A 144,179-nucleotide genomic window follows, 5' to 3' on the forward strand; every position below is an offset into this window, starting at 1 on the left:
TTTCGCGCATGCACTTCGAACTAGCTCATCACCCGGATGCCGAATTTACTGATTATCTGCTGTCAGGTTTAAAGAACGGCTTTAAACCCAGCTTAGAATGCCCGCTTTCCCAAAACATCATATGTAATAATCTCCAATCCGCCCTTTTAGAACCTGAAGTTGTAGATAAACTGATCAAAAAAGAAGTTGAGTCAGGCTTCATGATCGGTCCGTTCGACAATCCTCCATTTAAACTGTTTCGTATCAGCCCCATCGGAGTGGCTACAAGGAAATTCTCGGGCAAAAAACGTCTAATAATCGACCTGTCAGCCCCGCATAATTCCCCGTTCCCAAGCATAAATAGCTTGATCCCCCTCGGTGAATTTTGGCTCAAATACCACGACATAGATCAGGCTATAGACATGATCAAAATCGCAGGTCGGGGTGCTTGGCTCGCAAAACTTGACGTCACATCTGCTTTCAAAATAATGCCTATCCATCCAGGTTCATGGCACCTATTTGGAGTGCGCTGGCTTGGAAAATATTATTTCGCAGTACGTCTAACATTCGGATGCAAAAGCAGCCCGAAAATATTTGACATACTATCAGAAGCCGTTTGCTGGATCTTGTCGAACAACTACGCCATTCCTTACCTCATTCACCTACTAGATAATTTTCTAATAATCTCGCCTCCCGATGCTATCCCAGCCGCGCACCTCCTCACGGTACAAAACGTTTTCTCTGAGCTAGGAATTCCTATCGCACAGGAAAAAACCATGGGCCCTGCAACATCTATCGAGTTCCTAGGAATTAATTTGGATTCAGACAAATTCCAAGCATCCCTCCCCTCGTCTCTTCTACTTTCCTTGAAAAATCGAATTTTTCAAAACGCGAATTCCTGTCCCTGCTCGGACATCTAAACTTCGCAATGCGTATTATCCCACAGGGCCGCCCCTTCATCTCGCATCTCCTCTCACTCGCGTCCTCCGTCCACTCGCTAGAAGACCGCATTTCCATAACTCAAGCATGTCGCGACGAACTCAGGCTATGGTTAACATTTCTAAAACAGTGGAACGGCCTATCCTTTTTCTACAACAACCTTGTTTCATTCCCCACCGACATCCAATTGTTCACAGACGCCGCCCCCTCAATAGGGTTCGGGGGATTTTATCAAGGTCGTTGGTTCGCGGCTCCGTGGCCACCACAGCTCCATGGCCACCACAGCTCCAGGACATATCTCAATCCTCAGCTCTATTTGAGCTTTACCCTCTCGTAGTAGCAGCTTTCCTGTGGGGGAAAGAATGGGCCGCTAGTAGCGTTTTAATGCATTGCGACAATGACGCAACAGTGCATTGCACTCTTTGTCTCGTTTTCTGTTTCAGAGATTCAGGATGCTGGCTCCAGAGGCGGATCAATTCCCAACTCCAGTTCCTCGCTATTCAGAACTAATATTCCCGTAACCCACTCGTTAAATACTCTGCTGGAAGCATCACTCGACACTATCCTCCAAGCAGTATCTCCCAGGACCCTTCAATCCTACGTTACTGCTTGGAGATGTTTCAAAACATTCCATGTCTCTTATAACTGCCTTTCCCTGATTTTTCTCTTCTTTCAATCACCTCTTTTATCTCCTACCTTAACATCATTAAGGGTCTACAAGTCGGGTCCATCAAAGGTTATTTGAGCGGCATCCAGTTTTTCCATAAATTGATGTACGGCGCTCCTTCCACGGAGATAAACAATTCACAAACCTCCCTCCTGATTAAAGGGATTCAAAGATCCCAGCCCACCCGCCCCGACGCTAGACAACCCATAACGCTAGACATTCTCACCAAATGTATTCAGGCCCTCCGTACAGGCTACCAGCCCCTCGGTTCCGCTCGCACACTCGATGCTATGTTTATCCTAGCCTTTTTTGGTTTTCTCAGATGCTCGGAACTCGCCATTACTTCTAAATTCGACCCAAAAATCCACCCCACCATCTCAGACTTATCAGTACTAGACGGCGAAACCATTTCATATCTGATTAAACAAAGCAAAACTGACCAAACCAAAAAAGGTCATTTCATCTACATTTTTAACCTCGCTTCGCCAATCCAACCATACCAGTCAATTCTGGCTTATCTGCAATGGAGAAGTTCCCAGGCTAAATCTCCCCTGGAACCCCTGTTTCTAGACGAATCCAAAAAACCCCGTGACACGTTTTTGGTTTCAGAAACACCTCAAATCTGTTCTCCAACAGTCAGGCATTCCAGCAAAGAGTTTTTCAAGTCACTCATTCCGCATCGGGGCAGCAACTTCAGCAGCCCAAAAAGGCCTCTCCCAACAGCAGATTCAAGCCCTTGGTAGATGGTCCTGCGATGCTTTCCAAAGCTACATCAGGACCAACCGGTTCCACATTAAAAAAGCTCACCAAACCCTCATCGAATAAAAAAAATAAAAAAAAATAAAAAAAAAACTCCTCTTTCCTGTCTCCTCTTTCTGTCCAGCGAGCATTGGTCTCACAGCGGACGGAGTGAGAACTTTCCCAGTAGAGCACTTACGTTTTCTCTTCATCCAGCGATGCAGTGTGAGAAAATCTCCTGGGCAAGCACTCATTTTCCTGTTTCCTTTCCGTCCAGCGAGCACTAGTCTCACAGCGGACGGAGTGAGAACTCTCCCAGTAGAGCACTTACGTTTTCTCTTTCATCCAGCGATGCAGTGTGAGAAAATCTCCTGGGCAAGCACTCATTTTCCTGTTTCCTTTCCGTCCAACGAGCATTGGTCTCCCAGTGGACGGAGTGAGAACCTTCCCAGTAGAGCACTTACGTTTTCTCTTTCATCCAGCGATGCAGTGTGTGAAAATCTCCTGGGAAAGCACTCATTTTCCTGTTTCCTCTTTCCGTCCAGCGAGCATGGTCTCCCTGTGGACGGAGTGAGAACCTTCCCGGTAGAGCACTTACGTTTTCTCCTTCATCCAGCGAGCAGTTGGTCTCACTGCGGAAGCAGTGTGAGGAAATCTCTTGTGCAAGCACTCACTTTTCCTCCTTTCTTTTTCCTCCTTTCGGTTTTCTCTCTGTCCAGCGAGCATTTGGGCTTTCAGTCCAGGCGGTGAGCCACCATTACGGGCCTCCCCGGTCAAGCATCCAGGCCCCTTCTTGAGATGCCAGCCCGCCAACCTCGGCACTCATTTGGGGGGGTCTTAGTCCGGTGGCTGTCCTCTGTTTTAGCCTTTGGGGGGAGTACTCTGGGTTCGGGCCGAACTCCGAGCTCGGAGCCCTCCCTCTGGACAGCACGCCAAATACGCATTAAACTTTACCCCTTCAAATTATATGTAAGTGTGAACTCGTGAAATTATGTTTTATTAACAAGGTTCGGGAGGAGCACGTTCAGATAATTAACACAAGTGGAGAGCACTCAGCAATCATGGTAAGAGGTATATATACTCAGCAGTCTCACCTCATTCCATTGACAGTTTTTTGCAGCATCCCTCCACCACCCCTTCTCCACACTTCTAGTCCTAAACACTTACATACGGGGGGAGTACTCTGGGTTCAGGCCGAACTCCGAGCTCGGAGCCCTCCCTCCGGACAGCACGCCAAATACGCATTAAACTTTACCCCTTCAAATTATATGTAAGTGTGAACTCGTGAAATATCTATAAAACAAAACAAACAGTCTTAAATGTCCTACCATCACCAGTGTGGATGAAAAAACACACATGGTCGTTGCAAGTTCTGGAAAGAAATCCTCATCCACCTCTATGCCCTGGTCATCTGTGACTTTCAATGTTGTGTTCTCTGGTATCAGAAACTTTTGCTGGACTACACCATAGCATCAACAACATGTTATTCACAAAACAAAATACTATTACTGTACTCTTTATTAACTGGATACTAAACATATAACTCACCTGCATTGAGAAAATCTGAGAAACAAACTTCTTCGCACTTTTTAATGGTCACGAATCTAAAACGCTTATTACAATTCAAACCGTTGCAGGCCAAACGTTACACTTTCACGGCTCAAATATCTTATTATCCAGGGTAACGTTAGACATTGCAGTTAGGACGTCTGTAAAACAGGCTATATGACAGCTATGGCTGTATAAAGTGTATTAACGTTAGCTGCTACCTCGTCAGCATTAACGTATGGAAGCTCAACAGAAGGTTTCCTGAGTTGAGTCACTACTTCAATTTGACGGCAGAAAAACGTACACGCAGTACAGAGAGCTTTTCCCTCACCACTAAACGAGCTGCTTTAGTAAGGTTCCGTGAAAATGTTTCAGGTTTTATTTTCCTTTTACGCCCTGAAGAAGATATCACGAGTTCATTCATTGAAATGATCCATCCTCGATCACTTTTAGTCCGCTTTGACGAAACTCCTCTTAGCCAGCGCGTCTTTTCAAAGTGACATTTGACCTGAATACTGCGCACTGAGTCGCTAAAACGGACTTATCGTGTTGTGTTCACCAACAAGGGTGCGAGTGCTTGTCTGTTTCTGCTGTAAAACATGAACTCGCGATGCCTTGACAGCGGACAATACCGGCTTTTGCGAAAAAACAACAACTGGTTTAGGGTTTAGTCAGTCTTGTGAGGCGTCTTTTTCATATGAGGAGATTAACGTTACACACCGGCAGGCGGTTGGTGAGTAAATGAAAATGTGCGCTTTGGCGGAAGGATGTTACGTGAGAATGTGGAGAGTGTCAAAATAAAGGTGTATATCGATATTTTAAGTGTGGAATCGATGCATCGTATCGTTAGACGTTATATCGATGCATCGATCCATATCGATGTATCGTTACACCCCTAATGAATCCACTGCTGAGACCTGTGTCCCTCTAGGGGGGTTCGGGGGCAACGGGGCATGCTCCCCCATAAGAAAATGTTGTGCTTTTTAATGTTGAATTCATCAGTCTGGTGCACTTTAAGAGTTCAAAATTAAAAGCTCCAACCCATATTCAGTGTGCAAATTAAATAAAGAAAAATTCAAACCTTTTTTAGTAACACTGTCTGTCTACATTACACTACTACATAATAATAGTTATAATATTAATCCCATGATAGTAATAGCCATATATTGTAAAACAAATGCACTGAAAAATAAAGGAAACTTTTATAATTAGTTTTGTACTAATTTCTATACTTCACATTAAAGATGTGATTGGGCCAGCCCAGTGTCAATCAAGAAAAGAACCAATGGGCCGCTGATCTACGTGTTTAATGAAAAATGTCAAAAAAACAAAAAACTAACGCTGAATTATTTATTTTTTTAACCAATGCATTACAACGGCACTAACCCAGCGCCGCCAATTGAGCAAAACAAAACAAAACAAAACAAAACGAATGGGCCGCCGATGTACGAGTTTTATGGGCCGTTAAGACAAAGACAAAAAAAATAGCCTATTAGATGTATCGGCCCAAAAAGCACGTCGGCCCACCGGGAATCTCCTAGCCTACATGCGTGGATGTCACACTTTAAATCCCACCTGATGCCTTTGACCATCCACTTATTTAGCTGCTGGCGCATCAATTGACATGCCATCTCTTTTTCCCTCTTTCTTTTTCTATTTTTAGTCCCGACAGCTTTTTTGCTTTATCCATCTTTTTCGACTCGTACCTGCTTGCTCAGCGCAGAAAAAACGGGGGTGCCCCCGCCTGCTCGCGATATTATTTTGTTAATAAATACGTTTTTACATACCTCACGGCGGATCCATTAGGCCTTGTGCTGCACCATGGTCGTGACTCGATCGTGTGGCGCACTTCTTAATATTTAACTCCAGATGTAGTGTTAAAACACGCTTCTGAACACAATTGAATAAACTCCAAAATACAACACAAACAGGGAGTATCCCATAACACAAACTGTATTCAGAGTTAAAAAATAAACTCCATTCGCACTTTTTTGCCTAACTCGGGATTTTTCAACTCCAGAAATTTGCTGTGCATTAAATACACCTGGATTAAAATATGTTTAACAAATCCTACTTCTACATGATTTATAAATGATTGATGTGAAACTACTGTGAAACTAAATGAAGCTGATCTTCATCAACACAAACAGAGCTTGAGAAAAGCAGAGATACACACCGTCACACACACTGATGTCTATATGAGGATTTATTACACACAGTTATTCTGACATGATATTTCACTGACAGAAGTTCAGCTGTGTTATTAATGTAATAAAGAGACAATAAGAGACTCTAGAACATCATCTCACTGTCACTGATTTATCATGCAGCTCAAAGCATTATGGGTAGAAGCTCTCATCAGGCTATTCTCATTCATCAACACAGATTCACTGATGATCCAGGATAAACCCTAAACCCAGGATAGAGCGGCTGAGTGAATGTGGTCTGGACTGTGTGTATGAGGCTCAGTGTGTCTCCGCTGATGCTGTAGAAGGACAGAGTTCCTGCACTGTGATCCACATACACTCCTGTTCTCCTGCTGATGGGCTTTACAGGGAGTTTAGTCTCTATGTCATTGTGCCAGAATGAGTAACAGGAGGAAGAGCAGTCCAAACTCCAGGACTGATCATTAGATCCAAACTTACACTCATTTATTCGTCCCTTCCTGCTGATGCTCATATATGACACTGATATAGACACAGCATCAATCCCACTCCACTCAATCTCCCAGTAAGAGTGTTGTTCACTCATACTCTCTCTACACAACACCTGCTCCCACGCATCAAATCTGCCTGGATGATCAGGATACGACTGAAGCTCTGGGAAAGTGTTAGTAATCACTCTGTTCCCCTCAGACAGGTGGAGGTATTTATTCACTGTGTTCAGATCCAGAGTGAGCTGATGGGAATCTGATGGAGAGAAAACATACCAGAATCAGGAGTTATGAATCTGATCTTTTAATGTAGCTGAACTCTTCATGTTCAGTATATCAGCAGTGTCTCAGTGCAGTTTAATCATCATTCACATGATCAACTCTAAACTCTTCTGTCATGTTGTCTTTCAGCGTCTACAGGAAGAACATGAACACACTCTGTGAGTTTCTCTGCTTGTTTTCTGACTTACAATATAGGAAGTCACTCCTGGTCTTGGGATCAGTGGCTGTGGAAATCAACAGACATGAAGAGTGTGATTATCAAGTCAAGAGAAAGTGATCCTGCATCCATTGCTAACACATGCAGAAATCCTCCAACACAGAAGATATTTAGAGATGTCTCTGCTGTTTACAGAGCCCAGAACCTGACACAGCCACTGTTGAGGGTTTGATATTATTGACATGTCACCATATTTGATTTGGCTTCTGTAGACATGAACTGAGCACAGATTTGATTTGAAAGAGAATAGGACTTAAATTTCACTTTGCTCATCATACAAAGTAATCATATCGCTTCATAAGACTTGGATGAAACCTCAACCTCCTTATTAGTCTTTTTCAAAGAGACATCAATAGATCAATAAATGTCTCATGCTCAATAATTGAATTAGCCTGTATTATAATTCTACTGCTTATTAGAATTTCTGTGAATACATGGAAGCCACATTTTATTAATAAGTTAAATCATAAAAATGCATCATTGATGTTTGGATTTAAATGCTGATTTCACTTAAATTCTTAAAGGAACACTCCACCGTTTTTTGAAATAGGGCTTATTCACATTCTTTCATATATTTAGATAGGTGGGTAAATGCATTTTTGTCTCAGTGCATGCATTGTTTTAGTTTGACAGGGTCGGCGCTAGCTTAGCTTAGCACAATGAATGGAATCCTTTGTTGCCAGCTAGCATGTCCTGAGTAAAAGTGATACAAATTTTTTTTTTAAACCCACGTAATTACTTCTTGTGGCCTGCGTATTCACAACGAGTACAAATAGTGATGCAGATTAACACTAGGTGATTTCTTAGGCAGATATTGACTTGGGACTATATTATGGGGAAGCACAGGCGAAGCACGGCTACTTAGGCGAAGCACTGCTACTTGGGCGCAGAGATATCACGCAACACATGAAATCCCACGACTTCTGTCAACATACCGGTGTGCAACGAGTCAAAACACAGAAGAACAACACGCGTGACCTGCACCGAGTGTCTTCGCTTTTGGATTGTTTTTTTTGAGAAGTTACAGCAAACATGGTAATTATCTGCGTAGCAAAAGGTTGTGAGAACAAGCAAAGGACATACACGAATGTAATGTTTTACAGAATTTCATCGAATGTGGAACTGAGAAATAAATGGCTAGCTGCTCTGGAGATCTGTACTTCAACGCCTCTCTACAAAATCAAACAGTATCGTGTTTGCGAAGAGCATTTTGCACAGGAGGACTAAGTTACTTTGAAAAAATGGAATATGGGCCCAGAAAGACGGTACTACGTCTGAAACATACGGCTGTCCCCATCCCATCTATTTTCAAAGCACAGGCAGAACAAAGTGCACATGTAAGTTGTCTTTTATTACTCTTCCTTATGTTAATCTGTGTCTTTATTCGGTTATAAGATAGATGCTGAGAAGCTGTATATAGACTACGGTTCAAATAACGTTAGCCTCCTCTAGTATAACCTCATGTTGAATTCAACCTGTTTAGCATGAACAACCAAACTAATATAAAAATCGCTGTTATCGTTACCTGTAAAATGAAATGACTGAGGGCTAAGTTAGCTATATTTCTCTCACCGAGTTAGCCTGGTTCTTTTGACTCAGGAGTTTTAGTATAACTACTAGAGAGGAGAAGGCTACAAGCAGTTTACTATACATGTGTCATGTTTAAAATAATCACTTACTCTGTGGACAGCTGTCCGTTTGGTCTATTCGGCGTGGGGCGTTTTTTCCAGTTCACTTTATCACACTGGAAAAAAAGATTGAGTACTGCCGGATGAATCAGCGCCGTGAAATCTGCGGTAAAGTTAGCTGTGACACAACTGCAGGGACACGTTGAGCCTGGTTATCGATGGCAGAAACTTGTCCCACTCGCCACAGCACAGACACTCTATTTCAGTCGGCATATTCCCCCACATTCACACCACCAGTTCGTATTGGTTCTCATCCTCACGTCCTCGGGCTGTTGAGCGATCGCAACCTCCTCCTGTCGTTCTATTTCCACTCATTTTCTGTAAACTCTTGTATATAGGTATGGTTCTGGCTCACACAAAATCAGCCATGTTCATCGCCATTCATGTACTGTTGGGAAAATAGCCAGGCAGCTACTATTCACACCGGTATGTTGACGGAAGTCGTGGGATTTCATGTGTTGCGTGATATCTCTGCGCCCAAGCAGCAGTGCTTCGCCTAAGTAGCCGTGCTTCGCCTAAGTAGCCGTGCTTCGCCTGTGCTTCCCCATAATATAGTCCCAAGTCAATATCTGCCTAAGAAATCCCCTAGTGTTAATCTGCATCGCTATTTGTACTCGTTGTGAATACGCAGGCCACAAGAAGTAATTACGTGGGTTTTAAAAAAAAATTGTATCACTTTTACTCAGGACATGCTAGCTGGCAACAAAGGATTCCATTCATTGTGCTAAGCTAAGCTAGCGCCGACCCTGTCAAACTAAAACAATGCATGCACTGAGACAAAAATGCATTTACCCACCTATCTAAATGTATGAAAGAATGTGAATAAGCCCTATTTCAAAAAACGGTGGAGTGTTCCTTTAAAGGGGTGGTGTGTATGTGTGTGTAACGATCACCAGCTGGCGTGCCTCTGCGAGTCACCAGAGGGCACTCCACACCAGACTGATCACATCACAAACTCAACTTCCCATCATGCCGCTTACCTGGGACTGATTGCACATACAACTGCAGCTCATCCACACTCATCTCATCCACCTGCAGCTCATTCACATACACCCATATAAACCTCTGTCACTCTTCAGTTCACTGCGAAGTATTGCATTGCCCCGGCGTACAATTTCTGAGCGTTTTCCCCTTGTTTGCTGAACGATCTCTGACCTTGGATTGTTTATATCGACTACTGATTCTTCTGCTGCCTACCTCGACTCGGACTGTTATATCGACCTCTGATTGTTCTGCTGCCTGTCTCGACCCGGATTGTTCTTTGGGACTGTGATTCCTGCCGCCTGCCTCGACCCTTGCCTGTTATCGACTTCTGCTTTGTGATTACCTCCGTTGTTCTGTCTGCCCCTGATTTACCCTGCCTGTTAAATATTCTAATAAAGCTGCAAATGGATCTTACTGCGTCCTCCACTTCGTAACAGTGTGTATGTGTTTCCAGGACCACAGAAAGATCCTAAAAAGGAACTCAGCAATTTTAGATCATACGATTTTCTTGTGGTGGGAGCTCTGGAAGTCAAAAGTGACTCAACATCCTCAGTTTAGAGATCAGAATCTATGAGCTGTTACCTTTCAGGGATAAGACCCAAAGTTTGCAAATCTTCAGCCAGAAAGTAAATTGCCCTCTGGAAGAGCAGTTTGGTTTCTGCCCAGAAACCAAGTGTGTATGTGAAGGTTTAGCTCAAAATACCCCACAGATATTCTTATATAGCATGTTAAAATTGACCCTTTTTGAGGGTGAGCAAAAACACACTGTTTTTTGTGTCTGTCCCTTTAAATGCAAATGAGCTGCTGCTCCCGGCACAGGGGGCGGAGCTCAAGTGTGTCCTTGCTCACACACACATGCATGGAAAATTTCAAAAACTTTTAGCCTTTTATGTTCAAACCGGAGTCAGACAATGATGTCAGAGAGTCTCAAGAAGAAGTGAAAACATGTAGAAGCAACAGGACATTTCTGAATGTTAGTTGGTGAATTTTTGTAGCTGATGTGGAGTTATCTTCTAGTCATTTCATACTCTTCTAGTATGAAATGCCATCATACAGTGGGTTTAAGTGTCAACAGTTTTTGTGTGTTAAGTTGATTATTTTTGTGTTTTGTTTATTATTGTTATTTTTTTATTTTATGTCAGTTTTAAATGTCATATTGGATTTCATACAGAGAAATGTAAGTTTTACTTGTTCAAGGTATGATTAAGTACACTAGCCTATATTAGACATCAAATACATAATATACTCTGTTCATGTTGTTACAAATAGTCCTTAAAGTTGCAAAGGAAATAAAACTTTCATATATATACAGTCAAATGGGAAACACTTTACAACGTTACACGTTTATTAATAGCCACACCTGTTAGGAAATATTGTTATCAATACAAACATTGACTGTGTGAATGAAGCTAATTATATATTTGAAAAAAATATATTAATGCAAAAATGTTTTGCATATAACTCTCACCTGAAGACTGTATGGGGCCGATAGTGTCACTGGCTTCACTCACTCCCACTTTACCCACTATCCTGTAGCGGATCGAGTACTGCTTTCCAAACTCCAATCCAGTCAGATTAAAGACTTCCTCAGCGGTGTTTATGATAATCCACTGTTCCTCAGCGCCAGAATCTGCTTTCTCCTGCTGGTACTCCACTCTGTACCTCACAGTTTCTCCAGTTGGGGACTTCTGCAGTTTCAGGGTCACACCGCGCTCCAGGACCTTCATCACTTCTGGTGGAGGAGGCTTCGACACGGGCTGGAACTGTGTGTCTGTCAGCTTCCCTGATTCATACAGATAGATAGAGGAGCCAGGACTGGAGGGATCGGAGATGGCAGAAATAATGAATCGATATCTCTTTTCATCTTTATTAGCCTCTGAAAAACTTCTGAAAAGAGATAAGTTCTCTCTCATCTTTGAGATGACATCAGGATCAGTGAACCACTTTCTGGCAGATGCTAAAGTGCTAGAATTGTGTTTCATTCCCACATCTAGCTCTTTGAACTCATCAGAATCCAGAAACATCTTCAGGGTTGAGAGATACGGGTCTTCATACTTCAGAGATGTGAAGGTCAAGCACACCACAACATCAATATCAGGATTAAAGAGGATGGTGTTGAGATGGTTTGAGTCTTCAGTATGGATTCCCTTCAGTATCTCGGTGTGAGAACTCAAGAGGTTAAGTTCAGCCTTTGCATGACCTAACCACTGGTAAAGCATGTCGGCATTAAAGGGGGAGCTGTGGTGGATCTTTAGGATGTCTTCCAATGACTTTTGCTCCATCTCTCCTCCTCGAATAGCAGGCAAGACCTTGGCCACTTCTTTCAGGAGCACCGTTTCGTAAATGCTAAATGAGCTCTGAAATAAACGGAGCCTCTCTTTGATGTCTTCCAATACATTTACCAGAGTTTTTCTGGAGAGGTCGTTGCATGTCCTCTGTACTTCTCCCAGCCCCTCTATTATATCTTCAGCGTTGGAAACCAGACGTGTGGTGATTTCTCTCTCCAACTGAGCAGCTTTTGTATCCAGTAGAGAAAGAGGATAGAGCCAGACTTTTATTGGAACTGCATTCTGTGGATTCTCCTTCAGTATAGTGGGGAGCTTCTTGTACACCTCTAGGGCCTCCATGAAAGTGGTGGGGTTCTGCTCAAGGCGGACGTCACCATGAAATGTGCAGGCGATATTCTCAGCCACTTTCTTTTGAGTATCTGTCATTTGTACAGCTCCTTGTCCCTCAATGGAAAATAGGGGAATATTCTTGACCATGACATTCAGTCTTCCCTCAATCTCCTGCTTTTCTTCATCTTCTGTAACTGTCCGATCAAACACCATGAAGGCCTGAGCTCCGTATAGTACACCTGTGACCACATGAGTTGCAGTTTTCTGGTCAAAGACCTGAGGGTAGGTGATCTGACCCAGATGGCACATAGTGAGCTGGTCGAATCTTGTGCGTTCGCTGTAATACATTGTAACTCTGGACTGTTGGTTTGAAGATTTGGTGTCACGCAGGAACTTGGCAGATCCTTCCACCTCCACCAGCCCTCCCATGAAGCTGGCCTTCAGGGAAGCACTCACATCCAGGAGACTGGACTTACTAGAGAGAGAGTCGGAGCTACTGAACTTCAAATCTGTCCTTGGCTGTGGATGACTGTCCAAATCTTCTCTCAATGATTTCTTATCCCACAGAGTGACACCTGAAATGAGAAATTACTTTTTAAGTTATGTACGAGTAAGTGATGTACTGTTGAAGAAACATGCAGGTTTTATAGTGTTGTTACACAAGAATTTGTAATTAGTGATGCAATATTTGATGAAGAGGGGAAAATAAACTTGTAATTATTTATATATTTATTTAGGTTTGTAAAGCACCTGGAATGAAGGTATCCTTGCGGCAGTCATACAGCATACCAGGAAACAGAGGTCTTCCTAGAGCTGCCACTTCAATGGTCTGTGATGCCAGGGCTGCAGTAAATAACAAATAAAAGGAATAATTTATACTTAGAATATTTATCATATATTAACAAAATTATAGTAATGAATGAATGTAATGGATAGTAAATGAATGTAATGGATGGTAATGAATACTGTTTAACTCTTTACCCGCCAGCATTTTTGAAAAAAGTTGCCAGCCACTGCCAGCATTTTTGATCATTTTCACAAAATGTTCATGACCCACAGAATATTTTGTTGTATGAATATCTCAAACATGCAAAATTTCAAAAGAAAGAACACACCCTCTGCTTTAAAAAACAAAAAAGGTTTTATTCTAGCTTCATGCATTCCCTTTTAAGTAAAAAAAAAGCAACAATTCGAGCAAAAAGCTGAGAAAATCGCATTTTTGTCAAAGACTACGTCTGGATCTAATTCAGAACGATGATCAAAACATAGATGGATAGAGTAGATTGAGTCAACACCCTCAAAGCTTGCAAAGTCCTATAGCTTGTCCTGGGTCGACTTTTCATTCGGTAACATTAGGCAGTTTTGATTAATGTGATATTTAATGTTGATGAATGAATGCTTCTGCTTCTTTTTCACCTGCGTTTTGATCAGGAGATGCGTAATATGCCCCCTACCGTAAAAAAGCCGGAAGTTTCCGCCAATGGCAGGGAAAGAGTTAATACTGAAGAAATCCATTTTAAAATAAAGATGCAAGCAGCAATATGGGGTCAAGCAAGCACTGAAGCCATAGCAAGCACATGGCATGGCAAAGAAAATGGTCAGAGGAAATACAGAATTAAACTTTTGACCTTCAGGTCAGTATAATTATATCATATAAAATGCTTAATTTGCATGTACACATTTAAAAGACGCTTTTATCCAAAGCAACTTACAATAGAGTCTCTTACATCAATTACCAGAGCGAGCTGTGCTTGCACCTCCTATTCAGGCAGATGCAGCAGTTCCTGCTCTGGGCAGAAACCAAACTGCTCTCCCAGAGGGCAATTTACTTTCTGGCTGGAGAATTGGAAACTTTGGGTCTTATCCCTGAAAGGTAACAGCTCGTAGATTCTGATCTCTAAACTGAGGATGTTGAGTCACTTTTGACTTCCAGAGCTCCCACCTCAAGAAAATCGTATGATCTAAAATTGCTGTGTTCCTTTTTAGGATCTTTCTGTGGTCCTGGAAAGTTTTTTTTTATTATTAGAGGCTCCATTTGAGCTCTTAGAGTCAGCCTCAGAGAGGCTTCTCACTTTTAAGTACTAAAGAAATACTATTTTTGTCAAAAATAAAGTCATCAACTAAGATGTTAGCTGTTCCAATGTTGGCAATATTCAAACTAATGAATACATATGATAAAATGTGCCTATAATCTTTTTTTTTTACAAAGAAAGAGTACACTTGAAATATTGTTGAAATTGTAATTATTGTTGTAATTGTAACCTTTTTAATAAAATAGCAAAACATATTTACAAGATAGATGTAAGCAAAATCTTAAATGGTCAATATAAGTCTTCCTCTAAATATATCTTTTGTCCTTGCATTGTGGCTCAGTCAGTGTCACACCTGAATGAATGGCTAATTATGCAGAGTGGGTGGTGCATTGTATTCTCAGGTGTAAACCACTCCTTGTTCACTCCCCCCTCGCATATTGGCTTTCCAAGCAAAACCTGTCTTACACAATTTAAATCAATGTATTGTTTTAATGTGAACGAAAAAGCAAGACTATTTTCACATCATTTTGAAGCCAGAACTCGAAGCGACAACATCCATTAGTCAAAAGTCTTATTGACACATATTTAGTATGTGTTTTGTGGCCTTATTTCAGCAACTTTCTTTTTTTTTTTTTTTTATAACTACGCATAAACATTATTCTCTTAAAAATACAAACATCTACATGCATGTTGCTCACATATTATGGTAGCCCTGTTTGTGCTATATAGAGTGAATTTACACCTTTGCCATTATCATGTTTATAAATAACTGAAAAAAGCACAAATGTCAGGGCATGTCAAAACATCCCAAGGGCCCCAAAAACACCTTAGACCCCAGAGGGTTAAAAGCTGCTAGATCTGCTTATTTTTCAACCCTATTAGAAGAAAATAAACAAAACCCTAGGTATATATTTGAAACGGTGGCTAAACTAACGAAAAATAAAGCTTCAAGCCCAGAAGTTTCCAAGCAGCACAGCAGTAATGACTTTATGAAATTCTTCACTTATAAGATTGATAATATCAGGGACAAAATTATAACTATGCAACCGTCTACTACAGTATCGCATCAGGCAGTGCATTGTAGTCTCCCTGAGGAAAAATTTGATTAATTCGTTGCTATAGGAGAGGAAGAATTTTGCAAACTCGTAAATTCATCTAAATCAACAACATGTATGTTAGACCCTATACCGACTAAGCTACTGAAAGAGATGCTTCCAGAGGTCATAGATCCTCTTCTTAATATCATTAATTCCTCTTTGTCTCTAGGATACGTACCAAAAAACTTTAAGCTGGCTATGATTAAACCGCTTGTTAAAAAAACGCAACTTGATCCTACAGAATTAGTCAATTACAGGCTGATCTCGAATCTACCTTTTCTGTCAAAGATATTAGAAAAAGCAGTATTTTCACAACGGTGTTCCTTTCTTGAAAGAAATGATATCTGTGAGGATTTTCAGTCCGGATTTAGACCGTACCATAGTACTGAGACTGCTCTCGTTAGAGTCACAAATGATTTGCTCTTATCATCCGATCGTGGTTGTATCTCTCTATTAGTGTTACTTGATCTTAGTGCTGCATTTGACACTATTGACCACAACATTCTTTTAACCTGTTAAGCTGCAACGCCAATTTTGAAAAATCCCCAGAAATGACATACCCAAACTGAAACAGATACAGTTCATGAACCCTTTGCACTAAAAGCACACGTATGATCTCATTTGAAAGCTGACACCTGGTAGTTTATTGTAAATGTAGAATTAATTATTGTCATAATGAAAAAAACATTTTTTAAATAGCTTCAAAGTTTCGTAAAGTTATTAGAAATTTATTTTTATTAAACATATTCATGAAAATAAAATTGAAGTGGGCCCTGGAGCAATCTAGAAATGCACTGCAGCTAAAGCCATATGTGTGACCATGTTATATTTAAAATCTGAAAATGATAAGTCTAAAACTCTGTATTTGGTTAAATGTTTTTCAAGATCATGTCAAATTACTTTATTTTGATTAGACTCTAAAAATGCTACTGATGTTTAGCCATCATCTAAGTCATCTATTCAGTCTATTGTCTCTATTGTTTTGTGGTGCAAACGAGCCCCATTCAGTCTCAGTCTCCCCAGTACACATTCACACACCTCTCCAGCCTGGTTATGGTTCTAAATATGCATATCTTTTGTCTGCATTATAGTTACTAACGACTGGCTATTCACAGGCTATTCATAGGGTTTCAATCCCTAATTTATTTTATCAAAGTTCTCACTTATATTTGAAACTGTATCAAATGCACTAAAACATTTCAGAAAAGCATTACTATTTAGAAAAAACCCCCATAAAAGAATAACTTCTAGGTGACAGGTGCACCTGAGCTAGCTAGCATGTTAGCTTAGCACACCATCAATACACGACCATTTATGAGATTAAAACTATGTTTGTGCTTCAAACTTATTTTATAACGCAAGTCGATTGTTTTAAATAATCTTCTGTGATCTAATTTGGCTTCAGATAAAAAAAAATCAGAAAGAAAATATATTATTTATAGTATGCACGATGATAAAGTCTATATCGATTAGCATTACATTATAAATATAATCTATTATTATAAAAATACCTGGCATTGCTTGAAGAACACTCAAATATCAAATATCATTTGCAATCATGTTTATTGTCTTCAAAACGACTATATCTGCATATTACAGCGATCTCTGTGTTAGCTTTGTGTGTAGCTGCTATCAGTGACGTCCTTGAAGGTCACATGATTATGTCTCTTCTTCATGTTCCATATATGGAGTATTTTTGTGCATATAGCGCCCTCAGGCTATAGGTATGAATTGAAAACACAGCACATCTCAGTAAGAAGCGCTCATAATGATTACATCGACGCATTTGGGTATAAATTCAATAAATATTATTCCTGTCTATAGAAATATGATGTGAATCTATGAGAATATATCAATATTTCTCCAAGTCTGCACATTTTTGAGCTAAAAGCCCTGAGGGACGTTGTTTTGTGAATCGCTGTCATGACAACAGCACAGAGTTTTTTTTTCTGAATGGACCAGCTGACGGTCATAATTCATATTAAAGGTATCAACGCATTTTTCCATTTCATAACTCCTGACACAAAATAAGACATAACTGTCACTATAAGTTTCTCAGAATACAATAGTTGTCAAATACTGAAACTTGAGTCTTATATCTTTTTAATGATGTATAGTTTGTCAAGGTAAAACATTTAATCTGATAGTAACTTTGAACTAAATAAATAAAAAAACGCTTCAGTGCGCCGACGCACTGGTGAGGGTTAACAGGTTAAATAGACTAGAAAACTATGTTGGCATTAGTGGAATTGCACTAGCATGGTTTGAATCATACTTATCTAATCGTTATCAGTTTGTAGCAGTAAATGAAGAGATGTCTCATTGATCACAAGTTCAGTATGGCGTACCACAAGGCTCAGTACTAGGACCGCTGCTGTTCACTCTGTACATGCTACCCTTAGGAGATATCATTAGGAAGCATGGAATTAGCTTTCACTGTTATGCCGACTATTATACTGATAAAAGAGGTCAAAGTATATAGAGCTAGATCTGAGTATATACAAATATATTCAGCTCTATATTTCTTCAAAACCTAACAAAACTTACCAATTCACAAAATTAACGGAATGCATAGCTGTATAAAAAATTGGATGACTAGTAATTTCCTACTTCTAAATTCTGAAAAACAAAGATTCTAATTATTGGACAAAAAACTTCCTCACGTAATAACCTAGAATACTGTCTAACACTTGATGGCTGCTCTGTTAAGTCTTCGTCGTCGGTTAGGAACCTGGGTGTGCTCTTTGATACCAATCTTTCATTTGAAAGTCACGTGTCTAGTATCTGTAAAACTGCATTTTTCCATCTTAAAAATATATCTAAATTACGTCATATGCTCTTATTGACAAATGCGGAACAATTAGTTCATGCGTTCATGACATCAAGGCTAGATTATTGTAATGCTCTACTGGGTGGTTGCCCTGCACGCTTAATAAACAAACTACAGCTGGTCCAAAACGCAGCAGCTCGAGTTCTTACCAGAACCAGGAAGTATGACCATATTAGCCCAGTTCTGTCAAAACTGCACTGGCTCCCTATTAAACATCGCATCAATTTTAAAATATTGCTGATTACTTACATAGCACTAAATGGTTTAGCTCCGCAGTACTTGAGCGAGCTCTTAACGCATTATAGTCCTTCACATCTATTGCGATCTCAAAATTCCGGCCAGTTGATAATACCTAGAATATCAAAATCGACTGCTGGCGGTAGATCCTTTTTACTATTTAGCACCAAAACTCTGGAACAATCTTCCTAACATTGTCCGGGAAGCAGACACACTCTGTCAGTTCAAAGCAAGATTAAAGACACATCTCTTTGACCTAGCATTCACATAATACATTATAGACTTCTATAATTCAATGTTAGGCTGCATAGATTAGGTCAGCCGGAACCAGGAACACTTCCCATAAATCCTGATGTACTCGTTACATCATGAGAATGGCATCTACGCTAATTTTAGTGTCTTTGTTTATCCCGAGGTTTTCCCGCAGCCTGCCGGATCCGGGCCGTATCCAGATCTGACGAAGGACCTTCGCCTGGACCCGATGACAACGCAGTGCTGAAGTGCCAACTAGTCTCTCCCTATGGAGGATCCCTTTACCACTCCAGATAAAGCATTTTTGGGAAAATTCGTTTCGCGTACCTACCCCGAAGTGATAAAATAAAATAAAATTCTATATCAAAATTGGTAGGGAAAACCCGGTACTTTGTTTAGGCTTGGTCTGTGGGGAATTCCAAACCTACGCACATATATTCAAACGCACATAACTATAGAACCAATTCTTAATGCGCATGTGAACGCCATCAGCGTTTCTCACACGTCAAAGTCTGTATAGAGAGGATGGTGTAGTCTTAGCAGCCCTAACAAATAATTGTTAAGACGGAAGCAAATCAATCAAAACTAACTTTAGCTGGAAAATAACTTTATTAAAGAACCGCTATAAAGCCAAAACAAATCTGTTACCATTAATTATACGTTTATCTCTGTAAAGCTGCTTTGAAACAATCTACATTGTTAAAAGCGCTATATAAATGACGATGACTTGACTTGCATTGACATTGCTCAAAAGAGTAGGAGATCTGTCGGCCCTGTCAGTAGCTTCCTCCTGCTTAGACTTTCCCCCAGGTATGATCAGAGCTATTTTGCACACCTCCTGTAATCGGCCACCCTGTCGTACTTCCCTTCGCCGCATGAATTGCTGTAGCAATAGAGAGACTGCATCTACTATATCCAGTCCAGGCTCTTAGGATTTATGTCGTGCCAGTGGCGTACATTCTCCCAGTTTTTTTGCAAGTGTGGATATATGCAGGTTGGAGTAACGAGCATTAAGAAAGGTTGGGGCATGCCGAATGGTAGGGGCGCGGAGAAGGGTCTTTAATATTGGTCGTGAAAGTTGTCGGCCAAGGTGTGCGGCAGGGTTAGTTTCTGATGTAGCAATTGACCTGTCGGCACACCTCCTTTCTGCACGCTCATTGCTCCAACCTGCAGCTACCCCTGTCTTGTTTTCTGGTCTGCTTTAGTAACACAGTCACCAAGCAGTGTCTTGTCCCACTGGATTATAGATGCTATCGCTCTGTCCTATGAGGCTCTCGTAATGGCTTTGCCTCTGGAAATCCACAAGGAGTATAGCATCTTCTATAGCTCTATCTAGGGGTGAGCCCTTAAATAAGGTTTGTGCTGCAGCCGGCTGGCCCTCTCCGCACACATTACTCAGGACTTACAGTATGGACATGGGCTCAACCCCAGGGTCACAGGTCCTTCAGGGTTTGCCAAGTCATGTCTGCATTCAACAGTTGTCTGTGTCAGTATTACACAGCCTTGTTGGGCAGGCAATCTTCCTCAGTGTGGCAGCGTTGGTAATGACATTCCCATAGTGTCAATGCCATGACAGCGTTGAGTTCCCTTCGAAAGGGAACGCCTCAGGTTATGCTTGTAACCTGGTTCCCTGAAAGGGGAACTAGATGCTGTCATGGCGTTGACACTATGGTAATGTCATTACTGACCCCTCTTAGGGAACTGGGTTACAAACGTAACCTGAGACGATTTTTCCTCCAAATGATATTGAATCTGTGCAGTGATATTTTTGATAGCACATTCACATTTTGTAACAACATTTCAATCTTACCTGGATGTTTTTTGTCTTCGTCTGCTAAGAAATGAAGTCCTCTGGTGTCTTTGTTTAAAATCTGAAGTTCATCAGGTTTGGGTTGTAACACTTCCTATTTTTGAAGGAATGGTTCATAAAATAATAATAATAAAAAAAAAAAAAACTTCCACAAAGATTTTTTATCTTTTAATCTCATGAAATTCATCTGGTTACACTTGCACATTTTGTCTGAGGGAGTGCACTTACCTGTGCATTCACCACAGCTAGGGTCGCCAACCATAGATATGTACAGTAGATGTAGCTCGGCTGATTCAGGTATGTCAAAAGTGCCGCCATCTTGGAATCGTCAACAAGGAGACCTGTTTGAATGTCAGTGTGAAGGAGATGCCTGTCACAACCTTGTCTTGTTTAGTTTCATTGTCATATTCTGCTTAGTTTTCCCTGTCACCATATGTTCTTGTTTTTTGTTTGTTGTTTCTTAAGTGTTCCTCTCTAATTATTTATAGTTATAGGCTGCCTGTATTTTTCCTATAAAATAAAGGTAAAATTATTATTATTATTTCTATATTATATTTATTCTTAAATACTGTAATTTTATAATAATGAAATGGTGTTATTACTACAATTATAATTATTTTTTATATATATTTTTTATTTAGTACTACTACTAATATTAATCATAATAATTATTATTAGTCATATTGATCTATAAGCATCCATTTTTTGGGGCCAAATTGTGCAACCCTAAAAGTAGGCACAACAAACCTGGTGTTCTTTATCATTTTTTGTGAATGTTTAATCTCAATTTTCACCACAGTTTAGCCAGATTTCCCCCCTAAATTGTGCAGCCGTAGTTGCTCCTGATATCAGCTTGTTCACAGTTGTTTTGTTCATCAGGGACCAGATGCCACTGATGAGTCCTGCTGACTCAAACTTTCACACGAGTCTTTAAACTGTTTTCTCTGATCAAGTCAAGTCAACCTTTATTTTTATAACACATTTAAAAAGAAACAGAAGTTGACCCAAAGTGTTTTACAGATCAAGTAAGAATAAAAAAACACATTTAAATACAACATCATACATTCTATCAGCTTCAAAAACCCATTTCATGATCTATTCAAATGCCAAAAAAAAGAGATATGTTTTTAAAGAAGACTTAAAAATGGCTAGCGAGGAAGATGACCTCACATAGAAAGGAAGACTAATCCATCATTTCTGACCCTTCACCGAAAAGGCACGGTCACCCTTAGATTTATAACAGCAACGAGGAACTGTCAATAGCAATTGGTCAGAAGACCTGAGTGCTCTAGTTGGAGAGTCTGGGCATACACTGAGGAGGAGTAAGATTCTATGTAATCTTGTATTATCCTCGCAGCATGTCAGTTATGTTGTGATGCGCTATTAATTTATTGCATGGCAATATGCATGGATGAAATTATTGCATGGCAAATGAATTATACATTTTATAATAAAAGTAGACTTTCCATAATAATAATAATAATACAATAATACAAATAATAATTTTATATAAAAAATGAAAATGCTAAATCCTCTTGATATTGATAGCTGATGCTTGTTTTGACAATATCTCTGGATACACAATATCATGGTCTATTGGTGCAACCCCGTCAACGGGGGTTTATCGCACATATTTCACACGTATAGTGTGAGCAGTGAAGTCACAGCTCGATGATCGGACCGTATAGTGTGAGCACATAAAACGTGAGCTTTGGCTTTACATCGCATGAGATCTACTCATTCAGTCTGAGTAGGTAACTTTGCTGAAATCGCACGGTGTATGCCTGCCTTAAGGGTGTAAAAGGTCACTTATATATTTGGGTGCGAGACCAATAGTGCCTTGTAAACAAAAGTCAAAAATTTTAAATCAACCCTGAATTTCACTGGAAGCCAGTGTAGAGATACTGTCACAGTGTCTGGTTTGTGTTTCCTCGGGTGTCCACTAGAGGTCTCTTCCCCATACGTTCACCTTTACTTATAGAACTGCATTTCCCATGATCCTTTGTCTGTTCTCATCACTCATCATTGCACGCAGCTGTTCCCCATTACATTGTTAGTTTCTGTGTATTTATAGCCTGTCTGGTTAGTGTTTGTCACAGAGTTGTTGTTGAATGTCATGCTACACTTCCAAAGTCTGTTTCTCGCCTGTTCTTGTTTTGGCTCTTGTTTATTTTGTGTTATTGTTTATTGGACTGATTAATGGATTTCGACCCTGGCATGGATGACTATGATTCTGATTACTTTGATTTTGACCTTTGCATGGATGACAAAGAATTGGATTGCCCTAACAATAAATATACTGCTAATGGATCTTACCATTTCCCATGTGTGTTCCGTGACAGAACGACTCCGTCCACTAATAGATCCAGCAGTATGGACTTTCGTGGATCTTCCCCAACCGCCCATAAGGGGAGTTCACAGGTTGAAGAGATTCCCCCCCCGTATGAACATTTTTCAGTGCCTGGCATTGTGGGCCCGCCAGACTGAGGAGGCCATGGCGGTCAACAGCCCAGAGCTCCCTTTGCCGCTGGTCCTGTCCAGCCCGAAGCCTGCACCTCGCCATAAGAAACGGCGGAGGAGGAGGAGGAGGAAGACTTTCTGTCTCCCTAAAATCCCGGAGATCGTCCCCGTACTGTCCGCTGTCGTCCAGGAGGTCGTTCCCGTGCAGTCCGCTGTCATCTCGAAGATCATCTCGGAGCTGCCCACCATCAGTCCTGCCACGGTAAAGAGGGCTGTCTTCCTCTTTTATGCAGTGGCAGTACTCAGGGGCGTCGGACTGGGGGGATAAAGGGTACCGAGTTCCCAGGGCCCGAGGCAGGGGGGGGCCCTTAGAAGTCAGTTTTCTATACATACATATACATGCACTAACATTTGTATAGCATTTATGTACAAATAAAAAAGTTCCTGTGCAAAACTAAACTTGTAGTTAGGAACTGGTTTGGTATAAAAAAGTCATTTTCATGCTGTGCAGGGCCCCACCACCCCTCTCGAATGAATGTAAATGGTACGACTCGCAGGTCAGGTGCTTCTGCTACGGACCCGCGGTGAATCAGTTGATGAGAGACAGGAGGAGCTGGAGTGAGCTGTGATAGGAACTAGGAAGACAGGGGAAGAGTCATGTTTTTCCTTAAGAAAGGAAAATAAGGGGCTCAAAAACGAAAAGAAAAGAAGATTAAAGAGAGAAAGGCAAATGAGGGCAAGCAGTTGCTCACTCAGTTTTTTTTAAAAGAAAGGTGAGCTCCAAATGCATCATCGAGCATTGACATTGTTTTAACATAAATATCTACTCCAGGTAGAATAGCATACATTTATGTTCGTACTCTGTTTGAATAATATACCAATACTTTATAGTATCACACAGGGATGCAAACAGCGCGCTTTTCGGCGCCTCGCGCTTTTTTCACGTCAGTTTGGGTGACAAAGTCATCTGAGGCCATTCCATAGCTTAATGTGAGGGACAGATGTCGTATTACATCATTAAAGTTTACGGAAACTCGTTTTCCCTCCTCTGCGGCTGTCAATCTCCATTCAGTAACAGCTAACTAACGTTATTCAAACAGCGCGCGCGCCTCTGTCGGTTACAGCAGGATGCACGGTAAAACTCTCTCCAATATGATATATTAACATTATAATGCTTGATCTGTAGAGAAAAGGCTGTGGATTTGCATAAAATGACTTTATTTTGTTGGAGTTTGTTGCTGTTTTTAAACGACTCGCTACCGTGTGCCTGTTAGATCACAAACAGCACAAAGACTATGAATCGGCATCAAACGCACAATAACTGGAATTTAAAACTGAAGAAACAAATGATCAATAAACTGTTGGACGGATAAACACTAGGATTTGTGTGCTCGACATGTCTTCGCTTTGTGCCGTGAACTTTTAAATGCACACTTGCTGTGACTCCATGTCGCTTTGAGCACATCATTCTGCACCCGCGATGCGCATACGCGCTCTGTTTTGAAGCGTTTCATATTATCATGGTTTTGCGCACTGAAAGATTATTAAAAGCCTATATTTTTTTATACCTAGCCTGCTCAATGCATTTAAAATAAGCATAATTTAATTGTGTATTATTTCTGTGTAGTGTAGCGTAGGCTATATAAATACACTTCTAAATTCTTGACATTAATATATAAATATAAAATTGAGAAATGTATGATTGCCTAATTGAATTTTATACTAATAGTACTAATAGCAATTTGTTTTTATTAACGTGTAGATTTGATAAAATTACTGTGCAGATTTTTTCAAGAATTACTTTTTGCTGCTGATTTATAGGCCTACACTCAATAAGTTTAATAAAAATACATAATAATACATTTATGTAATATTTAAAGGTGTTAACCGTAATCTTACACTGCAAAAATCAGATGTTTACATGAAAACACTGTATATTTCCCTCCGTTGTCAAAATCTAACACCCGCAAAAACACAGATCGTTAGCGCCTATTTTACCGCATTGCTATGCAAATTAGCTCGCGTACGCTCTTACATTAAGTACAGAATTGTTCTCAGTTTAATGCACATCTTAATGATTGAAAATGACTAATTTTAAAAACGTAATTCAAAGACTGAATGTCTAGTTTGGCGGTTAGTGTACCCTGTGATTCTATAGTCTGCATTTATTTTAAACAGACAAATAATCATCAATTAACTTGTACTTTTGACAATAAAACAAAAATATATTAATCAGAGTGTGGCTTATTTTGTTTACATTTTAAGTGTTTTTATGATAAAAATGCAATACCCCACCCATTGGTATCACTATGGTATTTGGTACGGGGGCCCAGCAAGATGGTTTGTACCCAGGGCCCAAAATTTGGTGCTACGCCCCTGGCAGTACTACATGCATGAAGGAGACACAGCACATCAGCCGATCCAGAGACTGTTCAGGTCACGTCTGCCGAGCCAGTGTCTCAAATTGTGCATACACAAATTCCAAGTCAGTAAGGGAAAGGAAAGTTTTTATTTTAGCAATTGATCTCAGATGGTAAAAACTACTCTTTACAACAGCACTGGTCTGCTTATTGAAAAGTAGAGAGTCAAAAATCACTCCAAGGTTCCTCACATGATCTTGTGAGTTCAACGATAACGGGCCTAACTGGACAGCTAGGCCAGGTTAACGAGACAAGAAGGAACCTAAGATCAAGACTTCAGTTTTGCTCTCATTTAATTGCTCTCAATTAGCCAGCCAATGTTTGACATCTTTAAAACAATTTAAGGCATTTTCAGATAAGCAATTTTTGTCTATACTCACTGGGAAATAAAATTGGGAATCATCGGCATAATAATGATAGGATATGATGTACTTCTGAAAGATAAAGCTAAGGGGAAGCATATACAATGAAAATAACAGGGGTCCCAAAGTTAACCCCTGAGGGACACTACATAGTAGCTGAGCCGGAAAAGTTTCCCAAATTCACAGAGAATGTCCTTTCTTTTAGAGAGGATGGAAACCACTGGAGGGTTGTCCCCTGCATGCACACCATACATTATGAACTATTTAAAAGACTATCATTGTTGACTGTATCGAACTAAGCAGAATATAATTTGTGACCTTCAATAATGCAGATTCAGTGCTGTGCAACATATCTGAAACCAGACAGAAATGTATCCAAAATGTTAAATGTATTTAGAATAAACAACTCTCTCCAAAATCTTTGACATGAGAGGCAGTTTGGAGATTGGCGGTCTGTAGTTCTCATGTATTGCCAATGTAACAGGTCAAAGAATGACAAGTATTTTTGCAACCTTTCATCTTTTATTTTCTATTGTTTGTGAGTTTATTTCACCAAAATATTGTATTGTTCAGTCATGTCACGGTAGCTTATAGGTATTGGGAGAGTAATTTGTTATGTAAGTGCACTCTCTATTGGATGTGAGATCATATACTGATTTTTCGCGTTCTTTTCTCAGTCTGCATTCTACTTGATTGAGAGAGGTATGTGTTTGCGTCAGCCAGGCCCGGGGTGGGTAATCGGCCGCTTCTCTTTTGGGCCGGTCGAGGAAATATATATATATTTTTTTTCACATTTGTCACATTAGTTACATTAGGCTACACGCTCCGCATTCTGACACTGCAGCGCGCAGCCGCTGCATGGGTTGTACCATGTGAGCCTCAATTATCACCCCGCAAGAACAACTACAGTGCTTTACAACTATAGAACAAAAAGAGTTACAAAAACTTATCACTTCATCTAAACCAACAACATGTTTATTAGATCCTATACCCACTAAACTACTGAAAGAAGTGTTACCTGTAGTGGAAGAGCCTCTCCTCAATATTATTAACAAATTTTTATCTTTAGGTCATGTTCCAAGCACATTTAAACTGGCAGTTATAAAACCTCTCATTAAGAAACCACAATTAGACCCACATAATCTAGCAAATTATAGACCCATTTCAAATCTACCTTTTATGTCTAAAATACTAGAAAAAGTTGTGTCCGCCCAACTGGGCTCTTTCTTGCAAGAAAATGACATCTATGAAAAGTTTCAGTCTGGATTCAGACCGCACCATAGCACTGAAACTGCGCTCGTTAAAATCACAAATGATTTACTTTTAGCTTCTGACCAAGGCTGTATCTCAATACTAGTTTTACTTGATCTTAGTGCTGCGTTCAATACTATAGATCATACAATACTCTTAGATCGACTACAAAATTATACTGGTGTTCAAGGACAAGCATTAAGCTGGTTCAGATCATACCTATCTGACCGCTACCATTTTGACTATTTAAATGGAGAAAAATCTATCATAATTCCAGTAAACTATGGAGTGCCGCAGGGATCTGTGTTAGGCCCTCTGCTATTCTCAATATATATGCTGCCACTTGGAAATATTATAAGGAAACATGGAATTAGTTTCCATTGTTATGCTGATGACACTCAAATCTATATTTCATCACGGCCGGATGAAAACGCTAAATTATCCAAATTGACAGAGTGCGTTAAAGATATAAAAGATTGGATGATGCTCAATTTTCTTTTATTAAATCCAGACAAGACAGAGGTAATACTTATCGGTTCAAAAAAACGCCTACAAAACCTCGCTCACTACAACTTTAACATAGTAGGATGTCCTATTACTTTATCCTCTACAGTAAAAGACCTGGGTGTTATACTCGACTGTAACCTGTCTTTTCAAAATCATATTTCATATGTTACAAGAACAGCCTTTTTCCACCTTAGAAACATTGCTAAGCTACGTAATATGCTATCAGTTTCTGATGCAGAAAAGCTAGTTCATGCATTCATGACCTCGAGACTAGATTACTGTAATGCTTTATTAGCCGGTTGTCCTGCATCCTCAATAAACAAGCTACAGTTAGTCCAAAATGCCGCCGCTAGAGTTCTTACGAGATCAAGAAAATATGATCATATAACACCAATTTTAACATCACTACATTGGTTACCTATAAAGTTCTGTATTAATTACAAGGTATTGCTACTGACTTATAAAGCCCTAAACGTCTTAGCTCCAGTCTATTTAACGGATCTTCTATCGCCCTATAATCCATCGCGCTCTTTAAGATCACTAAATTCAAGGCTTTTGGTCATACCTAGGATATCTAGGTCCACCAAAAGAGGGAGAGCATTTTCATATTTAGCTCCAAAACTCTGGAATAGTCTTCCTGATACTGTCCGTTGCTCAGACTCGCTCTCCCAGTTTAAAACTAGATTAAAGACGCACCTCTTCACCCAGGCATTCATATAATACTTTTAATCTTACAGTTAAATCCGACCTCTAGGTCATTAACGCCAGAGGAGAACTGGCCCCCGACTGAGCCTGGGTTCTCCCAAGGTTTTTTTTTCTCCATTAGGTCACCTGATGAAGTTTTTCAGTTCCTTGCCACTGTTGCTTTTGGCTTGCTCAGTTGGGGATATTTAATTTAATTAATCAATCAACAATACTATTGATCAGCATTACCAAACGTGGACGTTTTCCACTAGAAACAAACACTGATGTTTTATTTTTAATTTAATACTGTGAAGCTGCTTTGATACAATCTGTTTTGTGAAAAGCGCTATATAAATAAACTTGACTTGACTTGACTTGAGGGAGTTCTCCCCTCACTTCCCATAGAGTTGGTTGGGTCCTGAGCCCGTCTTTTCCAAAACGTTTTCTCAGGCAGGCTACCGCGGCACAGCCGGCGCCTACCGATAGCTGGGCCGGCCCTCCCGTAACGGTACGCGTCGCAAAGCTGCCAACTCTCACGCATTCACCGTGAGACTCACGCAATTGACACTTTTCACACGCTCTCACGCCACACATCCATTTTCTCATGCACAGAACAATAGCGAAGCAAAGAGGACACGGAGACCGACAGACTAGACAGAACAGGTTACTTATGATATAAAAAAAATCTCAGCTCTCAGATTCTGTCAATTTTATTACGAAATTCAAACAATAAATACCGTTTTGACGCTTGTAAATGTGACGTGACCCTAGCGGCACGTGAACCGATCATCTCTAGGCCTACTAGTAAAAAAACACGAACACTGTTGAAAGATACAGTAACGTTACAACTTACCGAAATGTATATTCCTCATACATAATATCGATCAATCAGTGTTTAATCAGCTCAATAACATAACTGGAGAACAATTATGTCACATTTACCTCAGGAAAGCCATTTAATGAACATAAGCTATAGCATGTAGTTGGCAAGAAAAAAAAAAGAGCTATAGAGAGTATTTAGCTAAATAGGTGTTCTATATTACATATTTATTATATTTTTACTTATATCATTAACCCTCTGGGGTCTGAGGTGTTTTTGGGTCCTTGAGATGTTCTGACATGCCCTGACATTTGTGCTTTTTTCAGTTGCTTATAAACATATTAATGGCAAAGGTGTAATTACACTCTATATAGCACAAACAGGGCTATCATAATATGTGAGCAACATGAATATACATGTTTGTATTTTTGAGAGAATAATGTTTATGCATGGTTATTGAACAAACTAAAAACTAAAGTTTCTGAAATAAGGCCACAAAACACATACTAAATATGTGTACATAAGACTTCTGAATAATGCATTTTGTCGCCTAGAGTTTTTTCTTCAAAATGATGTGAAAACCATCCTGCCTTATCATTCACATACAGCAATACATTGATTTAAATTTTGCAAGACACTTTTTGTTTGGAAAGGCCATATGCGGAGTGGGCGTCAACGTTCCAACACCATCATGCATATTTAGTGATTCACACCAGGGAGACAATGGCCCTGCATAATGGGGCTGCATACTTAATGAGCCTTTCATTCAAGTGTGTCACTGAGTTAATTCTCATACTGTATTTTCAGTTTTGGAATATGTATCCTCTCTCCAAACTTGTCACTAATAAAACACAATAAAAATGATTTAAAGAAAAGACTTATATTTACCTTTTAATAGTTTGTTTACATCTACCTTGTAAATATATTTTTTTTATTAAAAGGGTTACAATTACAACAACAATTCAAATGTAATATTTCTTTGTAAAAACCAAAGTATACATTTTATCATACATATTTCAAAGTTGAGGATTCATTACTTTGAATAATAGCCTAAGCTACATTGGAACAAACACTATAACATATTATTTGATGACTTTATTTTTGACAAAACATATACTTTATTTAACATATGAGCAAAAATTGGCAAACAAAAGCTTATTTCAGGTGGCAGATATTTTACAGTAAAAATGTATAATCTATCCAAAACTAGTCAACGAAATGTTGTCTTTCAGATGTCTGTAACATAGGCCTTTCGTTTTTATTATAAGAAATATAAATGTTAATTTGCAGTTTAAAACGTTGCTTATACAAATACATTTTATTTCAACATATTTCAGTCGATTTTTACTTATCTCAGTATAGAGCTGGTAAGTCCCGCCCCTTCCGTAAAACCCCGCTGGACCTCAAAGTTGAAAAACCGTCAATGCAAGTGAATGGGAGAAAATAATTATTTTCTGGTCCCGTTTGAATTATGCCATGAATGTGAACATATGTTGTCTGTGAATTTTTTATATAATCTTTCATGTTACAAGTTTGACAGTATATGGTATGATTCGTCGGCTAGCAGTTGTGGAAAAGACATAACGAGAAAGACTACATGTCGCCTATGTGACGTCACCCCATAAAGTTGACTTACCCGTGGTTTTCGCCAACCTCAACGATTTTGTCCTCTCCCTGAAAGAAGGCGGTGAAGTGCACCAAAGACACAGTCATGTTTAGCGGGATCCGTGAGCTAGTGTCCGTGTGCTAGTGGTGGTGACGTTTCAAACGCGTCGAAAGCAGCGAAGAGTTGTAGTCCACAAAGTGCTCTCACACAAAGTCTAACCGTATCAAACTTCTACCCGCTAAATTGTAGCATTCTTTACACGAAAAGTTCTATAAAAAATTCACTGACAACATATGTTCACATTCATGGCAAAATTCAAACGGGACCAGAAAATAATTATTTTCTCCCATTCACTTGCATTGACGGTTTTTCAACTTTGAGGTCCAGGGGGATTAGCGGAAGGGGCGGGACTTACCAGCTCTATAGCAATACAGTTTGCTAAAACATCATCATTCATTCACACACAGAAAACGCGATTCAAATTTTAACGGTCTTTTTAGAGACTGTGGTAAACAGCGCGCGTGTCTCTGCCGTTCATTCATCACACACAGAAACGCCATTCACTTGAGAATGAAAAAAAATTTACTACAGTATTCAGCTCAGCTCGGATCTGTTGCTCCTCGAAATACCAGCACTTCTGTTCTGAGGTACATTTTCCATTATTATTATTACAATAGTATTATTCCACACAGCGCTGCAACGGTGTAAACAAGAACAATGATCTGATTAAACTTGTGTTTTCTCGAGCTGATATGGAGGCGTTCACAGGTTTGCGTGGTTTGCCTCAGTCATTTGCGTTTGAATAGCGCGCGCTCTCCGTGGGCGGGGTCACATTAAAAATAATTAGCTGAGATGAGAATGACTGACATCTCGCTCTTTTCTTACAGATTACATGAACTGAGAATATTTGTTTTTTATATAAATGACTTCATTTAAAAGAAGAGAATTCAAGCTTCATGTCTGTATGCCTGTTTGACTGAGTATTTGCTGAGTTATTGTTCATTTTCGGACGCGTTTCAGAATGGACTACACGGACAGAGAGAAGGCAGAAATTGCTTCGTGTTTATTTTTCTTTATTTGGCAAAAAGCACAACACTTTGTTTTTATTGTGAGTTTACACAAAAATAATACACATTTAACAGAATCGATTGATGTATGAAACTGGTATTTAAGATCAAAGTCAACAGAGTTTGGACTCTCGTTTGAACTGATAAAAAAAAAAACCCCGAGCAAATCACGCCGGCGTGATTGCCGACCTCAGAGGGTTAAATAAAGTTGTTATTATAATAATAATAAAAAAACAACGCATTAGGCTATATTTAATTTGAGTTATTTTTAACCTTAAATAGCCTACTACCAGCTGATAGGGCTCTCTGTATGTTTACAGCATTAGGTGAGTTGTTTTTTTTTCTTGAGAAAAATTAACACCCATCTTGTGTAGCCTACCTAATATTTATCCAAATGAGTCAATATTAAATCAAATCACATTAATTTAATTGAAATAATAAAAAAGCGTAGCTTACCAGAAATTGTACCATGTATACATTCTACTTGATTGAGAGAGGCTGATTCTGGTCGAGGATAGAATCTTGAACTTTTGCTCTCTTTGACATTTAAAGCTGCCGTCGGCAATTTTTTTTTTATCATATTCAGTGAAATCGACACTATAATCCGACAGAACAACAAAGATAAGGTGGTTTTAGAAAAAAACCGAGCTTCTAACTCCACCTGGAGCGTGTTATTTGTTTTGCAAAAATCCACCGCTCCCGCTTCATCGGGTCCAATCAGCGCAGGGGTGTGTGAGATCGGACTGTCAATCACAGATCGTGCACAGGCCACAGATCCCACTCCCCCCTCAGATCCCACTCCCCCCTCACTCACGTTACAATCACATGCACATGCCTGAAGTTCACGCAGTAACTGACGAGCACGAACTCGATGGGAGGGTATTCACACTTGATCTCGTCTGCACTACTGGTTTACATAATGTTTCCGTGCTTGGTTCTCAGATTGGACTGTCTGATCACCACCTTGTTGAACTAAAATGTGAAATGCCTCTTCCCCGCCTCTATATCCACTATAACATACCGTAACCAAAATTCTGTTGATTCTATACTGTTTTCTGAATCTGTACAAACTCATCTCTCTGACATCACTGAAAACACAAGCTCACTTGATATCCTTACCAAATATAATGCCTGTATTTCCACTGCCCTCAATATCCACGCCCCTCTTAAAAGTAGATTTGTGCCTTCTACGCACACGTCTCCCTGGTTTACCCCAGCACTTCGCAATCTAAAAACAGCTGGTTGTCGTCTTGAACGCCTGTACAGGAAAACTGGTTTAACTGTTCACCTTACTGCTTACAATGACCATATTCAGTTCTACAAATCTGCTATAAATACTGCACGCTCTAATTACTACTCTACCATCATTAACAATGCATCCTCTTGACCAAAAACACTGTTTTCTATAGTCAACAAACTCACCAACCCTCCTGCACCCGCTATGAGTAACTCCGCAGACCTCTGTGAGTCATTTCTGCACTTCTTTCAAAGTAAGACTGATAGAATTTATACTCTCTTCCCATCCACTACCTCTACTGTTCTTACACATGTCTTCCCCACCTCTTCTACATTTGGTACTCTCACTGCTTTTGCCCCGCCAACCCCTGCTTATATCTCTGAGCTAATTAACAAAGCAAACTCATCTTCCTGTCATCTTGATCCTGCTCCTACTACTCTACTCAAAAAATGTGCACCCGTTATTTCACCATCGATTCACTTCTCATCACTCAACTTTAAGCACTGGTGTTGTTCCTCTGGAACTTAAAACTGCTGCCGTCACTCCTGTCCTAAAGAAACCTGGCCTCGACCCCTCTGACATGGCCAACTACCGACCTATTTCTAATTTACCATTTCTTTCAAAACTGCTTGAGAAAGTGGTTGCTGCTCAACTTCAAACTCATTTGTCATCCAACAACTTCTTATTGGTTCACCTCAAACTACATCCCGGGTCTGTGTTGACAATCTCAGTATTGCTGGAGTTCCAGTTCATCCTTCCACCACTGTCAAAAACCTGGGTATAATCTTCGATTCCTCTCTTTCCTTTCTTCCTCACATCTCCTCTCTCACTAAATCTGCCTTCTTCCACCTTCGCAATATTGCACGCTTACATCCATTTCTTACCATCAGTGATGCTAAGACCCTAGCTCACGCTTTCATCAGTTCACGGCTTGACTACTGCAATTCTCTTTTCTATGGCCTACCAAACTCATCATTAAATAAAATTCAATATATCCAGAACTCTGCCGCCAGAGTCCTCACTTACACTAAGAAATCTTCCCACATTACTCCCATCTTACGCAGTCTACATTGGTTACCCATCCGCTATCGCATTCAGTACAAGATACTCCTTATTACATTCAAAGCACTCCATGGTCTTGCCCCAAACTATTTCTCTGACCTCATCCATACATACACACCTGTCCGCACACTTAGATCATCTGATACTGCTGATGTCTGTTGACAATCCCACGGCACAAACTATCATCATTTGGTGGAAGGGCTTTTTGCACCGCTGCGCCAACTCTTTGGAATTCAATTCCACAACAAATCCGCAATCTCTCATCACTACAAGACTTCAAAACCCACATTAAAACACATCTTTTTGTCACTTGTTTCCCTGACCCCTGAATGTTCTGATTCTATATGGTGGCGCAATGGATAAGACACATGCCTTTGGTGTGAGAGACCCGGGTTCAAATCCACTGTGAGACACCAATGTGTCCCTGAGCAAGACACTTAACCCCTATTTGCTCCAGAGGCGTGCAACCTCTGACATATATAGCAATTGTAAGTCGCTTTGGATAAAAGCGTCAGCTAAATGAATAAATGTAAATGTAAATATGTACTATACCTCTACTATGTTATCCTTCACAGTTTATATGTATCGTCTCTATGTCATGTTTCTATGTTATGTGTATTTGTAATTATTGTAAAGCGACCTTGAGTCCTCAGAAAGGCGCTATATAAAATAAACATATTATTATTATTATTATTATTATTCGATGATAGTGGGGGAGGGGCATGAGAGTTGTAAACCACTCAAGTCCACTCAATCTTCCAGGGTTGCCGACGGCAGCTTTAACAGAATAAAGTGCCTTGAGGAACGTCAGTGTCCTGTCATCAGTGCACCAGAACACAACGCAGTAGTCGGCAAAGTGCAGACTGCGCCGGCTACATTGGTGCCGTGACCCGGATATCTCTGCTTCAGATCATCGCCAGGGTGATCGCCGGTGGTTGCTGTGACGAGTAGGAATCTATTTGGGACATTGACAAGTATAAGGGCTGATATTAATGTCTAAATTTTAACTTTTTATTGCCTCTATCTCAGCTAGTATCATTTTACATCGGGTTTTTTTTGCATCCCATATTCGCATGTACTAGTAATTCACATATTATTATCATAGTCAATCACATTACAATTTTTTATTTAAAAAATGACTGATGGCAAGCATGTGCAGACCCCACTTAGTGCTGGGAATTCTGCGGGGGTAAGCCTAGGGAGGGGTAGGTTTATGAGTAGGGTGGAGAGCACGCCGGTTGAAGGTGCTGGTGTACTAGGCCGACCTGTACTCTCGTCCACACGCTTACGCACTGATGAACAATCTCCCGCACCACACATGCGTAGGTTAGGAGATGCTCCTGACATTGGGAGTGGCGTTAATTCAGTGGGCCGTCCTTTATTCTCATATACTCACACGCATACAGATGAATATTCTCCACGTCAGCCAGTGTCTAGTCCAGATGTGAGTTCCGCAGACCTAGGGAATCTCATCACACAGTTAGCTCACGAAATAGGAGAGAACATTGCTAGCCAACTACAGAGATATGTTGGTAGTGCAGATAGCCAAACCACTCCTACACCTAGCCTGAACTTAGGATATGGACAGTCTGACTTGAACATGACTGGAGTTAAGTTAGTTATGAAGACATATGTCAAAGAGCCGCCGTACTTCAGGGGTGATGGAACAGATAAACACACAGTGCATGAGTGGGAAGAAATTATGAGCGTTTACCTGAATAAGAGGGGCATACAGCAGCAAGAGTACTCCCAGGAGATAATGTCAAGACTAATGGGAAAGGCTAGAGACATTGTAAAAGTTACCCTGGGAAGCATGCCATCGCTGCAGCCAGCAGAAAACCCCAAGCTCGTCTTTGATATTCTGAAACAACATTTCAGTGAGGTAACCTACTCCTCGATGCCTTTAGCAGATTTTTATAACACACTTCCTTTGGCCGGAGAGAGTCCCATGGACTATTGGATACGCTTGAAAAAAGCCGTGGATGTTGCGGATGAGTGTTTGAGAAGACGGGCGAAACATTGAGGACCCCTCTCACGAAGACACAATGATGTTGGTGAAACACTGTCCCGACTCCACTCTTGCAAGTGTCCTAAAGTGTAAAACAGCTGAAAAGTGGACGGCAAATGAGATTCAGGAACACCTCGTTGAACATCAAAGAGAGGCCAGAACAATGTCTCAAGCCAAATCTTATCGGTCAAAGAACATTGTCTCTGTTGCTAATGTCTGAGCGTGCACACCAGTCATTGTTAATAACACCACAGACCTTACAAGCTACCCGAAGGAAATGGGGCTCCCTTCTTCTCCTCAGACCGAGAGCGTCTGCATCCAGTCTCTCATTGGCTTGCTGAACCGTGTCCTGGAGCAGACGGCACAGACAGCAGCAGTCGTGCCACGAGCAGGGGGCTTGCGGCCATTGCTCAGAGTAGATGTAGAGTCTGTCAGTCTGCTGAACACTCAACTACTGCACACTGTAGACAGGAGAAACTCTGTATGGGCTGTTACAAGCCCGGCCACTGGAAGAGGGAGTGTCAACAGCACCGGTCAAGAATTAACACACAGCCACAGTCAGCTCAAGCACCGCCTAACCCAGTGCAAGGTGGAGCCAGTTTAAACTAGATAGCTCACATACGGAAAGGGGATGTGTGAGCACTAAAGTTTCAACCCTTGATGAAAGTGAAGAATTGAAGATGTATGTCAATGTTTGTAAAGCAATGTCTGATAATTGCACAGTAATTGTTCAGAATATTCACACAGTCGAGACATTCAGTGAGTTATTTCATGCACCAGTGACAGTTAATGGCTGTGCTCAGTTGCAAGGGCTCCTCGATACGGGCTCAATGGCCTGCACGATAAGTGAAGAGGCAGAGCAGAGACTACTATCAGATAGCGTCTTGACCCAACAGCAAGAACTCCCGCAGCGCGTCATCCTTGTTGGCTGTGGTGGAGTACAGGTGAGCCTGATATGCATGATATGGAACTAAGTCCACCCTAGAGGTCCAGGAGTGCCATCGTTGGCTAAGCCTGGGTGATATGGCGGATGCGTCAAGGTTCGGTTGCTGGTCTTCCAAGTTTTCCCAGGTTGGGCTGGTGATATGGCGGATGCGTCAAGGTTCGGTTGCTGGTCTTCCAAGTTTTCCCAGGTTGGGCTGGTCGGCGACGCGGTGGAAAGCTGCGCCCTGTCAGACTTTGTTGTTGTGATTAACGTACACGCAAAGCAGAGAGCTTCCGTGAAAAAGTTTCAGCTTTTATTTTCCTTTTACCGTTACGCCCCGAAGAAAATATCACAGGTTCATCAAGTTCGCTGAAATCCATCCTCGATCACTTTTAGTCAGCTTTGCCGAATCTCCTCTCAGCTAGCGCGTCTTTTCAAAGTGACAAGCAAGCAGCCTTGTCACCTGACCTGAATACTGCGCACTGATTCACTAAAACAGACTTTTCGGGGCTTGTCGTTTCTGCTGTAAAACATGAACTTGCGATGCCTTGACAAAGGTACCGTATATCGATATTCCTGTGCTATCACCTAGCTATCATCATATAGAGACTGTGCCTGTTCTCCGAATTTGGAAATCAAAAAAACATTTAAACCCATCTAAGGTAAAAAATTTAATTGATGTTCAACAAATAAAAAACAGCTATAATACAGATGAGCAAATGCTAAAGCTTGGGTTGCTGAATATTCAAGTCAAGTCAAGTATATTTGTATAGCGCTTTTCACAATACAGATTGTATCAAAGCAGCTTCACAGTATTAACCCTCTGGGGTCTGAGGTGTTTTTGGGGTCCTTGAGATGTTCTGACATGCCCTGACATTTGTGCTTTTTTCAGTTGCTTATAAACATAGTAATGGCAAAAAAAAATTACACACTATTTAGCACAAACAGGGCTACCATAATATGTGAGCAACAAGAATGTACATGTCTGCATTTTTGAGAGAATAATGTTTATGCGTGGTTATTGAAAAAACTAAAAACTAAAGTTTCTGAAATAAGACCACAAAACACACACTAAATATGTGCCAATAAGACTTTTGTCTAATGGATGTCATCGCCTAGTGTTTTTTCTTCAAAATTATGTGAAAATCACCCTGCCTAATCCTTCACATAACACAATACATTGATTTGAATTTTGCAAAGCACTTTCTGTTTGGAAAGGCAATATTCGAGTGGGCGTCGACGATCATACATATGTAGTGGTTCACACCTGAGGACCGCATACTTAATGAGCATTAAAATAAAAATAATAATACATCATACATTAAAATAATACATCAAGGTTTGTTTCAAGTGGAATTTATTGATTGATAAAATAAAATAAAATATCCCCAAAATATCCCCAACTGAGCAAGCCAAAGGCAACAGTGGCAAGGAACCGAAAAAACTCCATCAAGTGACCTAATGGTGTCCTAAAACTCCATCAGGTGACCTAATGGAGGAAAAAAAAAACCTTGGGTGAACCCAGGCTCAGTCGGGGACCAGTTCTCTTCTGGCGTTTATGAACTAGAGGCCGGATTGTAGTTTGAACTGTAAGATTAAAAATATTATATAAATGCCTGGCCGAAAAAATGCGTCTTTAATCTAGTTTTAAACTGGGAGAGCGAGTCTGAGCAGCGAACAGTATCAGGAAGGCTATTCCAGAGTTTTGGAGCTAAATGTGAAAATGATCTCCCTCCTTTGGTTGATCTGGATATCCTAGGTATGACCAAAAGCCTCGAATTTTGTGATCTTAAAGAGCGCGATGGATTATAGGGCGATAGAAGATCCGTTAAATAGACTGGAGCTAAGCCGTTTAGGGCTTTATAAGTCAGTAGCAATACCTTGTAATTAATACGGAACTTTATAGGTAACCAATGTATTGATGATAAAATCGGTGTTATATGATCATATTTTCTTGATCTAGTAAGAACTCTAGCGGCTGCATTTTGGACTAACTGTAGCTTGTTTATTGAGGATTATGGATTTATTATGCATTCTATTGCAGGTTTGAGAAGCCCAGACTCACACCTCACACCCGCCCTGATGTGCAGTTCACACATCCACCATCACCTCCTGCAACCCCTCTCCTCCCCCCTTCTGCCATCCAACCTGAGCTTAAGGTCTGTGTGGAGGACGTGAGCAGAGTCTTCAAAAAACAGAAGACTAGGAAAGCTTCAGGCCCAGACGGCATCTCATCTGCTTGTCTAAAAGCCTGTGCTGACCAACTGGCCCCAGTCTTCACGCAGATCTTCAACAGATCATTGGAGCAGTGTGAAGTTCCCTGCTGCTTCAAACGCTCCACTATCATTCCGGTTCCCAAAAAAACTAAAATCACTGGACTTAATGACTACAGACCTGTCGCTCTCACGTCTGTGGTCATGAAGTCGTTTGAAAGACTGGTGTTGGCCTATCTGAAGGACATCACCGGACCCCTGATGGATCCCCTTCAGTTTGCTTACAGAGCAAACAGGTCTGTGGATGATGCAGTCAACATGGGACTGCACTATATCCTGCAACATCTTGACAGACCTGGGACTTATGCACGGATCTTATTTGTGGACTTCAGATCGGCCTTCAATACCATCATCCCTGATCTTCTCACAGCCAAACTGACTCAGCTCTCCATGCCATCCACAATCTGTCAGTGGATCTCCAGCTTCCTGACGGACCGGCAGCAGCTAGTGAGACTGGGGAAACTCACATCCAGGACCCTCACCATCAGCACTGGCGCCCCCCAAGGGTGCGTTCTCTCCCCACTGCTCTTCTCCCTGTACACTAATGACTGCACTTCTAAAGACCCCTCTGTCAAGCTCCTGAAATTTGCAGACGACACCACTGTCATCGGTCTCATCCAAAATGGTGACGAGTCTGCTTACAGACTGGGGGTTGAACAGCTGGCTGTCTGGTGCAGCTATAACAACCTTGAGCTGAACACACTCAAAACAGTGGAGATGATCGTGGACTTCAGGAGAAAACCCCCAGCACTCCCTCCTCTCACCATCATGAACAGCACTGTGGAAGCAGTGGAGTCATTCAGGTTCCTGGGCTCTACCATCTCCCAGGACCTGAAGTGGGCAAATCACATTGACTCCATTGTGAAAAAGGCCCAGCAGAGACTGTACTTCCTTCGCCAGCTGAAGAAGTTCAATCTGCCACAGGAGCTGCTGATCCAGTTCTACTCAGCCGTCATTGAGTCTGTCTTAAGCACTTCCATCACTGTCTGGTTTGGTTCAGCTACCAAATCGGACATCAGGAGACTACAACGGACAGTCCGGACTGCAGAGAGGATTATTGGTGCCCCCCTGCCAACCCTCCAGGACCTGTACTCTTCCAGAGTGAGGAAGAGAGCAGGTAAAATCATCACAGACTCCACTCACCCTGGACACCCCCTGTTTGAACTGTTACCGTCAGGACGGCGACACAGATCACTGGCCACAAGAACTTCCAGGCACAGGAACAGTTTCTTTCCACAGGCCATTTCCCTTCTGAACACTTAACATGCCCCCCAAAGCATATGCCTGTAAGTGCAATACTCCCACTGTCTAGTGCAATAAACTCAGGTGATATTTATATCTATATTATTCATACTACTCAAAATACTGTAAATATGTTCATAATCTGTAAATGTTTATTCAGACTAAACCCAACTGTGACCCTACTTTTTTACTTTTATACTATTTTTATTTATTTTTTATATATTTTCATTCTTAGAATTTGTATTACTATGTTCTTGTTGTATTTGTATTTGTATATGTGCACTGGAAGCTTCAGTACCAAGAAAAATTCCTTGTGGGTGCAAGCACACTTGGCAATAAAGCTCTTTCTGATTCTGATTCTGATTCTGAGGATGCAGGACAACCAGCTAATAAAGCATTACAGTAATCTAGTCTCGAGGTCATGAATGCATGAACTAGCTTTTCTGCATCAGAAACTGATAGCATATTACTAGGGGTGTAACGATACACAAAACTGACGGTTCGGTACGTCCCACGGTTTTGACGTCTCGGTTCGGTTCGGTTCGGTTCATTTAGGTGGAGTGGGGGGTTTAGAAAGCTAAAATTGTTTTTGTTTTTAAACAGATAATTTAATTAACAAATTGTGTCCTTGTCTTTAAATTAATTCAATTACAAGTAAACGTTTCGCAAGGATAAAACTAATTATCTGCTAATGCTGTAAACTATATAGGAGCCCTTACTTGCACATTACTATAACATTAAAGCTTAACAACAGAGCCAAGACTTTTAGCCTAAATTTAGATATTAATAATAATAATAATAAACTTAGATATAATAATAATCAACACTCAAGTAACAAATTGTATGAAAACATGTAAACTGCACATAAGGCAGTTTTTACATTAACATATGTTTTTACTCTAATTTATTATTGAAATATAATAATTTACACAGTTGCTGTCATTTTCATGACAGATATTTTAAACATACATAAAATAATCAAGATGTCATTAACAGGTTAAGTAAAATATAATATATAGGCTAATATAGTGCATTTATTTAGTGAAAGAGTTCATTTCCTTAGCAAACCAACAAGCTGTGGACACTGAATGACTTGCCTGAGGTAAATAAAGCTATGTGAAAAAAGAAGCGTTTTATTGACATATTTCCGCTGTTGAAACACTGACTGAGCGATTACACGAGTTATGATGCCTTTCAGTAAGTATACTGTATCTTTCAACATACCTTCAGGTGTCCATTCATGTTTATTCTGTAACTGAGGAAGAGAATCGCGTTTACTCGCGCTCCGCGCTGCCGCTTGACATGAGGAGCCTAGTAGCCTACGGTGATCTGTCACGCCACATCAAAGAGCGCCAAAACGACATTTAATGTTTGAATTTCGTCATCAAATAGACAGAATTTGAAAGATTACACCTTGCTTATTATCGAATGTAACAAAACACTGAGCTTATTGCGATTAAATGTGGTTAATGGTGGTTAGGCAACGCTGTATTCGTTGTGTACACATAAGACATGAGGTCCAATGAGCCGGGACAGCAGGGGGCGGGGCAGCAGGGGGCGGGGCGGGCGTGTTCGGTACGCCATGAGAGTATCGCGATTCGTATCGTGGGTGGTGTATCGCGGTTTTTCGGTTCGGTTCGAATATCGTTACACCCCTACATATTACGTAGCTTAGCAATGTTTCTAAGGTGGAAAAAGGCTGTTCTTGTAACATATGAAATATGATTTTCAAAAGACAGGTTACAGTCGAGTATAACACCCAGGTCTTTTACTGTAGAGGATAAGGTAACAGGACATCCTACGATGTTAAAGTTGTATTGTAAGAGGTTTTGTGGGCGGTTTTTTGAACCGATAAGTATTACCTCTGTCTTGTCTGGATTTAATAAAAGAAAATTACGAGTCATCCAATCTTTTATATCTTTAACGCACTCTGTCAATTTGGATAATTTAGCGTTTTCATCCGGCCGTGATGAAATATAGATTTGAGTGTCATCAGCATAACAATGGAAACTAATTCCATGTTTCCTTATAATATTTCCAAGTGGCATCATATATATTGAGAATAATAGAGGGCCCAACACAGATCCCTGCGGCACTCCATAGTTTACTGGAGTTATGATCGATTTTTCACCATTCAAATAGACAAAATGGTAGCGGTCAGATAGGTATGATCTGAACCAGCTTAATGCTTGTCCTTGAACACCAGTATAATTTTGTAGTCGATCTAAGAGTATTGTGTGATCTATAGTATCGAAGGCAGCACTAAGATCAAGTAAAACTAGTATTGAGATACAGCCTTGGTCAGAAGCTAGAAGTAAATCATTTGTGATTTTAACGAGCGCAGTTTCAGTGCTATGGTGCGGCCTGAAACCAGACTGAAACTTTTCATAGATGTCATTTTCTTGCAAGAAAGAGCCCAGTTGAGCGGACACAACTTTTTCTAGTATTTTAGACATAAATGGAAGATTTGAAATGGGTCTATAATTTGCTAGATTATTATGATCTAATTGTGGTTTCTTAATGAGAGGTTTTATAACTGCCAGTTTAAATGTTCTTGGAACATGACCTAAAGATAAAGACGAGTTAATAATATTGAGGAGAGGCTCTTCCACTACAGGTAACACTTCTTTCAATAGTTTAGTTGGTATAGGATCTAATAAACATGTTGTTGTTTTAGATGAAATGATACAATTTTTTAACTCTTTTTGTTCTATAGTTGTAAAGCATTGTAATTGTTCTTGCGGGGTGATAATTGAGGCTGAATAATAAGGTGATTAATAATATAAAATTATAATAATAATAACATCTGATATATTCACCATTTTAACAGATGGACAGTAAGTTAGCCAAGACGCTACCAGTGATGCTATCAATATTAATACTAATTTATGACTAAACTCTTGGATATAATCCGTCTTTTTAGTGGTACGGGTGTAGAGTAGACGCACGATAGGCGAGAAAGAAAAAAAAATGTTTGTTTGTAAGTGAGTGTGGAGAAGACGCGTTCAGCCGTGATCCACGGACGTAACCTATAAGAGTATCCAGCGTTGGATCACTAATAGGCTTGAGACGCGTCTGCTCAACAGTCCGCGTTGTAATTATGAGGTTTGAGCAGTAACATTAGTGCTTCTCAGTGAGGAAAAGTGGAAAATGTTCATTGTAAGTGAGTTTAAAGAGAAAATCAAGAATTATAAATCAAATCGATAGAGCTTCAAAGACAACAACGTGTTCAGACGCGACGCATGCGCAGATATTCAATCGCTTACTTCAAAAGCACTCATTGTTAATGATATGATTTCAGATAATAACCTAGATGTGCTGTGTTTGACAGAAACCTGTCTAAAACCAAATGATTACATTACTTTAAATGAGTCCACCCCGCAAGATTACTGTTATAAACATGAACCTCGTCTGAAACGCAAAGGGGGTGGTGTTGCTATAATTTATAGTAATATTTTCAAAACCACTAAGAAATCAAGTTTTAAATATAATTCTTTTGAAGTGTTAGTGCTTAATGTAAAAATATGTAGTATAAATGATAAATCACGTTTGAGATTTATGCTGGCTACTGTATACAGGCCACCAGGGCACCATACAGACTTTATCAAAGAATTTGCTGACTTTCTATCAGAGTTAGTATTGGCTGCAGATAAAGTACTAATTGTTGGTGATTTTAATATACACATCGATAATGAAAAAGATGCATTGGGTTTGGCATTTAAAGACATTGTAAACTCAATTGGAGTTAGAACAACACGTGTCAGTCAAGTTCATTTATTCGTCTCCCTTGGGAGAAATTTGGTTTAGAGACAGGGTACTGCTGCATAAACAGACATAAAACATATAGACAGCATAAAACATAAAACATCCAAACAAAGGAGAGGGTACATAACTGGCAACCAGATAGGGACCAAAGTGCAAGAGGATCAGAGCTTCAATACTTAAAGTACATTGCTAATACACATTTAAAGTGCAATGCACAGTAAAGTGCTGGTGCATGTTAAAGTGCGGTGCACAATACAGTACACATTTGAAACCACACTACAAATGTTAATACATATTAAAAATGCTGGTACGAGTTTAAAAAAAAAAAGAAAAAAAAAAAGATGCTGGTACATGTTAAATGTTACATGTTACATTCCTGGTAAAACCTCCCTACATTTGCTCATTAATGAGCTTAACTGACACTGGGACAAAGGAATGTTTGAACTGGTTGTATTTACATAAGGAGACCCTGTATCTTCTCCCTGAGGGCATCTGCGAGTATTCGCTGAACAGAACATGGGAACTGTCATTTAAAACATTTTTTGCCTGAGTAATGACAGCCTCATTGAACAGTTCCTGAGGTTTAAGGGGGGGGGGGGGGTACTCTGGCCCGCTACTCTGACCAGGTTGAGAATCTGTGATTTAAGTTTGACACTCAGATTACCAAACCAACTGGTGATACCATATCGTACGATAGACTCTATTGCTGCCCTATAAAAAATTAACATTATGTTTTTACTGACACCAAACAACCGCAGTCTGCGTAAAATGCGGCGCTGATGGATTCTAGTAGGGGTGTAAATATTAATCGATTCGTATCGATGCATCGATTATACAGCCGACGATTCGATGCATCGATGCGTCCGCAAGAGTATCGATTAATGTGTTTATTTTGCCGCCTGTCTATTTTCAGCATCCGCTCCGACATATGCGTACAACCTACAAAGCTGCGGGTGGCGCTAACCTCATTATTGTCTTCTACTTCACACCGCTTCACACGCGTTACGTTTCACAGTCTACCTATGTTCACACACATTGTTGAGTCTGACTTTCAAGAGCGATGGATCCCTCAGAGCGAGCTGGCAATGACAGTGAAATGTTACACACTCCAGTCGGCGTCAAGTCACGGGTGTGGTGTGGATGTATTTTGGCTTCAGGAAAACAGATGGAGCAGTGGTAAGAGATGTTGCCGTTTGTCTGATTGCGCCCGTTTCACACATACTCCGTTTGCAGTGCGTATTTTTTTCAGTACCCATGTTAACAGGTCAGAGCTCTCACACTGCACGTGGTTGCGGTCCGTTTATCCGTTCCAGTCGCGGTGCGTATACAGCAGTGCAGAGATCGTTTCCACACCGAGTCTATTTCTGCTGTGCTGCACGCGCTGAATTAAAGTGACAGCGCATGTTTCGTGGTCAAAATGAACACCATAAATGCGTTTAATTAAATAAATTGTAGTAATCTCACCATAAATGTATTTAATTCAATTCTACAATTTTTCACAGTCATCTTTTTTACTTTAAGACCGGGGTAAAGCAAGGAAAACTACAATTTACCTCAACAAGGCGACATAATGAACAACATTCATTCGTGGAGGTGGAAAATACATTTCTTTGTGACATGCAATTGTATTCTGTATTCTCAATAAAAGGCAAATTATATATTATTTTTGTTGATTTATTTGAAACTTAATAGATATCATGTAAAAATCTAGTATTGAATCGTATCGAATCGAATCGTATCGCGGGGAATTCTGAAGTATCGAAAATAATCGAATTGTTGGCTTAAGAAATCGATATCGTATCGAATCGTCATGTAGGCTCCGATTTACACCCCTAGATTCTAGCGCAGACAGTGGCTACCTGTGTCTGCCAGCTCAGATCACTATCAATGTGAATGCCTAGGTACTTGCATGAATTTTGTTGATTAATGTTATTGCCATGTATGGTCACAGGGCTTCGGTCACCAATTGATTTGGGATCAAAGAGCATTTCTACAGTCTTACAGGTGTTAATCTGTAGTTTATGATTGTCGCACCAGTCCACAAACCTGTCCACAGCATCTCTGTGAATGGATGAGTCGGAGTTCTTAGTGAGCAGACTAAGAACAGCTGTATCATCCGAAAACTTCACCACATATTGATTAGGCTCAGAACTAACACAGTCATATGTATACAGAATAAACAAAAATGGTGAACTGACACATCCCTGAGGGGCACCAGTACTACATATTTCTGTATTTGATAAGGAGGAGTTAAACTTCACCTGCTGTGGCCTCTTAGTAAGGAATGAGTGGTACCACCTGATAAAAAATGGATTTACATTCAGAAAGGCTAATTTTCTTAGGAGAATATGTGGCTGAATTGTATTAAAAGCAGAGCTAAAATCGATAAGAAGCAGTCTAGCATATGCACCTGGGGTTTCAAGGTGCTTCAATGTAAGGTGCATTATAGTTGATATGGCATCACTTGTACTTCGTTTCTTTGTGTATGCAAACTGGTATTTGTCTAATACTGGCTCCACCTCTGAGCGAAGTACATTTAACATAAGTCGTTCCAGGCCCTTGAAGACATTGGAAGTTAATGCAACAGGTCTATAATCATGCCTTTTTTGGAACTGGAATTATAGTGGACTTTTTCCAGATCTCAGGTACAACATGTTTATCAATAGAAATTTGGAACAGCTGATGCCATACCGGAGTCAATTCCTCTGCAAATGTCTTTAAAAGAAAAGTGAAGAAAAATGAAACAAAAGCACGCACATCAGTCTCAAAAAGGGTGCTCGACTAAAAAACAACAAGTGAAAAATAAAGTATAAAGTCGGCAACACCTAAGCTCCAAAATTATCAAAAGTATTTATTTTCAAGACAACTATTGCATAGCGTATGTAACGTTTCGAGCACGCAGGCTCTTCATCAGACTGATCGCTTTTTTCAAGTACATTTATTTAAAAACCTTGGTTACCGCATGTGGATCTATAAAAATCCTGTCTTTCACATTACAGTTTACATTATCAAAAACATCACAGCAGTCCCTATTGTTATCAGATTCAAAACGCATATAAAATTGATTCAGTGCATTTGCTTTTAAACTCTCATCCTGAGCAAACAGTGGCTTACTTTTAGCCTCCATGTTTGTCATTCCTCTAATTGAGTCCCACAGTTTCTTGGAGTTGAACATGGACAAGTTCTGTTCTGCCTGCTCCTTGTGCTGCAGCCTAGCTGCTCTCATATGTTTATTTAGCTCTCTTTGAGCTGTTTTGACTCCATCTGTATCGCTAAGTTTAAAGTTAGACTTTTTCCACTTAATACACTCCTTAATATCTTTTGTTATGTAAGGTTTATTGTTCAGATATATCTTAACAGTTTTCTGTGGAATGATGGAGTCAACACAAAAGGAGATGTAGGCAGTTGTGGATTCCGTTGCCCTGTCAATGTCCGCCTCCTTGAGAAAGACGTCCCAATCTGTCGAGAGGAAACATCCTTTCAATTCCTCAGTTTTATCGTCCGACCACACCTTTACAGTTCGGATTTCTGGTTTGCTGGACTTAAAGACTGACCGATATGTAGGTAGCAGATGAATTACATTGTGGTCAGAGTTGGCAAGGGGAGGTTTGGCTCTGGCTGTATAAGCATCCCTGACATTACCATAGCACAAGAATGTTATTTTTCCTGGTGTTACATTTCACATATTGATAGAAACCAGGTGGACTCTTGTTCAGGCTGCTGTGGTTAAAATCCCCTAGTATCAATATTGGGGTGTCCGGTTTGTTCTTTAGGTGACGATGGACACAGTCAGCAACTTGGTTTGCTGCTCTGTTGGCATTCCCGCTTGGTGGGACATAGACGGCGCACACAAAAATGTTGCTAAATTCTCTTGGCAGGTAGTGTGGACGTAAAGTAACACACAGTAGCTCCAAGTCCGGGATGCATATAGTGTCTCTTATTGCAAAGTTTGAGCACCAACTGTCTTTTATATAAATACATACTCCTCCTCCCCCTACTTTGCCCGAGTTTGCGTCTCTGTCCAAGCGTACATGAGAAAACCCGTCTACCTGTACGAAATTATCTGGTACATCTTTACTAAACCAAGTCTCAGTAAAAATCATTAGGCCTGACTCACGGTATTCATAGCAGCCCCTGGCCTCTCTTGCCCCTCTTCCTCGTCTTCCCATCACGACGATGACCTGTGCCGTTATGCCGATATAGCTCCCTGGGCACGTCGTTGAGTAGTCCTGCCGATGGTAGAACTCCGCCGTCTCGCAGTGCCAGCAGCTCGGTTCCGCTGTACGTTAGCTGGTTGATTATCCCATCCGCAAAACACTGGATGAACTGGCCAGACATGATTGGCCACGCCAATGCTATCTGCTCCATTCCCCTCTGTCTCATGTCGCATATATAAAGTAAACAGTTTAGAGCACGAGTCACTGTCAGCATATGTCTTGCACAGTGTGCCCACTGGACACCGACGTAAAACGGGAACATAAACGGAGTCATAACGAGTAGTGCGAGTAAACAAACTATTTGCAGCAGGAACCCTCCTCCATGTCACCAGCAGGGCAGCGCCATCTTGACGTCAGGACCTACTCATTGTCGTAATCATACTCTAGATCTAATATTATCACATGGAATAGATGTTGATGCTGTTGAAATTCTGCAGCAGAGCGATGACATCTCAGATCATTATCTAGTCTTGTGTAAATTACATTTAGCCAAGGCTGCAAAGCCGACTCCATGTTTCAAATATCGTTAGCCTCATAGCATAATTGCCTAAGTCATATTTCAATGTCTTTGGAAAACAAGAAAAAACAAAAAATGACTTAGTGACCTATTACTTCTGCCACTAAAGATTGCTTTATCAATAATCTTCCTGATCAGTTTCATCATCTTAGCATCCCGGATAGCTTAGAAGAACTTGATATTGCAACAGAAACTTTTAACTCTCTCTTTTCCAGCATTTTAGACACAGTTGCTCCGTTGCGCTTAAAGAAGATTAAAGAAAATAATCCAACGCCGAGGTACAACGAGCACACTCAGGCCCTTAAGAGAGCAGCCAGAGGAATGGAGCACAACTGGAAGAAAACAAAACTAGAGGTATTTCGCATTTCATGGAAGGAGAGCTCGATTGCTTACAGAGAGGCTTTAAAAGCTGCTAGATCTGCTTATTTTTCAACCCTATTAGAAGAAAATAAACATAATCCTAGGTATTTATTTGAAACAGTGGCTAAACTAACGAAAAAGAAAGCTTCAAACACAGAAGTTTCCAAGCAGCACAGCAGTAATGACCTTCAGTAATAACTTCTTCACTTATAAGATTGATAATATCAGGGACAGAATTATAACTATGCAACCGTCTACTACAGTATTGCATCAGGCAGTGCATTGTAGTCTCCCTGAGGAAAAATTTGATTCATTCATTGCTATAGGAGAGGAAGAATTTACTAAACTTGTTAAATCATCTAAATCTACAACATGTATGTTAGACCCTATTCCGACTAAGTTACTGAAAGAGATGCTTCCAGAGGTCATAGATCCTCTTCTTAATATCATTAATTCCTCTTTGTCTCTAGGATACGTACCACAAAACTTTAAGCTGGCTATGATTAAACCGCTTGTTAAAAAAACGCAACTTGATCCTTCAGAATTAGTCAATTACAGGCCGATCTCGAATCTACCTTTTCTGTCAAAGATATTAGAAAAGGCAGTATCTTCACAACTGTGTTCCTTTTTAGAAAGAAATGATATCTGTCAAGTCAAGTCAAGTCATCTTCATTTATATAGCGCTTTTAACAATGTAGATTGCTTCAAAGCAGCTTTACAGAGACAAACGTATCATTTAAGGTAAGATTGTTTTGGCTTTATAGCGGTTCTTTAATAAAGTTATTTTCCAGCTAAAGTTAGTTTTGATTGATTCGCTTCCGTCGCAACGATCATTTGTTATTAAATTAGGGGCCGCCAAGACGACACCATTCTCTCTACACAGACTTTAAGCGCGATCCTGTGAGAAACGCTGATGGCGTTCAGATGCGCATTAAGAATTGGTTCTATAGTTATGTGCGTTTGAATATATGTGTGCAGGTTTGTAATTTCCTACAAACCAAGCCTAAACAAATTACTGGTGTTTTCTTATAGGTTTGATTAAGAATTTTATTTTATCAATTCGGGGTAGATACGCAAATTGAGTTTTCCCGACGACGCTTTATCTGTAGAGTGGTAAAGGGATCCTCCATAGGGAGAGACTAGTTGGCACTTCAGCACTGCGTTGTCATCGGGTCCAGGCGAAGGTCCTTCATCAGATCTGGAAACGGCCTGGATCCGGCAGGCTGCGGGAAAACCTCGGGATAAACAAAGACACTAAAATTAGCGTAGATGCCATTCTTCTCATGATGTAACGAGTACATCAGGATTTATGGGAAGTGTTCCCGGTTCCAGCTGACCTAATCTATGCAGCCTAACATTGAATTATAGAAGTCTATAATGTATTATGTGAACGCTATGTCAAAGAGATGTGTCTTTAATCTAGCTTTGATCTGACAGAGTGTGTCTGCTTCCCGGACAATGGTAGGAAGATTGTTCCAAAGTTTTGGTGCTAAATAGGAAAAGGATCTTGATATTCGATTTTGATATTCTAGGTATTATCAACTGGCCGGATTTTTGAGATCGCAATAGACATGAAGGACTATAATGCGTTAAGAGCTCGCTCAAGTACTGCGGAGCTAAACCATTTAGTGCTTTGTAAGTAATCAGCAATATTTAAAAATTGATGCAATGTTTAATAGGGAGCCAGTGCAGTTTTGACAGAACTGGGCTAATATGGTCATACTTCCTGGTTCTGGTAAGAACTCGAGCTGCTGCGTTTTGAACCAGCTGTAGTTTGTTTATTAAGCGTGCAGGGCAACCACCCAGTAGAGCATTACAATAATCTAGCCTTGATGTCATGAAAGCATGAACTAATTGTTCCGCATTTGTTAATGAGAGCATATGGTGTAATTTAGATATATTTTTAAGATGGAAAAATGCGGTTTTACAGATACTAGACACGTGACTTTCAAATGAAAGATTGGTATCAAAGAGCACACCCAGGTTCCTAACCGACGACGAAGACTTAACAGAGCAGCCATCAAGTGTTAGACAGTATTCTAGGTTATTACGTGAGGAAGTTTTTTGTCCAATAATTAGAATCTCTGTTTTTTCAGAATTTAGAAGTAGGAAATTACGAGTCATCCAATTTTTTATATCAGCTATGCATTCTGTTAATTTTGTGAATTGGTAAGTTTCGTTAGGTTTTGAAGAAATATAGAGCTGAGTATCGTCGGCATAACAGTGGAAGTTAATTCCATGTTTCCTAATGATATCTCCTAAGGGTAGCATGTACAGAGTGAACAGCAGCGGTCCTAGTACTGAGCCTTGTGGTACGCCATACTGAACTTGTGATCGATGAGACATCTCTTCATTTACTGCTACAAACTGATAACGGTCAGATAAGTATGATTTAAACCATGCTAGTGCAATTCCACTAATGCCAACATAGTTTTCTAGTCTATTTAAAAGAATGTTGTGGTCAATGGTGTCAAACGCAGCACTAAGATCGAGTAACACTAATAGAGAGATACAACCACGGTCGGATGATAAGAGCAAATCATTTGTGACTCTAACGAGAGCTGTCTCGGTACTATGGTACGGTCTAAATCCTGACTGGAAATCCTCCAGATATCATTTCTTTCCTAAACAATCTGTTACGGTAATTTTCTATTATCTCTGTAAAGCTGCTTTGAAACAATCTATATTGTTAAAAGCGCTATATAAATGAAGGTGACTTGACACTAGATGGTGCTCCCGACTGATCTAGCTGGTTCCTCCATACTAGCAGACTCAGCCGGCAGTTGGGTGCGTTAGAGCACCCGGTCACGCCTTCTCACGCCCCTCTGCCGCCATCTAGAGACAGGCAAGAGTGTACTACACACTCAGATGAACATAATTTATACCTCATCAGACTCATACATGCCAGAAGCCCTAGTCTCTCTTGATGCAGAGAAGGCTTTCGACTGTGTTGAGTGAGGCTATTTATTTTATACATAAAAAAAAATTGGGTTTGGTGATAATTTTGTGTCCTGGGTAAAACTCTTATATTCTTCCCCTTTGGCATCGTTAAAAACAAATGGTATTAGTTCTGAATATCTTTCTCTTCACCGTGGGACAAAACAGGGTTGCCCCCATCCCCACTTTTGTTTGCCATAACTATAGAACCTCTTGCAATCTCTTTTCATACTAATTGCAATATCACAGGCATCCATAGAGCAGGAAAAGAACTGAAAATGTTCCTCTATGCTGATGACGTAGTGTTATATATCTCAGATCCAGTCACTAAATCGAGTGATTTCAGATTTTATTTGGAACGGAGGCCCAGTAAGAATTCAGAATTTATTCCTTCAGCAACCCAAAAGATTAGGTGGATTTCCTTATTTCTTATTTTATTACTGGGCAGCAAACATTCATAGCATTTTATATTGGAGTACTGCAACTAACTTCTCCCTGGCATCAGCTCTATCTACATCAAACAACTCCAACTGGTCCAGAACGCAGCTGCCCGACTCATCACCCGCTCCAAATCCTGGCACCACATCACTCCAGTCCTAAAACAAATCCACTGGCTTCCTTTCTCCCACCAGATCACCTACAAAACCCTGGTCCTCACTTACAAAGCCCTCCACCATCTGGCCCCCTCATACCCCACTGACCTCCTTTCCCCCTACCAACCCTCACGGTCCCTCAGATCCACCTCAGCCAGTCTCCTCTGCATCCGCAAGTCCAACCTCCGCAGTTTTGGGGACAGAGCCTTCTCCAGGGCAGCTCCCAGGCTCTGGAACTCCCTCCCCCAAGAGATCCGCACCTCTGAGTCCCTCACCATCTTTCAGTCCCGCCTCAAGACCCATCTCTTCACCTCTGCCTACCCCTAGCCCCATGCCCCCTCCATTCTCATCTGTGCCTGCATCTTGTTTTGTTTTGCATTGTTTTTATTATCTACCTGCCCTTTAAAGCGACTTTGAGTTCGTGAAAAGCGCTATATAAATTAAATGTATTATTATTATCATGCTCTGTTGTTCGTCATCACTGTCCCACATTCTCATTTGTTTATGCTCTGTTGTTATGGATCATCATCATCACTGTCCTGCGTTCTCATTAGTTTACATTAGCTCTGTTGTTATGGAAAACTTATAAACTGTTAAAGACAGGCCAACTGTCAGCAGACCTGTAACTATACAAGGCTGTTAATCGTAGTCTATGTGTTTGTAAAGAGTGTGTTTTTGGAGACAGTTTCAGGCACAGCCAGCATCCTCTCTCATCCTGATAAACACAACAGTTCAAACTCCAAAGAGAGGACAACCAACTCCAGGCAAAGGGAGCCCAGCAACACAGACAGTGACATCAAAAAGCCCTCTGAATGCTCAGGAGAGACCGTCCAAGAGATGCGCACACCTCCCATTGGATGTACGCAAGGAACAAGTTGCACATTTCCCACGTAAGACAGGGAGAGGGCGCTGCAATAAAGGATACACCAACACGCAATGCAGCAAGTGTGATGTTCGCCTTTGCTTTTCAGAGGACAAGAACGACTTTCACAACCAATAAAAGTCAGTCATGAAAAGAAAAAGGGAATGAAGAAGATTCGAGAAAAAGCCAGAGTTTTATCTTGTTTAATATATTTTTTTTTAAATAAATGACTTTATAAAAAATTGACTGTGTGATTATTATTATTTATTTTTTTATTAAAAGCTTATATTAATATATTATTAATATATACCTTTATGGGGCTAAGTAAGCAATCAGACCTGCAAATGAACACTTAGTTGTTCTGAATTGTTGTTCAGACAACATGAGTACAAATACATGAAATTCTGCTCCCAACTAAGCCCAATGTTGCAATATTACAACATTTCTCTAAAAAGGTACATAACATTTTTTTTTTTTTTTAACTCTTTATTTTCTGCATCAAAGAGATTTGATTTGAGTTGTTGCCTCCTACCACAACACCTGAAAGGTAAAATATATATATATTTTTAGGTTTTTCTATATTTGGGTCTTACAGGGTTAATTAAGCCTGCTAAAATGCATTGTATGAGTTTCTGTTACTGTCACTGTGTATATTTTATCTATCATTTAATAGCGCAGCACATATTTAGAGCTGCTTCAGCAGGGCTTAGGCTTGGATCGGGTCAGTGGTTCAGAGGCCAGTGAACTATCACAAAATGATCTATTGCAATTTTGATACTACAGCAAAACTATAAGATAATTAATGTCAATTTAAAAGATTATTAAAGACAAGTAAATAGTCAGTAATAAAATATGAACACATAATCAGTTAACATTTTCTGAAGGTTCCAAAACAAATTCACTAAGCAACCATACTGTAAAATCCCTGATAATAACATCACATTTTGCACAAACCAAGTCAAAACCCATATCTATAGGAAAAATATATATGCAATTTTTTTTCCATGATACCACAATTGTTTGATTAACATTAATGAGACAGACAGACTATATATTATGACCTACTTTACTGCATGGATGTAATATAATGTTACAATTCAGATGTTTTCCCCCACTAGTTAACCATATGTTAATTTAAGACAACAGATAATGTTTGCGCTATGCAGCACTAAAACAGTATTTTGCATGGATTATTAAAACAAAGGAAAGATTTAGGAATGTATACCTCTAAGAGAACCTCACATTTTTCCAGTAATATAAAAGTTAAAATATAATGTAATAGTTAATTCAAACTTTGCACTTTCTAGTCTCTCTTCTAGTCTCTTTATGGTTTCACAATTTCTAATGTCTATCCTCTGAAAAACTTGCATTAACGTTTCCTTTCAATGAACCTTTACTCCAACACCTTCACACTGACACTGCCTGTTGATATTGTTTTAAAATCACATCTTACCTGGAGTCTCTGTTCTTGATATGGTAAGAAGTCTGAGGCTGTAGTTAAAGTTCTGTTACTGAGGAAATGTCTCATGAAAAAGTGTGTTGTCAGTAAAAAAGTGTTCTCAGGGATGTTGAGGAAGGTTGGAGGGGAGGTGGCCCAGTGGTCATTGCCCCTTTGACCTCGAAATGCTTTCTGGCAGTATACAATCATTTAGAGTGAGATACAGAGTAGAATTGATCAAAATGTTAGTTTCTGAAAATTGTATCCAGATCCAATCAGTGAAGTCACACATTTCAAACGCAGACATCACGCCCTGTCCCAAACGGCACACTTCTGCCGTTTAAACTGTTTTAACTGAAAGCATATCTTTTATAAAAACTACAAACCTGCCTTAGAAAAAGATATGCTTTCAGTTAAAACAGTTTAAACATGCATTTTAACCCTCAAGCCTTGTCCGGCAGAAGTGTGCCGTTTGGGACAGAGCGTGATGTATGCGTTTGAATGTGGGACTTCACTGATTGGACTAATCCTGACTTGATCTAAAACCAGGCCTATAAGTGCTTAGCATAAGTGAACATACCCATGCCAAAGTTGACTAAAAACAGGAATAAAAAATCATCTTTTGGAAATTGATCTTAATGCCTTAATTAAAAAAAAAAGAGGAAAACTCCAACCTTTAAAGGGATAGTTTGCCCATTTAAGACATGAAGTTGTATGCAATCCTTACCAGCACTATAGTGCATACACACTGACCCACTCTGTGGTCACCTCCCTGGTCAGAGTTCTGGCCGCTGGAAGTTTTTCAAGAAAGTAGTCTCGGTTATGCCGAGTTCAGACTGCACGATTTTCAAAGTAGTCAGGTCACAGTTCTTTTCACACTGCATGACTATCCGAGGTATCATTCAGTTGCTCCTGTGTTCACACTAGAGTGCGGATCGGGCCGAATTTTTCTGTCCGAGCCCGGCCCGCGTCCGACAGAGCAGTAACCGAACCCGACCCGCGTCCGACAGACATAAAGATATATTTATGTCCGAGCCCGACCCGAGACCAACAGTTAAAATCCCATTTTTTTCTCATACTAATGACACATGTACGTTTGTTTGTGTGGAAAGCCCGCTTCTATTAAGCAACTGTAGGAAGTCATTCGGAAATGTCAACAGGATGAGTGCATCAGCGCGCACGGAGAAACAAGCGCACTTAACACAGACGCGCATGCATGTGTTTCGTTGTCACGGCTACATAAACAAATTTCCACACACAGGAAGACAGATGTTATGGTAATATTTTACATGTAACGTTATTTTAAAAAAAAAAACGAATGTTTGCATCAAGTGAAAGCATCAGGCACCTTGGCTACCTACATAATAAGCTGTTTTAAATTTAAAATGTTCAATGCCTTATCGCGCTGACGTGACCGAACCCGACCCGAACCCGAACATAATTTCTAAATATCTGTCCGAACCCGGCCCGGCCCGTCGGGTGCCCGTCGGGTACCGGTGGGTCCCGTCGGGCTCGGGTCGGGTATCCATCCTCTAGTTCACACTGCACGATGGAACGATGACAGGGGGTTTCACACTGCATGACTTCACAAAAGAAAGAATCGCAGACAACTTCTGTCTGATCCGCAAGCTACGTTTCACAACCAAACACACGCGAGAAGTGATAAGGCAATAGGCTTGTTTGAGATGAGCAAAATCTGCGCAGAATCGATCACCGGTGATCAGTGTGAGATGCATGCCGGTTAGAAATGTGTCCGAGTGCGGTCCGCCTTGCTCTGATGTAATGCTGACGCATGTCAAAAATCTCTCGCGAGCGCAAGGCGCACGTGTCAGATTCTGCAGTCGAGCGCAGTTGCTCTCCACCGACTGCGCTGATCAAAAGCATGATGGGAAACGACTTGCTGACGACACAGCTTAATGTTCATTGGTTTAAACAACAGTGATGTATTGTTCTCTTTTAAAATGTTTGATTTTTAAACTATGATATCATGTTTTATGTGTATACGTTATGTGTGAATATTCCCAAACTATCTGACAGTGCGATCTCTATGGGTTATGCAATGTAATTTTAATTAAAAAAACAAAACAAAAAAAACCACATATGTCTGTATTAAAGAAAAAAAGATTGATAAATGTAAATTGGAATTGAATTAAATAAGTAGGCTACTTTGGGTGTCTTGTTCATTATATTTATTTTCATATAAAAGCAACAGAACTTAAATTCCATCCAGTTTATTAGCAACACTGTGCACAAGCGTGATCTACAAAAAAATGACTGCAGTTTTTTAGAAGTATTACTGCGGTTTTTGTTACATATAGAAAATGCAGTTTTTTGGACACGAAAAAACTGCAGTATTGCAGTATAGCTGGAGTACAACTGCAGTTTTACTCAGTAGTAGTGCTACAATAATACTGCAATATAACTGTGGTATTACCGCAATAATACTGCAATATAACTGTGGTATTACCGCAATAATACAGCAATATAACTGTGGTAGTACTGCAATAATACTGCAATATAACTGTGGTATTACCGCAATAATACTGCAATATAACTGTGGTATTACTGCAATAATACTGCAATATAACTGTGGTATTACCGCAATAATACTGCAATATAACTATGGTAGTACTGCAATAATACAGCAATATAACTGTGGTATTACCGCAATAATACAGCAATATAACTGTGGTATTACTGCAATAATACTGCAATATAACTGTGGTATTACCGCAATAATACAGCAATATAACTGTGGTATTACTGCAATAATACTGCAATATAACTGTGGTAGTACTGCAATAATACTGCAATATAACTGTGGTATTACCGCAATAATACTGCAATATAACTGTGGTAGTACTGCAATAATACTGCAATATAACTGTGGTAGTACAGCAATAATACTGCAATATAACTGTGGTATTACTGCAATAATACTGCAATATAACTGTGGTATTACTGCAATAATGCTGCAATATAACTGTGGTAGTACTGCAATAATACTGCAATATAACTGTGGTAGTACTGCAATAATACTGCAATATAACTGTGGTAGTACTGCAATAATACAGCAATATAACTGTGGTATTACTGCAATAATACTGCAATATAACTGTGGTAGTACTGCAATAATACTGCAATATAACTGTGGTAGTACTGCAATAATACTGCAATATAACTGTGGTAGTACTGCAATAATACTGCAATATAACTGTGGTAGTACTGCAATAATACAGCAATATAACTGTGGTATTACTGCAATAATACAGCAATATAACTGTGGTAGTACTGCAATAATACAGCAATATAACTGTGGTAGTACTGCAATAATACAGCAATATAACTGTGGTAGTACTGCAATAATGCTGCAATATAACTGTGGTATTACTGCAATAATACTGCAATATAACTGTGGTATTACTGCAATAATACTGCAATATAACTGTGGTATTACCGCAATAATACTGCAATATAACTGTGGTAGTACTGCAATAATACTGCAATATAACTGTGGTAGTACTGCAATAATACTGCAATATAACTGTGGTATTACCGCAATAATACTGCAATATAACTGTGGTAGTACTGCAATAATACTGCAATATAACTGTGGTATTACCGCAATAATACTGCAATATAACTGTGGTATTACCGCAATAATACTGCAATATAACTGGTAGTACTGCAATACATAATACAACTAAAGTACAATTAGCCTACAATACTACCGGAATGCAATACTAATAAAATGCTGTACAATACCATTGAAATACAACCAGAATAAGTTTATTTTTACACATCTGCAATATAATGAATTAAGGTACAAAACAACTGCAATGCAACAAATGTGATTTTACTTCTTTTTTTATATAACTTCAAATAACAGGCTGGGAGTTAGACAATGTATTTAAAGTGTTTATTTATAGATCATGCATATATCTTCCCCCACATTATTCAGAGAGGTTGCCTTTTTTTGAAGAGCTTATCCACATTATTCCACTTGGTTCTTTTAACTGCCTTCATCTCAGATGTGGTAACAATAGTTTGGATGTAGTCTGGAAAAACAAACAAAAAGAATCAGAGAAACTCTTTCAGTTACACTCTTCACCACAGGCATATATTATGCTTAAAATGAATCTGCAAGTTAATCTCTTAAATTTAACTTGGTGTCAGCAAGTGTTTGTGGAAAGTATTCAAGTGTTTTTTTATGGTTTACTGTTCAGCATTAATAATAGCTTTGAAGTTTGAACACTCCAGGTAAAAGAAGTTAAATTACTCACCCTCATGTCGTTCCAACCCCGTAAGACTTTCGTTCATCTTCGGAACACAACTGAAGACCTTTTTGATGAAATCTGAGATCTTTCTGTCACTCCATTGACAGTCTACACAATTTGCCCAATAACATGCATTTCTGAAGAAAAGCAGAAAGACACAATCATTTTTAAATGCTGGGAGTGCATCTGTTTCACCCCAGCCATTATCTTCTGTTTTTACATGTTACCAGTGCATCTTTTTATTTTATTTATGTGAATAAACAAATATTTTTTTTATACAAAAACAGCCTTTTATGTAAAATTAACTTTATAAAAGACCCACAGTTCTAACTTTCATTCATGGTTTAGTGTAAGATTTTTGCCCATCTTGTGGAAAATGCTGTTTTAAAAGTTAAAAATGATCACTTTAACCAGTAGATCGCTGCAGAGCTCAACTATTTGCTATTTGACTAACTGAAATAATCTTTTCACAAGTTTTTCCAGTTGGATTCATATCTACATATTATAAGATCACAATTATAACAATAAAATTACTTCGTCAAAGGTTAGCATTTTTTGAACTGATATAGCAAATAGTGGAGCTCTGCAGTACTTTTTTACTTTTAAAACAGATTTCCAAAAAAATGATACACTCAACCATGTCAAATTATCCATGTTATCCCCATTAATGAAAGTTAGAAATGTGGGTCTTTTAAGTGAATTTGTTTATTTATATACATTTTTAAATATATAATAAATCCTCCAAAAACTGCACAAATGTGGAGTAAAAACATTAATAATCTGAGTAAAATTGGGCTATAATTTGTTGCCTGGGGTCTCTGGAGACCCCAAACAACCCGAGTGTAAACCACAAACGAACAGCGCCCAAGGGTTAACGTTTGTGAAGCACAATTTGATGGAAGAGCAAAAACTAACAGTTCATTTTCATTCGGTTTTTTTTGGCTACGGGTCATTAGATCTTGCATTCTGCACACTCAGCATTCAGGCAACAGAGATAAATTAGTCTGGTTGGATTACATTTATTTGAATGAATGAACGAGGGAGAGTGAGAAAGATTGTGCATATGTGAATTACCTGTGTCTGTGCAGCATCACTCTAGTGAAGCTGTCAGTTTAATTACTCCAAAAACAGCAACGTTAAGACCTTGTTGCTTAGAAATATGTTTCTGTGTGAGAGGGACTGTATGTGTGTGTGTTACAGTAAAGCAGCACATTAATTCAGAATGATGATTAATCTGACTGTAACTATCTGTGCATTCATCATTTGAATGCACACCTTCCAGTCAATCAGAATCGAGTATTCAAACAGACTATGCTATAATACAAAAGAAGAGAGTCCACGAGCAAACTGTTGAGAAATGATGTTTAGTACTGAGAATAATTGCTGTGGTAGAACTAGATTTCTAGAATTACCTTTCCAGCTCTCTCTCGGTTTTTATCCTGAATCTGCGCTAATATTGTAAATCTTCTTTTAGCTCTTTGACTTCATTTTTTAAATCCTCAATCTCTTCACGTCTGAATTCTTTAATGGCTGATGAAACGGAGGACTTCGTACACTTGATTCCTCCAGCATTCCCTTGGTTCCTGAAGTACAATATCAGTCATTATGTATTCTAAACTATAAAAATAATAGTTTATAAAAGGTATAATAAAGAATGTACAGTAGCTTACCGTTATTTGAGTGTATCTTTGTTTAACCGCAGCCATTATTTTCTGTTGGATTACATTTTTGGTCTTCTGTTTTTAGTTGTTACCAGAGCATTTTCCTGAAAACACCAATCACACAATAAAAAGTATTTCTAAAAAAAAAAAAAATCCTTTTCTGCACATTAATGTCAAACTATTTAACATAATTGGTCAGCATTAATAATGGCTTTGAACACTCCAAGTAAAAGTAGTTAAAGTAGTTAGTTCACCCAAAACCCCATTAATTACTCACCCTCACGTCGTTCCAATCCAATAATCTTTTTGATGAGATCTGAGATCTTTCTATCACTCCATTGACAGTCTACACAACTTGCACAATAACATGCATTTCTGAAGAAAAGCAGAAAGACACAATCATTTTTAAATACTGTGACTGCATCTGTTTCCCCGCAGCCATCATCTTCTGTTGATTACATTTTTAATCTTCTGTTTTTAGTTGTTACCAGTGCATTTTCCTGAAACTAGCAATCACACACACAAAAAAATCCTTTTCTGCACATTAATGTCAATTAACTATTGAACATAATTGCTTGTATTTTTTTATGTATATCCAGTAATGTCCGATATTCCAAAGAAATGTAACTGTAACACTTTACAATAAGGTTCGTTAGTTAACTACATTAGTTAACATGAACTAATAATGAACTGCACGTATACAGCATTTATTAATCTTAGTTAATGTTAAAGGGGTGGTTGAGTGTGATTTGACTTTTCTAACTTTAGTTAGTGTGTAATGTTGCTGTTTGAGCATAAACAACATCTGCAAAGTTACAACGCTCAAAGTTCAAAGCAAAGGGAGATATTTGCTTTTAAAGAAAAGGACTACAACAAACGGCTGGTTGGGACTACACGACATTCCTCTCGGGTTAGTGACATCACTAACCCTAGAATTTACATAAACCCCGCCCCCGGGAACACGCAGTCCATGTTGAGAAGAGGAAAAGTTGTTGTATTTAAGAGTACATTTGTGAGTCAGCTCAAACTTTAGCATCCATCTTTTCACATGCAATAGAAAGTCACTCTGTGTGCATCTCACAACAGTTCATATATGAGCAATTTATAGATTTATCATGACAGAATATCCTAATTGAAGATAGTTAACTCCACATCAGCGACATCAATTCATCAACTAACCATTCAGAGACGTCCTGTTGCATTCTACATGTTGTCACTTCTTCTTGAGTCTCTCCATCCTTATCTGACTCCGTTTAACATTAAAGGCAGAACAGTTTCTGTCATTTTAGTGTGTCTGCGTGAGGTAACAGCAGCTGCTAACAGACACGAGCTCTTGAAACCCCGCCCTCTGCAGCAGCTCATTTGCATTTAAAGGGCCAGGCACAAAACGGTGCGTTTTTGCAAACCCTCAAAAAGTGACAACTTTAACTTGCTATATAAAAATATCTGTGGGGTATTTTGCGCTAAAACTTCACACACACACTCTGGGGACATCATAGATATATTTTACATCTTGTGAAAAGGGCATTATACCACCCCTTTAATTTCAACATTTACTAATGTTTTATTAAACCCTTGTAAACATTAGTTAATGCACTGTGAACTAACATAGAACAGCTGTATTTTTATTAACCTTAACAAAGATTTACAAATACTGTAACAAATGTATTACTCATGGTTAGTTCTTATTGTAAAGTGATACCAATTTAACATAAAACAAAGATAAGTACAATTATCATTATCATTAATAAACTGAAGTTTGTGTACAGTGATAAAAAATGAAAATAATGCTGCAAACAGAGCACAATCTGTTGTGACGCAGCTCTAAAAAGTAAACAGTGTAAAACTACAGTAAGCGCGTTTCCTCTTGCTCACACCGGTTTGAATAACATATAACGTTACTTAAAGTCTTTTTACATATCTCTAAAATTAAAATAAACAGATTTGAGGACATTATACGTTATACTCACCGCTAAACTGAATGACTTGACAAGACCAACCTCGCTTATTGAACTTCTTTTCTTCCAGAAAACGCTTCTCTTCCGTCCCACTTGTGAATGACCACGGGTTGTATTTCTGTCATTTTAATTATGAGAGTTCACGAATATGAACGTATATGAATGATATCGTCAGTGAATAATCAACCAAACCGTATTTTATGGAGCAGACACTACGGGAAAATACGCTGACTGACCCGTAACCCGTAACGAGCATCAGCTGATCTCGAGACTCGTTGTCAGGACAACGACCGCTGCGCGTTCGCGCGAAGGAAGAAGATCTGGTCACGTGCGGGCAATATATGCGGGTGAAAAAGCTCGTCACACAATACAGCATAACTGCAGTACATATGGTCACCGTGATTTTGCCAAGTAAGATGTGTTCCTGGATCAACAAATTTTGTTGATCCTGGATCAACATTTAATCAACCAATCACAAGCCTCTGATGTCATCAGTGTGTGCCGACCAAATCCAATCAGTCCATTTTGAATGTTCCCTCCTCTCTTGCCTCGGCTGACTGACAAAGGTAAGTTATTTTGTCTGTCCTCTTTCTTTGACCCTTTCTGCAACTAAAAATCTGACTTTGTAAATGTATTTATTCACAAAAAAACCTGAAATAAAACACTTAAATGGCATAATGTAATGCAACTCTGAACATACATACAACAGCCATGTGCCGTTTAGCTAATAGCTAAGCTTACTTCCCCTAAAAGTCTCCTTTCTCTCATACCTTTACACACAAATACACATTTAATATTTAATAAAATGTTATAATAATGTTTAAAAATGTCAATAAATTCCAGGTCTTTAAAACAGATTACTATGATTTTAGTCTGAATAAAGTGTGCAAAAAGTATATGACATTTAAAAAAACAGTAGAATAATTGCTTTTTGAATCTGATTGTAAACAATATTTTGATAATTTATATCGTCATCATTTCAATATGGGGTAGATTCGCTAATGTTGATCCAGGACCATCATGATCAGTTCAATATGGGGTAGATTCGCTAATGTTGATCCAGGACCATCATGATCAGTTCAATATGGGGTAGATTCGCTAATGTTGATCCAGGACCATCATGATCAGTTCAATATGGGGTAGATTCGCTAATGTTGATCCAGGACCATCATGATCAGTTCAATATGGGGTAGATTCACCAATGTTGATCCAGGACCATCATGATCAGTTCAATATGGGGTAGATTCGCTAATGTTGATCCAGGACCATCATGATCAGTTCAATATGGGGTAGATTCACCAATGTTGATCCAGGACCATCATGATCAGTTCAATATGGGGTAGATTCGCTAATGTTGATCCAGGACCATCATGATCAGTTCAATATGGGGTAGATTCGCTAATGTTGATCCAGGACCATCATGATCAGTTCAATATGGGGTAGATTCACCAATGTTGATCCAGGACCATCATGATCAGTTCAATATGGGGTAGATTCGCTAATGTTGATCCAGGACCATCATGATCAGTTCAATATGGGGTAGATTCACCAATGTTGATCCAGGACCATCATGATCAGTTCAATATGGGGTAGATTCGCTAATGTTGATCCAGGACCATCATGATCAGTTCAATATGGGGTAGATTCGCTAATGTTGATCCAGGACCATCATGGCCATTTCAATATGGGGTAGATTCGCTAATGTTGATCCAGGACCATCATGATCAGTTCAATATGGGGTAGATTCGCTAATGTTGATCCAGGACCATCATGATCAGTTCAATATGGGGTAGATTCACCAATGTTGATCCAGGACCATCATGATCAGTTCAATATGGGGTAGATTCGCTAATGTTGATCCAGGACCATCATGGCCATTTCAATATGGGGTAGATTCGCTAATGTTGATCCAGGACCATCATGATCAGTTCAATATGGGGTAGATTCGCTAATGTTGATCCAGGACCATCATGACCAGTTCAATATGGGGTAGATTCGCTAATGTTGATCCAGGACCATCATGGCCATTTCAATATGGGGTAGATTCGCTAATGTTGATCCAGGACCATCATGGCCATTTCAATATGGGGTAGATTCGCTAATGTTGATCCAGGACCATCATGATCAGTTCAATATGGGGTAGATTCGCTAATGTTGATCCAGGACCATCATGATCAGTTCAATATGGGGTAGATTCGCTAATGTTGATCCAGGACCATCATGGCCATTTCAATATGGGGTAGATTCGCTAATGTTGATCCAGGACCATCATGACCAGTTCAATATGGGGTAGATTCGCTAATGTTGATCCAGGACCATCATGACCATTTCAATATGGGGTAGATTCACCAATGTTGATCCAGGACCATAATGACCATTTCAATATGGAGTAGATTCACCAATGTTGATCCAGGACCATCATGACCATTTCAATATGGGGTAGATTCACTAACGTTGATCCAGGACCATCATGATCAGTTGAATATGGGGTAGATTCGCTAATGTTGATCCAGGACCATCATGACCAGTTCAATATGGGGTAGATTCGCTAATGTTGATCCAGGACCATCATGACCATTTCAATATGGAGTAGATTCGCTAATGTTGATCCAGGACCATCATGACCATTTCAATATGGGGTAGATTCGCTAATGTTGATCCAGGACCGTCATGACCATTTCAATATGGGGTAGATTCGCTAATGTTGATCCAGGACCATCATGATCAGTTCAATATGGGGTAGATTCACCAATGTTGATCCAGGACCATCATGATCAGTTCAATATGGGGTAGATTCGCTAATGTTGATCCAGGACCATCATGATCAGTTCAATATGGGGTAGATTCACCAATGTTGATCCAGGACCATCATGATCAGTTCAATATGGGGTAGATTCGCTAATGTTGATCCAGGACCATCATGATCAGTTCAATATGGGGTAGATTCGCTAATGTTGATCCAGGACCATCATGGCCATTTCAATATGGGGTAGATTCGCTAATGTTGCTCCAGGACCATCATGATCAGTTCAATATGGGGTAGATTCGCTAATGTTGATCCAGGACCATCATGATCAGTTCAATATGGGGTAGATTCACCAATGTTGATCCAGGACCATCATGATCAGTTCAATATGGGGTAGATTCGCTAATGTTGATCCAGGACCATCATGGCCATTTCAATATGGGGTAGATTCGCTAATGTTGATCCAGGACCATCATGACCAGTTCAATATGGGGTAGATTCGCTAATGTTGATCCAGGACCATCATGGCCATTTCAATATGGGGTAGATTCGCTAATGTTGATCCAGGACCATCATGGCCATTTCAATATGGGGTAGATTCGCTAATGTTGATCCAGGACCATCATGATCAGTTCAATATGGGGTAGATTCGCTAATGTTGATCCAGGACCATCATGATCAGTTCAATATGGGGTAGATTCACCAATGTTGATCCAGGACCATCATGATCAGTTCAATATGGGGTAGATTCGCTAATGTTGATCCAGGACCATCATGGCCATTTCAATATGGGGTAGATTCGCTAATGTTGATCCAGGACCATCATGACCAGTTCAATATGGGGTAGATTCGCTAATGTTGATCCAGGACCATCATGATCAGTTCAATATGGGGTAGATTCGCTAATGTTGATCCAGGACCATCATGGCCATTTCAATATGGGGTAGATTCGCTAATGTTGATCCAGGACCATCATGATCAGTTCAATATGGGGTAGATTCGCTAATGTTGATCCAGGACCATCATGATCAGTTCAATATGGGGTAGATTCACCAATGTTGATCCAGGACCATCATGATCAGTTCAATATGGGGTAGATTCGCTAATGTTGATCCAGGACCATCATGGCCATTTCAATATGGGGTAGATTCGCTAATGTTGATCCAGGACCATCATGACCAGTTCAATATGGGGTAGATTCGCTAATGTTGATCCAGGACCATCATGACCATTTCAATATGGGGTAGATTCACCAATGTTGATCCAGGACCATAATGACCATTTCAATATGGAGTAGATTCACCAATGTTGATCCAGGACCATCATGACCATTTCAATATGGGGTAGATTCACTAACGTTGATCCAGGACCATCATGATCAGTTGAATATGGGGTAGATTCGCTAATGTTGATCCAGGACCATCATGACCAGTTCAATATGGGGTAGATTCGCTAATGTTGATCCAGGACCATCATGACCATTTCAATATGGAGTAGATTCGCTAATGTTGATCCAGGACCATCATGACCATTTCAATATGGAGTAGATTCACTAATGTTGATCCAGGACCGTCATGACCATTTCAATATGGGGTAGATTCGCTAATGTTGATCCAGGACCATCATGACCATTTCAATATGGGGTAGATTCGCTAATGTTGATCCAGGACCATCATGATCAGTTCAATATGGGGTGGATTCGCTAATGTTGATCCAGGACCATCATGATCATTTCAATATGGGGTAGATTCGCTAATGTTGATCCAGGACCATCATGATCATTTCAATATGGGGTGGATTCGCTAATGTTGATCCAGGACCATCATGACCATTTCAATATGGGGTAGATTCGCTAATGTTGATCCAGGACCATCATGATCATTTCAATATGGGGTGGATTCGCTAATGTTGATCCAGGACCATCATGATCATTTCAATATGGGGTAGATTCGCTAATGTTGATCCAGGACCATCATGACCATTTCGATATGGGGTAGATTCGCTAATGTTGATCCAGGACCATCATGATCATTTCAATATGGGGTAGATTCACCAATGTTGATCCAGGACCATCATGATCATTTCAATATGGGGTAGATTCGCTAATGTTGATCCAGGACCATCATGACCATTTCAATATGGGGTAGATTCGCTAATGTTGATCCAGGACCATCATGATCATTTCAATATGGGGTAGATTCGCTAATGTTGATCCAGGACCATCATGATCATTTCAATATGGGGTAGATTCGCTAATGTTGATCCAGGACCATCATGTATATGATGATTCAATATATCATGATTCCCATAAATTAGCAAATTCTCCAACATTTCTACTGTAGTTACGGTCAAATTATAAGTTACTTGAAATCTTGAAAAGTTTTATTACTTATTACAGTGTTGGATTAAATCTAAATCTACTATTTTGTATTGTAGGCAGTGCTACTGTAATTGTAACTGTAAATCTTAATACTTAGTTTAAGGATAAATAACTTAGCTATGCTGCACCCTGCACTGTAGTCACATTTTACAGTGTCTGGTAAAAAAAAAAGTTTGATACGTTTGCCTTCATTTATATAATTACTTAGCTTAACCCACATTTCTATTTTATTCTTGAAGGGGCTATATGTGGAATTCACTAACCCTTGTTATTCTACATGCTTACACAGACAACCTAGGAAGTCAGGGAAGGTCTCGTTTTTTAAGCATCATAGTATTGGCAATAAAAAAGTGATTAATATATGAAAATTCTTACATATTCTTACAGCCCCTTTAAATTGTTTACAGAAATGCTTCCTAATGAACTGTGACATTCTTGTTTTCCAGCTTTCAACGTATGATTCAACATGACTAGTAAGTTTGCACATTCCGTATCAAATATACACACATACCCTTTAAAATTTGTGCTAATGACTTTTATGTACATACCCTATTTACAGATATACAACCTTGGGATTCCTTAGTGGGCTGTGTTGGGCCAAATAGCATTTCAGCTGCCCATTTAAAAGCACTGTATGAGCCAGGCTACATACCAGATGTGGTGAGCTATAAGTGTATTTATTAATTGCAGTTGTATTTCAGAATTTTATGATTTTCTTCAGGTTCTAAATTGAGCGTCAGCGTCAGTTCTGGCAGGCCAGGTAGTCAAGATGCTGCTAATGCTATTTGCTAACAACACTGTCCCGTCAGCTGATCTGCTTCAGCTGAGCTGCATTAGCTGGTTAACTCCCCTCGCTGCTCAATGGCCAAAGCTCAAACAAGGTGCCCTATTTAAAACGCATTCAGTTGCTCATACATGCTTGCTGCTCGCTTCTGCTGCCCGCCACCTCCCCAGCTCCTCCTTATGCATAACGTGGCATTTGCTTTATGTCATGTTGCCTGCTCTGTTCACAGGGGGATATTTTAGCTCTCACAGTCCTAAAACTGTGTGAGCGTTCCCTAATGCTGCTGCTGCTGTCCTCTGACTCTCTGCTATTTCATGGTGCTCATGAAAGGTCAGAGGACTCCCTGAACAGAGCCATACCGCCAAATTTAAATTCAGGAACATCAACTTGTTTGCAATCTATTCAATAAAAATTCTTAATTATTTTATTGTCTGTGTGTTCTTGACTTAATGGACCTGACAGAACTAAAGTTATTATCAATAGGTAATGGATGCTCTCATGAGTATCACCTGCAAGGTATGCAATATATAATGTATGTCTGTATGTATATCTATATATATATATATATATATATATATATATGTATGTATGTATTTATCGGCTTTTCCTTTTCTCCTTAAGAAATTCAAGGATGTGTACAATATTTGTACACAATCCATGACTAAGATTCTGTCTGGATCGCAGAGGGTTAAAAGCCACTACTTCTGCAAGGTGCAGTAAATAATATTTACATCCTCAAGAATATATTATCTAACATAAAAAATGCAATCAAAGACATTTGCCATTCTAAATATTAAAGCTGCAGATTCTAATGTTACTCTAGCATGGACTAGCAACAGATAGTTTTCACACACAAAAAATTGAGCAAAAGTGAAAATGTCCAGGACTTGTGAAGACATACATTGCATAGCATAAATAAGTATAAACTTAACAAATTCAGCAATTACTCTTTACTTGGAAGACATATTAGGGTTCTTTGGATATATAATGTTCCAGGAAGTCTGCTTGATCAATTACCAAAGAAGCATGACAACATTGTTCAGGAAAATAAGATTTTCTTATCAAAGTGATACAATGTTGTGTTGCAAAAATAAGTACACCCTCCTGAAAGTTACTTCTGAAAAAAAAAAAAATAATAATAATTCTGGTGTCAGTTTAAGGCAATTTTTTATTAAGTATGTTGAACATATGTTGAACCAAAACATTTAAAGAGAAGTCATTTCTTGACAATTAAAAGTGTTATATAGCCCACTGAATCATTCTCAGTATTACAGTAATTCTGACAACAATGGTTCCACTTGGGAAAGACTCAGGAGACTTTGTAAGGATAAATACAAAGCGAGTGTTTCAGAGCCAGCAAAAGCTATGAAAAGAGTGAGTCTTTATCTCACAGAGTTAGATGCAGCCTGCAGAAGTTACATGCATGGTTATTGTCAACACTGGACTTACTGTAGCTAAAACACAATAAAGTTATTAGCCTTTTCCAAGGACCATATTTACAAAACATAGACTTCTGTGAATCCTTATTCAGGTCTCATGAGACCAAGTCAATGATTTTGAATCTAACAGCATCCAAAATATTATGCTGTTGCTGGAGGAGTACAGTGAGAAGTGCCTGGTTCCCACAGTGAAGTTCAGTGGTAGTAAAGCTCTTATATAGTGATGCATGAGTTCTGAAGGTGTGAGGGAGTTGTGCTTTATCAATGCTATCATGAAATCACACTTCTCAGTGTGATGTAATACAAAAGCTTGAAACATAAGATGCTACCCTCTCCTCATTGCTTATTCCCTGCGTTGTTGGGCATTTTTTCAACATGACAATGACGTAACAGGTGAAAACCTTCTGTGGACATGTATTTCACCCAATCTTAACACACTTGAGCACCTGTGAGGGATTTTGTAGAGACAAGTTGAGCAACACTCCTCATTAAAGATCAGAGCATTTAAGGAGGTCATCATCCAGGAGTTCAACAGGAGATATGTGATAATTTGTCATGAACTTGTTCACTCTGTTCCAAAAAGTGTCTGAGCAGTTTACTTAAAATTAAGGAAGACATACTAAGTACTACTATATTATACATTTGTGGAATTAAATCTAGGGTGTACTCATTTCTGCACAAAATTGGCTAATTTTCCTATTTTACGGATATTAATAACATATATTTCTCTATTTTTAGAAAGCATATGTTTAATACATTTCAAGTTAAATTAGCGGTCATTAAGAAAATACATCTTTTGTATTTGTTCAGAGGGGATTTACTCATTTATGCTGTGCACTGCAGATACAGTGCTTACCTAGCACTGAGGCACTAAATGTTCATAGCAATGACATACAGTACAGTCTGAATTTAGCAAGGTTCTGTCACATGACTGTCCTGTCTTGTGCTGCACATGGGTGTTTTGTTATTTTGGGCCATGTGCTCGTGTCTATTATAGCCCCTCCCATCTTGTTATCTGATTATTGGTTTATTTGTCCCACCTGTCTGTCTCGTTACCCTCCTTTGTTTGTTCCCCTATTTAGCCTCCTTGTGTTTGTAGTCTTGTGCTGGTTCGTTGTCTGTGTTTCTTGTTCCTGGAGTCTCTGAGTTTTTGAGTTTGTTACCCTGTCTGCATGTCATCAATAAATTTCCTCTGCATCTGTATCCTCGTCTCATGATCATCTATTCCGTGACAGGTTCACCCTGATATGGAGTGCAAAATAGAAATATGGAAGCTGCACTATTAAACATTATGGGCAAAAGCATCTTGTCTTTGACCATATTCCATTTATTTGTGAATATTACTATTTTACAATAATGTTTATGCAATTGTTTACATCAGAATCAACACACAGCTAGTTTGCATACTAAATTGTCTGCATATTCGGCTACAAAAGGAGAATGTTTTAACTTTGAAAAAGTTATATATATTATTTTAAAGGGGCTATACTGTTTTGGCCAAGGCTTGCTCGAATCACTATGGATTGCGTGCATGACCGCAAGCACAAGCAATAAGTTGCTGGCTGGAGTTCACTTCATGGCCACAGAGCCCCTTCACTTCCTAGAGCCCCTTTAAAAAAAGCACACATGATGTTCCACATAAAACTGGTTTCTTTTGATTAAATTAATAATTATATCTTTCCAGAAAGACCTATTTAAAACCTACGCTAAAGTTATTGGTGCCCTCCTGGAAAATGAAAATCACTGGACCCTTTTTGTAAGTATAGGCCAAATCATAACGTTCTGAATACGCCAGGCTTGGTTCAGTAGGAAACCATACCAGACTAAACAATTTCTTACATTTCTTACAATTGACTGTTACCTTGTGCAAACTCTAATATATATTATAATTATAACAGTTTTTATAGGATATTATAGGATTGGTATTAGATGATTCTTTTAATCTTCTTTTTTAATTTTTAATCTCCTAATTTTCTGATCTTATTTTGTAGTTCTGTGACCTCACAAAACAAGAAGTCACATACATGGATCCATTTGGTGAAACCAATGGCAAGAAAAATTGGATTCTGAAGAATTGGAGGTAGTATTAACAATAAATAATTTTAAGATTTTGATAGTATTTCAAGGCTGTAATCATTTGGTCCATTTGTCCGTTCAGTTACGACAACATTGTTTTGGGAGCCTGAAAACATAAGCTTTTGAAAACGGATTTCAAAGTGCATGGTTTTGAAAATGATGCCTTTACTGTCTCATAACAATATTTAATGATGCTTAAAAATCAGCCTTGCATCACAGGAATAAATGACCTTTTTAACTGTATTACTATAGAAAACTATTATTTTAAATTGACATAATATTTCACGACATTATTGTTCTTACATAAATGCAGCCTTGGTGAGCAGAAGAAACTTAAAAAATTAAAAAGTTATAATATTTTTGAACTTTTGACAGGCACACATACATACATACATAAAAATGCAACACCAAAAAAATGTCACTACCCTGACTAAGGTCTATAATTTCTTGAGTTATAGAGATGTTATAGAGATGGGTATAGTGCCTGGGAAGCTCAATATTTAAACTTTTGGGGAGGTAAACCCATGAATGGGTTGTCAGTGATCAATAAACTGAATACACACTTCACCTTTAATTAATTGTACAAATTTCTAACATTTAAAAGTCATGACTTAAAAGTGACACCGCAAAAAAAACTGAGACACGTCCTGACCAGATATTTATGAAAAATACCCCCGTCCACAGTCTACTTTCATTTAGTTAATACTTGATACTTGCCAAAGTGTGTTGTGTTTAGAGTCTTGCTACACAACAAAATTATTCTGCTAATGGATTTTATTATAGTGAAACATTACCTTAAATGACCAAGCATATGAAAAAAACAACAACATACTGTATCAGCACTACATTCAGAACAAATACCTAATAATTAAGCTTTATTTTTTCAGTTCTTTTGCCAAAGCTAAAGGATGTGCCCTGAAATGGACATGGAATGATGTGCCCCACCCACGACAAGAGGATGGACATTCTTGTGGGGTCCATGTGCTAATGGTATTTTTTTTCTCATTTTCTAAAATCTGTCGATGTACAGTACTTTTATTTTTATGCATTCTGATAAAGTATTTAAAATTCACATTAAAATTGATATATATTTAGTTTGCTCAGGCCCTGCTTGAGGGAAAAGATTTCGTGGATGGATATGCCTCAGTGGATATACCCCAGCTAAGGGCACAGTTCTGCAACATTCTGTTCTCCTCTTTAGGTGCTCGCTTTCATAAAAACTAAAGCAAAACATACAAATTATACATTTGGGGGGACATGTTCAGTTCACTTAGTTTGGTCGTGACCATGAGTTATTAGATCAAGTCAAGTCACCTTTATTTGTATAGCGCTTTTTACAATGCACATTGTGTCAAAGCAGCTTTACAGTGAGCAAGCCAGTGGCGAGAAGCGACAGCAGCAAGGGTTATTTAATTAATATTAATTAGTGGGAATGTGATATGTCATGACCACAAGATCATGTCTACATTATATGTTCAAAGTGAAGCAGCGCTGCACAGACCGAACGGTTTTGGATCCTTGCTTCTCCTCTTCCTTGCCAACTCGTGACAATAAGAATGTCACTACTCATGGTTAAATGAATATCTCATGGCCAAGACAAAACTACTCATTTGATTCTTAATATATGATTTGCATATATATATATATATATATGATCATATTTTTTCCGCCTGCAGATAGAGGTGTAAAGTGCACAGTGTGCTGGAGTGTCCTGATGAAAGAGAAGGTAAATGGAATAATCTGTTTAATATTGTAATTAATTACAAAAAAACAAGCATTGTTTCACTTTTAGGTGTGCTGTCAGGAATGCGGTGCACACAGCCATTTGAGATGTCAGCGAACACCATGTGGCATCTGTGTAATTTGTAAGTAAATTCCAAGAACAAACAGCTATTCAACACACTGTATAAAATGTGCTGGCTAAAAAAGCAAGTTGTGCAAACTGCAGTGAAACTCCCACAAAAATCAAAACAAGTATATAATGTTACATACTATATTTCAAAGCAAATTTAAGGATATTTTTAAAATGAAATGGGCAGTTTGAATAAGGGTATGTTTATATGCATGTTATGCAGTGCTGTACAGTTTGTTTTTGGAACAGTCTTTTTAATACTCTAATAGTGCTTCAACAACTGAAGGTATTTGACCTCTGGTGATGCACTTTTTTTCATTAAAAATTTTGAGTGCATGGTATGTTTTTAGATCATAGCTCTTGTCTTAGGAAAAAAATACAATTATGCATTTAGACTCAGAAAGCCTCAGAAAGTTACAAGTGTATGTTTCGCTGAAGCAAGAGGGGAATGTTATTAGTTAATAATATGTTTGGGTCTGTTCCTTATAATGTATGACTTCAGAACTGTTGTCCATTGTAGAGGTATAGAGGATGATGTATCCCAGTACAAGTTTAGTTGTACACCCATTTTAATGTTTTCTATAGATGTAATAATTAGTCCTCCTGAGATTAGAATGGCATTGCTGTTTATGCTGATGCTTCAAATAGCAGGTGAAGGAAACAATATCTTCGAACATCTACAAAAAGGAGAAAGTAAGCAGACAGAGGAAAGAACAAGACCTCCAGATGATGAGAAGAAACAAGAGGAAGAAGAGAAAAGGGAAACTCACAAAACAGAAAAAGTGGAAGTAAAAACAAAACAATCAAAGGGTAAAAAAAGAAAGGCAAGTGATGCATCAGACAGGGAAAAAAAACAAGACAGCAAGGAAGAAAGACAGCCACAAACCTTTGACACTGGCAAGGATGCAGGTTTTGAAAATGAGGAAATAGAGGCAAGAGACAGTGGAGATTGTCCTTTGAATAACCCCACAGACAACATTAAAGGCATCAAAGTTTTTGGACGCTTAGCCCTCACTGGTCAGAGAAAGTCCCCGTATGTTGTCACAAAAGAAGAAATTCAGCGCAGAATAGAAGGGGAGAATATGTCCTCTAATGTTTTCAGAGATCTGCTAGGAGTAAGTTCATTTTTAAATTGATAAGGTCGATATATTAAGTTATCAGTTGTGTTTTATATTTGTTTTCATCTCTCTATTAGTTTTATTTTAGTTCTAATGCACTACTGTTCATTTTTCTTAAGGGGCGCAAAAAAAATCTGCCTGAATTAGTCCTCAATCTTCCCAAGAAAATGAAGACTAAGACAAGCATTTTTAGTGCACTAACAGAGGGAGAGGCTTCAGACCTAGCCACTGGTTTGACTAAAAGCCTTTGTCAAAATGTCAGTCCAAAGTTGGTACGTAAAGACATAAGTGACCACAATGCAGAAGTAACCAGGTACAGTACATTTTCTTAATGCAGAGCTACTGTATTGCTGATATTTGATGTAATTTTATTAACTGTTTCATTTTTTTCTTTTCATTAAAGGACAACTCTGGCTAGTGTACGTGCCAACTTGCAATCAAGCCTGGATTCTAGATCAGCTTTCAGTTTATTAACCCACACATTTGGTCCACAGGCATTGGATGGAGTGTTAGGTTTCATCTCAGAGAGTCTAAAATGAAAGCAGAACAACGCAGCACCAAACTGTATGTGAAATGTCAATGTTTGATATTTTGTTTATACAGATGGTTCATCTCTTCAAAATGTTCCCAACTTATTGAATCAGGGGCCTTTTATTTCTGTAAAATACCCTTATATTTGTGTTATATTAATAATTTTGTGATATCAATATGCTCAGTGTAAAATAAGCTTCTTACATCTTTAATATGTGGAATAATTAAAAATGTTTTATTTGATGAATGGCGTATGAATCCTTCTTATGAACACAAACAGAAACATACCACATGTCATCTAGCCACATTGCAATGGTACTGTAACGGTAATAATTAATAATAGATCTAAAATTTAAAATGTACATTTACGGAATCTCTTTTTAGCACACAAAATACATTACATTGAAAACAGCTTTGCAGATTCTTCCGAAAACAGTATTGTTTTGAAATTAACATCAAGTTAAACAAAACATTTGGCCACACTAATATCAGCTTTTCATTTGATCCCAAAATTTCATACAAGATATTCTGCACCCAATCCTGTATTCACATTTTCTTTCATTTTCTTACTTTTTTTGGGTTGTCTCTTTCTTCTTTTAAACCCTCCTGAATTTGTGTCAGAAATGCAGGTTTTCTTGGAAACCTTGGAAGTCTTTTTTCTGTTTTTTGCATTGCATGGGAAGAGTGGCTGTATCTTCCTTGAAGTGTCATTGGTACAATGCCTTTTTGACAAAAGACTTCTGTCTTCTTGTTGCACGTTAATATAGAGATCATTTATTTGGCTTTTGATGTTCTCTGGAACAGTCTGCCATCTTTTGACAATTTCAAGAACATCTTCTAGTCTCCGGAAGTCTGAACTTGTGTCTTGTTTCTCAAAATACACATCAGCATTGTCAGATTGATTCACAGAACAGCACGTTTTTTCATTAATGGTCATGCTAAACAACTGTTGTGCTAATATAAGGCAGGGACATATGCCATGATATGAGAATGTGCAACAGGTACAAGAATAGGTTTCCAAATCTGTATGATATGTTCCTCTCCCACAAAGGCTTTCCACGTCGATTTCCATCTTCACTTCTGAACAGACACTGAAGTGACCTTTGTCTTGTACAGCTCTTGCATGAGCTTCCAGCTGAAGAGCAAGTTCAGGGAATGCATCATCCTTATCTTTGAGTATATCTAGCAACACCAAATGTTTGCATACTTCACCTTTCAAACCCACAGGGCAACTGCAGAAACACTCTGCTGGGCAGGTTCTGTAGGAAAGTGAGGAGTCTTGTTCGGATGGCACATTATACACATATATTTCCAATGATTCTCTTGTAATGTGGTCAATCCAGCCTTTTTCCATCATTCTAGTTGCTTTGTTAAATGTTTCCTCCAACTTCATGGCAACACAGTTTGCCATTCTTCCTGCTGATTGCAAGTGTTTTATCACCTGAAAGTAAGTCTCTGTCTTGCAAAGAAGGACGTCAAGCAAGTCATCCAAACGTCGATTTCTTATCCCAGATAAGAATTGGTATTTCAGTCGATGGAAGAACCTGAATAAATGAAAAACTATTTATAATGCCAAAACAAGATCATAATTATATGTGGAAAAGTTGCAACAACAGTGAATGATATTAAAGGCTGTAAAGCAGAAATCAATTTAAATTCACTAGGGTCTCATTTTACCTTTCGGTAATACGTTATTTAGATAGTCCACTTTAGACATTCTACTAACAATAAGTAACTTTGCAACATGTCAACTAACCGTCATTAGAGTATTAGTACACTGTATGCTTAATATCTGCTAACACTTTATTTTGATGGTCCCCCAACAGCAATTCTTCTGACTATAAGTAACTTGGCAACTACAAGTCAATTTATTCTACTAATCCGAACCCTAACACCTAACCATAACCTGACAGTCTACTGACAGTCTACTACAGTATACTAATACTCTAATGAGAGTTAGTTGACATGTAGTTGCAAAGTTACTTATAGTTAGAAGAATGTCTAAAGTGGACTATCAAAATAAAGTGGAACCTACCTTTCTATCAAATTGTTGGTCTCTGAATTCCCATGGTTATAACAACGTCCATAATCAGCCCATCTATGACTTATTGGTTCCCAGTACCTCTGGAAATAATTGCAAAGCTCTTTGTAGTGAGAAAATTCCTTTAGGAATTGTTTTGCCACTCTGTCAAAGTCAGCCTTCTGCAATTAACAAAAAGAGGTATTGTGAGTCTACAAGCAAAAAAGGCAACAACATAAAAGTTTAATAATATACAAGATAAAATATCTATAGGATTTTATAATATCTATAGTATTTTGCATTTTCTGTGGTTTTTAAAAAACATTGGATGAATGGAACATGAATGGAAAAGTACACAATGTATAGTGAAAAAACCCTCTTGGTCAAAAAATGTAAGGTGCAAATGGTATAAATTCAAACATTTCTGACTTTCTGAAAGGGATAATTCACAGAAAAAATTAAAATGCTGACTTGTTTTACTCACCCTTGTGTTGTTCCAAACCTGTATGAGTTTCTTTCTTCTGTTGAACACAAAATAAAATATTTTAAAGAATGTTGGTAACCAGACAGTTGACAACACCCATTGACTTTCTTGGTATTTTTTTTCTTCTACTATGAAAGTCAATAGGGTTCATCAATTGTTTAATTACCAACATTCTTCAAAATATCTTCTTTTGTGTTCAACAGATGAAAGAAACTCATACAGGTTTGGAACAACATGAGGGTAAGTAAATGATGACAAAAAAAATAGTTTTTGGGTGAAAAAATTAAGCATTAAAATTATAAAAAGAATATACATTATGTACATATTACAATAATACAGTATAACCATTACAAATTCAAATTCAAATTCAAATACCATAGGACAAGCTTTAATTTTTTTGAAGTAATCAATCATTTCTTTCCGGATACTTGAATGCTGTGGCCCACTAACACCGGAATCTGACTTCATCAACCACCGAACAACGGCCTGTGAAGGACATATGTAATGGATTAGGCAATTATCATTAAATTATGAATCATTAAATTTAAGGGGAAAAAAAAACTTCTTACTTGGAGTACATGGTACCAGCAAAGAAGAACATCAGACTCAGGGAAAACGTCATTCAAAGCATTTATTTCACTCATGTCTTTGTCAACCATGAAGCACCTTTAAAGAAAAAGAAAAGTAGGTTAACTTGTTCAGCACTGCTGTATCCATTCCAGCAGTGGATCCCCCAATAGATCAGTTCCTTAATAAAATACCTTGGTGGCTTAGGGAACAAAGGGCGTAGCCTCTGAAGTGCAAGCTTAAGGGTTTCTTGCGTCTCACTGCTTGTTATTATGTATGCAACAGGAACTCCATGACCATGGTCATCTCTCACAAGCAGTGTAAAAAGTGGAAAGGAATATTGATTCACACAGTGTGTGGCATCAAAAAACACAATGTTACTCCCATGGTCCTGTAAGTCTTTTCTCATGCACTCCGTTTGGAGAACAATTATAAGGTCCTGATCCTTACCCAGTGGCTGATAAAATACAACATTATCTTTTAAAGGACCAGCTAATAGTTTCTCTGTACTCTTACAATCATCTTTATCAAGATGTTTCCCTCGAAGCATACAGGTACGGATATTATGTATGTCTTCTGGTGTAACAAAGTATTCTCTGGAATGATAATTAACTTCTCCATGAGCTTTTGACCACTCATGAGCTTGAAGGAGGATGACATCTGGTTTTACGCCTAATGTGATCCACTTCTTGATCTCATCCACCAGCTGAGGGTGAATCTGCTGAAAATGACCATCTTCTACAGAAACATCATGTCCATTGTGCTGGTCAAATATTCTCTGCACAACAACTTTGTGTCCTTTCCAATCATTTTTTACTTTAAAAGAGAGGTATGCTTTACACCCAACAGCTCTGTGACTTCTTTCATATACATTTCCAGATCTTCTGCAATGGAAAATATAATATCCTCTTCTTTTATCTTTTAAACTAGAGCAATTTGTGGTCCTGAATGATTTTGTGTGCTCTTTGTTTATTATTTCTGTGATAAAGTTCTCTTCTTGATCATCTGGTTTAAGAACATGCACCTTGAGTTTAATGTTTTTCTGTCTTATTTTTCTCCTTTCTTCATTTTCCACAGACTTTTTGATAAACTCCTCCATCATGGAACATTTCTGAAATGTTTACACACAAAAATGATACTTAGTTAATTCATTTTCAATCAGCATCCCCAAACACATTTACTAACTTTAAATGAAGAAACACTAACAAAGAGCTGATAAGTTGAAAGATTACATTTTAAAACATTTTAAAGCCCTCCACATGAATGTAAATGGATTGGTGATTCATTGGTTCCGAATAAATGATGGTCCTGAATCTAGATGAGTGCATCTACCGCATATTGAACTGATTGTGAATCTACCCCATATTGAAATGGTCATGATGGTCCTGGATCAACATTAGCGAATCTACCCCATATTGAAATGGTCATGATGGTCCCGGATCAACATTAGTGAATCTACCCCATATTGAACTGATCATGATGGTCCTGGATCAACATTAGTGAATCTACCCTATATTGAACTGATCATGATGGTCCTGGATCAACATTAGTGAATCTACCCTATATTGAACTGATCATGATGGTCCTGGATCAACATTAGCGAATCTACAATATATTGAACTGATCATGATGGTCCTGGATCAACATTAGCGAATCTACACCATATTGAAATGGTCATGATGGCCCTGGATCAACATTAGCGAATCTACCCCATAATGAAATGGTCATGATGGTCCTGGATCAACATTGGTGAATCTAATGGTCATGATGGTCCTGGATCAACATTAGCGAATCTACCCCATATGGAAATGATGATGATGGTCATAGATCAACATTAGCGAATCTAACCCATATTGAAATGATGACGATAGTCCTGGATCAACATTAGCGAATCTACAATATATTGAAATGCCCCATATTGAAATGGTCATGATGGTCCTGGATCAACATTAGCGAATCTACCCCATATTGAAATGGTCATGATGGTCCTGGATCCATATTAGCGAATCTACCCTATATTGAAATGGCCATGATGGTCCTGGATCAACATAAGTGAATCTACCCCATATTGAAATGGTCATGATGGTCCTGGATCAACATTAGTGAATCTACCCCATATTGAAATGATGACAATAGTCCTGGATCAACATTAGCGAATCTACCCCATATTGAAATGATCATGATGGTCCTGGATCAACATTGGTGAATCTACCCCATATTGAAATGGTCATGATGGTCCTGGATCAACATTAGCGAATCTACCTCATATTGAAATGGTCATGATGGTCCTGGATCAACATTAGCGAATCTACCCCATATTGAAATGGTCATGATGGTCCTGGATCAACATTAGCGAATCTACCCCATATTGAAATGGTCATGATGGTCCTGGATCAACATTAGCGAATCTACCTCATATTGAAATGGTCATGATGGTCCTGGATCCATATTAGCGAATCTACCCCATATTGAACTGATCATGATGGTCCTGGATCCATATTAGCGAATCTACCCTATATTGAAATGGCCATGATGGTCCTGGATCAACATTAGCGAATCTACCCTATATTGAAATGGTCATGATGGTCCTGGATCAACATTAGCGAATCTACCCCATATTGAAATGGTCATGATGGTCCTGGATCAACATTAGCGAATCTACCCCATATTGAAACGGTCATGATGGTCCTGGATCAACGTTAGCGAATCGACCCCATATTGAAACGATCATGATGGTCCTGGATCAACATTAGCGAATCTACCCCATATTGAAATGGTCATGATGGTCCTGGATCAACATTAGCGAATCTACCCCATATTGAAATGGTCATGATGGTCCTGGATCAACATTAGCGAATCGACCCCATATTGAAACGATCATGATGGTCCTGGATCAACATTAGCGAATCGACCCCATATTGAAACGATCATGATGGTCCTGGATCAACATTTGCGAATCTACCCCATATTGAAATGGTCATGATGGTCCTGGATCAACATTAGCGAATCTACCCCATATTGAAATGGTCATGATGGTCCTGGATCAACATTAGCGAATCTACCCCATATTGAAATGGTCATGATGGTCCTGGATCAACATTAGTGAATCTACCCCATATTGAAATGGTCATGATGGTCCTGGATCAACATTAGCGAATCTAATCCATATTGAAATGATGACGATAGTCCTGGATCAACATTAGCGAATCTACAACATATTGAAATGCCCCATATTGAAATGATCATGATGGTCCTGGATCAACATTGGTGAATCTACCCCATATTGAACTGATCATGATGGTCCTGGATCAAAATTAGTGAATAGACCCCATATTGAAATGATCATGATGGTCCTGGATCAACATTAGCGAATCTACCCCATATTGAAATGGTCATGATGGTCCTGGATCAACATTAGCGAATCTACCCCATATTGAAATGGTCATGATGGTCCTGAATCAACATTAGCGAATCGACCCCATATTGAAATGATCATGATGGTCCTGGATCAAAATTAGTGAATCGACCCCATATTGAAATGATCATGATGGTCCTAGATCAACATTAGCGAATCTACCCCATATTGAAATGATCATGATGGTCCTGGATCAACATTAGCGAATCTACCCCATATTGAAATGGTCATGATGGTCCTGAATCAACATTAGCGAATCAACCCCATATTGAACTGATCATGATGGTCCTGGATCAAAATTAGTGAATAGACCCCATATTGAAATGGTCATGATGGTCCTGGATCAACATTAGCGAATCTACCCCATATTGAAATGGTCATGATGGTCCTGGATCAACATTAGCGAATCTACCTCATATTGAAATGGTCATGATGGTCCTGGATCCATATTAGCGAATCTACCCCATATTGAACTGATCATGATGGTCCTGGATCCATATTAGCGAATCTACCCTATATTGAAATGGCCATGATGGTCCTGGATCAACATTAGCGAATCTACCCTATATTGAAATGGTCATGATGGTCCTGGATCAACATTAGCGAATCTACCCCATATTGAAATGGTCATGATGGTCCTGGATCAACATTAGCAAATCAACAATATATTGAACTGATCATGATGGTCCTGGATCAACATTTGCGAATCTACCCCATATTGAAATGGTCATGATGGTCCTGGATCAACATTAGCGAATCTACCCCATATTGAAATGGTCATGATGGTCCTGGATCAACATTGGTGAATCTACCCCATATTGAAATGGTCATGATGGTCCTGGATCAACATTAGCGAATCTAATCCATATTGAAATGATGACGATAGTCCTGGATCAACATTAGCGAATCTACAACATATTGAAATGCCCCATATTGAAATGATCATGATGGTCCTGGATCAACATTGGTGAATCTACCCCATATTGAACTGATCATGATGGTCCTGGATCAAAATTAGTGAATAGACCCCATATTGAAATGATCATGATGGTCCTGGATCAACATTAGCGAATCTACCCCATATTGAAATGGTCATGATGGTCCTGGATCAACATTAGCGAATCTACCCCATATTGAAATGGTCATGATGGTCCTGAATCAACATTAGCGAATCGACCCCATATTGAAATGATCATGATGGTCCTGGATCAAAATTAGTGAATCGACCCCATATTGAAATGATCATGATGGTCCTGGATCAACATTAGCGAATCTACCCCATATTGAAATGATCATGATGGTCCTGGCTCAACATTAGCGAATCTACCCCACATTGAAATGGTCATGATGGTCCTGAATCAACATTAGCGAATCGACCCCATATTGAACTGATCATGATGGTCCTGGATCAAAATTAGTGAATAGACCCCATATTGAAATGGTCATGATGGTCCTGGATCAACATTAGCGAATCTACCCCATATTGAAATGGTCATGATGGTCCTGGATCAACATTAGCGAATCTACCTCATATTGAAATGGTCATGATGGTCCTGGATCCATATTAGCGAATCTACCCCATATTGAACTGATCATGATGGTCCTGGATCCATATTAGCGAATCTACCCTATATTGAAATGGCCATGATGGTCCTGGATCAACATTAGCGAATCTACCCTATATTGAAATGGTCATGATGGTCCTGGATCAACATTAGCGAATCTACCCCATATTGAAATGGTCATGATGGTCCTGGATCAACATTAGCGAATCTACCCCATATTGAAATGGTCATGATGGTCCTGGATCAACATTAGCAAATCAACAATATATTGAACTGATCATGATGGTCCTGGATCAACATTTGCGAATCTACCCCATATTGAAATGGTCATGATGGTCCTGGATCAACATTAGCGAATCTACCCCATATTGAAATGGTCATGATGGTCCTGGATCAACATTAGCGAATCTACCCCATATTGAAATGGTCATGATGGTCCTGGATCAACATTAGCGAATCTAATCCATATTGAAATGATGACGATAGTCCTGGATCAACATTAGCGAATCTACAACATATTGAAATGCCCCATATTGAAATGATCATGATGGTCCTGGATCAACATTGGTGAATAGACCCCATATTGAAATGATCATGATGGTCCTGGATCAACATTAGCGAATCTACCCCATATTGAAATGGTCATGATGGTCCTGGATCAACATTAGCGAATCTACCCCATATTGAAATGGTCATGATGGTCCTGGATCAACATTAGCGAATCTACCCCATATTGAAAATGGTCATGATGGTCCTGGATCAACATTGGTGAATCTACCCCATATTGAAATGTTCATGATGGTCCTGGATCAACATTAGCAAATCTACAAAATATTGAACTGATCATGATGGTCCCGGATCAACATTTGCGAATCTACCACATATTGAAATGGTCATGATGGTCCTGGATCAACATTGGTGAATCTACCCCATATTGAAATGGTCATGATGGTCCTGGATCAACATTAGTGAATCTACAATATATTGAACTGATCATGATGGTCCTGGATCAACATTAGCGAATCTACCCCATATTGAAATGATCATGATGGTCCTGGATCAACATTAGCGAATCTACTCCATATTGAACTGATCATGATGGTCCTGGATCAACATTAGCGAATCTACTCCATATTGAAATGATCATGATGGTCCTGGATCAACATCAGCGAATCTACCCCATATTGAAATGGTCATGATGGTCCTGGATCAACATTAGCGAATCTACCCCATATTGAACTGATCATGATGGTCCTGGATCAATATTGAACTGATCATGATGGTCCTGGATCAACATTAGCGAATCTACCCCATATTGAAATGGTCATGATGGTCCTGGATCAACATTAGCGAATCTACCCCATATTGAAATGGTCATGATGGTCCTGGATCAACATTAGCAAATCTACCCCATATTGAACTGATCATGATGGTCCCGGATCAACATTTGCAAATCTACCCCATATTGAAATGGTCATGATGGTCCCGGATCAACATTAGCGAATCTACCCCATATTGAACTGATCATGATGGTCCTGGATCAACATTGGTGAATCTACCCCATATTGAAATGGTCATGATGGTCCTGGATCAACATTACTGAATCTACAATATATTGAACTGATCATGATGGTCCTGGATCAACATTGGTGAATCTACCCCATATTGAAATGATCATGATGGTCCTGGATCAACATTAGCGAATCTACTCCATATTGAACTGATCATGATGGTCCTGGATCAACATTAGCGAATCTACACCATATTGAAATGGTCATGATGGTCCTGGATCAACATTAGCGAATCTACCCCATATTGAAATGGTCATGATGGTCCTGGATCAACATTAGCGAATCTACCCCATATTGAAATGGTCATGATGGTCCTGGATCAACATTGGCGAATCTACCCCATATTGAAATGGTCATGATGGTCCTGGATCAACATTAGCAAATCTACCCCATATTGAACTGATCATGATGGTCCTGGATCAACATTAGCGAATCTACCCCATATTGAAATGGTCATGATGGTCCTGGATCAACATTAGCGAATCTACCCCATATTGAAATGGTCATGATGGTCCCGGATCAACATTAGTGAATCTACCCCATATTGAAATGGTCATGATGGTCCTGGATCAACATTAGCGAATCTACCCTATAATGAACTGATCATGATGGTCCTGGATCAACATTGGTGAATCTACCCCATATTGAAATGGTCATGATGGTCCTGGATCAACATTGGTGAATCTACCCCATATTGAACTGATCATGATGGTCCTGGATCAACATTGGCGAATCTACGCCATATTGAAATGGTCATGATGGTCCCGGATCAACATTAGCGAATCTACCCCATATTGAACTGATCATGATGGTCCTGGATCAACATTGGTGAATCTACCCCATATTGAAATGGTCATGATGGTCCTGGATCAACATTAGCGAATCTACCCCATATTGAACTGATCATGATGGTCCTGGATCAACATTGGTGAATCTACCCCATATTGAAATGGTCATGATGGTCCTGGATCAACATTAGCGAATCTACCCCATATTGAAACGGTCATGATGGTCCTGGATCAACGTTAGCGAATCGACCCCATATTGAAACGATCATGATGGTCCTGGATCAACATTAGCGAATCTACCCCATATTGAAATGGTCATGATGGTCCTGGATCAACATTAGCGAATCTACCCCATATTGAAATGGTCATGATGGTCCTGGATCAACATTAGCGAATCGACCCCATATTGAAACGATCATGATGGTCCTGGATCAACATTAGCGAATCGACCCCATATTGAAACGATCATGATGGTCCTGGATCAACATTTGCGAATCTACCCCATATTGAAATGGTCATGATGGTCCTGGATCAACATTAGCGAATCTACCCCATATTGAAATGGTCATGATGGTCCTGGATCAACATTAGCGAATCTACCCCATATTGAAATGGTCATGATGGTCCTGGATCAACATTAGTGAATCTACCCCATATTGAAATGGTCATGATGGTCCTGGATCAACATTAGCGAATCTAATCCATATTGAAATGATGACGATAGTCCTGGATCAACATTAGCGAATCTACAACATATTGAAATGCCCCATATTGAAATGATCATGATGGTCCTGGATCAACATTGGTGAATCTACCCCATATTGAACTGATCATGATGGTCCTGGATCAAAATTAGTGAATAGACCCCATATTGAAATGATCATGATGGTCCTGGATCAACATTAGCGAATCTACCCCATATTGAAATGGTCATGATGGTCCTGGATCAACATTAGCGAATCTACCCCATATTGAAATGGTCATGATGGTCCTGAATCAACATTAGCGAATCGACCCCATATTGAAATGATCATGATGGTCCTGGATCAAAATTAGTGAATCGACCCCATATTGAAATGATCATGATGGTCCTAGATCAACATTAGCGAATCTACCCCATATTGAAATGATCATGATGGTCCTGGATCAACATTAGCGAATCTACCCCATATTGAAATGGTCATGATGGTCCTGAATCAACATTAGCGAATCAACCCCATATTGAACTGATCATGATGGTCCTGGATCAAAATTAGTGAATAGACCCCATATTGAAATGGTCATGATGGTCCTGGATCAACATTAGCGAATCTACCCCATATTGAAATGGTCATGATGGTCCTGGATCAACATTAGCGAATCTACCTCATATTGAAATGGTCATGATGGTCCTGGATCCATATTAGCGAATCTACCCCATATTGAACTGATCATGATGGTCCTGGATCCATATTAGCGAATCTACCCTATATTGAAATGGCCATGATGGTCCTGGATCAACATTAGCGAATCTACCCTATATTGAAATGGTCATGATGGTCCTGGATCAACATTAGCGAATCTACCCCATATTGAAATGGTCATGATGGTCCTGGATCAACATTAGCAAATCAACAATATATTGAACTGATCATGATGGTCCTGGATCAACATTTGCGAATCTACCCCATATTGAAATGGTCATGATGGTCCTGGATCAACATTAGCGAATCTACCCCATATTGAAATGGTCATGATGGTCCTGGATCAACATTGGTGAATCTACCCCATATTGAAATGGTCATGATGGTCCTGGATCAACATTAGCGAATCTAATCCATATTGAAATGATGACGATAGTCCTGGATCAACATTAGCGAATCTACAACATATTGAAATGCCCCATATTGAAATGATCATGATGGTCCTGGATCAACATTGGTGAATCTACCCCATATTGAACTGATCATGATGGTCCTGGATCAAAATTAGTGAATAGACCCCATATTGAAATGATCATGATGGTCCTGGATCAACATTAGCGAATCTACCCCATATTGAAATGGTCATGATGGTCCTGGATCAACATTAGCGAATCTACCCCATATTGAAATGGTCATGATGGTCCTGAATCAACATTAGCGAATCGACCCCATATTGAAATGATCATGATGGTCCTGGATCAAAATTAGTGAATCGACCCCATATTGAAATGATCATGATGGTCCTGGATCAACATTAGCGAATCTACCCCATATTGAAATGATCATGATGGTCCTGGCTCAACATTAGCGAATCTACCCCACATTGAAATGGTCATGATGGTCCTGAATCAACATTAGCGAATCGACCCCATATTGAACTGATCATGATGGTCCTGGATCAAAATTAGTGAATAGACCCCATATTGAAATGGTCATGATGGTCCTGGATCAACATTAGCGAATCTACCCCATATTGAAATGGTCATGATGGTCCTGGATCAACATTAGCGAATCTACCTCATATTGAAATGGTCATGATGGTCCTGGATCCATATTAGCGAATCTACCCCATATTGAACTGATCATGATGGTCCTGGATCCATATTAGCGAATCTACCCTATATTGAAATGGCCATGATGGTCCTGGATCAACATTAGCGAATCTACCCTATATTGAAATGGTCATGATGGTCCTGGATCAACATTAGCGAATCTACCCCATATTGAAATGGTCATGATGGTCCTGGATCAACATTAGCGAATCTACCCCATATTGAAATGGTCATGATGGTCCTGGATCAACATTAGCAAATCAACAATATATTGAACTGATCATGATGGTCCTGGATCAACATTTGCGAATCTACCCCATATTGAAATGGTCATGATGGTCCTGGATCAACATTAGCGAATCTACCCCATATTGAAATGGTCATGATGGTCCTGGATCAACATTGGTGCATCTACCCCATATTGAAATGGTCATGATGGTCCTGGATCAACATTAGCGAATCTACCCCATATTGAAATGGTCATGATGGTCCTGGATCAACATTAGCGAATCTAATCCATATTGAAATGATGACGATAGTCCTGGATCAACATTAGCGAATCTACAACATATTGAAATGCCCCATATTGAAATGATCATGATGGTCCTGGATCAACATTGGTGAATAGACCCCATATTGAAATGATCATGATGGTCCTGGATCAACATTAGCGAATCTACCCCATATTGAAATGGTCATGATGGTCCTGGATCAACATTAGCGAATCTACCCCATATTGAAATGGTCATGATGGTCCTGGATCAACATTAGCGAATCTACCCCATATTGAAAATGGTCATGATGGTCCTGGATCAACATTGGTGAATCTACCCCATATTGAAATGTTCATGATGGTCCTGGATCAACATTAGCAAATCTACAAAATATTGAACTGATCATGATGGTCCCGGATCAACATTTGCGAATCTACCACATATTGAAATGGTCATGATGGTCCTGGATCAACATTGGTGAATCTACCCCATATTGAAATGGTCATGATGGTCCTGGATCAACATTAGTGAATCTACAATATATTGAACTGATCATGATGGTCCTGGATCAACATTAGCGAATCTACCCCATATTGAAATGATCATGATGGTCCTGGATCAACATTAGCGAATCTACTCCATATTGAACTGATCATGATGGTCCTGGATCAACATTAGCGAATCTACTCCATATTGAAATGATCATGATGGTCCTGGATCAACATCAGCGAATCTACCCCATATTGAAATGGTCATGATGGTCCTGGATCAACATTAGCGAATCTACCCCATATTGAACTGATCATGATGGTCCTGGATCAATATTGAACTGATCATGATGGTCCTGGATCAACATTAGCGAATCTACCCCATATTGAAATGGTCATGATGGTCCTGGATCAACATTAGCGAATCTACCCCATATTGAAATGGTCATGATGGTCCTGGATCAACATTAGCAAATCTACCCCATATTGAACTGATCATGATGGTCCCGGATCAACATTTGCAAATCTACCCCATATTGAAATGGTCATGATGGTCCCGGATCAACATTAGCGAATCTACCCCATATTGAACTGATCATGATGGTCCTGGATCAACATTGGTGAATCTACCCCATATTGAAATGGTCATGATGGTCCTGGATCAACATTACTGAATCTACAATATATTGAACTGATCATGATGGTCCTGGATCAACATTGGTGAATCTACCCCATATTGAAATGATCATGATGGTCCTGGATCAACATTAGCGAATCTACTCCATATTGAACTGATCATGATGGTCCTGGATCAACATTAGCGAATCTACACCATATTGAAATGGTCATGATGGTCCTGGATCAACATTAGCGAATCTACCCCATATTGAAATGGTCATGATGGTCCTGGATCAACATTAGCGAATCTACCCCATATTGAAATGGTCATGATGGTCCTGGATCAACATTGGCGAATCTACCCCATATTGAAATGGTCATGATGGTCCTGGATCAACATTAGCAAATCTACCCCATATTGAACTGATCATGATGGTCCTGGATCAACATTAGCGAATCTACCCCATATTGAAATGGTCATGATGGTCCTGGATCAACATTAGCGAATCTACCCCATATTGAAATGGTCATGATGGTCCCGGATCAACATTAGTGAATCTACCCCATATTGAAATGGTCATGATGGTCCTGGATCAACATTAGCGAATCTACCCTATATTGAACTGATCATGATGGTCCTGGATCAACATTGGTGAATCTACCCCATATTGAAATGGTCATGATGGTCCTGGATCAACATTGGTGAATCTACCCCATATTGAACTGATCATGATGGTCCTGGATCAACATTGGCGAATCTACGCCATATTGAAATGGTCATGATGGTCCCGGATCAACATTAGCGAATCTACCCCATATTGAACTGATCATGATGGTCCTGGATCAACATTGGTGAATCTACCCCATATTGAAATGGTCATGATGGTCCTGGATCAACATTAGCGAATCTACCCCATATTGAACTGATCATGATGGTCCTGGATCAACATTGGTGAATCTACCCCATATTGAAATGGTCATGATGGTCCTGGATCAACATTAGCGAATCCACCCCATATTGAACTGATCATGATGGTCCTGGATCAACATTGGTGAATCTACCCCATATTGAAATGGTCATGATGGTCCTGGATCAACATTAGCGAATCTACCCCATATTGAACTGATCATGATGGTCCTGGATCAACATTAGCGAATCTACCCCATATTGAAATGATGACGATATCAATTATCAAAATATTGATTACAATCAGATTCAAAAAGCAATTATTCTACTGTTTTTTTAAATGTCATATACTTTTTGCACACTTTATTCAGACTAAAATCATAGTAATCTGTTTTAAAAACCTGGAAATTATTGACATTTTTAAACATTATTATAACATTTTATTAAATATTAAATGTGTATTTGTGTGTAAAGGTATGAGAGAAAGGAGACTTTTAGGGGAAGTAAGCTTAGCTATTAGCTAAACGGCACATGGCTGTTGTATGTATGTTCAGAGTTGCATTACATTATGCCATTTAAGTGTTTTATTTCAGGTTTTTTTGTGAATAAATACATTTACAAAGTCAGATTTTTAGTTGCAGAAAGGGTCAAAGAAAGAGGACAGACAAAATAACTTACCTTTGTCAGTCAGCCGAGGCAAGAGAGGAGGGAACATTCAAAATGGACTGATTGGATTTGGTCGGCACACACTGATGACATCAGAGGGTTGTGATTGGTTGATTAAATGTTGATCCAGGATCAACAAAATTTGTTGATCCAGGAACACATCTTACTTGGCAAAATCACGGTGACCCAGTACATATATAAACGGTAGACCTATGAAGACTTCAGATGCAAGTCAATCTGAAGGTTTTTTATTTATTTAAATAAGCTTTTTTATTATTATTATCATTATAAAGCTCCTTTATTTAGGTTCAATAATTTCACTTTAATGGCAACTAAAATGACCTCATTGCCATCAAAGTGAAATTACTAAACCTAGGAGCCTGATTAAAAAAAGCTCATTTAAAAAAAAAAAAAGTCAGATGAGGTTTTTTGCATTTAAAGTCTTCACATGCATATCAGTGCATCAGTGTTATTGTTTCAATCTGGTTTCAATACTTCATTAGGCTATGTTCACACTTAGCGTCTTTTTTGACAAGAAAAAGTTGACAACGGCGTTTTTTTAGCAAAAAAAAACGCTGGCAGCGTTCGGTTACAAATAGCAGCCGAGCGCGTCTTTTGTGGCTGGCGCATATACTGACGCGTCTTGACCATGCGTCAACATACGACGAAAAGGGTACCCCCATAACGTCCATATGTGACGATTCGGGTTATGGGTAGGTTTAGGTATGCGTTAGGGTACCGCTAGGAGGCGCTGCTGGTACGCTTCTGTCTGCGTCTCATATTGACGTTAAAGGGGTACCCTTTTCGTCGTTGACGCATGGTCAAGACGCGTAAGTGTATGACGTTTTGGGGTGAGACCGGGCTGCTATAACAAGAGCTGCAACAGTAGCCTAGTGCTGTGTGATGCAAAAAATGTCGAGAAAGAGAAAGTTGGCTCTTGCGTTGGCTTTTGAAGTTACCGGGGAGGAGAATGTCGGTTCACAAAGACGTTTGTGGGTGCACGACAGACAGTTGTTCTTGTTGTTATGGAAACGACAGGACTCGCTACTCACTTGTCATTGGTCAGCTGTCAAAAAGGCGCTTGACGTAGGGCGTTCTTTTCAGAAAAGTTGAACTTTTTTCAACTTAAAAAGACGCTCTGAGCTGCAGAAAAAGACGCCGGCGGTGGCGTCTAAAAAAGCGCTCAGGACTTTTTTGAAAAAACGGTTTACTCCATAGGGTTATAATGTAGAACAGACGCTGGCAGTTTGAAAAAAGACGCTAAGTGTGAACATAGCCTTATACTGCAGATCTACAGTTGTACTGCAGTTTTACTGCTGTTGAACTTCAATGTACTGCAGTTATATTGTATCTATACTTCGATATACTGCAAATCTACAGGTGTACTTCATTGTACTGCAATTATACTGCTTTGAACTGCAGTTTTACTGCAGTTGTACTTCATTGTACTGCAGTTATTTTTTGTAAGGGGAATCCCGTGAATCCCGCGATATCCATCTTTGATCTCACAGGTGTCAGATCCACTGCGAGAAGAGAGAACTGTTCGTCTTGCCTGCACATTTTTCACTCCTCCCCTCACTCTGCCTACTCTCGACTACATTTCAGGCAAGGCAAGGCAAGGCGCATCGTGAGACCGGAGTTCTCTCGCGAGACTGAAATTGTTATTAAAAATTATAGCCTGCAAGAAGCTTGCGTTTCAAATTGTCTGTGCGCTGATTTGCAGCGAAAAGGAGACAAATAAACAGTTAATGATGGAGGTAATGATTGGGAAGATGAGGGGAGCAAGGACTGTGTGTCTGCAAAGAGAGAGTTGGGTTTAAATAAATAATTTTGCAATGTGCTGCTGTTGCTGCTGGTCAAGCAAATGTTTGTGCTTTGATTGATTCTGTTTGATATAACTATATATCTATTAAAATACTGATATTCTGGTCAATAACTCCTCCCCGAACATCCTTCTGTCCTGTATCTTGCTCTCTCATTGGCTGTCGGTCATCACCGATGTAGTTTTCAGTCAGAACACTTTCACACAGCAGGATTGTGAATCGCCGACAGGTCCAGATATTTAGCATGCCAAATATCCCACGGGCGTCGGCGACTCGTCGGCGATTCTCTCAGATCGCGTCATTGCTCATTCACACTGTGTGAACGAGCACTGATTTGCCTGTGATTTCGGGCATTTGTCGGCGATTTATCAAAACCTGTCGGCGAGCCAAAATCAGGGCTAAAATCGTGCAGTCTGAGTTAGTTTAGTTACATTAGTTTCCGGGGCCTCAAAACTGTGCGTTTTTACGTGAAAAAATTATATGCGTTTCAAAGCTTGATTAATTTACATCACAAAAAAACACTCCAGACAAAATTCATACCTCAGTTTTAATCGGCACTATTTTCTTTCCAATTCTATCAATCCGCACTGCTGTCAACGTCAACAGTGTGCACGTTCCGATCAGCAGTTCCATAGTGTTTACACAATCGAATGACAACGACGTAAAAAGTAGAAAATTAACAATGGTGCGAACTTGTAAATTCCCAGGTTGTGACCACAAGAATATACTTTAAAACCTGCATGTAATAGCAAATTATCTAACAAACAACGTAAACTTTACATTACTGTGACGGAGAGTAGGTAAATGTAACTGCGATGGAGAGAGTAACTAGTATAGTAAAAAGACTGCAATGCACAATATCCGCTGAACGAAGCTTGCGCGGAATTATGAGGTCACGATTTTCGTCTTAGCACGCGCTGGTGCACTGAGGGGAAACCTATGGGGGAAACAGGGGAACCGAATTCTCCGGAACACCGGGATCACCGTTCAGATTCCATCGTTTTCCTGTTTCGGATATAGCTATGAGACAGCTTTGGCTGGTTGACATCGGCTACTCTGCGGAGCTAAAATATCCAGAATCAAGGATTTTCATGTGTGCAGTGCTCACTTCAGCGAAGACGATTACATCCCCAACCAAGGAGGAAAAAGAAAAAAACAGATTTTAAAGAGTTTTGCTGTACCAGTACCACGGGTAAGCTCTATTTACTAACTTTATGATCCCAGGTGTGTAAACACTATGGAACAGCTGATCGGAACATGCGCACTGTTGACGTTGTTGTCGACCCAACCTGCCATACTTGCCGACTGCAGCTTTAACGTTGACGTTGACAGCAGCGCGGATTGATAGAAATGGAAAGAAAATAGTGCCGATTAAAACTGAGGTATGAATTTTGTCTGGAGTGTTTTTTTGTGATGTAAATTAATCAAGCTTTGAAACGCATATAATTTTTTCACGTAAAAACGCACAGTTTTGAGGCCCCGGAAACTAACCGAGACTACTTTCTTGGAAAACTTCCAGCGGCCAGAACTCTGACCAGGGAGGTGACCACAGAGTGGGTCAGTGTGTATGCACTATAGTGCTGGTAAGGATTGCATACAACTTCATGTCTTAAATGGGCGAACTATCCCTTTAAGGACACCAATTTTCTTTGTGAATGAATAATGTATCGTAAATAAATAAATGTTCTTCCTTAAAATACAGGGTGCATTACTCAGGACACAGGCAGATTTTTATTTTTAAAGGCCAGTTATTTCATGGATCCAGGATACTATGCATCCTGATAAAGTTCCCTTGGCCTTTGGAATTAAAATAGCCGCACATCATCACACACCCTTCACCATAGAGATTGGCATGGTTTTATTTCAGTTAGCCTAATAGCTGGTTTGATTTGCATTGAGAGATGAATTTACCCCATGCTCCGTGGTTGTATTATTAAACAGAATTAATATTTTGGAAGTGAACTCTGAACGGTGAATATGGATTATTGAGTTTTTAATAATGAAAATGTGTGTGAAATGTTTTGAATTTAAATATTCACAGCTTAAATATACAACCATGTTGAATTTCAGCCCATAAAAATGTAAGCCCTAATAATACTGTGCATTAAAATGCAAGTGTCACCATTATGTTCAGTTATATTCAGTTCATAGACTTTTAGTTTGTTTTCATTGCTCACATGTGTTTCCTTGTATGTGTTTCCCGCCACTGATCAGTCATCATGGATACTAATCACATTCATCACAGCTGCTCATCGTTTAGTTAATCGGCACTGTGTATTTAAGTTCTGAGTATCATCAGCATAACAGTGGAAGCTAATTCCATGTTTCCTAATGATATCTCCTAAGGGTAGCATGTACAGATTGAACAGCAGCGGTCCTAGTACTGAGCCTTGTGGTACACCATACTGAACTTGTGATCGATAAGACATCTCTTCATTTACTGCTACAAACTGATAACGGTCAGATAAGTATGATTTAAACCATGCTAGTGCATTTCCCCTAATGCCAACATAGTTTTCTAGTCTATTTAAAAGAATGTTGTGGTCAAGAGTTTCAAACGCAGCACTAAGATCGAGTAACACTAATAGAGAGACACAACCACGATCGGATGATAAGAGCAAATCATTTGTTACTCTAATGAGAGCTGTCTCAGTACTATGGTACGGTCTAAATCCGGACTGAAAATCCTCCAGATATCATTTCTTTATAAAAAGGAACATAGTTGTGAAGATACTGCCTTTTCTAGTATCTTTGACAGAAAAGGTAGATTCGAGATCGGCCTGTAATTGACTAATTCTGTAGGATCAAGTTGCATTTTTTTAACAAACGGTTTAATCATAGCCAGCTTAAAGTTTTTTGGTACGTATCCTAGAGACAAAGATGAATTAATGATATTAAGAAGAGGATCTATGACCTCTGGAAGCATCTCTTTCAGTAGCTTAGTTGGTATAGGGTCTAACATACATGTTGTAGATTTAGATGATTTAACGAGTTTAGTAAATTCTTCCTCTCCTATAGCAACGAATGAATCAAATTTTTCCTCAGGGAGACTACAATGCACTGCCTGATGCGATACTGTAGTAGACGGTTGCATAGTTATAATTCAGTCAGGACCACTCGAGTCAAAAATAACAGACATTTGTCAAATATTCACATTTTTATTTGCATTATTATTAAAGTTACATTTGGCGGTATGGCTCTGTTCTGAGTTACCCATCATTTTCATGAGCTCCATGAAAGCTAGTCAGGGAACAGCAGCAGCTTCTGGGGACATCTCCCATTTAACGGGGAAAGCAGCAAAAACAAATCCCCCCCCAAACAGACCACACCAGGCAATCATCCCTGGCTCTTCTGCTAAATCGAAGAGCCAGCAGAGGATTAAATGAACGTTTCAAAAAGCCAATCTTATTTAGTTGAAAAGAATGAGCCAATAGATCTATGAGACGCTAGCAAGAGGAATGAAGCTAGAGCAAATAAGGCTGTAAAAATAAATAAGCACATTAGTAACTGAAGCAATGATTATTTCAACTACAGATCATAAGCATCACTCATAGCTTTCTGAGCCTCAAGGATGGCTCGAGTATCTGGCCGGAGGTACCGTTCATAAGCTGCCGAAGACCATCTTCCCATAGCTTTTAGGGTACAAACGGGAGTAGAGGAAGCTGCAGTTGTAGCCGCCCCTATGCGCAATGAATGAGCCGAATAACGCTCTGGGGGAAGCCCGCAGTATTCACAAAGCAGGCGGAAACGGGATGCAAACCAAGCTCTAGACATAGGCTTTCCCTCCTCCGTTGTAATAGTCCGTGAGGCGGGCAGAAAATTGGTATCAAAAAGGGCACCAATTCTAATGTTTATTTTTCAAAACAGGCATGCCCCCTGACCACAAAAATGCATGATAGCAGTGCCATGTAGGTAGCTTAAGGTATGAAAATTACAAATTTTACATTTAAACGTGCTGAAAAAATATAATTATGCAAAATAAATCTCAACATTGATAAACTGTATTATATTGACATATCTATTGCTTTAGATCTCTTTTATGATATATATAAAATAAAATAAAATAAAATAAAATAAAATCATAATATAGGCTCTTTAGGACAGAAAATATACAAAAAACTAAGGAAAATATAACACAATTTTGAAATTTTATTAACACAAAATAATATTTTGTGCAAATATGGTTCAATATACCAGTTGGATATATATTTTTTTTAGGAAAATATTTTCATGAACATCCACCTAGTTGGATATTAGCCTTATTAGAAGAACTTTTAAAGAAAACTAAACCACAAGTCAAGTGTATCAAATCCTAGAGTGTACAAATGAGCAGCTTTAAGAACCCCTTAGTCACATACAGGTAACAAAGTTATTCAGTGTCTGTCCCAGATAGCAACATTGTTTCGGCCCAGATCCGGCCCACATCTGGAACTTGTGGAATGCGGATCTGGCCCACATGCAGCGTGGAATGATGGCACTTGGGCGCATCACTCCTGTTTGCCAGATCTGGGCCACAAGCAGGCCATAGCAATGCCACAAATCAGCCAAGAGCACAGCCAACCTTATCTGAGCCACAAAACCTGTGTATATTAAATATGGAGTCATTTCAGCCTTAATAAGCCTGTTAACAAGCAGAATCACTGAAGGACAGTAGAGAACAGAAAAAGAGACGAGCAGAAACACAAGAACTACAACTGACTTCAGTCACAGCCTCAGATGAAATCAACTGAAGAGAAAAGACATTAAATCTCTGAAGATCTCAGCAGAGGAGGATTAAACAACTCCACAAACAGCATTACCAGCTTCACTTATTACTAACCAGACTGACTTTATTTCTGTCAGACGTCTACAAAAGTTTTTATTGAGAATTAACAGAGGTTTAACTCTAATGTGTTTCATTTGAAGTCACCATAACAGTGATCAGTGTTTCCATTAGTTGGGCTCTTAACTCTTATTATATCTTTTGTCTTTTTTTGGCCGCTGTGACAGTGTGTTTGTCAAACACATTTGCAGCAGCAAAGAAAGCTAAAGTGAAATGATATCAGGTGATGATGGTTACCTGTTGATGGTTTTATAATCATCATAAAATAACCTCATTAACTGATGTCTTTTGAATTTAACAGTTGTGTTGTTCCATTAATATTTTCACATCACAAACCCTGTGTTACTGCAGCATGAGATCCAGCAATATTATAACAGTCAGTTTAAATCTTTTAATAAACATGAGATCAAAAAATTAGAGGTGGGCGGATCGATCCTAAAATATCGATACTTCGATACTGACGTGGTATCGAAAAGGATCGATCCTCACATAAAAATATCGATCCAAATGTGTGTTTTTTTTACCAGTAATTTTTATCAATTTAGCACGCAATTCAGTGCGTAAAATAAGCTTCTAAGTGGAAAAATAAGCGAATATTAGCGGATAATTGTGTAGGATAGAACTTTTTCTCCTAGTCATCTGGATACAAGACGAAACCAATCAATCACAGAGAGCGTTCGATGCTGGTGCTTCACTGAGCTCACAGACACGTTTGGGAAACGAAGCCTTGCTTAGATGACAGAGAAACAATCGGGAGTTATTTTGCAATAAACAACGCAAAAGTGTATATAACGGTTCAAAATGTTGAGGACAGTAAGATTTTTTTTAATGAAATTAATATTTTTATTCAACAAGGATCGATGCATTAAATTGATCAAAAGTGACAGTCAAGGGTTTTTCACTGTTAAAAAAAACTACTTCATATAAATGCTGTTCTTTCAACTTGGTTCATCAAATAATTCTGCATCGTGGTTTCCACAAAAAAATATGAAACTGTTTTCAACATTGATAATAAGAAATGTTTTCTGAGCTATAAATCAGCATATTAAAATGAATTATCATCATAACTGGAGTAATGATGCCGAAAATTACGCTTTGATCAATTGAATAGATTACAGTTTAGTATGACATAGAAAACAGATAGCCTTTATTAAATTGTAATATTACAGTTTTTACTGTATTTTTGATCAAATAAATGCAGAAGAGAATTAAAAATCTTACAGACCCCAAACTTTTGAACAGTAGGCTAGTGTACAATAGTACTTTTACTATAATTAGGGTAGTTTTGTAAAAGTCACTGACTAATAATTACAGGCGAGTTGAGAGCACAAATCACAAAATATTTAGTAGTCATGAAAACGTTTTCAGATTTAGCATATTAATGATGCATTCACCTCATAAATCATGTCACACTGCTCTAGCACAGGAAAGTGTAAGAACTGATTTTCCTTGCTACAACAAAACGCACCCTGCAATAAAGCCATAAAATGCACCCTGGACAGCAGATAGCAAAGACAGAGCACAGAACCTTGCCCTGCCCAAACTTATCTCCTTGTCCCCTTGTTTGACTTCAACTCATCCCCCCTCTCCTTCCTCAAGGCACTGAAAGTTCATTAAGAATGTCTATATAACACATATGGTGTATCTTGTGAATATGTTGTTTTTCCTTTTCATGTTTGGTATCATTTTAAGTGTCGCAGTGCGATTGGTAAAATGGTCTTAATTTCATTGCAGTCATTGGTTTAATGAGAAAGATTGAGAACTTAGGAGAATCCTGTTTCTCCTCTCTGGCTCTGGTTTCTCCTCTCCTGAAACCATGTGCTACCCCCCCTGGGGTACATGGATTGGCCCAAACAACTCTAAACAACATTTGTATAACCCCTTTTGTTCTGGTCTGGTATTTAAGGTGAGGGAACAGAGCAACCTTTGGGACTCTTTTACCAGGATCATCCCCCATAGTGATGTTTCAGTGCTTTCCGGTTGGAAAGCCCTGACACATTACTGTGTCTTTGTCAGGAAAACATTGCTTACTTTTAGAGTCATCTTTGAGTAAATGATGTCATATATTTTTGAATTGGCTTTTAATAATTTACTTCTGTAATTGGCATGATATATTTTTACCTGACAAATAAATGTTACATCTTGATTTATTCTGCATTCTTCTGAAATCATTATTTCCAGTAGATTAATGTGTAGTCTGGTGTTTCCGCAAAACTTTGTCCAGAATAGATCAAACTGGAGGCACTTTGAATGGACCATGGGGCACATCTTAGGAAGACCTCCTGATTTCTGACTATTCCCTGATTTAGCATGTTGTATGCTGCAAATATTATAAAAAATTACGCCTATGAGTCTGTAGTGCGCGACTGCATAGGGTAAAATACTTGCACTGCACCCTCTGACTATTTCAGGACTGGCTAGTTTGTGATCGTGAGCGCGCAGTCGCGACGTGACGTCTCAAAGCGACACTAGGTCCGTAATGAACGAATAATTGAAAGTATGGGATAATCAAAGATCTAAATTAATTCATAATCAATATTTATGATTATTTTCTAATCAGAAATACGATCTAAATTTGATTATCGTTTGAAATTGGAGTCAGATTAAGCGTAGAGCTAAAGTAATACTAAAACTAAATTCCAATAAATTAAGTGAACTTCACTGGAGCGCTGAAAAGACATACACGCTTTAAACCTTCGCCAGGCCGTTGGATTCCATCGTTGGGCTAATGGATGGTCCTTACAAAAGTGCATACAAGTTCAAGTGCATGCTTTTAAAATGAAAAAGTATTGGTATCGATATCGGCGATACTGGCCCTGTATTTACTTGGTATCAGATCAATACCAAAATTTGGAGTATCGCCCACCTCTAAAGCTTATGCTGACACACACAGACATCAACAATCAGCGTATGAATCTCAACAATGGTGACAATCACAAATATTTAGATAAACCGATCAATTCAGAACATCACTGAAAAGCTACTAATTCACAACAAAAACAACAGCAAAAAATAAAACAAAATATTTAGAATTAAACAAAATTATAATACAGTTCAGCTGCATAAGTTATTCATGTTGCAATGCATGCTGGGAGTTTTGTACTATGCTGGTACCCAGCATGCATTGCAGCAAGGCACTTTTGATTTTCACCATTGTTGAGATTCATACTCTGATTGTTGATGTCTGTGTGTGTCATATTAAACTGACTTTTGCCTGCTCATGTTTGTTAAAATCTAACTGATTGTTATAATATTGCTGGATCTGATGCTTCAGTAACACAGGGTTTGTGATGTGAAAATATTAACGTTACAACACAATTGTTAGATTATAAAAATCTCAGTGAATCAGGCTGTTTCATGATGATTATAAAACCATCAACAGGTAACCATCATCACCTGATCTCATTTCACTTTAGCTTTCTTTGCTGCTGTAAATGTGTTTGACAATGTATGTACATTGTGTGTATGTACAATTTGGGCAATTAGCATTCACTTCACTTGTTGTTTAGTTATCCATGGTAATTAGCATACAATGAATTGACTTGATAGATTAATCAATAATTGTATAATATATTGTTACATGGAAGCATATACTGACTGGTCTTCAGTTTAAAACAATGAGTGAAAGCTGTACACCACTATGTTTTATGCAGAAAAATAATCATAATAACTATATTATTGAAACAAGTTAAAGTTTTGACAATATTCCAACCTAGATATCACCAAGTATAAATGTTTTGGTACCAAAAATAATGAATTAAGGAAATAACTGATTTACGTTGAATTCGACAAATTTTGGGAGGGTCATACATAAAATTGGTGATTTTTGTACCTTAAGCTACCCACTAAGAATTGCTATCAAGCATTTTTGTGGTCCAGGGACATCCCTCTGTTGAATAAAAAAGAGCAACATTGGTGCCCTCTTATGATACTAATTTCTGAAATTTGGGGGTCTGCCTCACGGACTATAAATAATGGGTCCTCCGGACGAGCTTGTGAACGACTCCTCAGATAAGCCAACATAGATGACAGAGGACAAAAAGCAGAGTTAGTTTCAGAAACATAAACAAAAGATCCTTCTCTATTTCTATCAGTTTTTGAGTGTTTTAGAAATAGGGTGAAGTGGTGAGAAAAAATTGAAACATCAGATATAGTGAGGTCATGTGCCGGATTAAAGGAATCTGTGCGTGTTGAAAACTCGCCACCTCTGAGAAAGCCATAGAAAGCCGTAAGCAAAACAGATTCTAACAACATATCAGAATAAATCCCAAAGCATCCCTCTCTCAGACGTGATATTACATTTTTTAAAAGTGGAAGTGTGAGAGGGAGACGATGATCATTGCCTTTTGGTTTCTCTTTTTTGAGTCCATTAAGCAGGAGACGAATTGATGAATTTTCGAGCAAGCTGATGGTGGATGGATCCAAGCAGCGCAGGTGGAATTGGATGCCAGCAATCATACTTTTGATGGATGAAGGCTGCATTTTACGGGACTCAAAACAGTGTACTATAAAAGCACTAACATATGAAACATTGACAGGAAGTACATCTACAGAGAAGGTGACACAGAAAGAACTAAAATGAGACCAAGCAGTGTCGTACATTTTTAATGTCGATGTTGCTAGACCACTGCGCATGTACTTTGCTGCTGAATGTAAATAAGATTGGAAGGTCATGTCTAATCTATCACAGTTTGGCTGAAAGGAGGGCACACCAAGCTGGCTGACACTGAACCTGGACACAGGAGGTGGAATTTCTGAAATTCAAATTGAGAAAGAGAATCAGCAATTTGATTGTTTAAGCCTGGAATATGAGCAGCACGAAAAATTAAGTTATTCATGACCGATAACCAAGTAAGGCGCCTTACGAATCTGTTAATAAATGGAACTGATGAGCGACCTTTGTTAATAATATTAACAGTTGCCTCATTGTCGCAAAAAAACTGAATTTGTTTTCTAGACCATTGTTTGCCCCACAAAATACAAGCTATCACTATGGGATATAATTCCAACAGAGCGGTGGACATGTTATTATCAGGCACGGATAGCAGCTCCTTTGGCCATTTACTAGCAAACCAATGACCATTAAAACCCCCCCCCAAAACCGACAGAAGGCGCAGCATCTGTATACAATTTAAGGGCTGCAGAAGACTCCAGATTATCATAATGAAAAAAGGAAATGCCATTCCAATTTTCAAGGAGCAAAGACCAGAACCTGAGATCTGATCTGCAGCCTGCATCTAAGGTAACTATGTCCTTAAGATCTTTAACTGATTTGGATAGATCGAGGAGTCTGGCAATAAAAGACCTGCCTTGTGGAATTATACGCATCGCGAAATTAAGATGGCCTAGTAGAGAAAGCAAATCTCTTTTTGAAAAAGAAATTGACATCTGAGCGTTTCTCATGATTTCTCTAATGCGATTTAATTTCTCAAGGGGCAACGAGGCTTGCATTAAGTTAGAATCTAATGTAATGCCTAAAAACTCAATAACTTTAAGAGGGCCTAAAGTTTTCTCCTCCGAAAGGGGAACACCTAAATCGGCAAAAGTGTGTTTTAACGCTGAAATGCATCTTTCTGGCTTTGCATTTTTATGATCTACAAGCAGGAAATCGTCTAAAAGATGGAGCACGTGCGGTAATTTGCAGTTATTAAGGAGAATCCAACATAGTGCCTCTGATAGTGTATCAAATATTTTTGGACTACTGCGACAACCGAAAGTGAGCCTGACCGAAAAATATAATTTTTCCCTCCATTTAACGCCAAATAAATGCCACTGCGATGGATGTAAAGGCATAACTTTGAAGGCGTCTGAAATATCTGCCTTTGCGAGCCATGCACCCCTACCTGCTATTTTTATGAATTTAATTGCATCGTCAACAGTTGCGTAAAACAGAGAAAACGGAGCTAAAGGAATAAGACTGTTGATACTTTGAGCAGCGTCATTATGGGGGGCAGACAAGTCAATTATTAAGCGCTTCTTCCCTGAATATTTCCGAGTAGCAATCCCTATAGGATTAATCCGACAAATTGAGAAAGGAGACTTATCAAAAGGCCCAATCATGAATCCTTTCTTAACTTCCTTTTCCAACAAAGAATCGACAATTTCAGGTTCCTTTACAGCAGAAAGCAAACTACTACAGGAAAAAGAATGATTAGGCAACCATAATAATCCTGCAAAAAAACCTTGGATAAGTCCCGTTATTAAATAATTGACGAAGCAGCGGTTAGGATGATTTTTCAGTGCCTGTCCCAGCTTTGGAACATTGATTGGGGTTGATGGCTTTATTTCTTTTTCTCCTTTTTCATAAAGCGGGTTCGTCTTGGGCACACCGATTTTGGGTGGCTGTCCCCGCAGTAACTACAAGCATGAACATATTTACAATTATAGAATTTGCAAACATTTTCATTAAAATTATAGCACAATGGAGTAGCAAATGGTGTTACCTTAGAGTCAACAGTTTGAAAGCCAGGCTTAGAGGTTGGAGGAGACACAGATTTTGGGCATAGATTGAGAGTGTGAGAATGAGAGCCACAAATCGAGCAGGAGAGAGCTTGATGACCAGTGAAATGTCTGCTTATGAGGGTTAAGTCGACTACTGACCAGTCCAGTCTCTGATTAAAACGTTGAATAAACATAGCAGCTTTTGCAGAGAATGATCTATGATAGTCGTAGAAGAGAGTTCCTCCATAACTCAAAGCCAAGTCAGAAATAATTGCTAAATATGTGTCCAGCTCGGCTCTACGAGACGGATAGATTTCACATATGACGTCTCTGTAAACCCCAAATGCCACGTTAAATTCAGCTAGTGTTAACATTTTTGAAAGCCAGGGATCGCTATCTTTAAGCATAACAGACACATCGCCGCAATCAACAACACGCTTCTCACTCATTTCTGAGCACAGCAATATTTTCACAAGATTGACATCATTACCTGCGATGATTTGGCTTCTTAACTGATGAGAAATTGCAGCCGCTGGCGGAAAGAATGGAGAGCCTGTAGACACGGGAACTGCACTTCCCATCGTTCTCCGTGGTATAGTCACCGAATTGATGACGTCATCATCCTGCTGCTGCGTAAACACGGGCAGCCGTGCCGTGGCCGATGAGGAGTTCTCGGAAGACTGGCCGGAGAAGAGAAGATTTGCCGAGGACCTAGAAGTTGAACCGGACTCCAGAGCCTGAATTCTGGAGTTCATGTCAGAGAGCGAAAACTGAATGCTGGACAATGCTGACAACACTGGGTCGTTGCTTTGGACTGAAGAAGAGTAGACCGCTCGGGTTGAGACGGCTGAACCACCTGCCCGCTTGGGTGCAACATCAGCAGTTGGAGTGGAAGCCGGGTCGAGGTTCTTCCTCTTCTGCGCCTGTTTCCTGCCGGAGAATGGAGGAGGAGGAAAATCTGCTGCTGGGACGTCAATTTTTCCACAGAGCAAAGCGAACAGTTCCTTATGCGTAGCTCCAGTCGGTGCCGGGATATCGTGTCTATACAAGGTTTCCAGTAACTTCGGCAGTGGCCAGTCAATGATGCTGGGAGGACTATATGTTTTACTTGCCAGGCGAGAGCTCCGACGGACAGAAGCGTTGCTTTCGTCTTGAATGGCTTCCTCTGCTTGATTTATTTGTTGCTGGGTTTCTTCAATGGATTCAACTTGCCATTGGTCTTCATCATTTGCGGCAGTAGACATGGTCAGCAGTTGGGTGAGTAACGTTACAGCAAAATATACTAGTAATCGCATCTTTATTGCAAGAAGCGGCGCTTTTGCAAGCAATGCAGTGGAAGCAGCCAAGCAGGCACACTGAAGAATGACTTTAAATACGGCGGCCTGTTTGATAGGGACCAATTGAGTGCTTAGGAATCAGATCAGCTGTTAGGTCTGGATAGAATCAGCTGATAGCGGAGCTTGACTACGCGGCCTGCCTGAACTGACGCTGAACGCTATATTTTGTCCCTGATATTATCAATCTTATAAGTGAAGAAGTTCATAAAGTCATTACTGCTGTGCTGTTATGCTAAGCTTTATTACTTGTTAATTTAGCTAATGTAATAAATGAATAGCTATGGTTGTATTTGTTTTCTTCTAAGAGAGGCAAAAAATAAGCAGATCAAGCAGTTTTAAGCCCTTTCTGTACACAATCTAGCTCTCTCTCTCCACGAAATGAGAAATTTTCTTCCAGTTGCGCTCCATTTTTCTGGCTGCTCTCTTACAGGACAATTCTGGTGAAAAATGAACCTAGGGGTAATTAACACATGGTTACCGAGACGATCGTTCTCTGGGATGCGTTTTCATGATAATCAAATTGAAAGAGTTTTATCTCTAAAAACAGATTAGCTTATAACGCTAGTGTATGGGGCCACGAATAAGTAAAAGTAAATCGCTAGTTAATACCACTAACAAGGCTCAAAATAGCCTCACACTAACACGGTAGCATAATGAGGGTCCCTACATGCAAAACGAAGCATTGAGAACTTTGTAAGTGTACAGGCAGTTTAATAAGAAGATACTTTATAAAGACAGTACATTACGCATACACAGGCAGAAGCCATCTTGGAAAACAGTCTTGACTAGTCAAGTCAGGAACGCCGTGCTACGTGAGCTGATGTGACTCAGTTTTTTTTTTATTTTTTTTTTTTAGGGGCCAAGCCTCGAAGGGGCAAGGCACCTATTGTATCTGTTAGTTTTCTTCTTCTTCTTCTTCTTCTTCTTCTTCTTCTTCTTCTTATTATTATTATTATTATTATTATTATTCCTCCTCTGGAAGTCTATGGCAACCTTATGAACCGTACATAGGAAAATGATGAAATTTGGCACACTTGTAGTGATGGTAATGAAAAGTAATTGTAGCATTGAGTCTCTAGGACCAACTCTATAGCGCCACCACCAGTACAAAAATCCTACATTGAAATGGTTATAACTTTTGAACCCTTTGATCTAGAGAAATGACACTGAGGCCTAGTCCACATGGACACGGGTATTTTTATAACCGGAGTTTTTCCTCCTGCGTTTAAAAAAAAAATCCCGTCCACACATGCTCGGTTTACAAGAAATCTCCGCCTACATGAAAACGCAAAAAACACGCTATCACACGCTGTCAAGAGCATGCCACACCAGCAGGCGGCGATCGTAAAGCCACGTTGGCCAATCAGAAGCAAAAACCCCGGTTTTACTGTCTACACGACAACACTGCAACCGGCGTTTCTGAAAATCCTCACCCTGGCAGGGGTTTTCAAAAATGTTCGGTTTCAGTGACCTGATACTGCGTTTCCGTGTGGACGAACGGCCGAACCGCGTAAAAAAAGTCACGGTTATAAAAATACCCGTGTCCGTGTGGACAAGGCCTTAGTACACTTGATTCCTCTCTTCATGGTGATCACAACCAATAGAGTTAGTACTGGTGCCCTGGTGGCCTGTATACAGTAGCCAGCACAAATGTCAAGCGGGATTAATCATTCACACTAGTCAGTGGTCACCAACCTTTTCAAGCCCAAGATCCCTGACCTCAGCTTTGATGAAAGGCAAGATCTACCTTTAGATTTTTCATGTGAAATTTATCCGATTCCGGAGGTTTTTTTTACAAGCAAATTGGCCAATACCGATACCAGCTACCGTTTTTTATTTCTTCGTCTTTAAGCAAATTTATTTGTTGTTTATTTGCTCTATAACAGTCTTTAAAAAAAGACTGTAGCCATTTGAAATGAGTCAACCACTGCATTTTAATCACAATCCAAACAAAGATGCTGCACACATGTAGCATGAGCAGTTGTTTTTTATTTACACTAGATTGCGTAATTTCAAGACTTAAAGCAAATACAGAATGGTCTGACTTCAGCTTTGTGAAATCGTTACATAAGACACACCTGCATAAAACAAAAACAGACGGACTGAATGAATGAAAATGCAAATTCACTCTAGGACAGCAGGTGGTGCTTATGGAAAATAAGCGTTCCTTTAGGTACCGCTGTAAAAAAGCAGCTGCGCTTATAAACAAGACTTTATACGAGGAAAAGAAAATGCCATCGAAACTATTCAGAAGACAGTCAGTTTCCTTCAGAGATACATTCATATAAACTCACCCAATTCAATATTTATTTTTCTTCCTATATTTCGAGCATCACGAACAGTGATCTTGCTGTGTCTGGTTTTTCTCTGCTGAGCATCTTTGCGTCCGTCTTCAGTGTGTCCTTTGGCCTGTGTTAACGTCCTGACTTTGTAACATTTTGTAAATTTTGAGGTTGCACAGATTTTTGGGAGCATAATGGACCACTTCAAGCATCAAACATTCAACACATCAAAATAATTATATTTAAAACAAGACATCTCAGTTATTCTGAAGATATTACTATAAATTACAGCAACACCTCCCCCTTTGCCTTTCAGACAAGGCTCATGTTTATAACAGTAATCTTGCGGGTGGACTCATTTAAAGTAATGTAATCGTTTGGTTTTAGCCAGGTTTCTGTCAAACACAGCACATCTAGGTTATTATCTGAAATCATATCATTAACAATGAGTGCTTTTGAAGTAAGCGATCGAATATTCAGCAACCCAAGCTTTAGCATTTGTTCATCTGTATTATTTGTTTTTTATTTGTTTAATATCAATAACATTTTGACCCTATGTGATGGGATTTATCTGACTTCTGTGACTTGAAACAGCCAGCAGACGGTGTGTTTATCCAGTCTGTCTGGTTCCTGACCTGAGCCCTGGGCCTTAGGCAGGCTTTACTCATATACTCATAAGTTTATTTAACAGGGACAAAACAGAATCATTGCTACAATTTCAAGTAGCCGATGCTCCACATACAGTACAGGCTTCTAGCCAAAGGCTCTTTTGCAGCCCCGGTCACTGGTTAGTGTTTTTGTGTGATTACGGTTTAATTGTTGTATAAAAGCCTAAGCAAAGATTGGAAAAAATATAAGTGTACGACCATCAGTGTTCACAAACCTGCTTTTGTTTGAACCACTTTTTTAGATTTCTTTTAAAGATGTACAACTATGTTTGCATTTTCAGTTCAACTGATAAGCTCTTCCAAAGAAGTGGACCGTGAACTCAAACTGTCGATTGTGCAAATTTGTTTTTTTCTCTTCGGTATTGTGCAATTCTGATTAGTTGCACCTCTTGTAGTGATCCCCTTACTACTCTGTTTTAATATATAATAAATATAAGGCATATAATACCTGGAGCAGGATTATTTACATATATAAAAAACATTTTAATGAGAGACTTGAATTTTCACAACTAAGCAAACAATTTTTTTTGTAAAGTATTACAACAATGCCATCTAAATGGTTTCTTGTCTAAACTGTTTAGTGTTTGTTTTGTTACGTTCCTCCAGATGGTAAATCCAGGGGGAGGAGAAGCAACAATATTTGAAATAAAACCAGGGCAAAAGAGGACAGGAAGTCAGGTTAATGTGCAAACTGAAAGTATATTTATTACAATAGTAACAAAAGAAAACCAATAAAAAAACTACTCTCAGGAGACAGCAAGCAAACAATATAAGGCAACAATAGACACAAGTTAAGTAATTTAAGGAGCAATGATCACGGCTAAATGAACAACAATGAACAGTCCTCTCTAGTAGTATTAACATATACCATGTGTCACTTTGGGGTTTATATTTGATTGATTTATGACCCCATGTCACTCATGATTGACAGGGAATCCATGTGTCGAAAACAGGGTCTCTGATTTACAGTGCCAGGCTGTCTGAGATTCGCGTCCTGACCGCGTTGTCACGTCCACACGTGGTGATGTCTGGTGGGGGCTGTTTTAAAAGACAAAAACAGATCAAACAGATGTGTCTCTGATTTACAGTGGCAAACTGTCTGTCTGGTCATTTGTTGAGTCCTGGGTAACTGGCTCCTTCCAGTCTGATGGGGATAAGGTGTTTGTCTGGCCAGGATGCAGGATATGCATGGCGCCATTATCTGTGGTACTAGGTGTGTATGTAAATGTCGTTGTAAGGGAACAGCATAGGCCTACATTTAACACTTTTGACCGTTCAATGGTAGGCTACGTGTATAAAAACAGGGTTCACTTCATCAGTAATCTAAGCAAGCAGGTCGTGTCAGCGTCTCTGTCTCGTTCTCAAACTACTATTTTTCCGCGCTGCATTTCGTTATTGGAAACGTGTGCATACTTCACAAGAAGATGGACGCACGTCTTAACAGTAAGTGTTTTTATTGTTTAGTAATGTTGTTAAGAAACTTTATTTATACGAGAGTCACTGTTCTATTGCGTTACTTTAACAGGTTACTCTGTGCTTCAGGTGATGCAGCTGGAGTGAGTCTTTTCGATATTGTTGAGGAGCTTAATTTCCTGAATCAAGCGAGCGGTACGTAATAATTACGTTTTATGTTTAAATCTTGCTATTGTTTGTGTGTGTGTGTGTGTGTGTGTGTGTGTGTGTGTGTGTGTGTGTGTGAGATGCATAATCGTTTTTTTGTTTTAATTAACCAGGAGGAGCTCCGAATCGGAGATCTAGCACTGTACAGGCAGCTTCGCGAGAGAGCGCGGATGTGCATGGTAAGTGTTGATGTACTTCCTAAATCTGAACCGTGTGTGTGTGTGTGTGTGTGTGTGTGTGTGTGTGTGTGTGTGTGTGTGTGTGTGTGTGTGTGTGTGTGTGTGTGTGTGTGTGTGTGTGTGTGTGTGTGTGTGTGTGTGTGTGTGTGTGTGTGTGTGTGTGTGTGTGTGTGTGTGTGTGTGTGTGTGTGTGTGTGTGTGTGTGTGTGTGTGTGTGTGTGTGTGTGTGTGTGTGTGTGTGTGTGTGTGTGTGTGTGTGTGTGTGTGTGTGTGAGTGAGTGTGAGATATGCTTCATTCGTGTTTACGGTGTTGATCTGGTTGCAAAGGACTTGCAAAAGGTAATCTGTGGACATGATAGTAAGATCTACAAGCATAGCACTGTACGAATTAACTGGTTTCACCATAACATATCTGACAGTGACTATTTTAAAAACATTACAAATACTCCTGACATTGTAACTGTAAATGAGGCTATGAAATCTGTGTGTGTCTTTGAGGTGGGCTGCTGTTTTGATCTGTATATGGATACTTGCTACTATTCCAAATTATTGAAATATCAACCCCTGGTAGATCTTATTCTCCATCTTGGATACAACTGCAGACTAATAATTCTGGTATTCGGAAGTTTGGGCCATGTCCATAAGAGTGTGATCAGGGGGATGCAGTTAGGGGGACTGCAAAAAAAGGAGGCAAAAAGGCTTGCAAAATTCTGCTCTGTTTCAGCCTCGATAGGGAGCATGCAAATATGGAGACGGAGATGTTTTGTTTATCCTTAGTGTTTTGAGAATCTTATATAGAAGGACTTGTACAAGTGTGTGAGCCATGAATTGATGACCTGTCACCGTGTCAAAGACTTTTCCCAGAGTATTTGGATCTTGTTTTCTTTGTAATGTCTTTCAGATCCAAATAAAAGTATTCAAATGTGTGTGTGTGTGTGTGTGTGTGTGTGTGTGTGTGTGTGTGATATGCTTCATTCGTGTTTACGGTGTTGTGCATAAGTAAAAATAGCTTATCGTCTTTGTTTCTCCTCTATCCCACTCTTTATTTTTATTTTTTACAGCCCTGCCAAAACGGAAAACTATCACTGCAATAGTACATGGTCCTCCGCGAGATAGCACACCCAATGAGCCAATCCGTGAGTGTTTGTATTTTGACATTATCGATCAGTAGGCTATAATATTTGCATTATGGCATGATGATTTTAGTTTTAACCTTCCGCTATGTGTATTTCCAGAGGGCTTATCAAACATTGTGAACCGCATTGATGCGTCTGAATCCACTAATGATACGGTGAAGACTAGTTCGCGTGGAATAGAGGCGAAACCGAAAAACAGACTCAAGCGTAAAGCTGTGGACATCGCCCCAAAAGCAAAAGTATCAGCTGGTTTCAAACCACAGACATCAGCGCAGAAGAAGCCAAGACGATCAGCTGCTAAAAGTATGTGAACAAACAAAGCTTATGGATTGATTTCTGTTTATACTAAATCAGATGCAAATGACGTAGAGTATGATAATGTTTTTATTTGTATGTAATAGAGAGAGACCCCGTGTGTGTGTGTGTGTGTGTGTGTGTGTGTGTGTGTGTGCGCATGCACACACGCGTGGGTCTATTGTGGTAGTTTAAAACTGTTGTTGACATGCATGATGTTTAAAACGTAATCTTGCATATCTCTTAGAGTATGCTTTTAGCCTATCTTTTAACTGTATGTAGTGGAGAACACTGTGTAAAAGTGTAGACATCTCTTCTCAAACACCTTTATAAATAGGTCTGTTGAAAAAAAAATATTTTTATTTTTTATTTTTTTAATTTCATATTTTAATGCATACATTATACTAATTTTTATTTTCTACCATCTTTTTTCTCAACAGATGTGGTCGTGGATGACAATGTAGTTCCCGATATAAATGATGTTCAGAGCTGGAGTGATGGTCTGATAGAATCGTGGAATGACTGTGTATTTACACCTGAGCCCGAAACACCCAGGGCCGGATTATCCATAGACGGGATTGGGCGAGTGCCCTGGGGCACCAGCCAATAGGGGGGCACCAAGTGATTAAGATAATGACTAGACTTTAAAATATTTTTCATGTTTTGTATATATAGGCCTATTATTTTGCTGGAAGAGATGCAGATACAAAATGAACAGTTAATGATACAATATATACAGAGAGAATATTAATTATATCCATAAAGAATTGACCGTTCACAAAACCCCGCCCTCGAACGGTCCTCGTCCAATCCTAGCTCAGCAACTGTAACTAAGGAGAAAGACCCCCGTGACCATCAAACATTGCGATTTTCAGCAAGATGGTGAAACGATGCGCCTATGGCACCTGCAAGTCTGACACCAGGTACCCCAAAAGTTTATAGGGAGGGGTCGTTTTTTTTCGCCTTTCCAAAGCCCAAGATCCAAGCGGAAAGATGCCGACAATGGATTAAGACAACCCCGACAACCTCACTCATGGGCGTCAGTTTGGTTTGAACTGTGCTGGGGACAGAGACGCATTCGGAAGTGCATTTTCAGAAGTGCTGGGAATAATGACGCATTATTTATTTTTTTCTCTTTCGCGCAGGTCATGTTTTGAAAGACGATGTCCTGTAGCTTACTAATGTAAATAAATAAAAATGTATACAAAAATGTGATGATGTCCAACTCGTTTTATGAATAAGAAAGCCTTAAGTTTTCAAAAATCATTAGACATCTCTGACCCACTAATCTACTTAATAAGTACCATGCTGACAATGACATGACGTGGTTTAACAATGATTACCAAATTTCTCTCTCATATTGCTCCTCATAACCACTGAAAACGGTAAAAAAAATCGAACCAAAAGTCCAGGTTAAAGTTAAGGACGTTATCTGACATTAAGCGTTTCTGCTTCACATTTTCAGCAGGGCAGCGTGGGTTGTGGGTTGGGCTGTGGGTTGACTCCACACGGTTCTCATGGGGTTTATACTAACGTGAAAAAGCTTTACGTGGCTTAATGTACCTAAACAACGATCACCAAAATAAATCGAACCCAAAGTCCAATTATTATGGACGTTAAGTTTGGGGGGGGGGCACTTCAAATGTTGTCACCCAGGGGCACTACACGGTGTTAATCCGGGCCTGGAAACACCGCGACCTGTTCCATCCAGCAAGCGCGTGGTGACTGTGGAAGAATCCGACCCTGAACAGTTGCCTTCAAACCAGGAGGCTTTCAGACGGGAATCACAACCCAAAATAGACATTCAACACATATACAGGCTGATACAGGAGACTGTCAAGACCGCATTGAACACCGTCGAGGTACGTTTAAACAAAACCCTTAACGAACGCCTTAATGGTATTGAGAGACGCTTAGATGCTTATGAGAAAAAGCATGATGTTTGTGATTGTTCTACAAAGGCGGTGCTACAACAGCATGGTATTTGGATTAAACAAGTCTTAGCTGTGCAACGATTGCATAGGAGTGATAACCAAAAAGAAGCCCATGATCAGAGTCTGACTGTGGATTTGTTAAAACAGGTCGTGTTCATGCTTAAAAAGAATCACTGTTGAGTTATGATTAGTTCTGTATTATTTTTATTTTAGTTTTTGTGTTTTTTTTACTTTTTCTTTTACACTGTTTTTTCTTTTACTGTGTGTAATTTCAGACTGGTTGTGTAGTTGTTGATTAGGTAGTTTTTCTTTCTTTCTTTTTTCACTGGTTTTATTTTCTGTAGTTTCAGCTGTGCAACCTACCTATTGTTTAAATAAAAACAAAACAAATTTGTTTTAAAATGGCCAAACGTTGTCGGGAGTCAGATGATTTTGATCAGGATCGGGTAGCGAGGTTTAGACGTGATGATGGTAGTATGGTACCCCTTGATCAGTGCAATAACACAGAAACATTGCGTTATTTAATACAGACAATGGAGGAAATTAACAGGCCTAAGTCTACAACAGATACATTGCTAGAATTATTAACCATTATGAGCTCGATGTCAGATGAAGATCCAGAACTAAATTCTGATTTTGAACATTTTGAAACACCCCAACAGTCAGGAGAGGTGTCTGATCCTACTCCAGAACCAAATTCTGATTTTGAACATTTTGAAACACCCCAACAGTCAGGAGAGGGGTCTGAACCTACTCCAGAACCAAATTCAGATTTTGAACATTTTGATACTCTCCAACAGTCAGGAGAAGGGGTGTGTACACAGTCACAACCCACACTCAATCCTGAAGCACCCAACATGGGTCTCACACATGATGATATAGAATCACTTGTAAGAGAGGGTGGTGATGTAAGTGGGTATACTGTGCTGCCACGAACTCGGTTTAATGGTCTGGAAATCCACAGGCTTATAAATCTGCGGGAGATATCATCTACAGATTTAGCAGCCTACACAGTGTTTTTACATGATACACTTTCTGAAATAGTGGCGTTTTCCAGACTGTTAGGCGGCGATGGTAGTTTAATCAGCATCACCTTGAGGGGTCCTAGTTTGACATCAGATGTTAGTACACTTTTGTCAGGTGGCAATGGTTACAGTGTAGATCTATTTATAAACGAGCTTGAAAAAATAATGCAGAGCAACTCAGATGTGCAGTTTGATGAGAGAATGAATTTAAGAGTGTCGATAGCAAGAAGTAAACGTGGCGGTGCTTATCGAAAGTTACGCGACCTTGCACACAATGAGGTGATTGCCAAAAACAGGCTTAATCTGTTCTGCCCCACGAACGTTTCAAACAACCTTTGTTTTGCAATCTGCCTCGCACATTTCCTTAACCCTCAGAAACCGCACGCTGAGCTAGAGTCTGTTGCATCTTCATTGCAGAAGACCGCTGGATATGCTGATCAACACAAGATAGCGTTTAATGACATCAGACAGTTCGAATGCATGCTGAAAGTTAAAATAGTTGTCTTCTATCGGTCTGATACGGGTGTTTTGGAGAAGTATACAAACACAGACGTTCCGCATCCTAAAACAGTATTTTTGTACCTGTATGACAATCATTATTTTATGATTAAAAATCTACGCGCATTTATTGGTACACCATATGTGTGTGAGTTTTGTTACCAAGGATTCACGTGTAGGAGAGATCACAGATGTCGGTACGTCTGCGATGTCTGTAATGACCCAGAATGTCATAAACAACCCAAGAAGCCAAAACATTGCGACGACTGTCTGCGGTATTGTAAGTCTGACTACTGTTTTGAGATGCATAAAAAACCACCTCAAGGTATGCAATACGCACAATGCAATGTGACTAAATATTGCGGAAAATGTAATAGACGTTACCATGTCAGCGGCCCTAAACCCAGACCCCATAAATGCCCTGCAGATCGTTGTGTGCACTGTGGTGAGAGTTTGGTTACCGATGGTGTGCATCAATGTTTTATCCAACCAGTTAAGGCGGAGATGCCAAACGATCGTTACATTTTCTACGATTTCGAGACCCGTTATGAAAATGGAAGGCACATCGCCAATTTCGTATGCGCTATTACTTTTGCTGGCGATGAATTCGTGGCCGAAGGACCTGATTGTGTGGATCGCCTCGTTAAAAAATTCAGACAGCCTCGTTACCGTAATTACACGTGGATTGCGCATAACGCATCAGGGTTTGATAATTTCATCCTTTTGGAATACTTTACTAAGAAGGGGTATGCCCCTAAAATTACGATGCAAGGCTGTCGTCTAATCTTAATGTATGACGCAGCATTCAAACAGCGGTTTATTGATTCATACTCCTTCATACCCATGCGGCTGGCCAAGACACCTGTTGCATTTAATCTGCCTAATGCTGAGAAGGGATATTTCCCGCATCACTTTAACCGCGTTGAAAATGACAACTACATAGGCCCGTACCCTGACAAGAAATTTTACGGGTACACGACTATGTCAAGTCAAGACAGAGTGGCGTTTGATAACTGGTACAGTACCATTTCCGACAAAGTGTTTGATTTTAAAAAAGAACTGGCGATTTATGGTAAAAACGACGTCGTTCTGCTGAGGGACGTATGTATGAAGTACCGCGATGAATTCATTCTGTGTGCAGGCCTTGATCCGTTTAATTACACTACTTTGGCAGCCACATGTATGGCCACGTATAAAACACACTTCATCCCTAAAGACACAATAGCGCTAACACGCAACAATGCGTACATCAACCAGAACAAGACGTATTCAAACATTTCAATTGAATGGCTTGAATATATCCGAACAACACGGTCCATAGATGTTCAACATGCTCTAAACCGTGGTGAGGTGTCATTTGGAAAATACTATGTGGATGGTTTTTATGGCAATGGTACCGTGAAAAAAGCATTCGAATTTCTTAGGTGTTTTTTTCATGGTTGCGAACGTTGTTATAACCCTAATGATCTCAATCCGTTATCAAAAGTACCTTATGGTATTCTGAAAAGACAATGTGATGACAAGCTTGAAATTTTGGAGTGTGCGTATGGTCTTCAGGTCGAGGTGGTTTGGGAGTGTGATTGGGTCCGTGCTAAACAGACCGACACAGCAGTGATGGACTTCATGGCTACTTACAATCACCCTGAAAGATTGAAACCACGTGAAGCGCTTTTCGGGGGTAGAACTAATGCGTTAAAACTGTACCACAAAGTCACGGAGGGCGAGCGTATTAGGTATGTAGATTTTACTTCTCTCTATCCCTACTGTCAGGCTCGAAAATGCTATCCAATTGGCCATCCTGAAATAATATACAAGGATTTTCCGCCGACAAAGAATCTTATGTTAAAGATTATTTTGAGAAAGAAGGGATTAAGCTGAATCTGGACAAGATCGAGTTTAATGCCGCACGCAGATCCATTATGAAACTTATTCTTAATTCATTGTGGGGGAGGTTCTCTATGCGCGAACAGCTCCCGACAACTGAAATACTTACAGACCCTGAACAGTTTGCCCGACACATTTTTGGCATTGAGTATGACGTGAAACATTTCTCATTTGTGTCAGACACCGTAGCGATCGTTCAGTGGTCTTACGCAGATGGGAAAGGAGCTCAGACTCGTGACATTAATGTTTTTCTAGGGGCTTTTACGACAGCCCACGCGCGGTTGGAACTTTATGATCTTATGGACAGGCTGGGGGACAGACTGATTTATTGCGATACCGATAGTGTTGTGTACATATCTAAAGATGGCGAATACGAACCCCCACTAGGCCCATACCTTGGCGACCTTACTGATGAAGTTGGGGGCGGCGACCATATTGTTGAATTCTCGTCAAGTGGTCCTAAGAGTTACGGGTATCGTACTGCCAAGGGTAAGGTCTGTATGAAGGCCAAAGGTATCACACTGAATGCAGTAAACTCTGAGGCCATCAGGCTAGACTCATTAATACGGCTTGTTGATCAGTATGTGAGGGGGCGGGGCAACAGCAGTTATATTCTTGCATACGCCGACAGTATAGTGAGGAACAAAAAGCAGTTCACATTACACAACAAGTCAGTTGTGAAAAAATTCCAAGTTGTGTACAACAAGCGTGTTTTGCTACCTGACCTAACTACATTACCATATGGCTACTGACAACGTTTATGGCCATCGAGGGGCGGTAGACACAGTTGGATTCGATTTCAGATTGGAACACCCTTTTTCATGTGTATTAAGTGGTCCTTCTAACTCAGGAAAAACATTTTTTGTAAAAATGTTGTTGGAAAATGCTAAAAGTGTAATTTCAAAAAATGTTGAAAACATTGTATACATTTATAATTGTTGGCAATCTTTATATGACGAATTGTTGAAACTGTATGATATTAAATTTATTGAAGGTATCCCCCAGACTCTGAATGATGATCGTTTGTTTCCCCCCGACAAGAATAATCTTGTGGTTTTAGACGATGTGATGCAGGATGCTAGTAACAATTCTGAAATCCAACGTTTATTCACGATGTATGTGCACCACAAAAACCTGAGTGCCTTGTATATTGTACAAAACTTATTTTCTCAAGGTAAATCCAGCAGGACCATCAGTTTGAACACCAATTATCTGGTGCTGTTCAAAAACCCCAGAGACAATACACAAATTAATGTATTAGCACGCCAAATGTACCCCCGAAACACAAAAAATTTTATGGAGTGTTATGAAAATGCGACCAGCATGCCTTTCGGGTACCTTTTGATTGACTTTAAAGCAAAAACACCAGAGCAGTATCTTCTCAGAACAGACATTCTGTCACAATAACCAGTTGTGTACGTTCAGAAAAGAAAACATTGACATTGTTAGACGGAATTTGAAAATGTCTGCAAGACTTTTAAGAAACCTGCCTCTTTTAAAATTGTTATTAAAAGCCACACCTAAACAAAGACGCGTTATTTTAGAGGCTTCTGCAGACGAACTCATTGTGACGTTGTGTGAAGTAGCCTTTAACGTAGTCCATGGAAATATTCCACTATCACCACAACAATATCAGAAACTAAAGAGAAAAAGAAACGAGATAAAAATTGTTGCAGATAAAAAGGTTGGCGTTAGACGTAAAAGACGGTTAATCAATCAACAAGGTGGATTTCTATTACCTTTGTTAAGCGTTGCAATTCCCTTTATAACCAGTTTAATTACATCTAAATAAGGTGATGGAGTACGCTGAGAAGATGTTTTTAATCCCGCAACACCAGTTGGATAAACTGAAGTCCTCTAACACCCGCGAGTCTATACAGCATGTTGTGGAGAACGATTTGGATATGACTATAAGAAATATATTGCAAAGGTCTGACATAGATCACCACGAAAAAGCAAAGATGTACACCGGTGTTTTACAGAGGTTTTTAACCCTCTGAGGTCGGCAAACGCGCCCCCGCGTTTTGCTGGATTTTTTTCACATAGCAGCAACATAAACTTAAAAAAGTCCGTCATTTACGGTCATATTAATAAAATAAATACATGATTATAAACTATAGAGGGTCTTCTTTTTTTTGTGTACACTCACATTAACATCAAAACCTTGTTTTTATTTTTAAATAAATAAAATAAACAGGGTGCGCTTTCAGCTCACTCTGTCTCCGCAAAAATCTTTCTGAAACAAGTCTGGAAAATGAACTGAAACTCAGCTAATACTTATCACACAACCATGAAACATGCGTCTAAAGAAAGCTTTAAATTTCTACTTTTAAATAAAACAATTCACATTCAAAACAAATATTCTCCTGCAATGTAATCTGTAAGAAACTAAAGAGAAGTACAGTTTCTCCCGTCTCACCTAATTATCGGTAATGAGTTCACACCCACTCGCAGAGCGCGCTATTCATAAGATAATGAGCTGATGTGATCTATGCAAAATAAGGTAAACGCCCCCTGAAATGCCTTAAAACCAGCAAGTTTCATTTATTCACTTTCCTGCGCTGTTGGAAGATGACACGAGTTCAAATTTTGCTCAGAAGAAGAGCAGGACTCTGACGACGAACGTTTGTATTTTGAGCGACGAACGTTGAGCGACTTGATCCAGCCGTGGATAATATTTCGGGTAAGTCTTTTTAAATTTACTTGCATTAGTTGACACATGTTCGCATTTATGAGGAAAAAACAATATTACGTGACAGTTCTCCATTATGGACGCGAGCGCTCTGAAGCAGCACTAAAAGACTTTCAAACTTTCACAGAGACTTCAAAACAGAAAGCACAAATCCATTCTTTAAAACGAATTTCGTTTTGTTTTAATTGTATCTTAATTTTAATATTATTTTCATTAACAAATTTCCTGGATTTAATACATAAAAAGTAAAAAGGCTAGCAATCACAACATAAGGTGCTTGAACTGGAGATCATCATGAACCAGACCGTAGCCTACTCGCCTCGCAGGTCTAAAAAATGTGAAATATATTTACAGAAAGCTGGTTCTAAACAAAACCATCCAAAACAAAAAACTATGTAGCCTAATAAATGTGCATTTCTCTGGTGCGTTCACTAGCCTACTGCGAAGATCGCGAGTCAATAGCCTATCGTCAACTTCATCTTTGCCAGAAGTTAATAAACAATTAAAATGTCTTATTGCAATATTTTACATATTCATAATCATTACTTTTTGCTGGATCTTTGAGACAGCTTTTTAGGTTTATGGCGTTTTGGAAAAGAGCTCTTCACGTACAAACACCGTTTCACTAAGGCACAGCGGCCCTTCAGCACATAAGAGAAAGAAAAAAAGAGAAAAAGCACGGACTTACTATTACGAAACTTTGATGTGGTTGAACAGGTGAAACAGTCACAAATTCCTCAGCGCGTCCTCCTCTGATTGCTGTGTTCTGACTGAAAAAGTGCGTGCAGGAGCACATGCGCAAAACGTAGGTTTGTAAAATGTCCTTTTTTTCAAAATGACATATGATAAAATAAAAATAATTCATTTATCATTTTACAAAACGGTTTTGCGCATGTGCTTCTGCGCGCACTATTTCGAATTTACGTAACGTTTTTGACGACACGGGACCATGGGCTGGGCCACTCGGAGGTTGCTTCCGGGAATAGTAGGCTACTGCCCTACAGTATTAAAAGTCGCATATAATTTATAACATATTATTGTTTATAAGGTTATAGTGTGCGTTATTTGTTTTCTCTTTAACTTCTTTCAGCTCTTTTCATGTTTGGGGGGTCGGATTGTACAAGTTACTTTTGTTTATCGCTCACAATTGCTTTGTTTATAACAGACTGATTATTTTTTTTATTTTGGTCACATTTGATTTGCTTAGAGCAAATTTAGAACATTATGTTCCTCCACATAGAGGAATTACAATAAAACAGATTGAAAAACAAAACCTCCTCTACTTCTTTTGTTCAGGCTGCGATGGGCCATTAGTCATTGGGGGGGTGTCTATGTCACACCCCTGGTCTGAATCTCATTAATATTTATAGCCATTACCACTCCCATGCATAAACCTCTTCTGACAAAAAAACAGTTTTACAACGTTTAAATCAATGTATTGTTTTATGAGAACGATTAGGCAGGATGATTTTCACATCATTTTGAAGAAAAAATCCTAGGCAACAACATCCATTTGTCAAAAGTCTTGTGGACACATATTTACTATATGTTATGTGGTTTTATTTCAGCAACTTTCATTTTTATTTTTTCAAATAACCACGCATAAACATTATTCTCTAAAAAACACAAAGATTTACAAGCATGTTGATCAGATATGATGGTAGCCCTGTTTGTGCTTTATAGAGTGAATTTACACCTTTGCCGTTAACATGTTTATAAATAACTGAAAAAACAACAAATGTCAGAGCATGTCAGAACACCTCCAGGGCCCAGAAAACCCCTCAGACTCCAGAGGGTTAACACTCGCTAGACTGGGGGATAGGGAATCTTCCACATTAACATTAAGTCTTCCACAGCCTGACAGCCTTTTAAAAGAAGGACCACACCCGACAGACAGCGTTACAGCCCGCAATGGTTTAGATGATTTTGCAGATGAGGTTTTAAAAAATATTCCACAGAGGAGTGTGAAAAATGTCCGTTACATTTTAGATAAAATGTCTAAAACTAAAGATATTACGTCGTGGACTGAGTCGGGGGAGTTTGTGTTTAAAGGCAGAACAATCCCTGGTTCACACATGCTTGACCTGGTTAAAAGCATCACAGCTCCGCATAAGATTGTTGATGAGCGGAGACCTGGCGGATGGCACGAGTTTCTGGAGGCTTTTGCTAATTTAAATATGCCATACTCTGTGGTACCAAACCAGTATGTCAGACAAGCAATTAACTCATTCAAAACCAAATCGACCCCAACTGCAGCCGATTTACCTAAGAAGAGTAAAAAACGGAAAGTGCATCTGAGCACACCGATACATTCAAAACATCCAGAAGACCTCTTGTTCAAATCACCCAGTCTAGACCAGAGTCGATGGTTAAGTTTTTAATCCCCCAGTTTGTGTGTAGCCTATTGTATTCTCTCTTTTATTTGTTTGTTTTGAGAACTTATGACATGTATTGTTGAATATGTTGTGTGTATGTGTAATAAAAAAGAGTTTAAAGAAAGATCTGTTCTTGAGTATCTTTATTTAAAGATATTAAGCATGATACATGTACATATTACCCAATTGCACACACTGAATACATTTGAAAACATTGTCATTACATGGAACATGTTTTAGTTTTTTCACAAATGTTGACACCATTTTATAATTTTTAATTAAATCATTGGTATATAATTTCAATACATAATCATAATCAAACCTCTTTGACATGTGGTAGAGAAAGAACACACAGTGTTGACCACATGTGTCTGATGAAAAATCTTGGACTTGCACAGTGGAATGTTGTACTTCACTAGAATTGAGATTTAAAAAGTCTTTGATAACAGGGTGAAAGCCTTGGTAATCTGGTTTATTACCAAAACTATCGAAAAAACAACCTACGCTCTCATAATTTATGTAGATGGCCAACCAATGTTGGCCTGGGAGTCCTGATGGATCTGTATTGATTAAAACCATTGATGGTAATGTTCTTAAAGGGGTTTTCGGTAGATAGTCGCATGGTAGTACTCCAAGAAAATAAGTATTGCACGAAATCTTATCCATGACACCCGTAAGTTGTACGGTGTTCATTTTAACGCCTTAATAGTAATCAACAAGTACCTGTCGTCGATTTGACACTTCAATTATGCTGTCAAATAAGGCGTAAACAATTAAGTTAACAGTCTGTGGTAGTGGTTGTCTAAAGCGCGCTTCTAGTCTGATATTGCCACTTTTGATAAGTGATACATGCTGGCTGCACTCCTCGTCTGGTGTAAAATTGAACGCGTAGAGTGTATAGCCATGCAGAAAATCTTCCCTATCGATACTCAGAGCCTGGTTTTTAAGATGCTTTCCTGAAGCCAGCGCTAACTGGTAAAACTCCCGCACTGCAGAACCATTTTCATATTCAGGCTGCAGAGGCTTCGAGGGGTATTGTTGACCATCCAGATAAATAGCTAAAAATTCTAAATCGTAGTTTTTCAAGGCAAAAGGGTTTTTATTATATGCCCCAACAAATGCATCATTATCAACCATCGCTAGAACCAGAGATTTTGGTAAAGGTCCTAAGAATAAGTTTTCTTGATTACAGACCCGTGATCCGGCTGGTATTGAGAAGTTTTTCAAACACACCCTGTCGATGGGGTACTTGGCAGTGGTTGAGAGTAGGGCTTGCGCATGACCCAGTCTCACAGCTGGTGACACTGTCACTTTTTTCACAAATAGCGATGCTGTCTGGATGTTCAGTTTGTAGGCTCTGTCATTGCTTCTCATCAGACAGAACTCATCTTTACCTCTAGTCATCCTAATTTTAAGGTCCAGTCCATTGAGTAAAAGTTTATCTTGAAAGAAGATGTCGCTGTGAACTGGTGCAAGTAGTTCGACCACGTTACTAGCATTGGTAAAGGCTGCTCTCTTTGTCAGGCCACTATTTTCTCCGGCGGGGTCCGACACATCCATGTGCCCCGCCTTGTCTTTGTAAAAGAGCCCCGCTGAGAAGAGGGTTTCAAGGGTGTCTTTACCATAATTAGTAAGGCACTCTATCATACAGCGGTATGGATATGTGCTAGAACTCTGTGAAATGAGACGATCTCCAAGCGATACGTCCACTTGTGAAAAAATAGTGGCTCCCGGATAGTTAACAAGCCCTACGGGATCTCCGTCTGCAATATCCGTTCCATCTGCATAAGTGATTTTGAGACGCATAAACAGCAATGTGTTGTTTAGATCCACGTAATCCTCTCCATTCCCCGCAATAAAAAATTCCAGAGGGGATGTGTCAGATATCGCTGATAATGGTGGTATTTCTATATAAGTGTTTTTTTCAATAGCGGTTTGTGTCAGTGGTACAGTAAACAGATCCAGTTCGGTTTTTAAACACTCTTCTGACATGTTGTGTAGTAACGCCATGATCTAAAATATTGTTTTAACAGAACTCCTTGATCTCTTTGAAGCACTGCTCTTAGCTGTCTCCTTGCACTTGCGTTTTACAACTGATGTTTTCTTGGGGGGCTGTTTTGTTTTCTTCTGCTTCTGGCCACTCCTCCGCACTCCCGGCGGTCTAGGTACACTTTTGCTTGCCATCACCATTAACCCGGATCCGTCTTGAGTATCGTGATAGTTATTAAAAGATCGTGATAACGTATTACTAACAACGTCACTTAGTATGTTTTTCGCTGCTGATTTAAGATGTGGCTTGGCTATGTTAAATCCTCGTCTTAGTAGTGGTATAGCCATTCTAAAGAGACCCCTAAAAAGTCCGCCCAAACCAGCGCCATACATAACTCCGCCTCCTGCATACCCCGGAAGTCCATTTTCCGCTTGATTCTGGTAATAGGCCACATAACGCATGGGATCAACATTGTGATTGTTGAAATATACCATTTTAATGAATTTTTTTTACTGGCCTAAAGTGTAGTTTAACGCACACTTTCCCGTAAGAAAATGGGACGTGATGATTCTGATCGTCCTTCACCTCTATAGCAATATCTGTGATGACCGATTTGTTGATAGATGCGTAGTGGGGTTTGTCGTATCGAACACTGACTGTGTTATTGTTATCACCTGTTATTTGTACACACTCCAGGAGTGGTACGAAGGCATCACCTACTGACTGGTATCTGATAATATCTGTGTATATATAAAGAGTATAGAAGCCGCCGTGTATGTCTGCCTGATGCATTGCATATGTTACAACATCCTTTTCAAAATTAGTTTTTCCAGGGTTTGTTTTTTGTCGCATAGAATCTCCTATCGGTACACCTGGTTTCAACCCTAAAATAATGGCTAGTTTTCCATGGAAGGTTATTGAAATGTTAGGTTTTGCTTTCAGAAATACTTTGTTTTTTACAACATCATAACCGAATGACCCGTGAGGGGCTAGTAAATCATTTATCACACTAACAAGGGCTGGGACCTTATCGTAATAACCTGTTTTTATCGGTATCCGTTGTCTCGATAATTCGGTCTTCTTCACATCTACACCACGGTGTTTGTTGTTAATGTTTTTTTCGTCGTCGGCAGTGGTGGGTTCGATGTTTATCTCAAAAATGGCATCTTTGCTGTTAAACGTGTACCAACTTCTAGGATATTCGATTTGAACAAGGCCCACCTCCCATTCTCCTTTTATATTTATAGGAGTAGCCATCCTTGTTCTATAATTAGAGATTGTATTATCAGGGTATACAGACCGTGAAGCATTGCATGGTAGTGTGACATAAAAACCACCCTCTGCCATGTCTGTTTTTATACAACTGCTGACAGTCTGTGTTTGTCCTTTGTTTTTATGGCACCTGTACGTCGACTAATTCTTTTTGATCGATCCATGACGCAAATTTTGCAGGCCATCCGAGCCACTGTACCAGTACTAATGTTTTGCGACCCTTCGTCTTCTTATCCAAAATCTTTTCAACTTTAAATGTCTTGTTTTTACTGACAAATATTTTTTGCAATTCTTCAGCATAAAAAACACCGTTGATAACATCCCCATCATAATCACTCAATCTGTAAACAGGGGGGTCTCGTGGAATACGCGCTGATACAGTAAAATACTCTTGTGTGTAGTTTTCCTCATACCCTTTTGCAAACGGGCCTCTGACTTTAGAAATTCGAACCACGTCACCAATCTTGTATTTAAATATGGGGTTAACATTGTAAGGTTTGGTATCTCCATACAAGTTATGTAGCACCACAGATTCGTTTTCTTTTCCCACATCAATCGGTCTCATCTTGATGCTTCTGTGGTAGCTCACATTGTATCCTTGTGTAATGTCTTGAAGTATGTCGACGTAGCGTTTGGAGTTTATAGCTGTTAAATATCTCCACATTTTTCCTTTTAAGGTTCTATTAAACCGCTCGATAACACAAGCCTTTAATTCTGTGTCTGTTGCAAAATGGTTAATATTGTACTTTTTTGTCACGTTTTGAAAGTGTTTGTTAAAAAACTCCTTTCCTTTATCAGTTTGTAATTTCTGTGGCACACGACCCTCTTTCAGTATGGATTCAAAAGCTTTAGAGACCTCTACACCACTCTTGTTTTTTAATGCCCGCGTCCATGCGTACTTACTAAACAGATCGATGCATGTCAACAGAAAGTGATTGTTGTCATTTACCTTGGCATATGCTGACATATCTACTAGATCGGCTTGGAACTGCATATCAACACCATAGACAAAAACCCGATTCCTTTTATATTTTAGTGGTGCACTTCTGTGTAGTGTATACGCATCCTCACCAGCGAGCCAGTCTGAAACTTCTTTATCGGTTAAACGAACCCCCGTCTCTTTTAAAACACCTTCTTTTAAACGTTTTTTACCCCCTGAAGAACCAGGGTTAGAAGGTGTGTAATAAATCTTTTTCATTTCTTCTGACATATTGACACTTCAGGCTCCACAAAAGAATAACAAAGATGGTTTAAGTGGTTCGGGTTTTATTTCTTAAACATTAAAAGGATACAAAAGGTATCATACAGCATCAATGTAGTGTAGAAATTTTATACACATCACAATATTTTTCTCAAGAATGTAATCAACCAGTGTTTCAACAATTTCACATACATCAGTCTGATTGTTTCTTGTCAACATGTCTACACATAGATCCGATACATATGTACACAAACATAATATATCAGCTATTCTAATAAAGCTACCACATTCAGTCATCAGTTCTAAAACTTTTTTGATGGTTACACAAACAGTATCACCACCATTAACACATAATCGCATCATATCAGACCATTCATTTGACACATTTCTTACAAAAGACATTTGTTTCTTAAGGTTTGTAAAACGTTTGGCATCAACACCACATCTGTTTACAGTAACCGATACATTGGCACATTCATTAATGTTGTTATACAACAAGGTGGTCATCTCACATCTAATACGTTGTTTAAGTAGACACTTAGCCAGTCCAGTTGCAAAACAAGTGTTCCCCATGCTGTTGTCACAAACAGTCAACTTGGACAATACCTTTCCAGCTGTCCACAGCGTCATAGACAATTTGTTCACTGCTGCCGTCCACAACTTTCTCTCTGACTTCGCGAAGCTTCTCCACAATGAAAACCTCGTCACGCAGTTCGTGTAAAATAGCATCCACTGAACCCTGAATCCTCTGGGGGTGAACCCTTAAACCACAACGACTCAATGCTTGAGCAACGATGTGCTTAAGGTCTGGTCTCACCAGGTTACGTGTCAATTCCTCAAAGTAGGAGTCAAAGAAATAGGGGTCCAGTTCAAACAAACAGGAATGTCTAATCTGACTGGGGTGATCCACTTCACAACCCAAACAGATTTCTTTCAGCTTTTTGTTGATGACGTGTTCCAGAAGGACCACAACAGTTGCTTTTATGATTTTGAACCCATCAGAACGGATACAACTGTCTGTGTCATCAATTCCTGCTAAGGCCGCTGCTCCAGCTATTGCACCGGTGTTGCCGTATGGAGTTGTAAGGAATGTCCGGTTGTGATATCCTAGATCCATACAAAATTTATCCAACCAACTGTTGTCACAGGTTTGTGGGTGGGGTTCCAGCAGTGTGGCATTGTCATCAGGCATCGCTGGGGCAGTCTCAGGGGTGTTGCTGTAGCAGTAGACAGGTGTAGATCCGTGAGACATGGTGAATGAATGTTGCGATTGTACCGATCCGTACGCGTTTTTAATGACTGTAATATGTGGGTGGGCTTAAGAGGCGGTCTTCGGGGTTGGTAACGTCCTTCTCAGGGTGAAACAATTGCATCTTTACAGAACTGTAACGATCATACATGTCACACCATCTAAACATCTTGTTTATGCTTGTAAATATATTGTCAAGCATACGAACATCTCTCCACTGAAACAGAAATTTCATGTCGTAGCACGTGTGATGCTCAGATTCTCGAATAGGCCAGGCATGTACGTTGAGCTTTGTCTTGTCGTTACAGCAAAAAATATAAACACAGTCGTCTGGTAGCTTTTTACTGTGGTCCCCGACCACCCGAAATCTTGTGTTAGGAGTTGATCCATCCCACTCGGCGACGTATAACGGATCATCACCACAGTCGTTCAAATCTCTCCAAACGTAGTTGAAAAACAGAAACCAGTCTTTGTCTTGAAAAATCAGACATGGAGTATGCCATGTAAATTCGTCTCCAACATCAGCAGTGTAGAGTTTCACAATACGCAGCACCTTGTCAAACGCATATCTCAGCACACGTTTACCAGACAATGGGAAATCACATTTCACGTTAGCTATGTCTTCATGAAGAAACTTTGTCAAGCTAACATTTTGCTTTTTCCTTGGTGCAAAAGTTAGTTCCTCTCTCATTTCAACAGGTCCTCTTGTTGGAGAAATACACATAACCTTTCTAGGGGTTTTAGGAGTTCCCGGAGCAGCCATTGTAACAGGAAAAGATGCAGAATGTCTTCTGTGTCTAACACAGCAACCCCTAACCTTATTTAATCCATGGTGTAGTTAGTGACGTAGGTGTGAAAAGACATACCAGGAAAGACCCTATCATAAAAACTTAATTGGCATATGGTGAGGTGTGAGTATTCACATGTCAATCAGGACGCAAATCCCAGCCAGCTCGGCACTGTAAATCAGAGACCCTGTTTTTGACACATGGATTCCCTGTCAATCATGAGTGACAAGGGGTCATAAATCAATCAAATATTAACCCAAAAGTGACACATGGTATATGTTAATACTACTCAAGAGTCTGTCGGCTCTGACAGCGCTGCATCACGTGCACCTGCGCAATATCATAGCTTATGATTTCTGAAAATAGTACTATGTTGTCAACTAGTGATATCATCACAAGAACTGTTGAGGAATATGCAACATAATTTAGACAATTATTTTTGTAATATGTTATAATAATAAGTTATAACTGTCAGACACTATTATTTCACCGTGCATGTCCTCGCACCGAGCGAGGCTGAACATGAGCTCAGCTTGGCAGCTGAGACACGAATAGACTATTAACTTAAAGCTTTTACTCTTAATAAACACAAAAGGCACGTCCACTTTAATAAAAAAAGAATATTTATTAAACAAACCAGATCAAGAGCAGAAACGAAATAAAGTGCATAACTGAAAAATAAAGCATCCTAGGCTCAAAACTAACACAACCAACAGCACAGCGCAATTGCGCATTAGGCTCCAAATAAAAAATAAAAAAGTTAGGTTATCACACTAAAACATTGAAATATGCAAATTCTGATATGTTCATAGCCTACTCAAAACAGACAGGGCAAGCTAACGCAGACAAGTGAGCTTACCACTTTTAGATATGTCATGTTTGTCGCCGAGCGGTGGAAAACTGTTGCTTGCAAACTTTGCATTCGACCTTTTTCCTGTTATCAATTTTAACAAAATGCTGCCACACTGTCGATTTCTTTGTTGTTGACATGTTAGAAGAGGACTGACTATTAAACGCTCTCACAATTAAATAAATAATATTCAGCATCAAACCTTCTAGTTATCGCTCGACGCTCTCTCTTGGGTTGGACTAATCCAAATGTGACGAAGCGGTGTTCGCTTAGGCAGTTCTAATTAACCTATTTTCGACTACGCCACCTGGGGAATTTCACCCCAGGAATCTAACGATACCTCTAATGTAATAGGCACGCACAGGTCCTAATCACTTCGAGTCAGAGACACAGATGAATTGCAAAAAAAGATGTACATTTATTTTATTAATCGTTAAAAGACATTTGTCATTAAAAGGTGTTGACCAGCAATCACTTCAATTTGCTAAATTCTAATGTTGGCGGTGGAGGGACCTGGGCACACCCAGGGGGCAGTCTCGGGATTTCACCTTTTTGGAAATTACTCTACTCAGTGCACACACACACACCAGCACAGCACACTCAGCGACTCATGTCAGAGAAGACCACGGCACACAGTGAGGACACCACCACCTAATTTTGTCACTTGTCTGCCCCCGGGTGCCCAGGACCTACCAAAAAGCAAAAGAAAAGAGACATTAACCAGTGATATGTAAACAAAATAATATATAAACAAAATGATAAGTAAACAAAATAAACTTGGTTTACAATTTCAGGAGGGGACCAACTCCTTGGTCCCGACCTTATCGTCACAAATCAAAACCCAAAAAAACAAGAAAACTCTATAAACAACAGATCACAATTTCAACAGCGTAAGTCAACCAAAAATAATATATAAATTCACCAACACAATAATTGAGTCGGAAACAAATACAAATTCAGAAAACCCACTCACTCATTAACATGAATCAAAGTAATAAACAAAAAGAAAACAAAATAAACTCAAAAACATACCACGGTTACAAAGTCACCGTCAGTGGAAATAGTTCGTTTGAAACGATTCACTCGATGCGGTTCACCGAAACGGTTCACTTGCGATGGTTCACCCAGAATGGGTTACTTGAAGTGAATCTCAAAAGCAGTTCGCTTGGATAATTCGCTGGAAACGATTCACTTAGAACCATTCACCTGGCGTGAAACAGAACAAAACAAACCGAACAGCACAAAACAGAACAAAACAAACCGAACAGCACAAAACAGAACAGCAGCTGGTAAGGCACAGCGCAAACAGGCTCCACAATGAAGCACCAGGCAGATAACTCTCGTTCAGAATGGCGATATGGTCCTTATCGCATGCCTAGAAACAAAACAGAGGATGTTACGCTGAAAGTTCTTCCCCCTTGGCTTCATGCTCTAACAGTAACTCTATACTCACAACTGAGCACGCCGTCCCGGGATCAATATGCGATGAATAGAGCCGAATGCCTCCGACAACGCTCACCGGCGCCGACAGATCTTACACTACAGTGGACATACGGATTAATCAGACTAATCGCTCAGTCAAACAACTCATAGAAACGTGGTTTACAACACGCTGTTGCACGCAAATGCTTCTCCTACCTGTCTCAGAGGTCCACATTCAACTCTCCCGACAACAGTGACCAGCAAACAGCACTGCCAGTGGCTAGCAGCTTCGGCGAGACTTTTACGAGCGGCAACACAGCTGGCCGTAACTCAATCAAACAGCAACAGGGCACATGGATGACATCACGTCCCTGAACGATGACGCATGCCAAAGAGCAGGTAATCCGGGCTCTTATTTGCACCAGACGCTGGGCCATTGGCCACGCATTAAACAATTACGAGTGGGAGGGGCGATAGACCGTCCTGCTACACAAAGAAGGTGAAAACAAGGGGGTGTTTTGAATACAGACTGTTACAGTGAAACAAGGGTACTCTGAAAACACCCCCATTAGCAGTTAGTGCTTTCCACCTGATGAAATGAGCGCGCCTCAGCGCGCCAAAACTGATGAAATAAATGCGGCAGAAAATCTACCAATCAGAATTTTGGTCGAACAAGAATGTATCGACCAATTACTAATCGACTAATCGACTAGGACAGTACAGCCCTAAACCATAACGCATTGTTCATTATAAACGTGGGATTATGAATTATATTGAGAACGTCGTACATAGAAAACATGCTGTAATGCACCCTGAGTGTAAACCGCATTCATCGTGAAGCGTGCAGCAAGGTTTGCAAATTTGCAAAGATTAGGCTAATATGGGCTATGTGCACAAGCGTCGCGACGAACTTCCGCTATTGTCAGAAGTCGGCATATCAGTTTCCGGTTTACGGCCGCTTCATCGGCATCCGCTGTAAACAAACAAGATGAGTGCTGCTGTTGTACGAAATAAAGAGATACTATGTGCGTGACACATCTAAGTTTCTAAGAACTGTAGGTGGATCTTACGGCCGTTTCCCACATACTCCGTGTGCAGTGTGTGTGTGTGTGTGTGTGTGTGTGTGTGTGTGTGTGTGTGTGTGTGCAGGAGCAGCATGCGCTATAGTGCTTCACATATGCGTTCGCAGTGAATAACTGATTCACGGCTGTACCACAAACACTTACTATTTTTATTTAAAATCCAGAAGTTACGCTGCAACTTTTATTTAATAAAATGTTTTTTTCAGCATTGCGATTCTCTTTGTACACATATACACTCTTTAATGGACGCATGCACGTTTAAACACAATTTAAACAACGTAGGGCAATTATTCCATGCATTTATATTAAGTTGCTCAAGCAAGTGGTCAAATATTTAACTGTAAATTGACAAAAACAGCCGACTCTCATGCCTTTTCTTTTCCATTTAAATTTTAATAAAATAAATCTTGCATTGTTTTTCCACCTCCACGAATGAGAGTGTTGATCATTATGTCGCCTTGTTGAACCCCGGTCTTCTAAAAGTAAAAAGATGACTGTGAAAAATAGTAGTAGGCCTATAGAATTAAATGCATTTATGGTGAGATTACTACAATTTATTGACAAATTACAATTTATCTAGATCGTTTCCGCACCGAGTCTATTTCTGCTGTGCTGCAAACGCTGAATTAAAGTGACAGCGCATGTTTCGTGGTCAAAATTAACAAAGATTGACATGAAAATGTAGTAATTTCACCATAAATGCGTTTAATTAAATAAATTGTAGTCTCATTCGTGGAGGTGGAAAAACAAGTTCTTTGTGACATGCAAGATTTATTTTATTAAAATTTAAATGGAAAAGAAAAGGCATGAGAGTCGTCTGTTTTTGTCAATTTACAGTTAAATATTTGACCACTTGCTTGAGCAACTTAATAAGTAATGCATGGAATAATAGCCCTACGTTGTTTAAATTGTGTTTAAACGTGCATGCGTCCATTAAAGAGTGTATATGTGTACAAAGAGAATCGCAATGCTGGAAAAAAATGTATTAAATAAAAGTTGCAGCGTAACTTCTGGATTTTAAATAAAAATAGTAAGTGTTTGTGGTACAGCCGTGAATCAGTTATTCACTGCGAACGCATCATATGTGAAGCACTATAGCGCATGCTGCTCCTGCACCGCACACACACACACACACACACACTGCACACGGAGTATGTGGGAAACGGCCGTAAGATCCACCTACAGTTCTTAGAAACTTAGATGTGTCACGCACAGTATCTCTTTATTTCGTACAACAGCAGCACTCATCTTGTTTGTTTACAGCGGATGCCGATGAAGCGGCCGTAAACCGGAAACTGATATGCCGACTTCTGACAATAGCGGAAGTTCGTCGCGACGCTTGTGCACATAGCCTATAGAGAAGAACAGAACACCACAATCGCTTAGACACCATTCTGCTCATAGACAGCGCTCCAGTGAGGGTATCAACAATGACGCGCGGACTATGATGATTGACAGCTCGCTCATGAGCGAGGGCGGGTCTGTGTTGAAACGCTGCTGTCACTCACCAATCGTGGGAGGAGCGTCGATGTAGTGACGTCACAAAATCAAACGGCTTGATTTCAGTGAGTGTAACACATATAAGGAGATAAAAAAATAAAAAAAACACTGGATGGATTTTTATCATTTTATGATGGTTGTGTACAGGCACTGCCAACACACATTTCAGTACAATCAACTTGTAAAAGTGCATGAACCATTATATGACCCCTTTAACGTTAGTGTTCAGCATTTAAATGTACAATTACGTGTCTAGGTACTCTCCCGTGATTACCAGGCTCGACATATACACTAGTATGTTGTTAAATAACATGAAACTGTAAAATACCACAATCGCTACTTAGCTGCAGCCGCTCATCTGCCTTTGCTTTACTGTCCATTAACATTAAGATTACGGTGGCCCTACGGTCTGAACCCGCTCCATCGACACACGTGCGATATCGACCGCGAAGGATTATGCAGAGCTGACAGATAAACGTTACACATGCCGTATCAGACGAATACAGCAAAGAGCTAAAGCCCCGCCTCACCCAGTTCGGGTACAGGACCTGGTTGAAACACTCATCTAGCTGGCAGAGAGCCCTTCATCCCCGCCCTGAACTCGGTCATGCCGACGCTGGACTGATATATCTGTGGAGGTGTTTCGTCAAGTCAAATGTGTTAATGCCATCAGAAGGCAACCAGAGCACAGGATAGCAATAAGCAGATGCTATAAATAACTGTAGATCATACGACATAAATGCCATGATCACTAGATTTTATACAGGTGTTACTGTAATGATTTTGTTGATGGTGATCAGCAACCAGATATTGATAATGTGGAAGTTACTGCCTTTTGTCTTGGCATGACTTCTCACTTTCTGCTGACAATACAAAGGCAGAGTACAAGAGCCTGCTACTTTAGCTAGAGAGCTAGCAAGAGCCTGCTACTTTAGCTAGAGGGCTAGCAAGAGCCTGCTACTTTAGCTAGAGAGCTAGCAAGAGCCTGCTACTGTAGCTAGAGAGCTAGCAAGAGTCTGCTACTGTAGCTAGAGAGCTAACAAGAGCCTGCTACTTTAGCTAGAGAGCTAACAAGAGCCTGCTACTTTAGCTAGAGAGCTAACAAGAGCCTGCTAACGTGAGCTAGCTTACAGCATTCATACACACATCATACACACACACACACATCACACTGTAGATAATTAAATTATACTGTTTAAACTCCAATCTTAAGAACTGTTTACTGTGTTGACACACACACACACACACACACACACACACACACACAGTCAGATCTGAAATGAAGACTCGAGATAGAGAATTTCTGTAATTCACTGATGTGTGTTTTCTCTCCATCAGATCCTCATCGCCTCACTCTGGATCTGAACACACACACACACACACACACACACAGGGTATCTGCACATTTTTTAAAGTCAGATTTAAGACTTTTTAAGACCTTTTTAATACCCGAAGAAATCAAAATTAATACCATGCATTAGGGGGTGTGCAATATTGACAAAATATGTCTCGATCGATATTTTCAAAGTTTTGTTGGTAATAATTAGATATTTTACTGATTGTGTTTTTGTGCTTGGTGCCATGGCTGGTTTAGGCCTGTTGTTGACAGCTGACTGACGAAGATATTCATATTTTTCAAACTCTATGCAGTGTTCAGTTCACAGCAGTGACATAAATTAAAATGTTTTATTAAGGGGTAATATTTGCCATCTTAAATTGATTTCCAGGGGCATTTTCACCTATTTATTGACATTTGTAGATGTATGCATCACGTTTTATGTCAAATTCTAACATTCAAATTAAATTCTATTAGAATAATTACACAATACCAGTGTTACCAGTCAAATTAAATCAAAATCCATCTTTAGACTTTAGACTTTATTTGTCCCCATAGGGCAATTGGTTTTGCAGCAAGATAAACACAGGACAATCACAGATGCACAAATACAAGACGAAAACATATAATATATATAAAACATATAATATATAATATATATAACATATACTTTGCAGTGCAGAGGTGACACAGTGGCGGCATCAGATCTGGCATTAATATATTTACACTGTATTTACAATTGCATAAATAAAGCTATGAGATTGCTAAAATTAGAAATCAGTTCATATTTAACATTCTAATTAAAAAGTACTCTAAATATTAAACTAAAGCTGCCAGTAGGTGGCGGCAAGTCACTATTTTAATCATATATAATATCATATAATAAAGGCCTTTATTATATGATATCTATGGTTTTAATAAATGAGTTGAGGGAGTCATTCATTCAAACCATTCGTTCAAACGGCTGATTCATTCGAGAAGCAAGTGATTGTTCATTGAATCATTAAATTGATTCGTTCAAAACGCGGATTCCAGTCAAAAACTCATCGCTGTCTGTTGCATTGAGACTCTGCTATAGCTTCATTTTGAAATTCTCCTCAGCGAAATAAAGGGAAAACAAACAATAACAATATTGTTTATAAAATGTAACTCACAATGGTAATTTATTGTTAATTTAACTGTTATATAAATAAATAATCACATTTGCAATTGTGCACGGGAAAACGGAAGTCTTGCTGATGTGATATTGTAGGTCTATGAATATGATAACAACATAATATATAAATATGAGACAAAAACTCATTTGGGAACATAGCCTACCTATAACTGCACACATCACGCAGTGAAAGCACGAGAGACAAAAGTGATGTCAGCTCACAGTGCCGCTCGTACATTGTTAAAACAATGATTACAATATCATAATAGACGATACACATCGCAAACCACTACACACATAAAGACTGAACTTAGAACTGAACTGACATTTACCAACTCGCTTCTTCTCTCCTCCTGTTTCGCGCGTGTAGGAGACGGACGTAATGCTGCCGCGAAATGCGCGAATGACGCGAAATGTCATGTGAACAAGCAAATCCACAAAGAAAGAATAATAAATTTAAAAAGTATGCTAATTAGATGGTTCTAATTTAGAAAACATTTAGATATGTTTAAGTCAAATTGCCATCGAAAATTTAAGACCTTTCATAAGTAAAAATAAGACTTTTTAAGACTTAAAGGATCCGCGGACACCTGACACACACACACACACACACACACACACACACACACAGACACACACAGACACACAATCCTGAATGAAAGAGTCAGATCTGAGATGAAGACTCGAGATAGAGAGTTTCTGTAATTCACTGATATGTGTTTTCTCTCCATCAGATCCTCATCGCCTCACTCTGGATCTGAACACAGCGCATACACACCTCCGTCTGTCTGAGGAGAACAGAGTGATTACTAACATTCACACAGTCCATCCGTATCCTGATCATCCAGACAGATTTGATTATGTGCATCAGGTGTTGTGTAGCGAGACTCGAGAGTGTGTGTGGACGCTGTTACTGGGAGATTGAGTGGAGTGGGAGTGATGGTGTGGATATATCAGTGTCATATAAGAGCATCAGCAGGAAGGGAGACGGTGGAGGGAGTCGGTTTGGATGGAATGATCAGTCCTTGAGTTTGTCCTGCTTTTCCTCCAGTTACTCATTTAAACATAATAACAGACAGACTGAACTCCCTGTAAAGCCCATGAGCTGGAGAACAGGAGTGTGTAGAACAGGAGTGTGTGTGGATCCCAGTGCAGGAACTCTGTCCTTCTACAGCGTCTCTGACACACTGAGCCTCATACACACAGTCCAGACCACATTCACACACACACTCTATCCTGGGTTTGGGGTTAGTTATGGATCATCAGTGAGACTGTGTTGATGAGTGAGAATAGCCTGATGAGAGACTCTACCCATAATGCTTTGAGCTCATGATAAATCAGTGACAGTGAGATGATGTTCTAGAGTCTCTTATTGTCTCTTCATCACATTAATAACAGCTGAACTTCTGTCAGTGAAATAAAGAGAAACACACAATGATACACAGAGAAGAGAGAGGAAATATGAGACACAATGAGACTCACTGAAACATGTCTGGATGATAGGAGCAAAACTAGACTTTAATAACACACACACACACACACATGAGACTCACTGAAACATGTCTGGATGATACGAGCAAAACTAGACTTTCAACTCTAAACTCAGTTTAACACATTCACGTAACACAACTTCTCCATCTGTGTGTGTGTGTGTGTGTGTGTGTGTGTGTGTGTGTGTGTGTGTGTGTGTGCCCTTGTTTATATTACATTGTGGGGACCAAATGTCCCCATAAGAATAGTAAAACCTGAGATCACCTACATTGTGGGGACCAGCCAGCGGTCCCCACTTTTCAAAAGGCTTATAAATCACACAGGATGAGTTGTTTTGAGAAAGTAAAAATGCAGAATGTTTCCTGTGATGGGTAGGTTTAGGGGCAGGGGCAGTGTAAGGGGATAGAATGTACAGTTTGTACGGTATAAAAACCATTACGTCTATGGAGAGTCCCCACAAAGATAGTGAACCAGAGATTATTTTCAGTCCTTGGTCATGTATTTCTAGACAAGTATATAGACTGTAGTTCAGTTATGTTTTATAAATGAGTACAGCGTTGTTTCTCAAAATCAAAGATCTAAATATAATGTTGTAAATACAAATCCAATCCAATCCAATTTTATTTATATAGCACAATTTAAATAAACACAAGGTTTCCAAAATCCTGCACACAAAAATAAAAATACAATAATAATAAATAACCAACAGAAGCATAATAGTACAATAGCCTCAATAGATAAAATAACAAAATTTAAAATTTAACAACAAATTAATATAAAAAATCCTTAAAATAAAATAAATGAAGTCAACTTCCTACTAGGTGTTAAAAGCCAAGGAAAAGAGGTGGGTCTTTAGGTGGGATTTAAAAACGGACAGAGAGGAGGCCTGTCTGATGTGCTGAGGCAGACTGTTCCACAGTTTTGGAGCTGCCACTGCGAAGGCACGATCCCCTCTGAGCTTCTGCTTTGTTTTAGGCTCTCTGAGGAGCAGCTGATCTGCTGACCTGAGAGACCGGGAAGGAGTATAACATTGTACAAGCTCAGAGAGGTATAGCGGGGCAAGACCATTGCAGGATTTATAAACAAACAGAAGAATCTTGAAATTAATTCTAAAATGAATGGGCAACCAGTGGAGTGAGGCTAAAATGGGGGTAATGTGCTCATGTTTTCTTGTGCCAGTTAAAAGTCGAGCTGCAGCGTTCTGAACCATCTGGAGCCGAGAGATGGTCGACGCACTGACCCCCACATACAGTGCGTTGCAGTAATCCAGCCGAGTGGTTATGAAAGCGTGGACTACTGTCTCAAAATGCTGTCTGGAAAGAATCGGTTTTATTTTGGCCAGCTGCCTCAGGTGAAAGAAACTTGATTTCACGACAGACCTGATCTGGCTCTCAAGTTTTAAAATCGGGGTCCATCTTCACCCCCAGGTTTGTAATGGTGGGTTTCATGTACTGGGTTAGGGGACCAAGATCTGGCAGGGGGGTTCCAGTGGATCCACTAAAAACCATCACCTCTGTTTTGTCATGATTAAAATTTAAAAAGTTAAAAGTAGGGCTGGGGGAATTAACGCGTTAATCTTTGCGATTAATTTGAAATGTTTAACGCGTAAAAAAAAAATAACGCAATTGACGCAGCAAATTTTTTTTTTTGCCTCGTTTTAATGATTTCCTGTTGCGTCTGCTATTAAAAAGGCTGAAATATGCCGTCCTGCCCCTCCATGTTCGGCGATCAGGTTTCATTCTCGGGCAGCTTTCATGAGCGGGTATTTTCCGCTCGGTATGTGCGTCGCGCTCTGTGCTCCGCGCGCGTGCGCGCGTGTGTGTCGGCTCACTCTGTCGTTAACGGCCCAGCAGCGGCGCGCTCTCCGTTCCGTGTGTGTGTGTGTCGGCGGCTCTGTCGTTAACGGCCCAAAGGCTTCAATCATGTACTAAGCACTGGAAAAGTAAAGTCCACTCAAGTAACGTGAAATTTCTCTGTTGACTTCTGTTTGCTGAGCTGGTATAGTCATGCTGGGCAACAATGGTAAAATGACCTGCTCTGATCACATGCTCTGGTAATAATAGCTTTGTAGGACTATATTTTGTTTTATAATTAATAAAATAATAATAATAATAATAATCTGTTAAATTGATTATGTTGATTGATTACTGAAAAAGAATAATATATTGATATATTGATGTTTAATATTTTAATATAGGGCTATTTTCTGTTCCTTTTTTTCCCCTGTGTTGTTTAATTAGGTGATTCTAAGTTTAAATATTGATGATTACAAGATTGGGGGAAGCGCAATTAATTGCAATTAATTACAGAAATTGTGCAATTAATTAGTTAATTTTTTTTAATCGATTCCCAGCCCTAGTTAAAAGACATCCAGGCCTTGATGTCATCCAGACATTTCAGTAATGCAATAACAGAGCTGGTGTCATTTTTCTTAAGAGGTACATAAATTTGGCTGTCATCCGCATAACAGTGGAATAGAATACCATGCTTCCTAATTATGGAGCCAAGCGGGAGTAGGTAAAGAGAGAAGAGAAGAGGGCCAAGCACTGAGCCCTGTGGGACCCCACATGAGAGGGGAGCAGAGGATGACACAGAGTCGCCGAGGCTAACACAAAACGTTCTATCAGCCAAGTACGACCTGAACCAATCCAATGCTACGCCTCTAATGCCCACCCACTGGTCCAGGCGGGAAATTAGGATCTCGTGGTCCACTGTCGAAGGCAGCAGTTAAATCTAAAAGCACGAGAATCACAGAATCACCAGAGTCTGTAGCTAACAAGATATCATTAAAAACTCTTAAAAGTGCTGATTCAGTGCTATGCAGGGATTTAAAACCGGATTGGAAAATCTCGAGAATATTTTGGTGTTCCAAAAAGGCCATTAATTGACCATAAACTACTTTCTCAATGATTTTTGAAAAAAAAAGGTAGTTTAGAGATGGGCCTGTAATTGGCAAGAACAGCAGGATCTAGCCCTGGTTTTTTAATCGGTGGCTGCACCACTGCATGTTCAAAGGGACACACCTGAGAACAGACTACTGTTAATGACTGAAGTAACATAAGGAGCTACAGTAGGGAAGATCTCCTTAAAAAATCGCACAGGGACAGCATCATTTGGAGAACCTGATGGCCTCATATGACCAACAATCTCCTGTACGAACGACAGCGTCACAGGCTCAAACTGGTTGAAAATAGAAGAGCAGGTGACAGAGATTGAAGGGTCATACGCAGAGGGGGAAATTAAAGTCCTAGTAGAACAAACCTTGTTGATAAAAAAAAGAAGAACATTTTCACAAACAGCAGGGGAGGTCTCCATACTGACAGATTGTGGGTCATTCAGGACAGAGTCAATAGTCTTGAACAAGATGCGAGGCTTGTGGCAGTTTGACACGATAATGTCCGACAAATATTTTCTTTTAGCAGCTTTCACAGTTGTTTGATAGCGTCGCCAACAGTCCCTAAGCATTTAAAAAAACACCTGCAGTTTGTCCCTCTTCCACCTGCGCTCAGCTCTGCGACACTCACGTCTAATAGCCCGAGTTGCGTCATTCAACCAGGGCTCAGATCTGATTTTAGGCTGCCTGGTTTTTAATGGAGCCACAGTGTCTATTACATGCTTACAGGTGGAGTGAAACCATGAACTGAGCCTCTCAGTAGAGGACACATTCTCAGGAAGGACGCAGCTGAGATTGAAAGCAGTGGAGAACTGAGCGGCAGTGGAAGGGTTAATAATACGACAGCGCCGAACAGCAGCAGCAGATCTAACTGTAGTATTACAGGCAAGAGCAACCTCAAACAGAACGGGCATATGATCAGAGAAAGTTGCATCACATATCTCAAGATTAACAACAGGTAGACCATAAGATAAAACAAGATCAAGTGTGTGTCTGCGTTCTTGAGTAGGTCCAGACACAGACTACACAAGATTAAAAGAATCAATAAGGTTTAAAAAGTCCATTGCCATTGGCTTATCAGGACAACATACATGAACATTAAAATCACCAACAATAAGGACACGGACATATTTAGGCATGATTTCAGCCAGAAAAACAGAAAATTCATTTATGAAGTCCAGGCTGATAGACCACGGCACACAGTACGATGTGAGGGTGACCCAGCACAAATAAAGTGAGTTCAAAGCTGGTAAAAGAGGATAACGGAGATTGCAGCTTACACTTATAAAAACTCTTAAAAACAGTGGCTGTTCCTCCTCCTCGACCAGACAACCGAGTTGAGTTAAAATAACAGCAATCATGTGGCAATAGTTCAGTGAAGGCGCTGGACTCACCAACAGTCATCCACGTCTCAGTCACGAAGAGAAAATCCAATTCTCTGGAAGTGAAGAGATCCTTTATCCTAGATCTAGCGTTCACCAGACCGAGTCTGGCAGGAACCGGTGGATCTGCGGTATCAGCTGTCCGGGGAGTCCGACACAGAGGCCGCAGGTTGCAGTGATTCACCCCGCGCCAGCGGGGGCGAGGAAAGCAGGGACCGCGGGCCTGAAACCCATCATCCGGGCCAACGACAGGTATCAGCCAGGGGTCGTCAGCTTCCAGTAAGCGCCGGGAAATAAGGCCGCCACGCACGCCTCCAAACTCCAGAAAAAAGGTCCACCACAGAAGCCTTCAGCCTCACCAGCCGACCGCTTCGTCTACCCCGACGACGGGTGCGCTTACGCCGAGGAAGTGGGTGCGGGAGGCGGCATAGGTGAGCAGGGATCCTGGCCAGGAACGGGGGTAAATTCCCACGTCCAGAATGATCCGACTTTACTAAAACTTCGGCGTAAAGACGTAGATCCAGCAGTGTTTGGCGATTGTACACCAGCAGAGAGTTGACATTCAGAGGGACAAGTGATACATACAGCACAAACACACAGAGTGCAAGCAGAGACAGACGGCGAGCCACACACACTGGCGCCATCTTGTCTCCTGATGAATCCAAAATACAAATAATTTACTTCAGAAATCTAGGTTTAGATGAGTAGAGCACCCAACATGAATACTTGCTCAACACTTGCTCAATCTTATAAAGAGTGACTGGTATAGGAAGAACTTGTAAGTAAGTAAGTAAGTAAAATTTATTTGTATAGCACCTTTCACAGACAGAAGAGTCACAAAGTGCTGCACAGTAATGAAAACAAACAAAAAATCAAAACAACACAAGTAAAACCAAGTACAACTCCACAACTGTACTACCATCAGATTCATAAACATGTCAAATTGTTAGTTAAAAGCTTGTCCAAAAAGATGAGTCTTTAAGTGTTTTTTAAAAGATTCCACAGAACTCATAGTTCTCAGAGCTAAAGGGAGCGAGTTCCAGAGCTTTGGAGCCACAACACAAAAAGCACGGTCACCTCTTGTCTTAAGACGTGTTCTGGGAACAGTTAAAAGATCTTGGCCTGAAGACCTCAGAGACCGACAAGGAGTATGCATATTTAAAAGATCCTGGATGTAGGAGGGAGCTTGACCATGCAAGGCTCTGAAAGTAATAACCAAAATTTTAAAATGAACTCTAAAACCAACAGGAAGCCAATGAAGGGCCTTCAGCACAGGAGTAATGTGTGACCTCCTGCTGGTCCTAGTCAAAAGCCTATGATCTGTGCTATGATCTGCATTGGTGGCCACAAGTTTAACATGTTAAATGTTTTTAAATAGGTCTCTAATGCTCACAAAGGCTGCATTTATTTAATACATATTAATAATAATCAGCAAGAACAGTAATATTGTGA

At 39.5% G+C, this 144,179-nt stretch overlaps 3 protein-coding genes and 3 long non-coding RNA genes across 7 annotated transcripts; 1 reads left to right on the forward strand and 5 right to left on the reverse strand.

The window, feature by feature from the left end:
• Nucleotides 1–5,913: 5,913 nt before the first annotated feature.
• LOC309496985 (stonustoxin subunit alpha-like) lies at nucleotides 5,914–55,398 on the reverse strand. Its single transcript, XM_082167195.1, has 7 exons — nucleotides 55,201–55,398; nucleotides 20,801–20,913; nucleotides 20,573–20,666; nucleotides 13,064–13,156; nucleotides 11,164–12,888; nucleotides 6,995–7,030; nucleotides 5,914–6,780 (listed from the first exon to the last, which is right to left on the reverse strand). The coding sequence occupies exons 2-7, from the start codon at nucleotides 20,888–20,890 to the stop codon at nucleotides 6,248–6,250; spliced, it is 2,571 nt and encodes an 856-aa protein (XP_082023321.1). The 5' UTR covers nucleotides 20,891–20,913; nucleotides 55,201–55,398; the 3' UTR covers nucleotides 5,914–6,247.
• On the reverse strand, nucleotides 51,256–51,919 carry LOC309497841. The gene is made up of 2 exons (XR_014205732.1): nucleotides 51,631–51,919; nucleotides 51,256–51,600 (listed from the first exon to the last, which is right to left on the reverse strand). It is a non-coding gene; the product is annotated as an uncharacterized lncRNA (long non-coding RNA).
• Nucleotides 55,399–58,952: 3,554 nt separating the features above from the next.
• On the reverse strand, nucleotides 58,953–59,669 carry LOC309496792. Its single transcript, XR_014205244.1, has 2 exons — nucleotides 59,469–59,669; nucleotides 58,953–59,243 (listed from the first exon to the last, which is right to left on the reverse strand). It is a non-coding gene; the product is annotated as an uncharacterized lncRNA (long non-coding RNA).
• A 1,216-nt stretch (nucleotides 59,670–60,885) lies between these two features.
• LOC309496951 lies at nucleotides 60,886–61,423 on the reverse strand. Its single transcript, XR_014205289.1, has 3 exons — nucleotides 61,401–61,423; nucleotides 61,133–61,227; nucleotides 60,886–61,045 (listed from the first exon to the last, which is right to left on the reverse strand). It is a non-coding gene; the product is annotated as an uncharacterized lncRNA (long non-coding RNA).
• A 6,896-nt stretch (nucleotides 61,424–68,319) lies between these two features.
• On the forward strand, nucleotides 68,320–75,689 carry LOC309496222 (uncharacterized protein). 2 transcript variants are annotated; one of them, XM_082166178.1, is made up of 11 exons: nucleotides 68,320–68,680; nucleotides 68,767–68,867; nucleotides 69,475–69,507; nucleotides 69,613–69,702; nucleotides 72,115–72,186; nucleotides 72,422–72,510; nucleotides 73,394–73,496; nucleotides 73,602–73,707; nucleotides 74,183–74,232; nucleotides 74,299–74,371; nucleotides 75,596–75,689. In XM_082166178.1, exons 1-11 carry the CDS (start codon nucleotides 68,674–68,676, stop codon nucleotides 75,616–75,618), a joined length of 747 nt encoding a protein of 248 aa, XP_082022304.1. In that variant the 5' UTR covers nucleotides 68,320–68,673; the 3' UTR covers nucleotides 75,619–75,689. The 2 variants fall into 2 exon arrangements, with proteins under 2 accessions (XP_082022304.1, XP_082022305.1); XM_082166179.1 differs by having other exon boundaries at nucleotides 68,320–68,942; nucleotides 69,462–69,507.
• Nucleotides 75,690–77,222: 1,533 nt separating this feature from the next.
• On the reverse strand, nucleotides 77,223–80,187 carry LOC309496450 (uncharacterized protein; the record flags this gene model as incomplete). The annotated part of the gene is made up of 4 exons (XM_082166441.1): nucleotides 79,273–80,187; nucleotides 79,081–79,177; nucleotides 78,940–78,997; nucleotides 77,223–77,266 (listed from the first exon to the last, which is right to left on the reverse strand). The coding sequence occupies exons 1-4, from the start codon at nucleotides 80,178–80,180 to the stop codon at nucleotides 77,223–77,225; spliced, it is 1,107 nt and encodes a 368-aa protein (XP_082022567.1). The 5' UTR covers nucleotides 80,181–80,187.
• Between the last annotated feature and the right edge of the window lie 63,992 nt (nucleotides 80,188–144,179).

The sequence above is a fragment of the Leuciscus leuciscus genome, assembly GCF_965113295.1.
Source record: "Leuciscus leuciscus genome assembly, chromosome: 4".
Classification (NCBI taxonomy): Eukaryota; Metazoa; Chordata; class Actinopteri; order Cypriniformes; family Leuciscidae; genus Leuciscus; species Leuciscus leuciscus.

Coding starts and splice junctions, on each gene's coding strand:
- LOC309496985 (XM_082167195.1), bottom strand. CDS start 20,890: ATGGCGGCACTTTTGACATACCTGAATCAGCCGAGCTACATCTACTGT. Junction 20,667..20,800: donor TAGCTGTGGTGAATGCACAG/GTAAGTGCACTC, acceptor CTTCAAAAATAG/GAAGTGTTACAACCCAAACC. Junction 6,781..6,994: donor CAGGAGTGACTTCCTATATT/GTAAGTCAGAAA, acceptor TCTCTCCATCAG/ATTCCCATCAGCTCACTCTG.
- LOC309496222 (XM_082166178.1), top strand. Junction 73,497..73,601: donor GTGGGGTCCATGTGCTAATG/GTATTTTTTTTC, acceptor ATATATATTTAG/TTTGCTCAGGCCCTGCTTGA. Junction 74,372..75,595: donor ATGTGGCATCTGTGTAATTT/GTAAGTAAATTC, acceptor ATTTTTCTTAAG/GGGCGCAAAAAAAATCTGCC.